The sequence below is a fragment of the Ziziphus jujuba genome, chromosome 8 (genome assembly GCF_031755915.1).
Source record: "Ziziphus jujuba cultivar Dongzao chromosome 8, ASM3175591v1".
In the NCBI taxonomy this organism is placed as follows: domain Eukaryota; kingdom Viridiplantae; phylum Streptophyta; class Magnoliopsida; order Rosales; family Rhamnaceae; genus Ziziphus; species Ziziphus jujuba.
Genome location: NC_083386.1, coordinates 11,229,200 through 11,373,378, shown reverse-complemented (window position 1 = coordinate 11,373,378; position 144,179 = coordinate 11,229,200). Strand labels below are relative to the sequence as shown.

At 31.5% G+C, this 144,179-nt stretch overlaps 14 protein-coding genes across 22 annotated transcripts in view; 3 read left to right on the top strand and 11 right to left on the bottom strand.

Annotated features, from left to right (window-relative positions):
- LOC107413403 (actin-related protein 5) overlaps nt 1–3,463 on the bottom strand; it is a 5,258-nt gene extending 1,795 nt beyond the window's left edge. Inside the window, exons 1-9 of one of the 2 annotated variants that reach the window (XM_016021342.4) lie at nt 3,237–3,463; nt 3,058–3,128; nt 2,472–2,596; nt 2,229–2,273; nt 1,544–1,646; nt 1,142–1,251; nt 558–667; nt 384–474; nt 1–313 (exon numbers count right to left, since the gene is read on the bottom strand). The exon at nt 1–313 is cut by the window's left edge and continues 131 nt beyond it. In XM_016021342.4, coding sequence (XP_015876828.2) covers nt 1–313; nt 384–474; nt 558–667; nt 1,142–1,251; nt 1,544–1,646; nt 2,229–2,273; nt 2,472–2,596; nt 3,058–3,128; nt 3,237–3,337 — 1,069 coding nt within the window. In that variant the 5' untranslated portion in view covers nt 3,338–3,463. Of the gene's footprint in view, nt 314–383; nt 475–557; nt 668–1,141; nt 1,252–1,543; nt 1,652–2,228; nt 2,274–2,471; nt 2,597–3,057; nt 3,129–3,236 lie in introns of those variants that run through there. The other variant, XM_048469723.2, reaches the window with a different exon arrangement.
- A 40,355-nt stretch (nt 3,464–43,818) lies between these two features.
- LOC107413420 (peptidyl-prolyl cis-trans isomerase FKBP20-1) lies at nt 43,819–47,578 on the top strand. Its single transcript, XM_016021366.4, has 6 exons — nt 43,819–43,977; nt 44,713–44,843; nt 46,163–46,296; nt 46,383–46,462; nt 46,922–47,014; nt 47,161–47,578. The coding sequence occupies exons 2-6, from the start codon at nt 44,735–44,737 to the stop codon at nt 47,309–47,311; spliced, it is 567 nt and encodes a 188-aa protein (XP_015876852.2). The 5' UTR covers nt 43,819–43,977; nt 44,713–44,734; the 3' UTR covers nt 47,312–47,578.
- A 327-nt stretch (nt 47,579–47,905) lies between these two features.
- Nucleotides 47,906–53,339, bottom strand: LOC107413418 (E3 ubiquitin-protein ligase SDIR1). 2 transcript variants are annotated; one of them, XM_016021364.4, is made up of 9 exons: nt 53,127–53,339; nt 51,439–51,608; nt 51,268–51,322; nt 51,112–51,164; nt 50,773–51,001; nt 50,503–50,620; nt 49,959–49,995; nt 49,392–49,517; nt 47,906–48,312 (listed from the first exon to the last, which is right to left on the bottom strand). In XM_016021364.4, the coding sequence occupies exons 2-9, from the start codon at nt 51,514–51,516 to the stop codon at nt 48,169–48,171; spliced, it is 840 nt and encodes a 279-aa protein (XP_015876850.2). In that variant the 5' UTR covers nt 51,517–51,608; nt 53,127–53,339; the 3' UTR covers nt 47,906–48,168. The 2 variants fall into 2 exon arrangements, with proteins under 2 accessions (XP_015876850.2, XP_015876851.2); XM_016021365.4 differs by having other exon boundaries at nt 49,392–49,514; nt 53,127–53,335.
- Nucleotides 53,340–55,585: 2,246 nt separating this feature from the next.
- On the bottom strand, nt 55,586–57,761 carry LOC107413401 (aspartic proteinase PCS1). Its single transcript, XM_016021340.4, has one exon. The coding sequence runs from the start codon at nt 57,507–57,509 to the stop codon at nt 56,181–56,183; it is 1,329 nt and encodes a 442-aa protein (XP_015876826.3). The 5' UTR covers nt 57,510–57,761; the 3' UTR covers nt 55,586–56,180.
- A 7,559-nt stretch (nt 57,762–65,320) lies between these two features.
- Nucleotides 65,321–68,822, bottom strand: LOC107413417 (probable E3 ubiquitin-protein ligase RHC2A). Its single transcript, XM_016021363.4, has one exon. It carries the CDS (start codon nt 68,475–68,477, stop codon nt 67,296–67,298), a length of 1,182 nt encoding a protein of 393 aa, XP_015876849.2. The 5' UTR covers nt 68,478–68,822; the 3' UTR covers nt 65,321–67,295.
- Nucleotides 68,823–77,989: 9,167 nt separating this feature from the next.
- LOC107413407 (glycerol-3-phosphate acyltransferase 5) lies at nt 77,990–82,423 on the bottom strand. Its single transcript, XM_016021347.4, has 2 exons — nt 81,050–82,423; nt 77,990–79,176 (listed from the first exon to the last, which is right to left on the bottom strand). The coding sequence occupies exons 1-2, from the start codon at nt 81,623–81,625 to the stop codon at nt 78,262–78,264; spliced, it is 1,491 nt and encodes a 496-aa protein (XP_015876833.2). The 5' UTR covers nt 81,626–82,423; the 3' UTR covers nt 77,990–78,261.
- Nucleotides 82,424–94,903: 12,480 nt separating this feature from the next.
- On the top strand, nt 94,904–104,087 carry LOC107413416 (pumilio homolog 1). Of its 2 annotated transcripts, XM_016021362.4 has the most exons (9): nt 94,909–96,067; nt 96,850–98,411; nt 98,507–98,648; nt 98,789–98,896; nt 99,464–99,676; nt 99,842–99,952; nt 100,877–101,071; nt 102,545–102,719; nt 103,618–104,087. In XM_016021362.4, exons 1-9 carry the CDS (start codon nt 95,423–95,425, stop codon nt 103,656–103,658), a joined length of 3,192 nt encoding a protein of 1,063 aa, XP_015876848.2. In that variant the 5' UTR covers nt 94,909–95,422; the 3' UTR covers nt 103,659–104,087. The 2 variants fall into 2 exon arrangements, with proteins under 2 accessions (XP_024927113.2, XP_015876848.2); XM_025071345.3 differs by lacking the exons at nt 100,877–101,071; nt 102,545–102,719; nt 103,618–104,087 and adding an exon at nt 100,409–100,575 and having other exon boundaries at nt 94,904–96,067.
- On the bottom strand, nt 103,718–106,844 carry LOC107413397 (oxoglutarate-dependent flavonoid 7-O-demethylase 1). Of its 4 annotated transcripts, none has more exons than XR_003055165.3 (4): nt 106,463–106,844; nt 106,095–106,363; nt 105,602–105,933; nt 103,718–105,439 (listed from the first exon to the last, which is right to left on the bottom strand). XR_003055165.3 is itself a non-coding variant. In XM_048469409.2 (3 exons), exons 1-2 carry the CDS (start codon nt 106,748–106,750, stop codon nt 106,184–106,186), a joined length of 468 nt encoding a protein of 155 aa, XP_048325366.2. In that variant the 5' UTR covers nt 106,751–106,844; the 3' UTR covers nt 103,718–105,439; nt 105,602–106,183. The 4 variants fall into 4 exon arrangements, 1 of the variants encoding a protein (XP_048325366.2); XR_009640116.1 differs by having other exon boundaries at nt 105,602–106,005; nt 106,107–106,363; XR_003055164.3 differs by having other exon boundaries at nt 106,107–106,363; nt 106,463–106,842.
- A 920-nt stretch (nt 106,845–107,764) lies between these two features.
- On the bottom strand, nt 107,765–109,541 carry LOC107413421 (S-norcoclaurine synthase 1-like). Its single transcript, XM_048470118.2, has 4 exons — nt 109,115–109,541; nt 108,760–109,007; nt 108,330–108,654; nt 107,765–108,169 (listed from the first exon to the last, which is right to left on the bottom strand). The coding sequence occupies exons 1-4, from the start codon at nt 109,400–109,402 to the stop codon at nt 107,918–107,920; spliced, it is 1,113 nt and encodes a 370-aa protein (XP_048326075.2). The 5' UTR covers nt 109,403–109,541; the 3' UTR covers nt 107,765–107,917.
- Nucleotides 109,542–112,936: 3,395 nt separating this feature from the next.
- Nucleotides 112,937–114,778, bottom strand: LOC107413398 (S-norcoclaurine synthase 1). The gene is made up of 4 exons (XM_048470177.2): nt 114,339–114,778; nt 113,984–114,231; nt 113,554–113,878; nt 112,937–113,387 (listed from the first exon to the last, which is right to left on the bottom strand). The coding sequence occupies exons 1-4, from the start codon at nt 114,627–114,629 to the stop codon at nt 113,136–113,138; spliced, it is 1,116 nt and encodes a 371-aa protein (XP_048326134.2). The 5' UTR covers nt 114,630–114,778; the 3' UTR covers nt 112,937–113,135.
- Nucleotides 114,779–123,252: 8,474 nt separating this feature from the next.
- On the bottom strand, nt 123,253–125,141 carry LOC107413422 (codeine O-demethylase). Its single transcript, XM_048469452.2, has 4 exons — nt 124,563–125,141; nt 124,208–124,455; nt 123,778–124,102; nt 123,253–123,624 (listed from the first exon to the last, which is right to left on the bottom strand). Exons 1-4 carry the CDS (start codon nt 124,839–124,841, stop codon nt 123,373–123,375), a joined length of 1,104 nt encoding a protein of 367 aa, XP_048325409.1. The 5' UTR covers nt 124,842–125,141; the 3' UTR covers nt 123,253–123,372.
- Nucleotides 125,142–125,800: 659 nt separating this feature from the next.
- LOC107413413 (thaumatin-like protein) lies at nt 125,801–127,007 on the bottom strand. 2 transcript variants are annotated; one of them, XM_016021357.4, is made up of 2 exons: nt 126,803–127,007; nt 125,801–126,647 (listed from the first exon to the last, which is right to left on the bottom strand). In XM_016021357.4, the coding sequence occupies exons 1-2, from the start codon at nt 126,975–126,977 to the stop codon at nt 125,971–125,973; spliced, it is 852 nt and encodes a 283-aa protein (XP_015876843.2). In that variant the 5' UTR covers nt 126,978–127,007; the 3' UTR covers nt 125,801–125,970. The 2 variants fall into 2 exon arrangements, with proteins under 2 accessions (XP_015876843.2, XP_015876845.2); XM_016021359.4 differs by having other exon boundaries at nt 126,799–126,988.
- Nucleotides 127,008–129,315: 2,308 nt separating this feature from the next.
- LOC107413406 (uncharacterized) lies at nt 129,316–133,130 on the top strand. Of its 2 annotated transcripts, XM_016021344.4 has the most exons (5): nt 129,319–129,744; nt 129,930–131,746; nt 132,139–132,340; nt 132,457–132,653; nt 132,733–133,130. In XM_016021344.4, exons 2-5 carry the CDS (start codon nt 129,952–129,954, stop codon nt 132,810–132,812), a joined length of 2,274 nt encoding a protein of 757 aa, XP_015876830.2. In that variant the 5' UTR covers nt 129,319–129,744; nt 129,930–129,951; the 3' UTR covers nt 132,813–133,130. The 2 variants fall into 2 exon arrangements, with proteins under 2 accessions (XP_015876831.2, XP_015876830.2); XM_016021345.4 differs by having other exon boundaries at nt 129,316–131,746; nt 132,457–132,647.
- Nucleotides 133,131–135,795: 2,665 nt separating this feature from the next.
- On the bottom strand, nt 135,796–138,568 carry LOC107413402 (L-type lectin-domain containing receptor kinase S.4). The gene has a single exon (XM_016021341.4). It carries the CDS (start codon nt 138,093–138,095, stop codon nt 135,981–135,983), a length of 2,115 nt encoding a protein of 704 aa, XP_015876827.3. The 5' UTR covers nt 138,096–138,568; the 3' UTR covers nt 135,796–135,980.
- Nucleotides 138,569–144,179: the final 5,611 nt, after the last annotated feature.

Sequence of the window (144,179 nt, the reverse complement as noted above, 5' to 3'; positions counted from 1 at the left end):
TTACCTTCATCAGCGCAGATTCTATTTCTTGTTTTGAGATATAGCCAGTCTTTGACAGGAAACTAGCTTCGTCACATTCTTCCACTTTTTCAAGCTGAGTTAGAAGAAATTCCAAGCCTCTCAATTCATTGTCTAGTTCATTTATCCTAGATTGTCTCTTCGCCTCAGCCATATCTCGCAGTCGCTGACCTTGTTTCTCCTTTATGGCTGCTTTTCTTGCAATCTCTTCTTCTGAAGGTCGCTCCTCAGCTGGTGGTGGAATCCATGGGAGCTGCCAACACCTGGTTTTATCTTCAGCTTCCTTGGCCCCTTTCTGTCAAAAAGTTGAATCAGCTCATTTCAGATTTAAAAGGGAGACTGCTACGACAAGCAATGCTTGTTACCTGAAACAATTGAGCTTCTGAAACATAATCTGGTGCAATATAACAATGCTCCATTTTCAGGTCCTCTACCTTCTCCCATGTAAACCTAGCCCTTTTAAATTATATATACAAGGTTAGAAGTTCTAAACAAATAGAACTGCTTGAAAGAATCAGACCCAACAAAACTCCACTCACATGTGATGGGGATATTTAAGTGAAAGAAGTTGCTTCAGATAGTCAGTGACGTGGTATCCTCCAATATTAGTTCTGCAGCATCCTCTGTAAACAGGCTCACCATCAATAAACTGCCATCAAAGACACAATCATTATCCTTTTCACCAATATAACTGAGAATAAAAATAAATAAATCAGTGTGTATATATGAGATAGAGAAACCTCATTTTAAATATTACTGTTATGTCTCAATTCTAACTAAGCATGACCTTACCTAAAGAGTCTAAATAGGGGGTGGAATCGTGCACCAAAACAAAAAACAAACATACTAAAATGAACCAAACAAAATATACAAACAAATACAGCATAATAAATACAGATACCAATACCAATTTGAATAACAGATACTTACATTAATGGTGGTGACACATCACTATCACAACAGCAACAATATCATGATGATAGACAGTGTTTATAATAAAAGAAAATATGAAGTATAGTTAATTTTTGTCAAGTAAATTACATTCATGCAGAAATTCATTTTTTGCCAATATGCAGGATTTGATTGCTTGAATTAAGCAAACAACAAGGCTAGGGAACCATACTGGAATAACATGTGTTGCAGTAAATCCAGGGCAGATTGCAAGACCATCTCTATCACAAACTCCGTGCTGTTCATTATATTTATAACTGAATGCAGCATCAACACCATATGCTGTGATAGCAGCAAGAACAACAAAATCATCAGAACAACAGTATAGACAATAAAGGTTTAAATAGAAATACATAACACCAGAAGGTTTAAAAAGAAATGCATAACAGCAGGATATCCATATGGTTGGGCTCATTCAATAATAACCACTAATACCAGTGATCATAGTCAATCATGCATCTTTTTCCCATTATTTAGCCTAATCATCCAGGGCAAGACCATCACTTTGCCATAAAACCACTCAGCCATTAGAGAGATTAAAGTTTTCAGGACAATTTATAGTCGGTGTTGTTACCTATTGATGGAACTCCATAGGTCTCAAATAGAAGTTCAGCCATCTTACTACGAGATTGGACTGGGTTGCATACACATTCAGTAATCAGGACTGGATGATCAATCTGTTCTGCCCTCAAATGTAACACAGAGTCAAGAAAAGGCGATGTGAATATATGAACCATTTTTTATCCTTAACAAAATGACAAAATGATTTAAGGTAGTGATTACTCAGAAATACATGACAAGATAGAACTGAATAACAAACTATGCCATAAAAGACTTATTCATCGATTGCTACTGAAGAAGTCCACTTAAACATTATATAATTCTTATTTCATCTCCAAATTAAAATGATATCTGAATGTAAACTTAAATCTGTCAAAATGAAACCATCTATATTCATTCACTGCACAACAGAAACCCACAAGGCCAACATAACACATGGCCAACATTGTACATGCAAACCAGAGGTTTTGTAAGAACTGCTAGAGAGCCAGCAATTAAATATTAACGCAGACAGAGACTTAATACAGTCAATTTTAAATCGCTAGGGATGTTCAGCCTCGACATCGGTGAAATATAGGAAATAAGCGAATTGCTGTTCATAGCTGAGTGAAGAAGTTAAGTATTTTGCAGTGAACTCCATAAAGCATCAACCAATGTCTGGTCAAATAGACAAAGAAATCCTCCATTTTTAGTCATACCTCTGATCCATTTGCACCCAACCGGTCAAAGGCAAAGTCAAAAATCTACAGATGCAAGATTAAGATTATCTTAGTGAGGCATAAGAGAAACATGCATAAATTGAATAAAGAAACATAAAATTGCCTCAAAAAAATGTTTTCTATTTAAGTCAACATGACCATAAAAAATATGACATCCCTAGAAACAGAAATAAATATCAAGAAAATGGTAGTAAATTTATAAAAGAATCAGAATAAACTTACATATTCCATTATTTCAAACTGATAAACAACATTGCTGTCAAAAGCTGAGCGAGGTCCTGAGCGAGTGCAATCAAAGTATTTCATCAGTGCAGGATCATGGTCACCAACTATAGACACTGTTTCACCTGTGCATGGTAAACAAAATGAGGGGATATCATAACAGGAGTTACTACCCAGATAATCTTATATTACTATTAATTGCACGAGATAATCTTTCTTTGGGGAAGGATATCAAAGAAGGACAGAATTAGATTTTGAAAAAGCTTCTTTTGCAGCTGGTGAAAAGCAAAAAAGCATACTCATTGTTTCTACGAGAAACATTAAAGAAAATTAATAAAATTAGTAAAAATAAATAAATAAATAAAATTGGTGAAAAATTTAGAAGTTTTGACCAGCATCTGATTCTTACAGTACCCAGTAAACTGAATTCTTTAGATTGTGCCAAAAAAAAAAAAAAATACTCAAAACCCAAGTTTCATTTTGTAAAACAAAATTGAGAACCTTCATTATCAAAATCCAAGGAGCCAAACATAATTTAAGGTCCTTTAAACATGGAAGAGTAAGAAAGATGAGGGGAAGAGAGTACCGGTGGCTTTATGGCGGGGTCTCTGTACAATGTTGCGGAAAACAACACGAGGATCGGTCTCTCCTGCCCATCTGAAAAATTCATCCAAAAGCCAAAAAAAAAAAAAAATGAGTGCGTAAAAATATTAGGGCAAAATTAGGGTTTTATGTAAAGAAGATAGGAATTGGGTGTAAGGGTACCCAATGCGGAAATAAGAAGAGCCATTGTCGATAACAATGGGAGTGGAGGAGGAGAAGAGATTGTAATCGGATTGCCGCTGTATTCTCGATATGAATGGCATTCTTCTCTCCTTCAAACCCAACCCACACACCGCTTCACCGGCGACAGGCTTACGGAGACCTCTTGACTGCTCGCTGCTTGCTTCCTTCTGCACTTTATTCCTTCCTGTTAGAGCAAACTACCACAACTTCTTCGTTTATATATATATATATATATGTTTTAAAATGTACATATTTGTTATTTATTTATTTTAATTTTTTATAGCTTAATTTTGTAGTTCAACCTTTAGAAAAGTTGCACTTTTGACGATAAATTTAATGAGAAAAGAAAAAATATATATTTATAATAATTATTTATTTAAATGAATATTTAATGGAAAAAAATAATTAATATAGTTTATATTTTAATAAAATATTTTAAATATAAAATATCTTAATTAATAAAAGTAATATTAAAAAATTTAAAAAATTCATTAATTTTTTTTTTTACTTTTTCTTTGATTTTTGTCAAATTTGAACGATACTTAAAATAAGCATACTTTATTCCTTCTTTTTCCTTTCTTATAACTTCCATTTTTTATTTTTTTTTCATTTTAACGGTCTCAACAAAGTAATTAATTTTTTTTCCTTTCCTTTCCCTCTTATTCCATAATACAATAATAGTGTAAACCTAAAATGTTCCAATTTAGAGCTTCAAATTAAAACTTGTAGCATTTTTATCGTATTTAGTTTTTCATTAACAATAATTAATGGTATGAGAATATTAAAATGATTTTTTAATTAAAAAATCTAAATTGTAACAATTAAAATTAAATTAACTAAATTGCAACAAATGGTATTTTAATGTTGTTTGAATATAATAGAATCCTTAATCATTGTTAATAAAAACATATGTACATAACAAATTGAAACTTGAGGAGAGGACCAAACTTGGAGTAGGCCTTTAGGAGACCTTTTCAAACTAAATGGTATCCTTGTAACCTAATGTTTTTGTTTTGTTTTGTTTTGCTTTTTTTTTCCCTGAATATCCAAATTGTTTTTTTTCAATTTTCTTTTTATTTATTTGTTATTTTTTTATTATAATAGGGCTTGTTTGAATTGTTGTACTAGATTGGGTGTAAGAGGCATAAGCATGGGATTTGATTGTTTTCAATAGAAGATTATCACTTGTTTGGAACATTAAGAGCATCTCTAATAATTTTATATTTTTCTATAATAATATTAAAAAAATAATATTGTTGTGGTTTATGTGGTTTTCAATGGCATATTTCAAAAAATGCCAATTGCAGGATCTTGCATTTTTGATGTGGTTCATGCTACAATAAAATATATAAGATAAATACTATTAAATAATATAATATATTTTTTATTTTTTATTTTTTAACTGTTAAAGTTAAAAAAGTGGAATCGAGTGCAATATCATAATATGATTGAGTAAAATATATATTTATCAATTTTATTTTTTTTATCATGTAATTAGAGATGCAATATTAAAATTTGATATTGACACATACAATTAAAAAAGATATACCAATATCAAAATATGAAATGTTAATGGTAAAATGTAATTTGCTAATGAAAATATTCTAACAAAATTTGAATTGGATTACAAAATATAAGTTTTTTTTTTTTTTGAATAACTTATAATTTAAACTTAAATAAAATAAGTTAAAAATTATTTCCTAACTCAGCAAACTCCATTGCAATTTTCATTAATTTTTCAACCGGTCAACTCCAGTCAACATCATATAATGAAGTAGTCTCATCTAAATCTATGTTTTTTTTCGAAAAAAACAAAAATATAAAAAATAAAAATAAAAACCTATGTTTTTTTCCTAAGATTAATTGGTCCAATTGATTAAAAGGATAGGATAAGACTGGACTATTGTATTGTATTGTCCAGTCTAATATATATAAAAAAAATTATATGTATATATATATATATATATATATATATTATATCAAACAAGGGATTTGACTAAATTTATAGTCCTATGACTGACCTAGACAGATAGGAGTTTTATTATTCTATCACGATTAAGAACCACCATTCTCCATGAAAAAATAAAAAAATTCGGAACCACCATTGTAGAATTATGTGTCCACCTACCATATTAAAATGTAAACTATAAATTGACAGTATTACAATATTTTTTTTTTGATAATATTATATAGATATATTTATTTCAAATTATATTTAAAGATTTTAAATATTTAAAAAAATGCTGTTTATACTGTTAATTTCCATTCAAAAAAATTTATCTCTCCTACATAGCATCAAAAATGATTTAAATATCTTTATAATTATAAAATGACTTAACAAACTTAGACATTTGATGTAATAAACATCTACTTATATTACTAAATATTTTGTTATTATCATTTTTCATATTTTATTAATTTTAGCATCAATTTTATTTTGTTTTATTATGTAGTATTGTAGATATGTTTAGGTATATTAAATTTTGCAACTAACTAATATATCAACTAATTGAGCTATTTTATAATAAAAAATAATAATTTTTTTACTTTACCATAACAAAATTTGCTTAAATATTTTGCATAAATTTTTTGTCTATTATATACATCAACATCTATATATATATTGAGAAATATATACCTATATATTTGTAACTATTAAATTTGATTTATCACACAACTTTTTTATTTCATTAAATAATATTTTTTTTTCTATTGATTTATAACTAATAATCGGTAAAACGTTGTTATACATAAAATATACTAACAATATTTGAAAAAACATAAAAATTAAAATTATTTCTTACAGTTCAAAATATAACAAGGAAGAGCATAAATTGCTGGAAAAAAAATATAGAAAAACGTTAAATTTATGCTTTATTTGATAATCACTTACCACAAAAAATAAAAAATAAAAATAAAAACTCAGCATCAAGGCAAGCTGCTGAGTTCTATCTATAATATAGTAAAATGTTATTAATTATTATTTACCAACGATATCAAAATTATTAGGCCTAACTTAATAGAGTTTTTTGGAGTCTCTATTTGATCAGAATTCTATACGTAATATTGTCAAGATTTTTTCTAGGCTAACTTTTGTGGTCTGAGGATAAAATTATCTGGACTGGAAACTCTTACGTGGTGCCATCTATCTATTGGAATTATCAAAATCAATTATGGCACTTCCATTAAGATTGGCTTTGCTAGTCTTGGTGCTGTTGCAAGGAACCATTTGGGATATGTTTTGAAAGTTCAATTCGTAGGGCAGAGAATTGATATTCCTGAGGCAGCTGCAGTCTTCAAAGCTTTCTGGATGGCTGTTAAGAAAGGCTGGCTCAATTTATGCTATGAAAGCTGTTATCAAAAACCTTAATAATCCAGACATCTTTTTCATCCACTGTTACACTACTCATTTCATTAAGAACAGTTCGGATTTCTGTCAATTTTTTTATTCCATCTTTTTGTTTAGACCTCAAGATCCAATGATAAGTTAGTGCACTTAATTTTGCGCTAAGGTCTTTCTAATTCTATTAGTGGGTTTGTATCTCCTTTACTTATCTAGATTTTTTGGAGGACTTTCTAATTCTATTGTTGGATTTGTTTCTCATTTTCTTATTTAGATCTTTTGGAGATATTATGAACCAGAAAAGTGTTAGGATGACCACCTCCTCCTGATTTATTAGCAGGATGTTTTTATTTGCTTGCCTTTTTTTTTTATTATAATAAAAAAAAAATCAAAATCTTGATAGTGGAAATCGCACTTGGGGAGACTCTATTTGTGGTGATATTAACAGGTTGGAATTGGGTATGCCGGATTTATATACAGTTTCTATGAATTAATTGCACCCAAAAGAAATTATTTATTCTGATAAATATTACAAAAAGAAAATCAAAACAAACAGGAGATTAATTTTATGATTGGAAAACCACAGCAAATGCCATAAATTTGGGGGTAGTTTTAGGTGCGTAAAAAAGGCCCAAAATCAGGAATGTTGATTTGGATGAAGCCCAAAAAGGAAGAGGGTAAGGAAACGACGTTGAATCATTATGGGCTATTGGGCCCAAAAAGAAACCCAATCATGCAATGACGTACCATTGGAAAAAGACGTGGTTAAAAAAAAAAAAAAAAAAAAATGCACTTTCCACGTGCATCGTCCTGCACCACATCAGAACCCAAACATACCTACTTTTTTAAGTTTAAAGGGTCCCATAGAAAGAAGTAAAAACCAAAACAAGGATAAAGCCCAAACAAAAAAACAAAAAATGCCATAGACATGTGGTCCATAGATAGGATGCTCCGATTCACTAAATAAAAACAAAACAAAAAAGATTGAATGCTTACCGTCCACGAGTCATGACTGAACAAAGACGACTTTGCATCATGTTTACGTGGGGGAAAAAAAAACAAAAAAGTGATAGGCATCTAAGAATAAATCAGAATCCACGTCACACGTGGACCCCACCAACATAGTTTCTTCCACCATACGATGAGATAAGTCAAAATGGCACCTTCCGGAACAAGCTTAGTCTAAGTTTGTAGAATTGTATTTTACTGTTCTTGTATTTGTGCTACAAAATTGTGAGCGACTTATTAGAAACTTTTCTACAACTTGCTAAACATGTCCCAAACACAGGCCGTACAATCCATGGAAGTGGGAGCGGTGGTGGTGGAGGATGGTTGCATGACGCCGACACACAGCTGCTATCGGATTCCGGCGTCAAAGGTTCCACCTCCGGCTCCCAGGAAGAAACGGTTTCACTCCACCACCACCACCACCAAACAAGATCCGCCAAAGAATGGATATTATCTCGTACCCGATTCTGAGGTTGAGCGTGTCTTTGGTCTTGGACTTTTGATCATTGCTTCATGATCTACCAATTGTATGCTTTTTCTTGTATATATAAATATTTGTTACCTAAGAAGAGATGTAGGAGAGCTAGGTTATGTTTATCAATTAGTTTCTTTGTTTGGTTAATTTAGCCATTTTTCTTAGTTATTAAATCAGGTTTATGTATCAGTATATGTATACAAGAAGAACCTCTCATGGCTTCCCTCACTGTGTGATTTCAGAGTTTATGTGTTTGTCCAACATATTAGAAATTAATATCAACTATGATCAATAAGATGACTGTTTGTGTCATTCCAATGCGAATTTTGAATATTGATAGAATTTGCTGGGGATCTTTTTTTTTTTTTTTTTTTTTCTCTCGTAATATATAGAAGATAAAATGAATGTATTTATATGTGGGTTCAAGTAACTATAAATATAAAATAATATTCAATTAAATCACCAGGGAAAATAAATAAATAATATTCAATCATCAAAGTAGGACGCTTTTGCGAGATGGCAACGCGCTTCCTAGAGAAGAATGAAGCTTCGATCTGTTTGGGAAACACTTGCCTCAGCATCAGATGCCATACAACGGCCCAATACGGTGTTTCAGGATTGGGCCAATCATTGTTTTGTAAATCAATTGAAAATGGGCTTAGAGTGGACCAATATTGTTCAGACAGATGGGCTTGCCTGGGTTTGAGGAGCTAACCCTGTAACAGCTAGATTGGTAAAGAAACTCTTCACCATTCGGTAGTATAAGCAGAGATAATTGGGACCCTTTAACAATTAGGTAGGAAGAAAATTTTCTGGATTCTGATTAAGATATGTAGCTTATAACATTACATGGTTATGTGAATTATGCCTATTTATGTATAGTGGGGAACCACAAAAAAAAAAAAAAAAAAAAAATTCAAATTACTGTAAGCTTCATGACAAAGCCATGCTTTTATATCATTAAAATTCAGATATGAAAAGAGTCCTAATCGAATAATGAGGTAATTAATTAACATAGGGAACTAGCTTGGTCTTCATATTAGTTCATAATTATTATTTTTCCATTTGATGTACACCTTTAAGGTATATTTACTTAAATTTTAGTATTAACTAATATAATTTCTTTAGAGCTTAGATTAGATATCTCATTATCAACCATTCAGCTTTATATCGACGTCTTACCTGCTATTCAACCATAAAACCAACAATAGGACTAGGAGAGCCTCGTTTTCTTTATTCATTTCCTTCTGTTTTTTTGTTTGGTGGGGAAGATACTTTGGAGACTCTCTTTAATTTGTATATGTATAACTTATTGGTGTTTTAATAAAATCATGTGCGATTTGAGAGTTAAAATAATATTCAAAATGAATAAAAAGTCTCTATTAATTTTTTATGTCCTAGATTTGACCCCTTTTTTCTGATAATTAAGCACTTCTATATATTTTTTGGTAATAGTTAAGCACTTATATTGTTCATGTTTAGTGTGCGATATATCATATTTCAATTAGTTTAAAATGTACTTACAAACATACATATATATATATATATATAAACATATGTGTGTGTGTGTGCGCGCGCGTGTGATACAAGCATGCAGCACATGGGTCGGCTAAAAGAAAAATTATGCAATGAAGAAATATTTATGTATACACCCTTTGCTTTTTGAATATTTCAAAACCAAAATTTATGACAGTAATTTGGCACATATGTACAGAATCCTACCACCAAAGGCACATGATGATGACCCTTTTCTATATGTGTGTTCGAGAGAGAGAGAGAGAGAGAGAGATCAGGGAGTTAAACCAGAGAGGGATATTAAAAGACATTTTTCTTAGAGAAGATGAGAGAACATGGCGTCATTCATATAATCACATCAGAGATCGATCAGAATGAGATCGATATATAGTTAATATAGTCTTATAGGAAGTACTATAGAAGAACCTGAAAATACACACATAGAGAGGGTGAAAGGTTGCGTTGCATGGCATCATCAACATCACTATCCATGTCATTCCAGTCACACAACAAATATTAATTACACTTTTGTTGACTTTTTCCTACTTAAACTCCATCATTATTATCCCAAGTGGTAATGCATCCCGTTTTAGACTCTAATTAAAAGACTAGCATAGAAATTTAAATTTTATCATTATTAAAGTTAAAAACTTGGTTATATCTACGAGACTATATATATAGATTTATATATATTATCACAAATATATTCATCATTTAGGATTATAGAAGTACACAATCTTTATCTTTCAATATTTATTTCTACATATTAATGTTATGAAAAAATAAAATATAAATGAAATAATAATTCATTTCTTATTAATTTAAGTTTTTAGATATCAAAATTAACGATTCAAAATATTTTAAATTCAAAATTCAATAACTCTATTTATAAATTATAAACCTATGTATGCTTTTAAAAATAAGCATAAAAAAAACGAACCTACATTTAATGAATATTAAAAAATATATAAAAGAAATGATGACCCATTTCTATTGATTTTTGTAAAAAAAAAAAAAAAAAAAGGTTATTCAATTTAGTATAGAGCCAAAAAAAATCTTAGAGTTCTTAAGATTAAAATTTAATAACCTCCTCTAAAAAAGTTTTAGGATCAAAGTTCAACAATTTCACTAAAAATTAAAAAAAAAAAAAAAGGGGGGGCCGAAATTTAACAGACCAACTCTGTTAGTTTAAATTTTTGAAAAAAAATTAGTAATTGTAACTGCCAAAAAATTCATCATCATTGTACTGCACTGGCCTTACACGGCTTTTTACTAATATATATATATATATATATATTTAGAAAAAGAAAGTGTTAAGAGAGAGAGAGAGAGACTGATCAACCACTCCAACAAATATCAATATACCCAAAAAGCAAAATCGTGCATGGAGCTTCTTTACCTTCATGAAAAAGACTTCCTCGCATACCACTCTGAGTGTCAACCTCAAACTACTTCACTCAGATTCCTACTAACAAAAAATCCAACTCCCTTTTTTCTCTTCTCTCGATGGGATGGATGTCTAATTTTTAGCTCGATTACCTAAAAATTCTTCATTATAATTCTTACAACAAATGTAAGAGTTATTTATGACCCAAAAAAAAAAAAAAATTGTTATAAAACACGTAATTGCTAATTTTCATTAAACGTCTGCCAAATTATATTTAAAAAAGAAATGATGGGCCTTTGAGGTACAAAAATGAGAGAGAGATATATATAGGAAAGAAAATGCAGCTGAAAGAAGGCTATACGATGACTAGGTAGAGATGTTGGAAGGAATTTCCAATTGCAGTAAAGCTAGCTAGAATAGGAGATATGCAAAAAATGCAAGGTAGCGTCTGTTTTGTGTGTTGTACTCAGCGAGATTTCTGGGCTGTGTTTGACAAATCATTTCAGACCCAGCAACTAGAATTGTAGCTAGGGTCCCTTGCAGCTTCTTAATTTCCTCGGAAGAAGAAGAAAACAGAAATATATGCAAGACGGAATTATAGAGACCACAAAATTTCTCACAATAATAAATTTTATACTAAAAAAATTTAACCATTTATGATGGTGTGATTTTAATTTTATCTCTTGACCAGTGATTTTTTTTTTCTAAAAATTTTTCGTAATTTCTTGTGAATTTATTCATGATTCAATTAGATCCCTTTTAGGGAGCGATCAATATAATAAAATATTTAATAAATATTTCTTGATAAATCATTTTAGATTTTAATTAGATACATTGAGGTAGATGACCATTTAAAAGTTATGAATATTTATTTTAATAAATATTTTTATAATTTAAATACCATTAGATATATATATATATATATATATATATATATATATATATATATTGACAAAATCGTATTTGTCAAATAAAAACTACTTCCAAATATATATATATATATATATATATCCAACTGAATCTAACAGTATTTTTCACATGGACTGTAAATTATTACAATTTCTGATTATTAATCGTTTTCGAGAATACAACAGTATCATAACCTAGTACAATAATTGGGGACACCACTTTCAACATTACAGGTTAAATGACATGTATAGTATATGTATTGTTATTCATCATCTCCATCATATTGACTTTTGAACTTTAAGTCCAGTATTAGCCATTCAGTACGTGCAGGTGAAGATAAATATATACCAGAGCATGGGAGATATTTTAGAGAATCCAATAAGTACAAGTATTGTGACCATCAATAATAATGGAACAGTTTATCACCTTGAGGATGGGCCTGAGAATATTGTTGGAATATTAGTCTTTAAGTAAATTATATATTATAATTTAGCAAAATTAAATGGAAAAAGAAGAAAGAAGCACTAATAAGCAGTTCCCCAGTAAAATAGAATAAAATAAAATAAAAATTAGATAATGCGTTTGGAAGAAGTGAGTGTGATAGTTATATATATTGATTTAGAAAAGAGGACAAGGTTGTAGGGCACGAGAAGGGCACGTCGCCCCCACACTGGTGTGAAAAGAAGATCTCTAAGCTAATCAATGAGGAAGCACAGCAGCTTGTCTTCTACTCTCTCTCTTTCTCTTTCTATATCTCTATCTCTCTGTTTGTATACAAGTACTATGTATGCAGAGAGAAAGATAGAGAGGAAGTGTTTTTTTGTATTTTAGTGTTGCAGTGAGTGAAGGAATTGATGGAGTTGGGGCATGTGATGATGGTGAAGAGGAAGATCCAAATGACCACCTTAGCATCTCTAAAAAGTTCTTGGCTTTGGTATTATTATTATTATTATTATAAATATTCATAAAAAGAAATAAAAAGTAGGGCTGATTTGACAGACCCAAGAGAAGATCAGGTGCCAGCCAACATGTAACTCTCCTGCACAATATCTTTAATATTTCAAGGACCAGTCCAGCCTGTTTTTTATTTTATTTATTTATTTATTTTTTTTGTTTACTAATAATTTTGAAATCATAAATCTTTGATCAAGCATAATCTAAAAAGGGTTAATTTAGATAATCTTATTTTATCATATGTAAATTTAATTCATTCAAATATGAGTTGTTAATATTTTTAATGAAAATTAATAAATTTGAATCCGTTCGTTAAATCCATTCGTTAAATCCATGTAATATATTTTCTACATCTGATTTTTAATCCATTAAAATTATATACAAATTTAAAAATATAAATTTAACTTAATTTTTAAATAATAAAATAATGTTCTTAAAAAAAAAAACTTACAAATAAACTTTTTTTGGGATTATTAAAAAATTAAACTAAAAAAATAAATAAATTCATATTTAATAATAAATTAAATATTTTTAATATTACAAAACTTGCATAGTTATAAAAATGTTCCTATTTAATAAGTTTAATAGGTTTATTATATATTATCATATTTCACCAGTTAAAACTTGATAATTTATTGGGTTTTATTAGATAACACTAATAAAAAAAAAACAAATCAATACATATTAACAATAAATAAATATTTTTAATATTATAAAACTTGCATAATTATAAAAATTTCCTTCATTGATGAATTTAATAAATTTATCATGTAGTATAGTATTTTATCCATTAAAATTCAAAAATTTATTGGGTTTTATTTGGTAACATATATATGAATTTGATACGATACCATCAACCAAAATTCGTAAATTATCATGTGAGTTTGTATATTTTTATTATGTCATGTGAGATCCATTAATTTGACACCCAGATTAAAGTATAGAACTGAGTAGGGGTGTGCATTTTAATTAGAAAATCAAAAAAACCAGCCTAACCAAATTGAAAATTAAACAAAAATTTAAAAAAAGTTACTACAAAAGGAGGGGTTGGCCGATATTGGTGTTAGTTTTGGAAAATTGATGGTTAACGAAACCAACCAAAAAATTTATTTTATATATATATATATATATATATTTTACAAGATAAATATCACTAGCTACTACATCCCTTTATTTTACTGTTTTTTCAATTTTATACTTTTATTATAAAAAAAATATCATCACAACCCTTTCACATTTAGCTTTTATTTCAATACAGTGCTACTTTTTAAACTTTTAGCAATAGAGTTAGATTCTGACCAATTTACTCTTCGTTTAATGAAATACCGATTTACTATTCATTTAATGAAATTTTTAAAAATTAGGAAACTAATTTGACAATTCATAACTACTTTTCATTAAAAAAAAGAAAAGAAAAAGACTCATAGAAACTTAGTTTTTTTTAAAAAGAAAAAGGAAAAAATATTTTTTTTTATCATTTACAATAATGGTTTTAAATGAATTTGATGTGAGTAAACTTAATTTTTTAAGTTGTATTCGAGACAATCATGGTTATATATCTAAATTTTTTTTTTTTTTTGGGGGATAAACCGGGGAGGAGATTTTAGCAATATTATCTTAAAAATTTATCAATTTTAGAGGAAGTGCGTGTATTTGTTTTGTCTTTTTCTTTAGAGTACCTAGAAATAAGAAAAAAAAAAAAAAAAGGAAGAAAAAAAACTATGGAAGTGAAAAAAAAAAAAAAGGTCAACAATGATAAATTGCTCAAATTCTAATTTTATTATTAAAATTTTTTTAAAATGATACTATATTAAAAACAAAAGTAAAATTTAAAGAAGTTGTATTTATTTTTTTCATAATAAAAATATAGTATTGAAAAAAAAAACAAAATAGAAATATAATATTGAAAAAGTAACAAAATAGAGATATATAATATATGGACAAAAATAACAAAATATTGATATTTGTAAAGTTTATATATATATATATATATATAATAAATATTTAATATTTGGACAATATTTTATACATAAAAAAAGGTCAAATTAATTATTTTTTTGTTGACTTTGTTGATCCAAAACCAAAACCTACTCACAAATTTCGATTGGTTTCAGTCGGTTTTCAAAATCTACAAAATGCTTCTCAATTGACATAACCGATCGATGACTATTTTTCTACCGTTCGATGAATATCCCTAAAACTGAGTGATGGAGAATCTTGGGATAAAGTTTTTGTTTTTTTGTTTTTTGTTTTTTTTTTAAAAAAAGAAAAGAAAAGAAAAAAGCATGATACTATATACATTCTTATCCTTAAATGTATAGAGGAAGAATCAGAATTAGTTGGGTATTTGCTTGCTAGCTATTGGCTCAATTAATTCACCAAAAAAGAGCTATTGGCTCAAATACGGTACACAGAAACCAAATTTCATCTCTTTCTGAGGATCCTCGCTCATCATTGGCATAATTACTCTTTCAACAAATGTTATAAGTGCATTTTGATGACGTTTTCTTATAGAGAAAAAAAAAAAATCACCTTCATTTCTCTGTTTATTTTTGTCAATATTAATGATCATTATAAATTAAATCCATATACTATTTATTATATTTTCAAAACATTTACTTTTTCAGATACATAATTAAAAATTACCAATTAGCAAATAATACCACATCCACAAAATTCTCAGTAATCATCATCACGGTAAATGACAAAGTAGCAAAACTAGAGAGAGAGAGAGAGAGAGAGAAAGAGAGAGAGAGAGGGGGGAAAAAAAAAAAAAAGCATTGGAGAGAGCAGTGAATATGAATTACACGGTGACCAAAGTAAAATCAGAGAGAGCGTTTTCAGAAAAAACAAAAAAAAAAAAAAAAAAGTGTAAAATCAGAGGGAGAAGTGAGTCCGTACGAGGTGGAGGGATGTCTGTCTTGTGCGATGGAGTTGGCACCACTTCTCCGTGTTGGACGCTAACTTGTCTCACTCAAAGTGCCACATCGATCAACCGAGAATGAGGCCCCTTTTCTTTATTTCCTTTTGGACTAAAAAACCCTCCACTTACCAAATTAACTACCATTATATCCTTCATTGCCTTGCCTTTAAAATTCGTCACCACTTTTGATGTTGCAGAGTGACATTAAGCATACCGGTCAGGATCATGACGTAGGAATTAATGCAATCAGTGCACTAATTTTTCTTTACCTTATCTTTATTTTACACGCAAATATTATATATGGGGGCCATTTGATTAATTTCCTTCTTCTCCTCCTCCCTTTTTTTTTTTTTTTTTTTTTTTTTTTCATTTAAGCATAAGGTTTGTAACCATGTTAAGTTCTTAATTTGTGACCATGCTGTGCAAATTGTATGGCCTGCATTGCCATTTCAACTTTCAAATCAATGTGTTTGGTAAACTAATCAGAGACTTTGATTAGGAAAATTGGCTATGTTATTGGGTGAACACTTATCTTCGTGGGCATGGACTTAGTAGGTAATTATATATAGTTAAAATTAAAAAGAGAGAGAGAGGGAGGGGGGTGTATTGAGAGATTTTAGATCAAACAATGTTCTAGAAACTCAGATTGGTTTGAAATAAATCTAAAGCAAATAGATGCCTAGTAGCTGCTTGATCAAGATTAATAATTCCACTCAAACAATGATCATTCTTCATCCAAGCAACTACAAATTATATAAAGAAAATTAAAAGGGGTATCTTCAAAATATGATATGAAATTTGTTATAAATTATCAGAACCATAATTTTGCAATTTAAACTTTTGCTATAATAAAGTAAAAATGTCTCAAAAACTATTACGTGTCAAACATTGTCAGATTTTTAAAAGTAAAGAATTTTATTTGTATCTGAAACTAACAATTTTATAGTGTAGAGTGAAGGATATTATTAATTGAGTCAACTTCATTTAATAATGAAATTTGTTGAATTTATATTTACAATCATTTAATATACATATATATATATGATTGTACTGCTCTCTTTTTTAAGTTTGACAAATTAACTTATTTGTAGAGCATGAATATTTTTTATATATAACTACCATAGATGGTGTGAAGAATAAGTTGGATAATACAAAAACAATATAAAAATTTTAGCTAAGAGCATTTTCAATAGCTTTGTCTATTGCATAATTTTTTTAATACTGTAGAAAAGTAGGCATTCAAAGAAAAAAAAAAAAAAAAAAAAGGAATCTGTCTAAACACTATATCAAGCTAATGTGATAAGAAAAAAAAAAAAAGACATTAAACTCTATACTTATGAAGGCTCTGTAATACATTGTAAAATTTTTTTAAAAGATAAATTTTCCCAAATATCTTTTTTTTTAAAAAAAAAAATTAATAAAATATATGTAATTAATTAATAACTATAAATAGCAATTTCCATATTATTATTAGAGAATAAATTTAAAATTAACTTTATATTTATGTCACTTAATTTTACAATGTTAATTTTCAAGCCACATAAACATCAATCCGCATTCACCATTGGTTTTATGGATTGCAATCTATTCGGTATAAATATTGAAAGGGCATCTAGTCTATATGATATGAATGTCTCTTTGATAAACATTCAATTTTAAAATCAATCTAAATCCTAATTAATTAATAATATGTTTATTTATTTTTTCTTAAATAAAATAATAATAATAATTAGTAATATCTATTTATTTATTTTTTTCCTTGTAAAAATCTATTATATTCCAGATAAATATTATTTTTGTTGAATCATATTGTCTAACATATAGTCTAAAATGGATAGTTTTCTTAACCGTGTCAATCTATTTTTTTGCCGCATCATATTGATAAGGTATTTAGACAGAATCATTAGAAAGATTTTTTTAAAAATAAATATCTATATTTTTTATGTGACAAATAAAATTTAACAATTTATAATATAACATCTTTCTCTACATATATGTAAATATATATATATATATATATAATTCAAAGTGATATTTTAGGAGATAACCCATAAACTTATAATGAAAATATATAGGTTCCATTTTTAAAATCTACATAAATATATATGTTTCTAGAATAAGTTAAAAACTATCTTTTGAACACATGGCAAAAATGCTATTATAGGGGAAGTTATCCATTATAAATTAGCAACAATCATCCACACTTATCAATATCCAACCTATGTGATTGCATGAATCATGCCCATTATATATTAATGCCCACTCCACTCACGGTAGATTTCTTATATATATGAAGGTAAATAGGTTAAAAATCTTTTTTTTTTTTGTTTTTTTTCCTTGTAATAAACCAAACAATGTGACAGCCATCCACCGTAACACTTACGGATTCGCAAAAGATTGGGAATCTTTTTACCACTTGCCATAAAAATCTTACATTGCTAACATAATACGCGGCCGAAATGTATTGCAGGGTGGTTCTTCCACCTTAAATTCGTGTAAAAAAGAAAGGTGCACATTAACCAATTAATGGTTAAACCATTCATCATCAGAATTTAAAAAAGAAAAAGAAAAAGAAAAAAGAAAATTTGTGTGTTAAGCATTAATATTATATTACCATTTTTTCCCCCGATATTGGAGATAGGGAAGATCGAACTAGGATGTCGTTTTTATAGTAGCCTAGCCCTAAACGGCTGAGGGTTAAATGAAACATAAAATTTTGATAAATATTCAAAGAGTATTACTGCTTACAAAATTGCCACGTGACATGTCAATTGTTGTGTATATTAATGATTAACAAATTAATATAACCTACATATACAAATAAGCAAATTTAATAAAATAATAATCTAGTAGCTTTGCCATTAGCAAGGCAGAGGGTTAAAATTTTGAGACATGTTCAAAGAGTAGTATTGCTCACAAAATTAGCATGTGACATGGTAATTGTTGTGTATAATAATGATTAACACATTAATATAATCTACATATACAAATAAGCAAAAACTAAAATAATTAATGTCATTCTACCTGCTATATCATTTGATAAATGTATATACATATAATATCTCTCTCTCTCTCTCTCTCTATATATATATATATGTAGTGATACGTGATCGATATTTTAAATACGTGTAAATGAAGAATACCACATAACAGTTTTTATTATTTGGTGGGGACTGGATGATCATCCAGAAAATGACCAGCATAAAATGATAGAGGGAAAAAAAAAAAAATGCACGAATTGAATGTCCATTCAAAAGTGGGTTTGCAGAGAGCTTTTAAGTAACGCAAACAGCCAAAGTCAAGTGTCTACCTGCGACTCACAAATAGGATAAGTTTACATGGTTTAGTTGTCTCAGGAAGCATCTCAGTGGTATTCCCTATCACTGTGAACAAATCAACCACAACCCTTAAGAAAGAGCTAGGTACGTAGAAGAAACAACAATTAATTCCCAATAGTCCCGAGGGTTGACATAATGTAAATTCTCCACATGTCTACTTTAATGGATGCTTTGAATAATATTATTAATAGCCATAAAAATTCATCTACCAGTAAAGTTAAAATAAGGAAAAGTACTAAATCAGAATCAGAAAAAATAATAATAAATAATAAAATCAAAATTGGGTTAATTAACTCTAATTTGTAGAAGAAAGGGGGAAAAAAAAAAAGTAAACAAAAGGTATTGGAATTTGGAAAGAAAAAAAAAAAAAAAGAGAGAGAGAGAGAGAGAATATGCAACATAGGAAAAGCACAAGATGGAATAGACCCAAAACCAAAACACATCAAAAAAACTTAAAACAGGCCCAAAAAAGGGTGATAAAATATGCAAAAGAGATTTTAGGTGGTAATAATAAGAAACCAAAAGTGGAAAATGAGGGACCAAAACAAGGAACCTAAGAAAACCCTAGAGAGGAATTGAGAGGTGGCACTTACTCAGCCCGGGTCCCATGGTAAAATGTGTGGGTCTGGGTCAGGGTCAGGGTCTGAGGGTCAGGGCCCTGTCAATTCCTCTTTAAGCACCCCAACTTGAAGAAAATGCTTGTAGGGGACGCAACCAAACCTAAAACGCCAAGTATTGTCAATAATTTAACCCCTCTATCTCTATCTCTTTTATCTCCGAATCAATTGAATTACATTTATTTACTAGGGGGTATGCATGTATTATGTATTATGTTTGATTTCATTTTCCAAATTCCTTAATAATATCTCTATTATATATATTGTGTTGACATGTGTGGAAGGGTGAGTGTGTGGGTCAGAGAGAGATTAATAAAGTTTTTGGTAAAATTGGTGCCTAGGATTACGATGGCTAACTGTTATGGGGTTATACACAAACATTTTCTCTCTCCTTACTGACAAATTTCTCAGCCACCAACCAATCCCTTCTCTTCTCTCTTCCCTCTCTCCTATTGATTACTCTCTTATGCTCTCTCTCTCTCTCTCTCTCTCTCCTTCTTTCTATATATTTATATAAACCCACCACCTCTCTTCTATCCCTCAGTTCTCTCTTTAACCCTCCCATTTCCACTCTAAATCTCTCTCATTTATGCACAAAAAAAGATCACTTTTTGAAGGGTTTTTCTTTTTCTTCTTTTCTTTTTAGCAAGTGGGTTTTTGTTGTTTCATAATCTAGCTAGACGGGTTTGAACTTTTTGAAGTTTTTATTTATTTGTTTATTATATTCCTGCTTTTTACTTTTTTTCTTTCATGGATAGGATTTTTAGGGTTAGGGTTCATCCAAACAATCTTCTTCTTCTCCTTTTTAAAAATTTTTAATTTATTTATTTTGCATGGGGATAATGATGGTATAAACGATGAGGATCTAAAAGAAGAGAAGTCCCAGTCACTGTTTGCCGATGGAGCATCATCAAGATTCACAATCTATTGGTGGGTGTTTGTGGGGCTTTTTTTTTGGCTCCATTGCTCTACAACAATGACCACTTGATATGGGAATCTTGATGATGCTGCAGCGGCAATCAGTGGCTAAAAAAAGTAAATACCTGCAGATAATTTGAAGAAGAAGAAGACGACGATGATGCACTCCACAAGGTAAACAAAACCCAGATCACAAAAAGAAGGTCATGTACTTTTTTTTTTTTTTTTTTACTTTTTTTTTTTGGGATGAATAATAAAAGTTGAAAATGATTTAATTAATTTATTTCAATAAATCCCTCTTCTTGACGTTGATGATGCTTTTATTTGCTATTGGTCGATTCTCTTTTAACCAGATAAAAAATAAATAAATAGAACATGGTTGGGGGGCTTTGCGTTGGTTGACCCCAAGGTCACCATACATATATTTATTATATTTTTAAGTTTTTATAATGCTGTTGTACTTTTCACCTGAGATACCGAAACGTCGACGCTTAATCCAAATGGTGATATGTAGTAAGTAATCTGTACTGAGTTTTATATTTCTCGAGGATTTATTTTCAGGGAAAAAAATAAAGGGGTTCTTCAAATGGAGGCCGATAAACTCAGATACTGTGGGTTTGTATTATGGTTGAAGAAAGATATAATATACTTGTGTACTATTGGAAAATCCAAGGGTATACTTTTTGTTCCTTGAATATTTGAGAGTATTCCAAATTGGTGTTTTTTTTTTTTTTTTTTGAGAAAAAGAAAAAAAAACTTTGCATCTCGATCTACTTTTTTCGATTAGTATGTATGTGAATCTAAATGCCAGCTTTCAGGGCTTTTTCTCTCACATAGTGTTTTTGGAATAATAGAAGAAGTCCCAACGACAATCATTCGTGGTTGTCTTGTGGCTTGAGCAAGTACTAGTACTACTCAAAAATCTGCTTCGCATCTCAGCTGTATACCTTTTTTTTCTGTGGGCGATTTATCAGACTCGGTGAGTCACTTTGTTTATTTTCTTCTTTGTTACGTGGAATTTTTGTTTTTGTTTTTGTTTTTTTTTTTTTTTGTTTTTTTTTTTTTTAAAAAGAATTGGAATGTGATTTTGTAGTTTAGATAGGTAGGTTTTCATTGCTTTTTGCTATGGCGATTTTAGGGTTTTTTTTTGGGTGAACTGACTTTTTATTGCATTTTTGCTAATTTTACTTTTTAAGATAATTCTAAGATCTGTGATTTTATGTATACCCGTATGGAGGACTGAGCCAGCCAAAAAAAAAAAAAAAGGAACTCACCCAGGTTTGCTTCAGTCTTGGACCTAGATTTTTCCCTTCCTCCATTATTTTTCTTTAACTAGGTTGTTTGATTTACATATTTATGTTCCATTAATATCGAAATTTTATTTTGCATGGTCCCTAAAGTCGGTTCCAGAATTTTAAGATTTTCGTAAAATTTCTTTATATATCAGCATTTATTTCCCTGCTATATTTGTACGGATATAATAAAGAAACTGAAGATATGAAATTGGTCTTCCTAAAGAATGCAAATTATATGAAATTGGAGAAATATATACTAATCTTAGTACAAATTGCTTGATCACTTCTCTCTCTCTCTTTTCTTTCCTCTCTATTTTCTTATTTTTAATATATATATATATATATACATATATGTATATATCTAGTTATAACTTATTCATCATCACAAAAAATATAGTTGTAACTTTTTAAAAAGTAATGGACATAAAAAATCTTCGGAGTATGATTTTAGCAAATAAAAACATTTATTGAAAGTATTTTTCATCTCTACGCATCTGATCCATTTTCTGCTAGAAATTTCATGTACTTAACATTTATCCATTGCACAGAACACAGATGTTGATTTAGATGGCAACATGGTTCCTCTCTTCATTGCTTGGGCTATTCGTTTTGCATATACCACGTATTATACGTTGTACACCATCCAGTAACACGCACACACACACACACACACACATATATATATATATATATATATAGTTCTTGTACAATTTGTTCTTTATTGTCAATTTTTGTATAAGATCCCATTTAAATGATATATGTCAGTAAAATTAATTCCTTGAATATATAATGGAATTAATAGACAATTACTTGGTTATAGCTCATTTAAATATATATTATATCCCTCTTCTATTCCACATTGTTTCTTCAATTCATGGTCGTTCTAGCTAGCTAGCATGATCATTTGGTTGATTTTAGAAAGTGTAATAGTGGGTTATCGAAGCTCTAAATGGAATACGCATTGTCCTTGGTCATGATAGTTAAATCAGATGGAACTTTGTCAAAGCTTTTTCACAGGAGTCCTCTTTGAAGCTCTCTCACAGCAGCCTTTGTGAAGGAAAAAAGTACAAAAAGCAAGCAATTAGTACTACAGAGAGATGACAGATGGAGTTACCTTTTGCCTGAAGATTAAGTCAGGACTTAACTAGTTTCAGATGGGTCAACACTAATCCTCACCTAGTTAACACAAAGTCAAACCACATATAGCTTGGCTCTTTTTTATCTTTGATAATGATGTAGCTTGGCTCTTGAATATTGGTCTCTTTGTGTACTGCCGCCAGCTGAACCTTCATTTATTCCAACATATTCAATTCATCTACGTATGGTTATCTTTTTTAATAGCAAAATATTTTTGTTATTTTGTTTTATTTCTGTGACAGTTTAGCTTGAAGCACTCTTGATCAGTTCTCGACATGGTTTAGGTTTCAGTTTGTTTTGAGCATTTAGAAAGTCACCATTCTGGATAAATATTGTTATGTCTTGAGTTTATTAAGAAATTTATGTACATACATATTCATAGTATACAGAATACATGATTCAGAAATGTCTGTGAATTTTGAATACATAAAGGAATAATATTTACCTATTTTGGCTGCAAGTCATCTTATTTAGTGAAAAGGAAGAGATAAACAAAAGATACTAGAAATAATGATGCTCAAATAAAGATATTCTTAACATTTTAAGTTAAGAATAAATGGAATTTCAAAATGTTGAATTATATGTATTTAGGTTCTAAATATTTAAAATTATTTATCCTCAACTTCATATCAACATTTGAACCAGATTTATATACAAATATAAAATTTTGCAATAAAATGAGTGCAGGCAAAAGTATGCTTAGTAAATTACATGTAATTATATAATATAAATCCACTATAGTGGTTAAAAGAGAGTATGCACTCGATATAAAATGCATGCACACATTTTATAGCAACATTTTATATAACAAAATTATATATGTATATATGTATATATATTATAATTTTTTGTTGGACACATATTTTCAACATAAAATAAAAATATATAGACATGTTAAATATTGAGAATACCACTTCAATTAATAATTTAATATTAAATTTTTAATTAGACAAGTAGTAACAATTGGCATTTATAATCACTTGATGAAAACTATAGTTCCATATTAAAGCTATATACACACATATATGTGTATATATATATTATCTATAAATTAACACAAGAAACTACCGGAGTGCTGTCCTTTTCATTCTTTTTATAAAAAATTTATAATAAAATTTTGGCATAGGAAAATTTCCCAAAATCTCCACTTTTTATATTATTATTTTTCATTAATATTTCCTTCCACATCATTCTTGAAATGATAATTGTAACCATTGTTCTTATCTCTTTATTTTGGACCTAATCGCACATAGTCTCATCGAAACGACTATCTTTTTCATTTTCACCTTCTTTTATTATTATTATTATTTCCACTTTATAGATTCCAATCTAATAAAAGTTCTAGGCCTCATCACTGAACATGTAGTCTGGTTGGGTTTTACCGTATGTTCTCATTGTAAGGCTTAGAGACAAACGGACACCCCCGTTGGTCCTGTGTTGGATATTGCGTTAGCAGACTAATCCATTTCGGCCCAATATCCCTGGGCCTTGAACTTGTACGAACGTATCAAGCTCAGTTTCGCAACCCGTCCAGCATTAGATTATTTTCCCAAAAGTGTTCTGTGCCTCCCATCAAAAAACAAAAAGCAAAAAAAAAAAAACAACAACAACAAAAAAAATTTTGAATTTTCAAGTGTTTGATTAGAAATTGAAATGCACATTTTAAAATGTAACCCATCGCCAAACATGCATGAACAAGCTCAGGAAAAAAAGTAGAAAATTGAAGAAGCAGGACTATTATAATTTATGCCTACATATGAACCATATATATGCTTCAATAACAAGGAAATTCAAGTTTTTCTAACGGCATGATCAATTGGGCAAATAAATTGCCTTGCAAACTTCAAAAAAGTGGACATAATTTGGCACTTCCAACATTCAGCTAAATGCATGTATTACCTGAATTGATGCTGTTTATTTATTTATTTATATCTACATCTTATTCACATGGAAGAATGTGAGTAATTGTAGTAAGAGATTTATATCCTCAGATTTCCCTTTCGTTGTTTATACAATTTCATAAACCAAGAGATTGCTTGAGACATTGAACACTAAAAACAACTCCAATTCAATTTGATAATTAAGAAACATTTCAGAACAGATGATTAGATTCGCAAAGAGTTTGGTTTGAGCAACATTATTTTCCAATCATAATCCATGGTCTTAGCACAAGATAATCTGACAAAGGGGGCGGCAGAAAATCTCATCCAATCATCACCATAATTAATCATAATTAGATCATGATGATCACCAACATTTAGAGCATCCAAGAACAAGAAAAAAAACAAATTAAAAAAATGCTTCATCCAATCATCCAAGACGATTTCTTGTCGCTTCTATTCATACATATTTTGATATTCCATATTCAGAATTAGACAGCAACGAGAAAAATAAGCTTTCCGTTTTAAACAAAGATATGGGGAATGATGTTCATGTCCCCCTCAACAGCCTCTCTCTCTCTCTCTCTCTCTCTCTCTCTCTCTCTTCTACTCAAGGTTTTGACCAAGTTTTGGTTGGTAGTTTGTTTCTTCTTCTTTCTATTTCTTTTGTCTTTTTCTTATCACTAAGATTTGGAAGTTTATTAATATTATAGTGATACTATACATATATATATATTTGAGTAATGATGCTTCGGCAACATGGCGTTTTAAGTGTTACCAATTAACGATTTGAGACTAAAATGTAAAATCTTTAACATTTGTCATCCTAATAGATCTTCGAAATAAGATAAGATCATGTTCCCAACATATAAAATATAATAGTCATTGGTGCAAAGCGGCGACTGATTGAAGGTTATTTTGAAGAACATGTTCGTCACATGGAGGCATGTGTGAGATACCCATTCCACTTGGTTTTGATATATCAAACAGAAAAATGGGTTCCACGCCACTCCCTTCCTAACCTCCATGCCTCCAAACCTTCTCTCTTATGATCAGACAATTGCTCTAAACTTGACCAATAACAGATAAAATATTAGTAATGTTTTTTGTTCTGCAAAATTTCCAGTTTACTGATTTATAATTCTAAATCCAGGAATAATTAAGTATAGAAAGAACTCTGCATTTGCTGGTGTAGATATGGTTAACACCTATATATCAATTATAATTTAGAGACTAGATGTGCTGGAAATAGGTCCAAATAACATCCTAGACTAATAAACCAGTTTCACACAGAAAAGGAAACCCAGTTATTCAATAAATGAAATAGGATATGTACCAAGTCTGATCGCATTAGGATTTCTGCACTTTGTAATGTTATAATACAGTGCAAATCAATTACGGTAGATTAGTCATTTGCACTTTATCCTAACTGATTTGCGTTCTGATACATGTATATATATGTATATAATTAATAGTAACCAAAAGTGATGATTTTTTATAAAAGAAAGAAAAGATAACAAACAGCATATGGATGGTCCAAAACTTGGCTTACTATAGACCCTGGTTAAAAAATCCTAACAAAATTAAATTCTGAGAGTGGAGGACCAACTCACTTGTTATCTCCCACTTGTGCCAATATGGAACAGCATGTAGCAAAATCTAGTTGAGCAGACAAGTTGTTAATCAACCCATGTTCCATTTCTTCTCTCTTTCTTAATTTCTCAATTGGTTTTCATTAATATATAAATCATGTTGTCATAAATAAATAATATAACTTAGCCGAGCGTATTCTGACCCCACAAAAGACAAGGCTTGCATGGTTTGTGGGCTTTGCTCCTCCTCCTAGTGTTTAGTTTGTTTTCATATGCATAGTTTTGTATCCTCAAAATTAAGCAGAAAGTGCATCATTCATTTTCTTCTGTTTCTGATTTGTTATAAGCAAAGAAAATCGATAACTGAACGATTAAGGTTCAAGAACTTGACAAACAAGTTAATTTATATCGATTTTGAAACAGAGCAAAGAAAATTTTCCTACATGTTCTTATAGCAAAATTCAAGCAACTGAGCGGGAAAAGCCAATGTATCGAATTTCACATAAATGGTGTTACCGTTTAGTAGTTCCCCATATAACTTCATTGGACAAGGGAATTCGATTATTGTATGGCAAAATTTTTTGTAAAGCTAATTATCAATGTATAAAAGAAAATAAACTATCTCATGAATAAACTATGTCATGGTCAGTGTGCTAACTTAATTAGCTGACATTATAAGAGCTTTGACCCGTCGAGTAAGCTATAATGATAAGCAAGATTAAAGATACCATTTAATTACAATGGCATGCAAATCATACATAAGAGAATATATAATTCCATGGACAAATGCGTGGTTTAGCCTCATCCATTGAACATGACAAATATGCAAGACTTAAGGAGGAGCTTAATTGTTTCTTCTTCAAGGTATTAATAACATAAAAGTGATGCGTTTTATTCAATACGAAGAGATGACACTGTGATCATTTTTGGTTTTCGACATTTGCGCGTGCATACATCATCTGGGTTCATGCATGGAAACGGAAAGCAGTACTATACTCTCTGGTTTCTAAACCAGCAAAAAGGTGTTGCTGAAAAAGAAGGGAAATGTTCGTTTCTTGGGAAAATCGTTGTTAATGTTTAATAGTTTTTTAGCTTTACTCATTGGATGGAAAAGAAAAACTCTCTCTGTGTTTTAGTTTGTAAGTTTTCACTCAAACTCTCTCTGTGATTTAGTTAGTAAGTTTTCACTTGCTTTGTTGTTTTTAATTTGCTAATTATAAGCTATGCTACTCCTTTTTGGTAAAATATTCTACAAGTTGAACCCCACTTGACGCCGTAAGGAACATGTCCAAAAACATTAATATAATTTAGAGAGGCTTTTTAGTTCTTTACTTCTTTTAGGGGGGAGAAGTATACACTTGGAACAGTTTATTAATGAAAGATGCTTTGTACAATAAAGTATATATAAACCAAATGCTATGTATATGCTTAATTATGTAATTCAAAGGCTTTGTTATAGAGTGGTCCTAAACTTTGAATATAAAGAAAGATCAAAGAAAAGGAAGACGACCGTAAAGGACAAAATGGTTTATTAACATTAAACCAAAATAAATAAATAAATAAAACATAGTTAAGCTCCATTAAAACAACGGATTAACCACCACATGATCCAAGATTCCACCTTCTCATTTCTTAAATTGGTTGTCAAATGTTGGATCATGTGGTGGATATATCTTTGATAAGCTTAATTGAAAAAGTTGTGCATACGTTGTGTAGCAGCATGCCTTGAGAAAAAACTTTTGACTTGTCAAGGTCATAAAGTTTTAATCATAAATACAAATTTGAAACAATAAAATAAATAGAAAATAAAAATGAATGATGAATATTTTTTTGAGTCCTTGTTCCCCATTCCATAAACATGACATGCTAAAAGGTAAAGATGAAGGATTATATACATATATATATATATATATATATATATGCAAGTGAAAAAAAAAAAAATGAAGCTAATGAATGATCAAACAAAATTTGATTTTTTATAAGCTTAACTCTGGTTCATGAATGTGCTCCATGTAGGTTTTGTCGTAAAGCCTAGAAAAAGATAGCCCTGTTTGAGTGGCGCTGTAGCAAGTGGGTATATAGCTTTGATCTTTGAAGTTCAGTAAGCGATAAAGATCATTGTCCATGGAACATATCTTTTTAATGGGGGAAAAAATGCTTAGCTCTTTTAGAGTGAATTTGAAGCAAGAATTGAAACAACTATAACACAATTGGGAAATCTGTACTGCAGCAAAGTTTTCATGCTTGTTTTGCTGGCTTAGTAAACATCATTTATGAAAAATTAATTTTAAAATGGCTGGTCAAAATTAATTTTATGATCATATATAGCTGGCTGGTCAAAAAGTTAACAGAAACAACTTTATTAAAAATGTGCTTCTTAATAAGGATGATAATTTAGTAGTCCTTTGTATCCATTAAAAAGAAAAAGTAGTCTTTAATATCTAAACAAATCGTTACTATTTTTTATGAACAATTGCAAAACTTAATTATGCTTAATTATGGAATTAGTATAATTGCACATGACCATGCTGCCTAGAGGTTACTTAATTATTTAGTTTGACCAGTTGTTTGTTGTTGCGCGCATGCATATATATTTTTTTGCATTGAACATATGCAAGAGCTTTGAATAATAGAACGATGAGATATCTATATATATGCACAGGAATAACATCCTAAGAATTTAAATATATATATATATATATACAATTAGAAAAATCTTATTAACTAAAGATTGAGAAAATTTTGTAGACTTTGGTGTTCCCCATTCGATGAACATGAAGAAATTCTAAAAGATAGCTCTAGCTAGACCTCGTTATGCCTCTAATATTTTATTTTTATAAAAGATACATAAAATTAAAGAAAATGTATAATACATATGAAGAAGAGTAATAAGTGTTTATATTGAATTGGTATAATGATGAATACTGAGGATTGGTCGCCGCTAAAAGGAGACTGTTTATTTACATGTATCATGTATTTTATTTTCTGATAATGAAAGGAAGATTTTTTATAAGAGATGAGTTTAATCAATTATATGGTTCATGGATGGCAGACTAAGATTGATATGTAACATATATATATATATATATATAGATATAGATATAGATATAAGCCTCAAAATAAGAGACTGAAAATGATACGTTATTTTGATTCGTCTCTGGTCTCATGGTTCAAGGATGGTGTGGTCTCCACTCAGAATCTTTTATACTGACCCAGATAAAAAGTTTTTACCAATTTTTGTGCGCAACTTGTAGAAAGGAAAATTATTGGTCTTGGAGTTCTGCCAAGCAATAAATCTGTTTTTCTAGGATTCTTAAAAAAATTTCCATTCAAACATTAGAGCTAGAAAGCTGCAACAGAAAATTTTCATGTTTTTCTTCATGGCAATTTGCCTGCTGAGATATATATTTTGCTTGTCTATTGGAATAGGTGGTGGAATATGTAAAAAAAACTAGGTGATAATTTGAAAATTCAGATTTTTATGTTCCAGTCCTTTATATAAACGTTTAACTAGACCAGTATTTTTTATGTTTTTGGGCTAAGTTAATTTAAACTAGACCATGCATTTATATGTACAATCAATCTCTTATATCCGTTATTACTAAATTAAAAATCTCTTAGTATAATTTTATAATTTGATATATGATTGATTATATATATTTACCAAAAAAAAAAAAAAGGTCATTGATTATATATATGATTTGATAAGCTTCAAATTAAATTGGTAATTTAGAATATTCCAAAAGCATTTTTGCTCGCTATTCAATAAATTACTTTTGACCATAGAAGAAACAGAAACATTAATTATAAAGCTATACAGAGATTGATTTTAATTATAACCACCGTTTTTGCTTTTTGGAATTTTTCTGTATACTCGTTGAAAAAGTGCATTTTTCCAGACCTAGCAGTCTAACTCAAATTTCGAGCAGAGATTATCAAGTTAGACTGTTCCAGTGATCCCACTGTATAGCAAGTTCCACAAAAGGGATTACTTGCATTTATATTCTAATCAAATTTTATAATTTAGATTTTTAACTTTCAAACCTGCTATTTAAGTTTGTGAGTTTTTCAATTTATAGCATATTGAACTAATTTAAACAAATAAATTACAGTTTTATCCGTAAATTTATTTTTTATAATAAATTAAAAGTAAAGAAATTAGGATGTTGATTGTGAATAAAACTGTTATCAATTTATTTTATACTAAATAGGAAGTTGAACTGTTTTGTATTAAATTAAAAAATTAAAATTTTAAATCATTATTTTTTAAAGTTAAAAATTTAAATTATAAAATCTGGAAAATTGAACATTACAAAGTGTAATTAATTTAAAGTATAGTTAGGCGATTTTCATGTTACATAGATATTTGCATTTTTTTTTTAAACCGTGATTAGCTAGTACCATTTTTCATTCTTGATTGAACAAAAATTTACATTTCATTTTTAGGAGAACAAAATTTACAAATTAAAGAAAAAAATGAAATTCATAATTTTAAGATTGCATTTAAATTATATGTACGGACTTCCCTCAATTGAAAATAGTTACATTGATTTTGATTTTGATTTTATTTTTAAATATCATCTACCGTCTATCTTCCATTTATCCCAAAAAAAAAAAAAAAAATCATCCGGTAGTTTAAAATTAGAAAAAGGAAAGGGAAACAAAAAAATTTTTAAATACAGATTAATAAAAATAATCTTGCAGAAAACAAAACTATAAAAATAGAATAAATATAGACAATAATTCTATATAGTATGTGGATCCACATTGGGATAAAACTAAAGTCGTAGTACTATAACTTATTATCATTGCTCAATTAATTAACATATTAATTTCTCAAACAAATAGATACAAACAATAAATCAAGGCAGTTTTCACCTTCAAATATTACAAATTAATAATGAATTTTTTCATCAGAAATTTTTTTTTCTTTTTGTTAATATATGCAAGTAAATTGCATTAAATCAAAAGCAGAAAAATTCTTATGCACACGTGTTGGCAGAAGATTGAGCATGCACAAAAGTTGACTGTTGACCGAAAAACAAAGAGAGGTAGAGCTACGATTAGGACTTTTGGTCCGAGCGACCCGAGACAAAAAGCTTCTACAGTGCCGACCGACACGTGTGCAAAAAACAATAATTTTACGTGCAACTTGTACTGTGAAAAAGCCGGGCCCACTCCACGATACCCAAACCACGTGCACCATGTGATCTCAATACCTCATTTTACAGTAGATTTTCGCTCTCTTTTTTCTTTTTATTTTTATTTCCTTTTTCTCATTTTCTCCATCACATGTCGTCTGGATTTTTTTTTTTTTTTTTTGAGGAAAATACACTTTATTTGTATAAATTCACATTGTATATATATATATATATATTTTTTTTTTATGCATTATTTCCTTTATTATGGGATATATAATATAATCCACTTTCTTTATCCAAACCTTCTTACAGGCTGTTTTCCAACCCAAAAAAAAAAAAAAAAAAAATTTCTTACAGGCTAAGCTTAATCTTTAGTTTGTTAATTTTCAAGTTAATTTAAAGTATTTATACTTGAAAGACCAAATGACAAATGTGGTTTAAACTTCTCATGTTTAGATGACATTGCATAATTTCCAATTTTATTTATATATAAAATCCCGTTTTATGAGTTAAGATATTTGGTAAAGAATCTTTGACAATTCACATTGTCCTTTGAATGATATATCAAATGGTACATAATAATAATAATACCAACAACAATAATAATAAGTTATAAGCAATTAAGGTTATTATTTAAACAATACCTTTTTAAAAGCCAATATGATATTCGTCCAAAATATGTCAGGTCTTTGGTACATGAAACTTGCCCTTGGTTAATATTGCTATTACCCATCTTATTAAGTTGTGTCTCTTGACTAATTTTCTCACTCAGAATCTATGGGTTTTAAGATTATCAAACCATAATCTAGCAATACTATTCTTAAAACCTTGATCATAATTGGATAAACAAGGAGTATAAATTCAGTATTAACTTGCTATTGTAATGATTTGAACTTAAAATTGGCAATTCTTGTACCTTAATAAATTATCATTAATCTCTCAAAATTTTAAACTTGTTAGAGATGGACTATAGTTGTGTTATATACTCTATCAAAGATTATTCCATCAATTAAGAGAAATAAAAGAGCTAGAAACAAGTGTATGCCAAAATGATAAAGTTCCTTGAAGAACTTTTATTATTTTTAAAATATAGCTTTGATAATATTTTTGTTTAAAGATTTTTCAAAATTTATGTTTAAAAAGAGAGCTTTTATTTCCCAAATTAAGCAATGTATTAACTAGGTATTTCCGCATAATACATATGATAATTTCATTAGTGTTAAATGCAAATAAGGACATTGCTCAGAAACGAAATTTTTATTTTCTTGATATAACAGTATTTTGAAAAACAACTTTTGCGAACTGCAAAACTATATATGTTTTTCTTTATAAAATTTGTATAACTACAACTTTGTCTCATTCGAATTATTTTTCTGATAAATGACAATAATATTTTTGTTTAAACCCGTGAACAAGATTTTCTTATGCTTTTCAAAATTGACCATTACAAATATATATACTCCTAGTTTTCAGAGGCCAATAGTTTGGAATAAGATGGAATTTTGCGTTTTGTTTCCCATGTGTTGTCGAAGTTAATACATTTGACTTTTCAGACTTTGTTGATATTCCAAAGAGATCCAAAATTGCACCCGTGCATACATAATATTATAATATATGCTATATATAAATCAGTATATAGAAATATAGGGACCACAATACTAATTTATACATATTAATTGCATGTGATCACATAGAAAAAATAAAAAAGAAAAAGAAAAAAGAAAAGCGAGTAATTAACCAAAGCACCTATAATCTCATATTTTGTGCTCTCTGATCCCAAACACCCAATGGAAAGTTTATTGTTAAAGTAATTAATTAGGAGTAATCAAAAAATGTTCCAATGCATTTAATAAACTGCATTAATTTTGTAGACTAATAATATATATATATATATATATATATATATAAATGTATATATATGATGTATTAATTAAAGAAAATTACATTGAAATTAATAAAATTAGAACGATATGAATGTTCAAATCAATTTACCATATACATCATCAAAACCTCAGAAAGGATGGGTCCAATTTTCAGTACACATGTCCTAAAGCTCAAAATGGACACAGAAATTGATCATACTTTATGACATGTCACTGTAGTTGATATAGGCTATTTGATTGATCAAACGCCACCAAAGGGCATGTTGGCCACAGTGACGTAGAGTTACATCCATAGAATTAATTTACTTTTTTTTTTTTTAAGAATGATCAAAAAATAGTTTTTTTTTTTTTTAAATATCCACTAGCTAAGTTTAAAATAAATATCTTTTGAGTCGGCAATTACAAGGGAATTAAGACAAACTTAAAAAAAAAAAAAAAACATTTTAAAGCATATCTATATAGAATTTTTCAAAAAAAAAAAAAAAAAGCATATCTATGTAGATGATCCAGAAAAAAAAATTGTTAAATGATTCATGCTCCAAGATTTTGGACGCGGTTTGGGTTTTTTGGGTCCGATGGTGGTGGAGGTGGTCGGTGCGGTTTTCGGGTTTCATGCAGTGCACAAATGGATGAGAGAAGAGGGGTCCGGTTTCATACTTCCAAGATTATGGAATTGGATATATTAAGTGTCTTTTCAAAAAGCTGGAATCAATTATAATAAATTAGTTAATTATTTTTCTTTTTGGGTTTGTTATAAACCTTTTAAGAAATTACTTAGTAGGTGCGAGAGAGAGACTTGGTACCTTCCAAATACGTTGTATACTTTTCATACTTTTGCCCGTTTGCCATGATTATGGGTTTGGAAGTAGTTATCAAAAACTTTTTTTTCAAAAAAAAATAAAAAATAAAAATCACATTCCTATTTTATTTTCAGGTTTTTAGCCACATAAGCTTTGTGCATTGCATATTCTCTGACGGAAAAAAGAAAAAAAAAAAAAGTAAAAATATTTATAGATATATAATTTTAAAAGGAATACTGCATAGACGATGAGCAACTTTTGTCCAATTTTCTATTTTCCAATAGAATACGGCCCATGCTTGGATAGTTGCACATAATCTATGATTTTTTGAACCTATCCAATACTTGTCTCTAAAAATTCTTTTAAAAATTTACATCACATGAATTGTTCCTTGGGGGATTCATAGCGCAAGTATTTTTATTTCAATAGAAAAATATGAATTTTTTAAGATTTGTTTGTCTCGATTATCATATAAGAGATAATTTCACTCCTAGTTTTTATAAATTTTTGTATTATAAAGTAACATTGTATTTCCCCCACACTAACTAACATAACATACTAATTAAAACCCAATCCAATAAACATTGTCGAAAATATCACTAATTTGTTTATTTACTTGGAGGGCATAAAAGTAAAAACAAAAAAGAAAAAGAAGAAATTAAGAAGCTTTTATATGTAATAGTTACATGAGTGAAAAATGAACTTACATGCATATGTTACATAAATAACATGGCGAGATGAATGTATATGTCTGTTATATTCAATAACAATTTTATTGAAGTGAATAAGCTTTTACTTTTATTTATAATATTTTGAAGTCTAAGGGAGGAGGAAGGTATATTTCAAACCAACATAACTTATAATATTTATGGGTGTGTAAAAGACATAATATTAGACTAAACATCACTTGATCATATCTTCAATTTGATATTATATGTATAAAAAACTATTATTTATCACTGTTAGTAACTGTCATCAATTAAATTTATGTCTACACGATAATTTTTAATAAATTTTTAAATATTTATTTTTCCATAAAGATTTTACTTTTAAAAAATAAAAAATAAATATATTAAAATAATTATTATTATAATAATATATAAATTTTAATAATAATCATCATCAAATATGATAAGTAATTATATTCGACACAAAATTATAAATTATTAAATTTAAGTAAAAGCTTTTTTCATAGGAAATATATTATTAACATAAAATAAATACTTTGTGATGTGTCAATTAAATACCTAAGGTAAAATGTAACAAGGTTGGAAGCTCCAATTTACATAATAGGTCATAAATGATAATCCCAAGTTACTACACCAATAAGACAGCATAGCCATTACATGAAATACTTAGTTCATGTAGAAACGAAGTAGTTTTCACGTCAAGACAAACCGGACATAGGAAACTCTTTTCAAGCACAAATCTAAACTTGGAGCGCGTGAATGACTCCTTCCTGCAACAGTTTTTTTTTTTTTTATATATTTTTTATTATTTTTATTTTCCTGCCAAAATGAGTTACCACCAGAAACCAGTATCTTTAATTTGATTCTCTGGTTAAAAAAAAAAAATATGTTATTCTTTTTTCACCTTTAGCTTTTACGTTCCATAAGCACTTTATTTTTAATTTTTTGTGAACCCTAAAAGATTTTACAGTAACATGTTTTACAGCACCACAAAAGCTCAGTGAGATTTGCTGCATTTAATTCCTTCTCTCTCTCTCTCTTTTTGCTTTCCCACCCTCACTGAATTAAGTAGCTCCATGACGTTTGCTTTGGGAAGCCACCATGTTAAAATATTATTAATTTACCAAAAAAATCAAAAAGAAATATTTAAAATAATAAAATTTTTTATAAAAATAATATTTGGTGGGCCTCTCGAGGCGAAAGAAGGCCCATGCCACACCCCATCTGCAACTCTCTCTTTTTAATTTTATTTTTAAATTTTAAATTTTTAATTTTGTAATTTTCTCTAAACCCCCTTATAAATACTGATGGCAATCCATTCTCACTCTCTCAGCGAGTCCGAACACGCCCTCTTTCACTACACACCAAAGCCAGTGTTTTTCCACTTCTCTTTGCCATTCTGTTTCTCTTGCTCTGTTTTGCAAAACCAGACCTAGAAAACCAAAAACCCAAAAAAAAAAAAAAAAAAAAAGAAACTTCTTCGAAAATAAAAAAGTGAAACCGTCGACTTTGCGAGCTCGTTGGTAGTACAATCCATGGCTTCTCTATCGTCTTCAGCGTCTACTTGTAGTGTTGTTTCTGGAAATGGTCCTCCACCCCCTTTCTATTTCGATGAGAAATGGAAGCTGTCGAAGAAAGAAGCATCGTCGAGAAGCAGCCGATCTTCTTCTTCATGTCCTCTGATGAAGAATTCGGCGTCGTCTCAGAGAAGGTGTTCGTTTACAAGGAAATGTGCGAGATTGGTGAAGGAACAGAGAGCCAGGTTCTACATCATGAGGCGTTGCGTAGCCATGCTCATCTGCTGGCGGGACTACAGTGATTCATGAAGAAGAAAATAATTTTGAGTCACAGAGAGAGAGAGAGAGAGAGAGACAGAGAGAGAGAGAAGAGCTTCAAGATCTAGAGAGAGAGAAAGGAAAATCTTCTCTTCTTTTTCTTTTGAATTAGATCTTTTTGGGTTTTACTTGAGAAACCCAGTTTTTTATTTAGTTTATCGAAGTTCGAGGCGAGAGAGGCACGGGAAGAGGAGATTAATATATAATTATATATATATACTTGTACATAAAGATTTTATATTTTTTTGGGGTTTCTTTCAAGAGTTTTTATGATTTTTTGGGCTCTGACTCTCTTATGAAGGAGACGGGTTCTTGAATGTTATTTTCAGTGTCATTTTCTGAGAGAAAATAGAATGAGAAAAAATTTAAATGAAAACCCAAAAAAAAAAGGAAATATTATGCAAAAATTGCAGGTTTGAATTCTTCTTTACGTTCTCTGTATTAATGATCCTTCTTTGTCTATCTTTATCGGGTTTGAGTTCTTTATCTTTATCGGGTTTGAATTCTTTCTCATTTTTCTGCTTTTGGGTTTTTGTGTTTTTCTTCATCTTGAGGATTGAAATGATGGGTTGCCTTAAAATTCTGACAAATCTCTCTCTCTCTCACTCCTCAAAGAACACAATGAGAGAAAGAGAAGGAGAAAGAGATTCCATTGCGCCATTGATGCTCAGCTGATGAAATTCTGGATCTGATAGTCACGCAGATCACCAGATTTTTTTTATTTTTTATTTTTGATACCTGAAAATTATTATTAATTTAAGATCATGGGCTTTTAAAGATCAATATAAAATTTGTATTTAAGTCTAAATGGAAGATGGATCAACGTGGGGAGAGAGACACAAAACTCTTTGAATAAACAAAGAGCCAGCTTGAGATGCCTCCATTTTTCCATTAGAATATGAAAAACGCAATTCAATTTATTATTATTTAGATTTTGTACTAATTAATTAAATTTTTTTTTTAAAAATTACGTAAGAAATATACGGAGCAAAGCAAAGCTTCTCTCATCTAACACAGAGTCTCATTTTGAATGCTGTCACTTCTACTAATAGGGGCTGATAGCTGGAGAAGTAAATTTGGCTCTTCCTCCAACGTAATGCTCCTCAAATTACCATTTTGTCCTGTATAAACCAGAACTTTGACCATGTTTGGACCACTTTGACCTCTTATCACAGCGTAGGCCTAGGCCAGTGCATTGCACTTTCATCTTCAATCTTCAGCTGGTCTTTTGTGTTTCTTTTATTTTTATTATTATTATTTTTTTCAATCTTTTTTAGAAGTACATATTTCTGAGTTTCTGAATTGTTTTCTCATTAGATTCCTAAACACGTGAAGGGTGATTTCAATGTTTTTTAGGGGTATTTTCGTCCTTTTAGATTTTACGGCTTGGTTTTGGTATTTATATTTTGTAATTTTTCTTGTTTTCGTATTGTGGTTGATACTGTGGATTTGTATCCTTGTGTCGTCATGAACCTGACCATTCGTTAAAATAAAGAAACTTTCGGAAATCACAAAGCTTTTTCCAATACTGCAATAAAGTAAAGGCTCCACAGTAAAATATCTACCAACTTTAGCCGTATCAGAAAAGATAAGAAAATAATAATAATAATAATTTCCAAAAAATTATATCAGAATTTTCTTGGGTCTCTTTTTTCTACTCTGGAACGGACTAAAATACAAGTTAAAAAATAGTCTTGGGAATAGCAAGTGGGCAAAGATGGCTGACAAAGCAGCATAAGAACTCCACATGGGGGTTTCATTTTCATACACCACGAAACACTTTTAGATAGTCACAGAACAACTCTCAGTATTCTTGTATTTACAGTAAAAACAGGTATAAAGGGGTTGAAGAAATTGGACTCTAGCTATGTCCATGGTGGGTGACCCATAAAGAAGAAAAAAGCAGAAGATAAAAATAAATAAATGAACATAACAATAAAAAAAAGAAGTTGAATTTCCACTGTTCTATATAGGACTTCTTTATTATTAAATATTCAATGTCCACAAGTTTAGATAACCACCATTATTCTTCTTTCTGATCTAATATTGTATATAGGTTTTTTTTTTTTTGATGAAATAATATTGTATATAGGTTATAATTCTTTTTTTATGTAATGTACATAGATAACACGGTGCCACAAGTCATTATAATCCAACACATAATTATAAAATAAATGATGATCCAATTTTTATTTATTTCAGATTTTTAAAAAAAATGATAATTTAACTTCATTAGTTTAATAACAGAATAAAAGTATTGTAAATAAACAAACAAAAAAGCAAATATAAAGATTTAAAATTAACTCAAAAAAAATTGAGCCTACATATAAAAATGAATAATAGAGAAAAATATAAAATAAATAATTCTACCTTCTATCAAATTAAATTTTTGGGGGAAATAATTCAACTAACATATGACCAACATATTTTATTTTCACATGCATGACTAAGGTTATTTTGATTTATTTTGCACCTAATTATCAAAAAGTTGGACATGAATACATAGCATATAATACATTCTCTTGGTCATAGGGTTTCTCTTTATTATGCCATTTGCTTTCCTTGTTTTAGTTTGGTAAATGCTTTCTTTGTTTTATTACATCTCGCTCGGCCTATCATTTTCATATTGGGCTGTCCCTATTGTTTGAGGTCAAACCGAAAAATCCTTGCTTTCCTCAAGATCTTCTTCTTTTTATGCGACTTTATTAGAAGCAATCAGCCAAATATCATATATGTTAGACCATTTTGAAAGAACGTTAATCATTGGGATTTTTGCTTGGCGTGCCAAAGCAGTTCTTAGAAAATACAAAAAGAATCCTTATAAACATCCTAAATGGGACCTTTGTCAAGAGTGTTTTTTCCCACAATCCCCGAACAAATTCAACAATAAAAAGTGGATGCAAAAAATCTTCTTACAAATCTCTTTATAATCCCACTTTTTTACATCAATGATGAAAAATCCTTAGTGGATTTTTTCTGTGTGTCTTTTGGAGAATAAATCATAAAGCATGCATATATTTATGACATTGACATTAGTTCATTACTTTTGGTTATTATTATTATTATTTTTTTCCTACCAAGATCATATATGGTATGTGAAAACGCAATCATTTTTAGCAATCATGATTCGAATTACGTCAAGGTCCAACAACTCGAAGTAATTTCCTCTCTGTAAATTTTGTTGCTTTACCATACAGAATCTGCAAGGCTCGATTTCCGTGGCATGGCCGAAAGTTTTTTCGTCTCCTCTAAACTTCCACTATACTTTCATTTGATCCTAAATTCCTAGTCAAACATTCGTTCTTGATGAGAAATTTAGGTTTTCCTCTAATCATTTGTTCTTTTGTTTTTTTCTTTGGTCAACACTCTGAACAATTGTTTTTAGGTCTACTCATTTAAATCTACTTTAAATATTAGGGTGAAAATAAAAATAAAATTATAATCTTTCTTTTATATATATATATATATTATATAAGTTAGCATCAATTTTCTAAGAAGTTATTGCTTTATTTTCATATAAATAAAATTACAATATAATATTAAATGAAGTTACCTTAACTATTCATCAGAATTGTCAATGATGTATAATGTTCTTTCAAATCTTACAATAACATTCCATTTGTTTTACCAGTTTCAATTTCTAATATATTGTAAATTTGTAAATAACATAAGCAACCCTTTATATTTCATTTTTGTTGCGTGTCATCTCCTTTTGTACATGAAATTTTAAACTATATGCATGTTGAATCTATAAAAATGTGAAGATGTTAATCACAACTTAATTAATCATATTTATATGAAGATATGATTGTTTTAAGTAAAATATTCAAAACTATGTGTACAAAATGAGTGATATTACAACAAAATTAAAATGTAAATGTGTTTCTATAATTCCTAGAAGTAGAAGACATGTGTAAATTAAACTCATAAAAACAAACATGTTAAATTGGCGAAATGGGGATTCTCAGCATCCATACTTGATCGATACGAGGATTAAACAGTAGTTGTTGTTAAATCATCTTCAATACAAATATAAATAAATTGTTATCTTGACGCATAAGATGAAATAATTTATTATTTATATGGCAAAAATATCTACATAATAGGCATTTAATTTAAAAATTAATCCCCAATGGTTACCAACAAAACACAATAGACATTTTATATATTTAATAAAGAATGTTTTAGTTTTGGCTAATTCACACCCTTCAACATCTTCATCTTCAGAGAATAAACAATCATCCACATATATATATATATATATATATATATATATGTATATATATCCTGTTATATCGCTTAACAGATTTTTAAATAGTTTCGTTGTAGAGTATTCTTTTTCTTTTTCTTTTTTTTAATGGATGTCTATATTTTTTATGTAGCAAAAAAATTTTTAGCAGTCCACCAATATTTGTGGAAAGGCTATCAATATTTGTGGAAACGCTGTTATCATAAAAGCCTAAAGTTAAAGGTGCAATAGGATGACTCATCCAATCATAATACTATTCTCACCAAGCATGCTTACCTTTGGATTTTTGATGAGATTCGACGCTTTACTGCTAATGTGATGGACCAATTTAGTTGGTATACTTTGAAAATTAATTTATGAGATTTTATTGTTTTATATGGATTTATTTTCACAAAAGTGAACCTAATCTCTTTGTCTTATTAATATACTAAGTTTCACTAAGTAGCCCATCAATTAATGAAATAGGTCCAATTAGGTCGTAGGCCAGGGCCCAGGGTCAAAGAAAACTCGTACGAGATTCTCCAGTACCCTCTTAAATAGCCACAAAATGGTGGCCCACACCCTTATCTTATCTTTTTTTTATTTTGGTAAATACCAAGATTTTCAATCGAAGTGGGCCCTACCTGGAGGCTAAAAATGAATTATTATTATTATTATTATTTAAAAAAGGAATTTTCCCAAATTGAAAGCCTCCGCCTTAAACATCCGCATGCATGGTAATTACTTGTGGGCCCAGTCCCTCTGGCCCACAGAAATTCTCGCACAGGAAAAAAGTTTCTTCAAAAAAGAAGCGGCATCTAGAGGTCCCCGTTTGGTCAACGGTCACATCATGGACACGCCAACATGATCAACGCCTGGAATATAAGAATCCCAAACGTGGACGTTTTGGATGGGATCATCATCCCCACCTAATATATACAAATCAGAGAAAACAGTCTGCAGGTTTTTTGGACCGTTCGTCACATGGAGTTAGTGGGACCCACTGTCACGAGTGACTGGGAAGGAGTTGTTAGGTGAGACCCGTTTGGTATGTGATTGTGATGCAAATTTATTTACCCCGTTTTTCATAATGAAAGAATGGGGAGGCTGTGTTTCCTTTTCTATAAACTTCTCGAGGTCTCCCTAATCAAAGAAACGAAAAACTAAAAACAAAATTCTAGATGTCACTATATTTAAACTCTTAACAAAATTAATTCTATCCATTAAAATAGTGGTTATAAAAATAAAAAAATAAAAGAATAATCTAAAATAGATACATGCCATGTTGCTATGGTAAAAGTAGCCAACGGCAATTTTCCCAAAAAAACATTTCTTACTACTTGAAATGGCTTTTATACCATAAAGGGCCTAATTAGATTTCATACTAAAATATGCATGTAGTTTAGAATAATCGTTTTGATAAAAAGTGCTATGATATTAGCTCAAAAGGTATGAAACAAACAATAGGAAAAGTAGAATTATTATAGATAGAGATGTACATGAGCCAAATCGAACGGAATAGTAGAATTTTAAACCTCAACTTATATAATTTTTAAAATATTCAGGTTCAATTCAAATTTACAAATTTTTGAAATGCTTTATTTAAAATTGATTTAACTTGTTCATGAAAAAGTTTGAATTTAGCTTAAATCGGCTCGTTATAATACAAAGGTCTAAATGCTTGAACATTTGATTTTTTTTTTTAACACTAATTTCTTCAAAAATTTCATTAATTTTGTTTTTATGAAAACAATTTTTTGAAAAGTTTATAAAATTAGATTAAAAAATAATTTTTAATGTGTTGTAAGAACTCAATATGTTTAAATTAACAATATAATTTTTATATAAATTTGTAAAATTAACAAATTTAAGTAACTAACAAGTTACTCGTAAACTTAATTTATTATTCAAAATTAAGCATTTATCAAAAAAATAAGATTGATTTATGAGCTTTATTTATTATTCAATAATGATTTGTTTTTCAAGTTTGAACAAGCAAAATCTAAACTACTCTCAAACCATTCAAGCCTACTGACGGCCCTAACTGTGGATTCATATTCTTGGGTTATCAGCTCAATGAAGCAAAACTTACCAAGGGCTTTTAGGTTCAAAAGTTAGTATTAGATATTAGCTATTATTGGGCCAATCTCTTTACTATTCTCTCTGTCTCAAAATTCACTCAAAACGATCGGACATTGCAAACCCAACATAAAAATGCTATCATATAAACGTCTAAAAAAGGAAAATAAAAATTAAAAACCATTGTGTTCCGATTAATTCAATTATTAATTTTATTGACGTTTCAAACTAAAGCAATTTTTATTTTTTTTCTTCGTAATAGGAAATCAAAGTAATTCGTTTGAAGTTTTAAACCAATTGCACAATTTTTTTTTCTTGGATAAATCCAATTACATAGTACGAACTATAACCAGTCTAACAATATCCTCATAATTTTTTATTTTTTTGCTAACATAAACAATATCCTCATAAATATACATGAAAACTGGTCAAAATAAAAAAATTAAAAATTAAAAAAAAAAACTATTTTATTTTATCCAAGTAGAGGTCGAGCAGGCCATATCCACATGCGTTTAAGACACGCCAACTAAAATTCCCACATTCGCGGCGAATTTTGAAGCTTCCACGCGCCACATAGACGCGTGGGCATAGCATACCCTGTTCCGTTCTGTAGTAAAAAAAAAAGGCTGCCTTTCTTTACAGAGAGAAACTTCATTAGACGCCTATGGCCACCAAAGCAACCTGCGACTGGACCCGATATAGAGTTCCCGAATCAACCCGACAACCCACCCGACTCATCATCTCCGTTTTGGAAGCTTCCGTATCTCGAAACGGGTCAGTATAATAATTCCACTTCTCTTTCTTAATCCCTAGATTATGAAATAAATCCTTTTGCATATTAGTTTTTGGATATGTATTTAATAAGCATATGAATTCGCTAAAACTCTTATATTTTAATGTATATATGTTTGTATTTCTATACGTTGTTTTTCTTAATCTTCAGTAATTTGGGTTTGAACCCAGTGAAGTTTGAAAATTTCTTCATTGGATTTTCAGTAAAAACCCTAATTAAAATTTACTTCATTTTCTAATTAATTGTCGTTCGCACTATTTTGGGGAATTTTTGGTATATTTTTGCATGTGGGTTTTACTTGAACTAGGACCTATATAAAGGAATTGGGTTTTTTATATCGGAAATTTTAGAAGCAATGATTTTGCGTTTTGAGTTGGATGGGGTTAGAAGTATATATGGGAATGCTTGATGTGGCAAAATTTTCCCTGAATAGTTAATCCAAATTTTGACTTGTTTTTTTGGTACTGTTTTGTAATTTGTTTTGATTCTGGTTATACTGAAGCTAGTCAATGGAGGAAATTATTGTACTGATAACCTTACATAACTATTAACATGCATAGCATGGTTAAAATTTGGAGCACTATTTAGTTTTACCAATTGGATTTGGTTGAGAAAGAGTTTTGTCAATAAAAAAATTTGAATTCTGACCAATTCCCGATTCTTTTTTTTTTATTATTTTTTTTTCCCTTGCCTTTGATATTTTATTTCCTGACCAGACCATTTCTGAGGTAGCAAGCCATGGGTGATTCTGTTGATTTGACTGGAGATGGAGGTGTCGTCAAGACAGTTCTAAGGCATGCCAAAGCAGATGCAGTTTCTCCAACTGAAGATCTTCCTCTTGTTGATGGTATGTTAGAGTGGCTGAAACTTATAAATTTATTACTGGCGTGGTAAATAATCTAATCGGTGAAAAATTTAACCTTAAAGAAATGCTGAAATTTGGATGTGGTAACTAGTCCTGTACTCTAGTATATGTAGAGACAATGGCCTTCCTGATTCAGAAGGCTGACAATATTTGTTATTTTATATGCGAAAGTATTTTGAAGAAAATAGATATTTATACAGGCATTGTGTTTGCTTTAGCGAACTAATAAAGCATCTTTCGAAATGCATTCCAGTTAGACAAATGAGATCATGCAAATAGAAGGCTCAGGTCACTTTTGAAGCACCCTTATGCCTAATGAAATTTAAGTCATTATTCCAGGATGTGGAAAGTGTGAAAGTAATAAAAATAGAACTAGTCAATTCTTATTTTATTTATATTGTCAATCTTCATCTCTGTGTTTTTTTCTCCTTTTATTTTGGCATTTTCCGATATCTAATATTAACTATAGATTATTGCAAATGCCATTTTTATACCATAAATTACAAACTCTTTACTTTTTGAAAATATTTAATTGGCATACAGGTCAGCATTATTATCTGAATCTTAGATGACTTAAAAGAACTTATCTTCTGCTCCTGAATCAAAGAAATCGAAGATTGCAATTTTGGATGAACTCCACTTTATATCCTTCGACGTTCTGTTGAGTACTTGATATCAGCTTTGAAGCATATATAAAACTAGTTAAAAAAGAAAGTCTCAGATACATGGTCAATTGGAAGTGTATTTGGTAATTGAGTTTGTAAGAGTTACGAATGGATTGAAGATATGCAGATCAGTGAACACATAAAGTTCTTGATTTTCTCAATTGAATATTTGGAATATCTATCTGAAATTTAAGTATAATTTTTATTATAAAATTGTCTTGTCAAATTTAGTTTAGTTTGTTTACAAGTTTAAGGTCTTTTATAGAGAGAGAGAGAGAGAGAGAGAGAGAGAGAGACACTAAGGTGGGAAAATATCTTGTATATATCCACATGGAGGGAGGGAGGGAGGGAGGGAGACACTAAGGTGGGAAAATATCTTGTTATATATCCACATAGAGAGAGCCTACGGTGAGAAAATATTAGTATAATCTAAATCCTCTGTCTTGCTTCCCCATTTCCAACCTTCTTACAAGGATAATCCCTTTTGCAATAAGTGGGTAGTGGCTGGCGTGAGCGTGACAGACATTCTCCAGTCCCTCTGAATAATGAAACAGTTCATATTTGATATTCCACTTTGTAGACCAGCACTCATCGTGTATCTGTAATCATGGTAGTTCTTTTGTTTGGATTCAACAGTTCATTATGAAGGCATTCTTGCTGAAAATGGTGAAATCTTTGATACTACACATGAGGATAATACTGTTTTCTCATTTGAGCTTGGAAAGGGCACGGTAGTCAAGGCATGGGACATTGCAGTGAGAACCATGAAGGTCAAATCTGCTTTCTATGTTGCAAAATCTTTTGGAGTCGACTCTATAGGTTTACTAATCATTGCTTTTTGTTATGGTTTAACCAGGTTGGGGAGATTGCAAAAATCACTTGTAGGCCTGAGTATGCCTATGGAAGTGCTGGTTCCCCACCAGATATTCCACCAGAGTAATGACTAGCCCTGTTATCTTTGTTTACTATTGAAAATCACAAACAAACAGCTTATGGCTATCTGAAGGGACATAAGGGCAATCGAGGGAAGTTAATTTAGGGTATAAATTGTCCACTGACTTTCAGCTAATTGTTCTACCCTGGAAATTGGACTTTCTCATGACCTATTTAACTCTTGACACAAGATAGAAAATTCCTGGTAGCTATTGCTAGTTAAATTGGAATTTTGTGACAAAGTTGACTAGATTAGTAGGACAGAGATCTTGATTCTAAACTAACAGCTGATTAGAGGTAGAGTCCTGCATGGGGTGGTGGGGTGTGAATGTAAATTTTATGTGGATCAGCATAATGTATGATATTTGGTCCAAGGCTCTTTTACTGTCTTTTTGTCAGCTGCAGAATTTTTATTTTTATTTTTTAATTTAAATATTCCTAAGAAACACTTATCTCATGCAGTGCAACGCTTATTTTTGAGGTGGAATTACTTTCCTGCAATCCACGTAAGGGATCAAGCCTGGGTAGTGTTTCAGAGGAGAGGGCTAGACTTGAGTAAGTTACAACAATGGTTATTTTCTTCATTTTCTACTTTGATACACTGGAACGCGCGCTATTACTATCATAATATATTCCTTTGAAACAATACTACTTTTTGAAAAACTTATGACAATTTCATTGCATTTAAAAACTAAAAACAGAGAGCTGAAGAAGCAGAGGGAGATTGCTGCCACTGCCAAAGAGGAAGAAAAGAAGAAGAGAGAAGAAGCCAAAGCCGCGGCTGCGGCTCGTATTCAAGCAAAGTTGGAATCCAAGAAAAGTCAAGGGAAGGGAAAAGGCAAAGGAAAGTAAGGGAATATATATTTTACAATTTATATTAAGATACAATCCATCATTGACTTGTTAGAGATAAAAATATAATTTGGTTTACATGTATGATCTTTGAAGATGGTTCATGTATTAGACTTTCTCCTATGCTTCAACATTAAAACCAAGTAGTACTTCTAGTAGTATTATAGTTTTCCGATGATTGGATATTGCAGCGATGTACGTGTTTATCTTATTGGTGTACCATCTCTTGCCATTTTAATGCAATTGTTGTGAGTGAGTGTGTGACAAGTAGGACCCTTTTTTTTTTTCTTCCCCTTCTTCTTCTTTTTATTTTTCTTTTTTATTTTTATTTAAGAAAGAAAAGAGAAATGCGCAAGCCAATGGGATTGGATCCAGAATCTACTATTAGGAAATCAATTTGAAAATACATAATCTTTTTGTTGTATCAAGTTGATGCAATGTACAGGTCTATGCATTCCACAATATGACCATCCAGCTCTAAGATGGCCGGATCTCTATGCAATCAGCTCCCACCAAAATGATACAATTCAAGATATTTATAAATAATAATAATTATCATAAACAATTCACAATGCAATTCCGAACCAGCACAAATATCAAATATGTAGTAGACTAAAATTGAGTTCAGTTTCGATCACGCAAAATGCAATTAATCATAACTTTGTTTTAAGTAAGATTAAAATAATAATAATACAGGATTGCTGTCACACTCCTAACGCCTATGTCATGATTGTTACATTATCAGTTGCTAGCCATAAATTATATCTTTTCACTCTGCTATGCAGGAATAATTCTGTGAGCAGTTAATCTTTTTTTTTTTTTTTTTTTAAATCACTGGTTACATCCTTTTTGTCAAATTAAACCATATAAGAAGCATCCATTTCACCTTGTCCATTTTCATGCCACCCAGACCCAGAACCAGACCCAGACCCTGCTCTGAATTTACAAACAGGGCACGTTCCTTGTTGTCGTAGCCAAGGATCAATGCAATTCGCATGAAACTGCAAAACAAAGCATTGTTTCTCAAGGTTAAACATAACTTCTTTCTTTCAACTAGATTAGACTTGAAAAATATAAAAAATAGGCTTAAAAAAACAAAAAAAAAAAACCAGCAAAATGTTTTGCCTTTCTTTTTATGGAAAATAAATTCTGAAAAATGTGGAAAGATATGTGGTGTTTTTATTTATTTATTTTTTTAAAACACAATGGTCCAAATAAGAGTAACACTTTAGTGTATGCGACCCTAAACATGCATTCACAAGGCAAAGAGTGATGAAGAATGATAGAAATTCCATAGGATTATAATTAATAGGATTTTTTGATTTCTAGAATTTTAATATTATTATGTTTATTTGATTTCTAGGATTTTTAATATTATTATGTTTATTATTTTAGTTTCCTTAAGTTTTTAGAAAGTTTAATTATTTGATTTCCTTATTTAACTAGGTTTTTTTATTATTTTAGTTTCCTAATATTGTTAGGTGGTTTTATTATAAATAAAGATTTCTGTAACTCTTTTAGACAATTGATTAATAATACAAGTGTTTATTTGAGATTAATTTCTTTGGTTTTGTGTGATGCCTAAAGATTTTAGGAGTGATTCCTAAAATTGTTCTAGTGTGATGCTTGAGTCTTTATCTTTTAATTTTCTGTTTTCTTTTCTTTTCTACCTGTCCTGCATCAAAAAGACCCTTACAAATCCCATTCTGTGATAAGGAAACAATCTGTGATATATCACAGAATTCATCCAGAATTCTGTTTTGCTATATCATAACATAATTCATCCAGAATTCTGTTTTACTATAGCCAAAGATGAGATTTTTGTTGAACAAGTTTCATAGGTTCTCCTTCCAGCTGAAGTACGAAAATATTATATGATCAGGTTTATTGGAGCAAGCTAATTTTTCAAGCATGGCGTCAACACAAGCTTTGTTGGAACTGTAACACAATCCATTTATCTCAACATTTTTGCCTATTAAGCTGCTAAAACTCCCAAGCTAGGATAATTCTCATATTTTCATGATCAGGTAAGAGCAAGATCAGCTAACAGATTCAAGGTCGTTGAAAAGAAATGCTAAACCTGATGCAAGCATGGCAAGCTACGGATGAGTTCTCCCACAGAAACTTGCTCCAAGCACACACTGCAAGTCAATTCATCATCCAAGGCCTTTGTCTTCCCAACTCCATCAGCAGTGTTTTGCTTCTGCTAAAGAGGACAGAAAAAAATTCATTGATTGATGAGGTGAAAGCACATATTCTTTTTTGAAGGAAATAAAGTGAACAAATATATGTGCCCATTTTACACTAATAACAGGTAAAAAGACAGCATGATCGAAGCCAAGGAACATCCGCATAGTAACCCAAATGGAATGCAATTTGAGATTACTATCCAAACATATTGTTTATGGACTTTGTAGGCCCACATGCCAAAAAACATAGGTGTATGTACACAATCATCTCTGGAAACACTTTAACATAACTTGATAAAACTCTACAGCAGTGCTCTACCATTTCCCCCAAATTAATTCCAGGCATCAGCCTGACAAGATTCACATTGAAGTTCAAGATCACAAACAAACAGGCAGGATACGGAAACCAAAAGGGAAAAAAAAAATATAAAAAAAAAAATCAACAAAAGGTTAATTACCTCAGCAGTTGCTGAAGATGAGGTTGACGAGGCTCCACTGCAAGCAAAAGGAAACAATACAAAATAATTAGATTCCAAACCCAAATGCTAACACTGTCCTAGCAATTATTTGTTTGCTTCATATAATATACTTCTTTCATAAAGTGCAAAATTGTAGTAATTTCAGAAAACCTTGTAAAAAGTTCACAAATGTTGACTTTTTTCTTTCTTTTTTCGTTGCACACTTAAAACAACATTAATGTTGACTGTAGATTACAAATTTTCAAAATTAAATTAATCAGCACATGGAAGAATAAGAAAGTTGGTGTATCTTGAGCATGTTGGAAATTTAAGGTGCAAACCTATAAAAAACCAAAGAAGATAATAGTGCCCTCAAGTCAGTAAAAAAATTATCCATTGTGGAAACTGCACATCAAATGAGGATATATACCTAAAAAAATTTAGATATAAACAGGAAAAAGGAATTTAATCTAATTTTTCTATTTATCAACAGCTAAAACATTGCAATAGCATAAAAGCCAACACATAAAACTTGAAAACTCACGTTTGAGGGGGACCAGCAGCCTTGTATTTATGCACAGGAAGAGCATTTATCTCTTCCTCACTCATAGATGAAGCAGTTGGAACATTATCAGCATCCAGTGCTCTCAATGTTTCATAATCTGAACACAGAAAAATATGCAAAAATAAAATCAAAAACCAAGGAAAATATTCAAATAAATAACTATATTAACGGTTATAGCTTGGACCTCAAAACAGGCAATATGTTAGCTCTTAAGGTATAAATTATTTAGAAGAATAAATTTATAATTACCCAAGTCATCAAATTCCCTGTCAAGAAGTGCAAGCTGAAGTCTAAGGCCCTGTAAACGCCCTCTTGTTGCAAGAGATATGGAGGGTGGCATATGCAACCGCAGTTCAGTATGACCAAGAAGGCCACTGGCAGCCGCAGCATGAGCTTGGGCTTGAGCTTGAAGCTGTTGGCAAGTTGCATACATCCTTAATGTTGTGGCCATCAAGAACACACCAAGCACCAGCCATAGCTACAAATGTGAATGCAAGAGTGTCCTATTAGACTGCTTATGGTCAACAATATAACAGCAACCTTAACAGGAAAAATTAAAATTCATTAATAGTCAGAGAAAGAAAATACCAGAAAGTTTGGTGACATCTGGTGCGAGTTTAGTATCATGAATAGCAGTAGAACTGACAACAAAATAAATAAATAAATTACATATATATGCAATAAGGGAAATCAGTATCTATAAACAAAATCAATGATTAAATAAACAATTAATAATATAAATACCTGTGACAAGGAAAGCAAGTGAGTTGGAATTAACAGGGCGTGCTGAATGAACACGCTGATAGCAAGAAAATCAAAATCAAAACAGATTAACACATAAGACATATAAGATACAACATCCCAAGCTTTGAGTAAAAGAGTAACAGAAGAACGTGTAATTTACAAGATACACACCATGGAACGCCGCTCAGGAATAAATCCTGGAAATCCACTTTCTAAATCTGCTCTTGTTCCTCGGAAGACAAAACTCATGATGCTAGAAGTTTGGAAGAACTTTAAATTGCAAACTTGCCAATTTGCTGGTCAACAATAAGAAAATACAACTACACAATATTTTCAATTATCTGCACAAAGATAGGAATTCAGAAAGCTAATCAAGTGCACCAAGGCAAATCATGAGATCTCAGGAGTTATAGTCCAAAGAAAACACAATCTGGAAATCAAGTGAATGTTAAAGTAAAATAATAACTTATTTGCAAAATTAGCACAAATTTGGCCAACATGGTTTCCAAAAGTGCTTGCTAAACGAACAATTCAGATAATGCAAGAATTCAAACAAAACCAACTGTAGAAGCCTGAACATTTTTTAAGGACTTGTATAACCCTAAAACATCTTCTCACCCTTTAATAAACAAAACTATAGACTTTAGGGCACATCTTTACAGCCATTTCCAATACCTAGTTTTCACTGCCGGTTGATGCATTTGATGTGTGTGCTGAATGAACAAATGTGTCAATAGACTTTCAAGGAGCAAGCGAATGTAACTTCACACCACTCCACCTCCCCCACTTTTCCGTCTCTCCTCATTCTCTAAAGTGCAATTGTTAAAAAAGAAAAAAAGAAAAAAGAAAGAAGGGCCAAATAGAGCATTTAAATTCTGGCACTAAAAGGTAATACCATTCATGGCTATGTTCTACTATTTTACAAGATGAACTCGCAGACAACTCTACACCAACTAAGCCAACTTTTTTTTATTTTTTTATTTTGACATTTTCAGATCACTCCAGGTTGCTGATTTATTGCTTTTCAATTGCAAAACTAAACTTCATACCATAATTACGTCAAGAATACTGTTTAAGTGCCATACTTTGTGCAAAAAATCAAACTTTTTGTACCCTTGTAAATGTATATGTCTCGAGATCTTCCCCTTAATACCTACTGCACTAACTACAACCAAGACACATAACACGACCCAGAACTAACACAAACAGAGCAGCTGACTCATCCAACAAAATACTTTCGATGCCTCTCCACATCAGATTGCTATTCAAAAGCCATAATCTTCTAACAACATTCAAGACACAAGTTTGCAATCGCAAATCCACAACTTATAATAAGGGCCATCAAGTAACAAGGCCATTGAAAAAAATGTGGCGATCAATATCACAGCTAATAAAACTCAAATACAATATTCTTTACAAAAAATAATAGAATTTTCCGGTAAACACATTAGTGCAAGCAACAAAGACAGATATTTGTTGCAATGAGTACTTTTAAAATTACAAATTTTAGATTGAACATTTGATTGAATGGTTTCCCTCAACCACTTCAAATTTACTGTAAATTGCTTAAACATTTTAACATTAACAAACACTAAAACTTCTAAACTGTACACAGCGAACCAAAAAAAAAATCCCAGTGATATTTTAGCTTTAGACTTCCAGTAAGAAAATTAGAGATCAATCAAAACCCAAATGGAGCAAAACCCAAGATATAACATATCCGTCAAATACCCAACAAAGAAATAAAATAAATGAAATGAAAGTTTAAATCTAAACCGACCAAAATTGCGGAACTTCAGCAATCTAGAGGTCGCCGCTATAGCTTTAGAAAAATGAAAGAGAAAGACAAAAAGACTTACAGATTCAGAAAAAAGATGCCCAAAACAAAGGGTTGGGGTGCTTGAATTGTGAGAACGGAGAAAGAGGTGAAGGGGTGGACGAGTTGAAGTGATCAGAGAGATGATTCGACTCGGACGCGTCGGGTTAGTTTAAAGTTAGGCCGAGCACTGAGTTGGGTTGGGTTTGTCTAAATTCTAATTACCCAAAGCTTAACGGAAAAGAGTCCTACTGTCCTACGCCTATTCAGCCTTAGCAAAGTTGTCTTGCCCAGTTTGATGTTCCTCCAAACGCACCGTTTTTGTCTTCCTTTAACCATGTTTCAACTTTTTATGTTGTTTTGCCGTGCACTTCATTGCCATTTCATCACATAATAAATAATAATTTTATTTTTGATACAATTACTATTATTATTATTATTTATCTCAATGATCTCTGTTTTTTTTTTATTTTCTATATATATATATATATATTTTGAACTCGAAATCATAAGAAATGATTTTGCCAAAACTTATATTTATTATTTAAAACATATTTCACTGCACATGGTAGTTATAATAAATATGGAAAATAATATATATTTATATATATATATATATATAATCCAGTTTGGAATCTACTTATTTTTAAGTGATTTGCCATTTGGAGAAGTCTTAAAAATTATATCCCAATTAACAATTTAAATCCTTACCGTAGAGATTTTTTTTCTAACAATAATGATCTAATGATTTTTTATTTTATATTTTTGGGGTGAAAAATGATCTTCTAGTCATATTTATGTACAAATATCCTATCCACCTTCAATATATATTATTCATTATTACAAAATTAAATTTTAATAACAAATAGTCTCCTTAATTTGCCATAAACAAGATGAAATCTCGATGAGATGGAACGAATGTATACGGTCCGAAAGCCAATAAAAATGTGGGCTGTGGACTGGAGCCCATTTGATGAAAAATCCAAAGGTTTAGATGCCCCTGCCAAGAATGGCCCAGAATCTTCTAGGCCTACTAAGCTTTCCAACCGCCATCCAATCCATCCCCACTCGCCAACTTCATCAACCCATCCCACTCTCATTTTCTCTCATCTCTTTACCTTTTTATTTTTTTGATTTCCTAATAATTTTATATACTCAAATAAAAAATTGATATTTAAACGACACTTCAAAAATTTAAATTTAAATGTATATTTAAGGTTTATACTGCTTTCATACATAATTTTTTTTATAATATTTTAATATTAATATAATCATAAAGTAATACAATGGCTAATAATTAATGGTCATTATAACACTGTTATGATATCATCAGACAGTAACGTTTTCTAAGATTGTAAACAAAATATCTATGTTTTGCCGACTGTTTATTTATTTTTATTTCCTAATGGAAATATATAATTTTTGTTAAATAGATTCCAAAGTAAATCATCTTATGGCCCTTCCTCTACCTAAACAAGATATCATTAAACATGGAGCATATATAACTATAAAGAGATTTAATTTCATATATTCCAGTATACAAGCCATTGCTTCTTCGGATAGTGATCCTACTTCACCTCAGGAATAAAAAATAAAAAAATTAAAATTAAAAAAAAAACTAGTTTTTACATTGTTTTTATTCATAACTCGCTAAACTGGAAAATAAAGTATTGATTTCAAATACTAATTATAAAAGCTAAACTAGAAAATAATTTTTGATCAAATATTATTTTAAATTGTAACTTTACAATATAAAACCATCTTAAATATTATTTTGGCATTTTCATTTTTAAAATGTTAATACTAATTATAAATTCTAGCATTGGCTCCCGTAAATGCTAAAAATAATACTAATAAATTAAAAAAAATTTAAAAAAATTCATTTAAACTTTTTCGATTTTATCTTAACTATACTTTGATTTTACATTCTAACCTCCTATTTGTAAGTTTTTTTTTTTAATTAAATTTAATAGATAAAGATGAAAATTATATTTTTATAATATTATTCAATTATAAAATATTATTTTTAACATTTTTTATACTTAATTGATATATGAATATGTTTTTATGGATATAAAAAATTACAAAGAATTTAATAATAATTTTTAAAATATAAATTTTAAATATAATTATAATAAAATTTAACAAATCTGAATAAAATATATCCAAAATTTTATTAGATTATAATGAGGTCATTTTTTAGCAACCAAAAACAAAAATATGATATTTAATAGAAAAACCGATATGAAACTACATATTTTATTATTACGGGAACAAAATTACAATGTGAAGTTCAATGCTAATTTTCACATTATCAAAATTTAGCAATTTCCGTTGAAAAATGACATGTCAAAATTTGACAATATCATGCTCAATCAAATGACATGGGTATGGGTATGGGTATTGCATCAGAAAATCGTTGGGGAAGACTACCTTCAACTTGGATGTGAAATCAAATTAAGAAGAAATTGACACCCAAAACATAAATATAATATAAAAAAATGAAAAAGAAAAAGAATCTTAATTTGACGTATGTCTGATGACATATATTGAATAATCCTGACAAGCTACGGCACATAATGATTTGATTGATTTTTGTAAACTATTCAGCCATCTGATTACCAGGCTGGCCTTCTGACATATTCACACTTAATACTCAGAAAAACCTCCGTATAATCTCCATTTGCTTCCCTACATACAATTCCACACCCACATCATAAACACCAAAGCCCTATCAGCCGCTGATCTACACCATCATCATGATCAAATCCAAACACAATGTCTGTCAGCTTCTTCAACATCCCACCAACACTTGCAGAGAGATTCGGAGAATCTCAGATACAAATAGAAAATTTTTAATTTACACAGAGAGAGAGAGAGAGAGAGAGAGAGATGGGAAAAGAAGAGAAAGTACAACTTGACTTTTTTATTTTATTTTTTTCCCTTGCAGTAGCATTTCTATTTGCCTACACCACCACCACACAGTTAGATCAGTAGGCCCAACCGTTTGTTTTTTTTTTTTTTCGCCTTCATTTAATGTGGGCCCCATTGATAAGGACAATGTGGGACCATGATCCAATAAGGTTGTTTTGCGTTTTTAGATCCCCAAACCTAGTCGTTGACTTGCTAAATCACATCTGACCTCTGCAAATCCTACCCTGGATCTCACCAGATCAAACTCCATCCACACGTTTTGCTGATGATGATGACCAATCACAAACGCTTCTATACCCAACAAATCCGAGTTCCCAAATGTGAAGCAGTACACAGAATCCCTCCCCTTCACCATCCCGGGTACCCGATACATCAACCTTTCGCCCGATACGCTCATCTCGGCTCCCCGAAACATCAAGCTCACCTTCGGCAAACCGGCGAAATTCGGCCTAGGCGTCGTCAGAATTTGGAAACACAAATCCATAGCTCCTTGGAAAACGAAATTTGGGTCGTCGAGAACTTTAAGCAACCCTTTCGTTTGTTGCATGAACTCGTTCTTCAAAGCAGTGTAAACCGGTCCCAGAAGGAACGTGAACTGGGTACCCGAATCAACCATGGTTTGACCCGCCCCGGTATGGTCCGGTTCGAAAATGGATTTCGGGAGAGACAACACTTTGCTCGAAACTTTGATCCCTTCGAGCTGGACCGTATAAGCCACCCGGTCGAAATACGGTAATGGGGTCGAGATTTTGATCAATGGCGTGTAGCTCAAAGCCCGAAGCCAAGAAAAACTCGCGGACCCGAAAAGCAAAACCCCGGTAGAATCAGAACCCGATATGCAATACGAGAATTGAGGAAAACCCATTTGGGTAATAAACGACAACGACCCACGATTCATACCCATTAACCCGGTGGTCTTGGAATCTTCAGCGGAGTTGGAACTGTACCCGGAATCCATGCATCCGAAAATTGTTCCGGGTCGTCGATCCGACCCGACTAGGAAAGTATCGGATGCAAGGTTGCCTTCAATGGTGGAAGCGTCAGCATATGAGAGAGTAGCATGGCAGAGCTTTTTCGCGTCGCAGGAAGCAGGTATGGAAAAATCCTTGGTCCGGGTCCTGCAAACAGGGGAAGAACAGGGGATGGCAGAGTACGAAGAAGAAGCAAGAGGGTTGAAAATGGAGAGGAGGTTTGGGGATTTCTTGCAGTGGAGCCAAGAGAGCTCGCTCCCTGTGTCGAGGACCATGGTAACATTCTGTGGGGGAGAGCCGACCGAAAGAGAGACAGTCAAGGTAACGTTGTGGTGGAAAGAGAGCTTGTTTGAAGAAGGTCTTGGAGCTGGAAGTGTTTGGGTTTTCAAAGGCAAAAACAGAGTTTGAGTTGCAGAGATGAAAGAAGGAAGACATTGGAGGAAGAAGAATAAGAAAAAAGTTGTGGTGATTTGGAGGAGAGGAAGGAAAGTTGTTGTTGTTGTTGCTGTTGTTGTGGTCATGGTTATTATTATGGAGATGTTGTGAAATGAAACAGATAAAATGGGTTTTTTCGCTTTGTTGAGTTTGAGGGATGTTTGAGAAGTGGGAAAATCAGAGGGAAAAAAATATAGAGATTTTGCCAGTTTTGTGTGATTATGTTGTGTGTGTCATGGGCTGCGTGCGGGTGGCTCTGTTGGAGGAAAGCACTCAATTGGTTTCTCAAATACTAGGCTGTTTTAAATCTGTGAGAATGTCTAATTACATGCATCAAAGGTGCACATACGTCCGTTTGCCTGGATCAATTTTTTTTTTTTAAATATTAATGTCAATATTTATCTCATGATAAAATGAATAAATTGTTTTTTTTCAGTGATAAAAACGGCTGTTTTTCCTTTTCAATCTGTTCGAATTACCCACTTTCAATATTAAAAAATAAAAAATAAAAATTGAATAATTGTGTGATTGCATAAGTAGTTTTCTTTATTGTATATATATATATATAAATAAATAATTTTGATAATATTATTTTGTAATTTTGTTATTAGACCGTGTAAGAGGATGTTGATTTATAAAAGTACTATAATTGGGTTTTTCCTTTAGAAACTGGCATATCTTTTTGCACATAAAAGGGGCCCACAAGATTAAGTATTGTCACCTTCAAACCTTCAATTAAATAATTTACATATTATACAAAACAATAGGAGTCTTTATTTTTGTACTTTATGGACAAGCTAGCAATTCAAATTGCATTATATTTCACGGCACTCTTTCCTGATGGAAAGTTACAAAAAAAGAAAAAAAAAAAAAGAATAATAATAATAATAAAAATTCAAATTTATCAAAGCATTGGTCCTGCGGTGGTGTACAAAATAAACCAAATTAGATATTAATAAGTGAGACATTGATTTGCTTAAATATTGATGCTTGCTTTTACCTCGGGTTAACAATACAGCAAGCATTCTTATAGTGTTAGGTGTAAAGAAGTATAGATTTTCCTTGGGTTAACAATACAGCAAGCATTCTTTTAGTGTTAGGTGTAAAGAAGTATAGTTTTTTGTGCTTGTTCGTCACCTTATGGCCAAATTTAAGTGCTAATGCTGTGCTTAATTGCATTGGAAAATTCTTCTTTGCTCTTTCATTAAGCTTCGAATTCATCAATTAGTGAAAAAAAAAAAAAAAAAAGCCAAGAAAGGGAGAGAGAGATTCAGCTTCCAGGCCTTCCCATCTTTTTTCTATTTGTCACAAGAAAAAAAAATGGTTCATGCATGAAAGCTACATATATATATATATATATTCTTCTCCTTTTGTGCCATTCTTTCTGTCCACCACTATTAGAGATCGTACAACAATGGAGAAAATTAATTAACTAGAAGAAACTGGGAAAATTAAATTACATGGACATGATTTCATCTCTTAATTCATTTTAATTTCATGTGAATTTGCTTTAGTTTTCACAAATGTGATATATATATATATATGTATATACACACACACACACACACACACACACACACACACAAAATTGATAAATATTGTAGTACCATTACTCTACCAAAAGTACTGTGGCATAGAGCCCACCATTTATTTATTTTGAAATAGAGCCTAGGAAAAGGGAGTTAGGTTGAATTTTTCAATATTGTGTGTGGAAGGTATATTAATTGAAAGAAAACTGCAATCAGAAAAAAGACAGCTTCCATGCACCCATCAAAATCTGCAAGACATACATGAAGATGTAAAACTCATTTATTTAAGTCTTGACTTTTGATTTTATCAATTATCAAATAAACAATTAATGATTTATCTACGTCTTCAATCTGTAACCATTATCATCATCAACAAATAATTGACTAATTGACAATTAATTTTTGTAATATAATTAATCGGTGATAATGAACCATGAATAGATGACAGCTTTTCAAACACCTTTTAGGCTAAATCTTTATTCCCTGTTATTTGGGAACTAAGCAGCCGATGCTTTGCTCACATATATTCCATTCGACCACTAAAGACGCCTTTTCAGGTTACTTTGATATTGTGTACATGGTTAATCGTAGAAGTTTAAAGAAAAAAAAAAAAAAAAAAAGAAGATTTAAATCTCTCTATTCAGTAAAAACTTAGCTGGGATTTTACCCATTTTCTGTGCTGGAATTTTACTACCAAAACAAATATATACGTTTCATCTTTTGATTATCATTATCATTTTTATTTTTTTTGGAAGAAAAGTCCTTTATTTTATTTTTGCTCAAGTTTTGCTGAATTATTAAAAAAACGTTCATTACGTATTTGTCAACTTTTAGAATTTCAAAGTCTTCAGAGTAATTAATGAATTTTTGGTCATTAATTGTCCGTCACCAAGCTTCCATGCTACCATAGTTCCTATATACATACACATAGATAGTACTTTTGTTATTTGTCATGCCCCGTTAAGATTATTATTGATATGATAATTATTAATTAATTATATATAATCAATAAATTAAAAAAAAAACTATTATTTTTCAAATAATAATCTATTCGGGAGAATTATTTATTTTTTATAAATTAGTAAAGTATTACAAAATTTCAATATAATTTTTCAAAAATAAAAAATAATAGTCTATTCATATTATAGGGATTCAAAATTTAAAAAAATAAATAAAGATCTAAAAGAAAAGTGATCAAGTAATTTTTACAAAATAATGTAACTTTTTGGGAAAACTAAAATTTTATTTAAAAAAATATGCTGTTTGGTTGGATTAAATGGTGAGTTCTTATATTTTATTTTGGTTAAAAGTTTTTTTTTTAGTTTATTAATCTATTTTAATGAATTTAATTGCAAAAAATGAATAAAAAATTACAATATACTGAAGTGTAATTTCAAGGTTGCGTGATTTCTTTTTCCCAGTTTCTGTTAATTTTAACATATTTGAATCAATTTATAATATTTCGAAAATGAAAGGCATTAGGCGTTACAGGTAGAAATTGTGATTTTTTCGGAAATATATAAAAGAGAAGAAGTAGCTAGTTTTTAGATTTTCAAAGTGACAATTTTTATAATATATGTATATATATATACATATATATTAAGTCTAAGGTGATTTCGGTTCGGTTACGTCTACCAATTATAAATTTGCAATCATATTTTTCATCTAAACATTTCACATGTATAATCCTTTACCTATAACATTTCACATCCAACATTTTTGTTTTTGCTGGAATATTTCACATTCAACATTCATGACCAATTGACCATTCTTTCAATCCACAATTATGAAACTCGTTCCCTGCGTAAAAGACATATACAATTAAGTATAAAGAACATACAGCTAGCTAGAAATCGATGCGTTCGAAATCAAAAAGTAACCGTGTGTTATACTATCTCATTCAGTCTAAGACCTTTTCACCCATGCATGTCCAGCCACATGTGTCACTTGGTGAACCATCAATTGGTCATCCTAATCGTTCATTTTTTGTTTACCCACAGCTACATTGAAACAAGAAAAAAAGACCTTCTAAATTATCAATCCATTACCCAACAAAAGTAGTTATTTTTGTTTTTGAGGGTTTGAAAATTCTGATATAATGACAAAAACCCAAAAAAGAGTATGGACCAGTTGAGTTGGAAAAGTTGAAAAGCTAAAATTTCTTCTTTTTTTCTAGACAATACTCCAATTAGGTTTGGTGATTTTTGTTGTCTTTCATATATTTAGGGACCGTGTCATCTTCATAAGAAAGAAACCGACCTTGTATATTTATATGAGACTGGTAAGTTCTTATATTGATTCCCCTAACAAAAATGAATACGTCCTCTTGGATTTGGTTGGTGTGTGTGTGTGTTTGTGTGTGCCTGTGTATATAATTAGCTTTTAAACAATGAGTTTGGAGAGTCAAAGTACAATATATAAAAAATAAAAAAAAAACAAAAGAAATTGGGTGTGATTTCACCATCAAAGTTTGATAATTTGTTTGGTTTAATTGATTCTGAGCAGCAATCCTCCACACGCTTTAATCAATTACGAATATATAAACATGCCCCACAAAGACTAGCTATCTAGAACTGTTTTCTGTCTAAACCCAGTCAGTCTGAGAGAGACATATCTATATATATATGTATATACATACATATATTTATATATACATGTACATTGCCTATTTTCTCTATTATAGTCCAGAAACTATAAAACCTAGCTCAATGATTACTTTAACCATACAAAGTACTACTCACAGCTAAGCCATATGACAAACATATGGCCAATAATTTTGGTGTAGCATGTCCGTCTCTCCACTATCATATACTTATTTTATTACATTAAATTAAGGGTGAGATTATGTATCCTCATTATCCAACCACCTAACTCAAGTGGATTTGACTGAAAAAAATCAGCATATATATATATAAAATAACGACACAAAAAATATATAGCATATATATATATATATATAAATTCATTGACTCTTGAAAATTTTATAGGTATTAGAGCTTTATTTGGCAATTTATGCTGAGCACTAAATGTTTATTTTGCTTGTAATTAGAGCAACTCATGATGATAGTGTCAAATATAAGTTGTCCAAGGGAGACCATAGATAATTTATGTTCATATTTATATATGTTAAATGTAATTCATTATTATATATATTTATTGAGCAGCTTGAGCTTGAAGGATTCATGGTGGAAACTTTCTCCAAAACAACTGTGGGTACAATGATGCCAATATGTTAGGGAAGTGCATGTGCAATAAGAGATTCACACCCTTTGCTCTGATTTAATGTAAAAGCTGAAAACAATAATCAAATGAGCCAATGTTTGTCACATTTTAAATAGAAAGTATGGACCTTATTGTATGTAGAAACAACAGCCAAAGAAAAAAAAGGAAGGTCAATTACACTGTGATACAAATAATAATAAAAGAGTTATAATAGAATTTACACCAACTCATTTTACATAAAAGTATAGAATTGAATGACCTTTCTCGTTCAAGTCAAATAAATGAATAAATACAATAAGGAGCAAGTTTCAACTCTGTTATTATGTTTTCCAAGAACAATTTTATATGTTACTTTCAAAGAAAAAATTTGGTCAACTGTTGACTTATTGCTTGCTTATTAATTATTAATTGACTATTCAAAGAAACATGCAATACCAAAAATATATATATATATATATATATATACATATAGAGCAAACATATTAACCAATAAAGAGTTTTCCCTTCAACATTGCTACATTAACTCTATGCACCAATTGTTCTTTCAAATTTGTCTTGGTGTTGGTCTCTCATTGGTTGCCATAACACTTAGTTGTTAAATTAGTAACCTTCATCATTTACCATCAAATTATTTTCCATGTCGTTTCTATCTTTTAAATATTAATGAAATGAAAAAAAAATGGAAAAAAAAGAAAAAGAAAGAAATGATGACTCACTTAACCAGTACTGATTAACGTGATTAAATTAAGATTTTACTTGATGAAAGAAAAATGTTAACGAAATTGGCATTGTCACCTTTATATATGAAAAGGAAATGTTGGTGAATTTATCTAGGAAGGAAAGGGAAACACCAGTGGCATTTCTCAGAGGTTATATACAGCCAATCTATTTCATTGAAATTTAAATTATTGAAATGGATCAATATAGGACAAAATGTTTAAAGATTAACCCTGTTAATTTACATGACCATTACATATTCATTCATGTCTTGAACCACAAAAAAATTACCACTTTCTAGACTCACTATCCTAGAAATGGAAATATATAAATATAAATAAAACTGGAAGCAAGCATCAGCAAAACTTTTATCTCCATCTAAAAATTAGTAAATGCTCCAACAATGCATATGTTGGAAGTCTCAGACAGCACATATGGTTAAGGTCATTCTGCTTTTGTGTTTTCCGAAAATATTTATATATATATATATATATATATATGTACATATGTATATATGTTTTCTCCTATAAAAAAGCAACATATGATGGAAAGGAATTGGTTGACTGTTTTTGAAAAATTAAAATATTCTGAATTTGTATTTGAATTTGGTGTGCCCAAAGTTATTTAAGTTGGAATTCATTTATATATCCACATCATCATAATTTATGGTATATACCATGGAATCAGTCAATGCGTCGTTCTTCATTCTAGGCTACTTGTCTAACTTTCTTTGGCCAACCTTGGATTCTTCGATGAAAATCCCCAAAAACCCTGCCTATTCTGAACTTTAATCCTATGGATTTTATATAAGAGGATCTTCAATGGCATTGAATTTTCTCACTAAAATGACAAAAAACAGCATAATTATTCTCTTTATGTCCTATAAAATGTTGCAAAAAATATCAATTGCTTTTTTTTTTTTTTTAATCAATTTGGCACCAAAAATATAATTGATATTTTTTTATAATAGACCCCATGATAATAAAATCAGTAGGATCTACACAATTAAATAGTAGAATTCTTAAGTTTTTTAATTGTTAAAGTATTGAAATCCAACCAAAACACTTTTTGATAGATAAAATAAAATAATGTGATTATATAAATTATATATTTGCCATATGCCATTAAAGAAGTAATGTCAAAATTTGACACTGACATTTAGTATTAACAAGGGCATATCAATATCAAATTCAGAATACCAATAGCAAAATGTAATTTACTATTAAAAATACTGTAAGATAATAATAATAGGTTCTCGTGTTAGGTATCATTCTGCAGTCTTGACTAAATTTTAAAATAAAGTGTGCTCTTGTCTTTTCAAAAATCAACAACTATTAACAATGATAATTACAAAATTTTATTGATTTTTAGAACTCACAAAGACGAGCTTTAGTTGAAAAGACTACATTTAATGTAAAATGAAATTATGACTACGACTGATTAGAATGGATAGTGATGACCAAGGTCCGACATGACCTAGCCAGCTCCACAAGCCCACAGCTGGGCCAGAATTGGGAATAGGGAATGTTAGACACGGATGAGAAGGCACGTGGGTTCGTGTTTTCTTACGTGGTGGTCATTCTTTAAACAACCAAAAAAATTGTATCTACACCCATCCTCCTTTTTTTTTGGGTAAAAGGACACCCATTATCCTTTTGCTACAATTTAATCCATCAGTTACCATGTATTTTTAGAAACATCCATTGCACAAAATAGAGGTAAACCGATAACCAATTGAAGAATGATGGTTATGAGGCATAAGCTACCAAAGAACTAAAACATCATTTGATTATTTGCTGGAGCCTGGAGGCAACCTTAATATCCTATTTTCGGTGGTATTGCAACTATTTTTACACATAAGAATCCAACATAATTAAGTCAAAAATAAAAATTCAAAATAATTACGAGGATCTCATAATGACTATCTTTTTCCTTCTACATAAAAGATTTAATCCCCAAAATGGCCAAATTTTCCAGTCATAACATAAATCATAGAATAAATTGCTCTGCATAAATATTAGGCGATAAAGAAGTGGAAGAAGAATTTGTTAAAAGAATTTCATGTAAAAAGCAAATCCACTCTAGATTCCAAACATTGACTTGAACAGCCAGTCAAGCGCAGAACAACAGCCATCAAACATATTAAAAAGCCAGCTAAAAATCATCACCTTTGGCATTCAAAAGAGTTTAATACTTAAGGCGGAATACACAAATAGCAACCATCAAATTATGCAAAACCCAACTCTTTTCCCCAAACAGAGAAGAAAAATAATACAGCATAAGCACTGAAACTGTTAAATTCCAGTCAACCTAACATTTGAAGCAAAAGGCCAAATAGTTCTCTTTCTGCCTGCAACCAACCTCTATCAATAATTCCATGCTTCTTCCTCTTTTTCTTCTTTTTTTTTTTCCACCCCCCCCCCCCCCCCCCCCCCCCCCCAAAGAAATAAAAATAATTATTGGCTGTGACATCCCCATCTCCTCACAGCACAAAATGTCAAAGAAAACTCTCCAATCTCTTTTTTACCCTTCTGTAGACAAATGTGATGTTGACATCAAAGTGATGGACTACAACATTGTTGGGAAATTGTGGCATCTATCACTCTCAATACGAAATGGCAACCAACCATTGAATTTCCAGGATCTATTGTCTGTCAAAGAACATCTGGCATATAAATAAATAAATAAATGTATCCTTTCCCATAAGCTGCTAACCACATTAGCATGAAAAGGATCGAATCAAATCCCTATTCCCCATATCCTTTCAAAGATATTTATCTGCTTCCAATCACGTAACATGTGAAAGTTTGGAAACTATAGAAGAAAAAGATGAACCAATAAAATTTTACCTAATACTAACAGTACACACCTTGCACGTGCAATTATTTTGTTCTATGACAACTCCGACTACCTTGCTATATGTTGGTTTTCTAGGCCGCCAATTGCTTATAAACTAACAAAAATTCAATTCCGCTAAGATGGGAGTTACAAAAATTGGAAATAGTTTTCAAACATTTAACCAAAGAAAAAAATGTTTTCAACCAGAATAAGGTTCAGTTTATAGCTTCTCACACCCCAAAGAATCTATATACTATAAGTCAGCTTCTGAACCTGATAAGTAAAATCACAAAATGGCAGCTTCTTATATGTTGTTATAGCTAGTAGAGCACCGGTTTGGTCTCCTAACATGCAATGAGCTACTCGGTTTGGTCAATAGAAATCTAGAGGTCCACTCTCGTACAACTCCCAGACATACAAATTTCTGAGATATTCCATCCTCAATCCTTCCATTTTCAGATCTCCTACTCAACAGATACTCGCGCAATCTCCAAACTATGTTTGACCCAATCTTACCCACGTTTTATACCAGCAATCCCATTAAGAAGCAGGGCAAAACTAAGACTCGATAGAATAAGCAGTTCCTAGTAAAGCCCCTAAATTTGATATTTCCAATGGTTACATCCCATCTTTACAGGTCTATAACCTGACCATCCCTTCTTTCGCTTCTTTTCCCCTATTTGATGTTTTACTAGCTCTCTATTTCCTTAATTCTAAATCCCCCAATTGCACTTCAATCAAATGCTAACAAAGACAAAACTTAGTAAACCACAAACCATTTGGGTGCATTTACAACTCCATATTGCCTGTTCTGAGAGAGATTTTGCACTGGATTTATTTTCCAAGTTTAACTTGGATGGGAGACCTCGTCAATCTTCTTGCACCGGCAAACTAAAATGCACCAATACCTTGCCAGAACAGGTTTTAATGGATCGAAAACCGATACAAAATGTGAAAACTGCATATTATTGTCAATAACAGCAATTCAAACAAATTTTAATTGAAAATGAATCAAGCCAGAAACATCTCATGCAACACACGTATACGCTTAATAAATGTGATAAATTTTTTTTTTTTTGGAAAATTAATAACAGATAGAAGTAACACAGAAAAACAAACATAAAACCTCACTAGAAATTACAAATAATTGAAGGCCAAAAAAAAAAAAAAAAAAAAAAAAGATTTAAAAGCAGCAATTCTAATCGAATCCATGAAAGTTGAAAGGCACTCTGGCACATGAGGTGGTGGTGTACCTTCTTGATCTCAGAAAGACACAACTCTCATCGCCCCGTTGAAGGATTGTCCTGCAACTACTGAATTGCTGCTTCTTCTTCTTGTTCCTCATTTTTTTTTTTTTTTCTCGTAGGAAACTTCACTAAATAAGAGGCTGCATATATCACTAGCAATCTTCCCCGTTTTCATTTGATAGTAAAAAAGCCCTTTTAAAGACATATCAAAAGGCCCTCTATGAACTGCAAATTTTGAATCTTTTGAAGGCCCTTTTTTGCGTTGGTTTTTCACTATGTACATCGTCTAATAGCTACACCTTGTTGAACCGCCATTCATTCACCATCTTACAATACCACTGTTGACATCCATAGACCATGTTCTGCGCGTCCGAGGTATCGTGGTCGCATCCAAATTTGACAACGATGTAGCCCTCCTCGCCGGCGTTGTTCTAGTTGTTGTTGACCTTCGGCTCCGAGTGTCCGAAGATGAGGCAGAGCTAGACGCCGAAGAAGAACCCATCCCACCAAAGCAAGCAAGGAAATTTCGAAAAACCCTTCTCAACCCACCTCTGTCTCTCCCTCTTCTACCTCTCGACGACCACGAAATCCTTCTCGGAACACCGCCACTGTTAAACCCACCATCCATCTCCGTGTAAACAACAGGAAGCTCACGCTCACCCCCTCTTCTTCCCCCAGAGAACCTTCCCACAGCGAATCCACCCCCAGGTAGCCTCCAAATTGTCAAACCCACGTTTTCATCTTCGTTGGAAAGCAAAGACTGACCATTTTCCGACTCGGAGCTGTTCTGGGTATCAGCGGGCAACTCGTGGCGACAAACAGGGCAGGAATTGTGAAGAGACAGCCATGGAAGGATACAATCGGAATGGTATATGTGCTTACAGGGCATTTCTCGAGCTTCGGTTCCCAATTCGAAAGCTTCTTTGCACACGGCGCAGTGCGGTTCATTCGAGACGTGAGAATCGTCGATCTCGATCGTCGGCATCGACTCGATCGCAGCTTTGGATGCCGGTGGCTGCTCGCACCGTCCGATACCGTTGATTTCGATCTGAGAAAGCTGCTCTAAAAGCCGGTCGAATCCAGACCCCAATAGAAACTCCGACATGCTCGGCGGCAAAGGTCTCAAACCCGATCCAGCACCGTCGTCGTAATAGAGCTCGAACCCACGTCCCTCTGAACCGCCATCGCCGTTAGCTCCATCCGACGACGATCCGCGAAGCACGATCACTGGGTTGAAAGGAGAACGGTCGCCGCCGTTCCTCCGAGTCCTTCTGAGTCCGGGACCTGAGTTGTTCCGATCTGAATTGGAACCGCCGCGGTGAGCTCCGATCATATACATGGCGGCCGCAGGGAATCTCCTCCTCCGCGAGTCCACGTGCACGGCTCGAGGAGGGTTGTCGATCTCCTCCACGAATCCACTGTCGCAGTCTGGGCAGACCACGGCTTCGTCGTTCGAAACCCTAACGAATCGACTGCATCTGTAGCACCAGTGAGAAGACATAATCGAAGAAAAATCGTTCAAAAAAAAAGATCCGGAGGTTCGGATTCCACAAACCACCGGAACCAGAATTTGCAATTGAAAAAAAAAAAAGAATTATCGGATGAATTTTCAAGAAGTCTTCTTTGCGAAAAGAAAAATCATCCTAATAGAATAAGAGAGAAAAAAGAGATAAGGGTGGTGTTTGGGAGACAAGAAAACGAAGAAACCAGGACTTTCTTGGAAAAAAGTTGGACAGAACCCCAAGAAACTTTTTTTTTCTTTTTCTTTTTTTTTTTAATTTTTTATAAAAATGTTTTTTTTATTATTTTCTTAATTTATATGAGAGAGGTCAAATTTTCCATTGGGAAAGGGGTTTTGAAGGCAGAGAAAATTGGAGACAGTTGGATTATAAAAGTTAGGGAGAAGGTTTTTAACGGCAAAACCGCGTTGTCGTTGTTAGCGTGGCACTAACGCTCTTATCTAAATGACACGTAACGAAATCTGATTGGCTACTCAGCATAACGACGTTCAGTGGCGTTTGGGATTTGAGATGTGTGTGACTACAAGAGACGGTCGGTCTTTATTTTATTTTATTTATGGTTTTTTCGTAAAAAAATGGATAAAGGAGTAAGTGGGAGCCAAGAGTTACGCCGTTTTGAGAGTTTTAGGGATGTGCGGCTTGGAGAGTGAGGATTGGTTATGTAGTTCTGACTATGTTAGCCGGCGCGATAGTCTAGCCGACTGTTTTAACAGATAAAAAGTAACAAGGTTTTTATTATTTTTTATTATTCTTTTTTCTTTTTCTTTTTTTTTTTTGCCCCTTGGAAAAAGAAATAAGAATTTTTGTAAAGGAATATTCTATTCTTCATAAGTGACCAGACAGATGATAATATATGAAATTGTAATTATATAATTTCCATATGTATGACTTTCTTTTTTGAATGTATGGTATTATATTGTGTGACCAAGCTATCTTTTCCTAAATAAACATGCAAATAAAGACATTATATTAATTCGTTTTATTCTTTTTTTGCTCGGATCATTTACTCAAATTTTTGAAGACAAATAACGGAGATTTTTTTTTTTTATAATAAAAATGGTAAGAGTTCTTCATATATATGATTATGTTTCCAGACATAATATAAATTGTAATTATGTAAGCAGGGTGGTTTCAACTCTCATGGTGGGAATAATGATTTTTAATCTTAAAAAATAATCATTTTATAAAATTTATTTTTCATCTAAAATGGATAAAAACTTCTAACACACTTGGATGAATCATCACAAAACAATCAACTAAAACACATTGTGTTGTAAAATATAGGAGATCAAAGAATTAAATCTCTCATCATAAAAAGGACAACAATAATGTTATAGGTACATGTTGTTTATCCACGGCAAAATATTTTCGTTATTGTATTGGATTAAATTAAATTTAAAGTTCATATTTCATATTTAATTTAGATTATTTTTTAAAAATATAAAGATGACACATTACTTTTTCATGTCAATTAATCAACAAGTTTATAAACAATTTGGTGTTAATTTATAACACTTCTAAAAAAACATGAAATGTTTTATAATTAAAAAAAAAAAGTTACGTTCTTTTTAATAATTGGATAACAAGATGTAAGGGATGAGAAGTGGAAGAATGAGCTGGAATTTTTGTATTTATACCTACAAATGAGAGAGATGCCCAACAAACCCAAGCTAAAATGTCTACATCCAATAATCTAATTGGATAAAATATATATATAAAGGAGGAAAAAAAAAAAAAAAAAGTAAGCCACATAAAATTATATGGAATAATGTTTGTTCATTACATAGCTGTAGACCAGCATATTTACAAATCATACATCGGTGGGGTCGGGATCACGACGTGGCACTCTTACGAGCCGAGTCATGTTTCAAGCGAGCTGGACGTGGACCACCTTACCTCTGACACGTCATCACTCGCTCATCTCTCTTGCTACCCATGGCCGCGTTTGGTTCATTTACTTCAATTTTCTTTTCCCAAAAAAATACCAATTTTTTGAAAAGTAAAAATAAAATAAAAAATAGAACCTGATTGGTGTCTCCTTGATTTCAGCCCTCAATGCCGAGATTTGACGAAGGTCAGATAGCAATAATTAATTATGAATGTTGCGACTGCAGGCTGCATTTGCAACTTGTAAATTAGTGTTAATCTTTCTTTCTTTTTTATTTTTTATTTTTATGTAATATGTATTATATTTAAATTATTAGTAAGAAGTATAATGTGTTTCGTACGTATCATTAATTATTAATGTATGGAGTATGAACAAACCGACCGTCAGTTTTTTCTAACCTTTATATGGAATTCAAAATATTTCGATAATTTTGTTGTTTAATACGTAAGTGATGACTAATCATACTATCAAACAAATTTATTTCGGTGGTAAAAAATTAATTAAGCAGTTCCTTTGATTTAAATTATTATATTTTTTTTTGAAGAATTAATTATAATAAAATTATACTCACCAGATTTTGATTATCCAAATACGAATATTATTAATGACACAACTTGTTTTATTAGCCTGGATTTGATGATTTCATTTACTTTTTACATATAGAAAAATTTACTTTTTTTTATTCTTTTTTTTCAGAATTTGAAATTCTTTTCATAATATCTAATCTTCAAATGTAAGTTTGGGTTCATAGTATTATATAATCAATAGATAATATTTCCATATGCGGAATTTTTTTTTTAAAAAAATTTAGATACAAATTCAAATAATAATGTTTATACAAAGAACTTTTAAGAAATTAACTCATTTCTGAATCTACATTTATATAATATGACATTTTCAGTTGGATGGTCCAAAGGAATAAATATTCATCTTCGTGTTGTTAAAATGAAATTAAGAAAGAAAGTAGAGATTTTTGTAATTAATAATTAATTCAATTTACTTTTTTAAAATTTTAATCACGTTAAATATAATTCAAAATATACAGCTTGTCCAGCACTCAATACAGATACATACATATAGGTTCCAAAAGAGCAAGTATATATGTCTTGGCCAAAGGTACCAATAAAAAAAAAATGTATGTCTTGGCCTGTCTTGAGGTATTCATTTTTTTAAGAAAATGTTCCAAATAGGATTGATAATTTGTTAGTTAATTAATGTTTAGGGGCTTGTTTTCATTACCAAGTGAATTGATAGGTTGTTAATTTTGGAACTGTAACCTTGGTTTTGTTTTTGTTTTGTTTTATTTATTTTTGGTTGGCTTGTGCATGTATGGACCATGGAGTATGGAATATTGGGTACTTCTTTTCCAACTAGTTTGTCACTGAACTTGTTTCCGAAAATAAAGCAAGGCTATGTTTTTTTTCTTTAACAACTAGAGTACCAGAAGTATATATGGTACAATTATGTTTAGTTTTTTGGGGCAGATTTGCATGAAATATAAAATTTAGAAAACAAAATATTATATATTACTAACTTTGAAAAATATATAAATAGAATAGTCATGATTTCCCATGGTTTTCAATATTTCCAATGGTAGCCTTAATTTCTATTGTTGGAGTGCATTTAAATGGCTTACTTGAGTATGTATTGTACAACGAGTGAGGTTGGCATATAGTTATATACCCTTCACATCCACATATTTAAGACCATAACTTATTATAAATCTTTTAAAATTAAAAAATTATTGTAATCACTTAAAAAGATAAAAGAATATGATTAAAATTGTTTGATATATATTTTGCTTTTGTTTCTACTTTTTCATAAATTTTTAGAAAAATTATTATTTATTAGAGAAAAAAATATAAACGAAATATAAATTTATTTTTCATTCGCTTAAATTTAAAAAAATAATAATAATTCAATTTAATATTAGAATTAGAGATTCAAAAAATTTTAAATACAACTACACAAAAAAATATTTTAAAAATAAAAAATAAAAGAGGAAAGTTATCAAAAAAACAGAACTATAAGTGTTTGAGCCTTTTAAGCTTTTAAACAACGGGAATCTAATAGGGACCTAAGACGTATATATACATCGAGAGAGACAGAGAGAGAGAGAGAAGTGCATAAATTCACATGAAACTCACACCAGTAGTGAATCTAATCTAGACCTAATATATATATATATATATATACATAGAGCGAGAGAGAGAGAGAGAGAGAGAGAAGTGCATAAATGCACATGAAACTCACACCAGTAGCGCAGAGAGAGAGAGAGAGAGAGATAAAGAGTTTGAGGTGCATGAAAGCAATTGGAGACACATTTATTCTTTAACGCCATACATACTTCATCGGTCATCAGTCACGGCTTTTCTTTTTGAAGTCTAGTCTTCTCTTTTCACAACTTTACTACTTTTACGCGTATTAAAAAGCTTTAAGATTCCCCACTCACATAAACCTCCTTACATATACCTATCATTTCATTCCATTCTTAGCACCCCTTGCTTTTTCTTTTTCTTTACTTTTAACAATAATATTTATTTAATTTATTTGTAGTCATGAATAATTCTCTTTGTCATTTTGACCACAATGATCTTTTTCTTTCTCCAATTCTGTGTGATGTTTAAATAATGGATCATATTAAACAGGACAACATACATATTAATATTTTTTTATTTTTATGCATTTTGAGTTTGGGGTTTATAAACAAAATTTTGACAGATAATATTCTTTATTATCAAAATCATTAAAAATAAACAATTTCTGTAAAAAAATTGATCATGTGATATTTGTGTAACAAATAAAATAATTTTTTTATAATTTCGTGTTTTTTAGAGAAAATTTTAAAGAAAAATAGTCTAAAAATTGAATATACATTTTTAATCTAATTTTTATGCCTAATTAACATTTTAATTTTAATTTTAAAATAAAATTAACATTTTTATGTCTAATTTTTAATTCTTTTATGTTTAATTTTTTGTTTCAAAAAAATATTTTTAATTTTAATTTAAAATGTTAAAATAAAATTCTAAATATATTGGTGAACAAGAAAAACATATATTCTCCCTCATTTTTTAGGAAGAAAACATATATTTGGCAAACAAGAAAAAAATAATTGACAGTCAAATAAAGCTTTTTTTAGTTAATAAATTTAAATTAAGATTTAAATTTTAATTTAAGATTAAATATTATAATATTAATAATCAATATTGTTTTTCTGTTTCCTAATTTCCATTATTTGTTTACTCCCTTACTCTGTCTCACAGCGTCTCTCTCTCTCTTTCTCAACCTTCTTCACCCAAATTTCTCTTCACCACTCTTCCTTCTCTTTTTCTCTCATTATCGCCATTAATTTGCAGCGAAATGGGTATGTTTGAAAATGGGTTGCAATTTCTCTTCAAAGTTTCTTTCTTTTTTTTTTGTTGTTGTTGCTAGATTGCAAGAAGAGAGAAGATGAAGAAGAAGCCTCCATGATTTAGTGATGAACTAGGCAACAATTTTATCCCAAAATGGAGCTAAACCAAGGGCAAAATCAAGCCCCACAGCGCCGGAAAACCATCAGCATCTCTACCCAAAAATCGTCAAAATCCTTTGCCCTTCTTCAGTGTTGGAATCATGTCATTTTTGGAGCTCGATTTCACAATTTGAACCTGCAGTGTTATCTTGCAAAATCGTGTGGACTGATTTCGCCCCTGTTTAAGTTTCATCTAAAGATTAATGAACTCCTGTTTATAGATCTTTGCAAAATCGTGTTGCTCTGTTGCTCCATTATTTGGAAATCAGAAAAATAAAAATGAAGGATGAAGGAGAGAATCGGATGGAGGAGGACAAAGAAGAAAGAAGAGGGGACAAAACTGATTTTTTTTTTAATTATTTAAATAATTAAAATTTCTATTTTTCAATTATTTATATTTATTAATTATTTATATCTATTAATTATTTTCCAATATATTTCTATTATTTCTATTTTTGTTTTCTAATCCAAATTATCTCCTCATTTCTTTTGCTTTTCATTATTTTCTTAAACTGTCTTTTTCTCAAAAAAATTTCTAAAAAATATGAAATTATAAAAAAAAATATTTTTTTTTTCACTTTAGTATCACATTATCAATTTTTTAATAGGAATTATTTAAGTTTAACGGTTTGGATTATAAAAAGTATTATCTATCCATTTTTTTTTTTTTTTACAATCCCAAATTGATAAGTATGAAAATAAAATGTACTAACCTGCATTATTTTTTTTTATTTTTTATTTTTTGCATTTTGTCCTATTAAATATTATGAATTGATATAATTTATATATGTCAAAATTATATTTTCATAGGGTCTTTATGGGCTGATCACGAGGATTTGAGCTTTTTTGATTAAACATAATATTAATCTCTATTAGGAAATAGTTAATTCCAACAGTGCAAATATATTTGTAAATGGAATCACTCTAAATTAAACAAAGAATAAAATATATATAGTATAAATTTTATAACAATTAATTATTATTATTTTAAAGATCATGTGGCTATTGCCTACAAAAACAATATATATATATATATATATATATTAGGGGTCTTAATATTTATTTTCATGTTTTTGTTTTTTTTTTTAATTATAAAAATGGTTATAAGTAAATCATATCTTAGCTGGACATTGGTAGAGGGTACATGTGTACACATAACATAGCCGGTTGATCTTACAATATTGAACATGTTAACATATTTTATGGATCCAATAGAGAATCAACCTCCCGTAACTGTATAAACGCTTATCGACACTAAAGGCCTTGGAATTGGAAATTAGTCAATCCATGTATACATTAAGCAAGGAAAACAAACACCGGTTTCCGGTTAATCCCTTTTGTCATGCAGCACATAGGTATATACCTTATATATGGACTATACAAGAAATTAATAATAGCAATTGAATAGTACTTAATTAATCTTTAGCTAGTCAACAGGAGGCAGCTAATTAGACCGCCAAAAGTCAAATTTTTGTTTTCCTTTTCAACTTAATCACTCGATGTTTTGTACAAAGTTGATTTTATAAAAGTCTCGCTTGCGTGTAAATTCAATATTTGAACAAGTTTCATATATAAGATTAAAGTTACAAATTTAGTATGTTTTTCCCTACCTAATAGCCAATAGTTATGTTACTTATGTATAAAAAATTTATAAAGCACTTAAAGAAGTCATTATGATTAAAAAAAAAAAAAAAGAATCAAACAATATACTTTTAGTCAATTAAACTTATAAAACAATTAATGCTACATTAGTCTTTGGGACAGTACAATATCAAAGCCATTGTTTTTTTTTTTTTTTTTCATGCAACCAATTAGTAATTCCCAATTTGAATTCATCTTAATTATGTTTTAAAGAATAAAATTATTAATACAATTAGTTCCTGAATTATGCTTTGCGCTTTAATCTTTGAACTTCTTCTTTTTTTTTTTTTTTCTTTTTTTCTTCTTTTTTTTTTGGCATCTTGATCATTGAACGTCATTTTTGTTATACTTTGATCTTTGGAACTATTTTTAATTTGATTTTTAGCAATTTTGGAGTATGCAGTACATTTACTGTAACATGAAAACAACAAAATTACAAAATTCCATAAGATCTGTACACGTCAAATCAAGTGCATTATACACTTTAAAACTAGTAAACATTAGACTAAAATAGGTTAAAGACTAAAGTATAACAAATATTAACGTTTAAGGACCAAAATACTAGAAAAATGTTAAAAGACTAAACTGCAAACATGGTATGGTTCAGAAATTAGTTGTCCTAATATGTCTGTATGTTGAGTTGGATTGTTAAACGTAAGCCTTAACCAATAAAAAGAAAAGAAAAGAGTGTTTATTGTTTGAAGCATGCATGGGCTGGGAAATAAAATTGTCAAAGCTACCACAAAAAATTAATTTTCAAATTAAAAAATCAATAATATCATAGGTATTAAAATATTTATTTATTTATCAAATGATATATGTTTAAATATTATTGATTGATATAATTATATAATTTAAATATAAAAAAATAAACTATTAATTAAATAAATTAATTAAAATATAACAATCAATTAAATTTTATCATATCATCCATAAAGGATAAATAAATTTAATAAATATTTTATAATTCTAATATTATTGTTAAAAAATAATGAGAACAGAGAAATCGGGGCTACAAATAGACAAACAGAGTTTATCAACTTTTCTATTTTTTTCTCTTTTTTTTTTTTTTTTTTTTTTTGTGGAAATCAACTTTTCTATTTATAGTCTAGCCATCAGTACACCAAATCAAACCAATTAATAAGTGGGAAACAAAAAAAGGAAAAAAAGGAAGAGGAGGTTTATGGATGTAAAAGGTCTAATCAGAGCTATGTCAAGAATCCTAACTGCTAATTGTAGTTAATGTGTTTTGCAATTTACATGGTTTCCATAATTTTCCTGGCAACTACAAAAAATCATATGGATTTTTGATTATATGATCTTTATTTATAAAATGAGTGGGATCCACATATAGAATTTACGATCCTATTCATTTTTATAAATAGGAACCGTACAATCCCAGGTGTCCTACTGTGGTCTCGGTGCATAGAATTTTTGCTCCGTGACAGCCAAACATGTATCTGTATCATAATTAAGGACAACTCAACATTCCACGTGATGACATGTAAAAATTCATTTGATTTGGAAAATTATTTCAAACTATTGCTATTTTAAACAGTGAAATAGCAGGCAAACTAGGGGCATTTAATATATATATATCTATATATATATTGCCCACAACAAAGTTTCACGTTAAACACACAATATGTTTTAATTTATTAATTATTCTTAGACATGATTCTTTATGTTATACATATATATAATCATACTTTATTAACTTCAAAAGAGTATATCTAAAGAAACCTCCTGAGTAGACCTTTTATATTGTTTTTTTTTTTTATTTCTATGAATTTCCAGTTTTAATCCAAAAAAAAAAAACATATATATTACCATACTTTTATTAATATATATATATATATATAAATATATATTTTAAGTAAAACTATAACCATACTTTTATTGGATTGACATGATAAAATATTATACTAAGATCTGTTAACAAACCATTGAATTTCATTGGATTTATTTAGTTAGGTTTGGTCATTTTTTTTTTTAAATTGAATTTAAAATGTTCATCTAGTAACTATTAGATATAATATTATCCGATCAAAGTAATAAGGGGGTGATGGTACATATGTTTATGTTTATTTTAATATATACAATTGTAAATTGAGACGATTTGGGTTACATGTATAACTATTTATAATTTTGTGAATATATATATCGAACGTATTGTGATACATTTAATTAAAATTCAAGAGTAATAATAATAATAGTTATGAATAAAAGATTTATAATACATATTAATATAAATAGTTTAAATACAATTTGGCCTTTCAGGAAAGATCGATATGGCAGAAAGAGAGTGGCACGTGTGGCAGGGAAAAGATTCTTCGATTTGTTTGATCGATGATGAAACCTAATTGATTAATTTATCTATTTAAGAGTCAAAAACTAAAGACAATAAAACAATATAAAGTCAAATTGTTAACAAAATTAATAAGATAATATTTGAAAAATATTGCCAATTATGACTCTCCTTGATTCAACTGGAATGACCAACATTAACATGACCTATCAACATTAATCATTCTCATACAATTTATTTGACAATTCCAGCAAATAATAAGTGAAAAAAAGAAAGGAAAAAGGTAATTAAAGAATACAAACACCATCCATTTAATTACAAAACTACAACCACCATAATAAAATATTCATTTTTTTTATATACCACCGAATTAAAAATCATCCAAAAATAAAAATAAAAATGAAAAATAATTAGCTAGTGTAAGAAGGGCTTGAAAGTGCTGACAACCTTCTTAACCTGATCAACAAAAGATATATACGAGACAGTTCCATCATTCCCAGCAAGCACTCTGTACTTGTCCTTCCTGGTGAAGTTTGTGCACTCAAACCCTAACGTGGACGCCAAGATTCTCTGCACGTAGTTCGCGACGTCATGAGGGCTTTTACCGGCCGAACAGGTTGCTTCCGCAGGCAACTGATTCAAGAAGGTCACCTCGTAGATCGGCCTAGGGTTCATAAAGAAGAAGATGGGGTCCAAGCCTTTCCAACCCCTAGCTGTGGTTGCATGGAAAAACCCTACCCTGTAATTCATCGCCACCGGAACGATCCGGTCGGTCAGCTCAGCGAAAAGCGCGCTGAATCTCAACAGGAATGGCTCACGACATGTCGTTCCTTCCGGACAAACGACGAGGTCTCCTTTGGATAATTGTCTCTTGATCTTCTCGGCGTCTACGTGTCGGATTCTTGTTAATCGGACGGTGGGGATTGGTGACAGGATTTCGGATAGTCTAGAAATGGAGTAAGTGACGGCTGGGATTCTACGGCGGAGCACGGTGGAGAGGACAACGGGGTCCATTAAGGTTCGGTGGGTGCAAACGAAGAGGACACCGGGATTGCCGTTGGAGGCAGGCGGCGGCGGTTTGCCTTTGACGATAACGTTGCCGCCGAATAGACGGGAAACGTAGGGAATGGCCCTCATTGGCAAAATCAAGCCGATGATGATGCGGACAAATGCAAGTATGATTCCTAAGGGAATCCATAGGAGGATGAGGAGTGCTGTGGAGGGTGTGGGCCGCTTCACTAGTCGGCCGTCATGGAAGATCACCGGCAGTGGTCGGAGAACTTGGTGATCATGGTTTTTGTTGGTTGTGAATGGTGGCTGTTTTTGTTCCTGTTCACAAAGTCATTGGTACATTGAATGTGTGTGTGAATAAATTAAAATAAAAATTTTAAAAAAAAAAACTTATATTAATTTATAAGAAAATGTAGCTCAACGTGGTTGATTTAGAGCATTTCTAGTACTTAAAAACTTATTACAAAAAAAAAATGAGGCAATTAAATTTTTATTAGGGATAACTACACTTTATTTTGTTTAGGGTTGTACAATTTTTTTTGGGACATCCTGATATCTCTTTTTTTAAAATTATTACAAATGGGTCTTAATCTCTTAAAATTAGCACCTTATATTTTTTTTTATAAATTTTGTTTTCCATTTGTTTCCAATTAAATTTTGTAAAATAGACTAGTAAAACTAAACAAACTTAAAACCAAAATAAATCTAAAAACTAACCATTTAATCCAACCAAAAAACATATATGTATTTCTCTTTTTTTTTTAATAAATATTGTACTTTTCCAAAATAAAATTACATTATATTATAAAAATTACTTGATCACTAAATTTTTAAAGGTCTTTATGTTTAAAGGTTTTTATGTTTTTTATTTTATTTTATTTTGAATATCTACAATATGTACATATTATTATTTTTATTTTTTGAAAAATATATTTGTATTTTTTAATATTTTACTAATTTATCAATAGAATAACAGTTTTTTTTTAACTTAAAAAAAAGAATAATAATTATCTCTTAAAAATTTTATAAAATTTTAAGTTTCTTTCCAAAGTTTACAACATTTTTTCATACTAAAATTTTGGAAAGAAACTTAAAATTTTGTAGACTTATTCGATAGAAAACTATTATGCTTTTAATAAATTAGTAAAGCATTCAAAAATACAACTATAATTTTTTCAAAAAATATAAATAATAATATTTACATAATATAGATATACAAAATAAAGTAAAATAAACATAAAAACCTATATAAAAAAAAAAGTGATAAGGTAATTTTTATAATACAATGTAATCTTTTTTTGGAAAAGTAAAATTTTTATAAAAAATACATATTTTATATATATAAAAAAAAACATATGTATTGTTTGGTTAGATTAAATGGTGCATTTTTAGAATTTATTTTGGTTTTTAAGTTTTTTTTAGCCTACTAGTCTATTTTATTAAATTTAGTTGGAAAACAATTAATATATATATATATATCAAAGAAATTTTACAAGATATTAAAGTATAATTTTTGACAGCTTTTATTAATTTTAATAAATTTAGATTTATTTGTATATATTTTGATGGTAAGGGTATCGAAATGTCTCAAAACTTATACAACCCTCTAAACAAAATATTATGATTTTGGTATTAAAGTATAATTATCCCTTTTTAATATTTGTTTAATAGAAAATTATGGATTAAAATTGATATCTATCTTCAAAAATATATTATTACTATTATTATTATTATTATTATATATATATACATAATAGAAATTTTGGGTATTGATTGAAAACAAACCATAGATTTTCATGAATGCATTTTATTTTTTTTAATTTCCCTAACATAGGATGGATTTTGGTAATTTTGAACCTAAAATATAAAAGTTATGCTGTTTGATACCCTTTATAATCATGGCTGCACTGCATATATACTAATTCTGTACTTGTGTATTTAAATATTTCTTATTTATTTTTTTAAATTGAAAATATCTAATATGAAAAAAAAAATGAACCACAACATGCAATAAAACAAATTTGCACATCAATCAAAACTAAATAACATTTTTTCTAAATGCCAATTAATTTGGAATATGCATTATGTTTCTTGCAATCATTAAAATTTGAATTTAAAATTTTGTTTTTTTATCACTGTGGCTATGATTTCCGATTTGAAAGTTTAATAACGAAGGGAACGAATTACTCACCTTGCACAAAGACAAAAAAGAAGAAGACAATGAAGCACGTCCTAATCCAGTTGAAGGTGGTTCATTCACAAACATCTTAGCCACACGTTGAGATATTTTCTGACCAACATCATCACCATCTTCTATAAACCCAGTTGCGAACCCGAACCGGTTCACAACAAGTTCGCTCCCGAAAACTTCATCAGCTCTCAAATGCTCCTTCACAAACCTCTCAACCATGATCCTCGGCGTCTTCGTCACCACAACTCGCTTATCGAACGAGCTGAACACTTTCCATGCTTCCATATCCATGTCGTCCATGTAAAACTTTGGCAACACGGCTCTAGCCACCGATTCTATCTCCGATTCTCGGAGACCAGAAACAGCGACGAAAATCATTAGCTTAAGCCCAGCTTCCTCGCATCCCATAATTTTCAAAACCTGAATGACCGGCCACAACGATAACAACAAGGCGAATCTGATCAAACCCGACGCCTCGAATGCTACTAACATGAAGTATGAAAATGGGTCGAGGTCTTTCAGAAGCGTGCCTTCGAGCTCCGAAACAACCGACTCCATTAATGTTCTGATTTCCATTTTTTCTTTTTTCTTTTTTCTTTTTTTTTTTCTGTGTTTTTAGGATGTGAAATCTCAAAGGGTTATGTGTGGGTTATAAGGGCTAACGGATTAAGGACGCTTATTTGGTTTGACTGGTCTCTAATGTCGGAATATGGCAGTTTATCAGTTCGCCAACTACCTCTTTATATACTATAATGTATATATACATAGATATATATATATATATATGTTTTTTTTTTCTTTTTTTTGTGTGTGTTTTTGATCATATGTATATTCTTTTTCTTGGATGGAGTTGATACATCTATGAAGAAAAAAAGATTATACGCCACGTAAAATAAAAGAAAGATTGATTACTTAACCCCAACAACTTTTCTAAAAAAACATTTGGAAGTTTGTAAGAAGTCCACGTATACACCTAACGGTACATCAAACTGAAGGCTCTAGGTTAACCGTTGATATGTATTTGTGTGGTACTGTTGGCGTATAGATGATGATGTTTTTGATAAAGCGTATAGATGATGTTATTAAACAGTGTGAATATGTATATAAAGCTTTTACTAAAGTTTACGTACCATGGCCATGGCTATGGCTACCACGTTGTTGCATGAACTGCGTCATTGTTGTTGTATTGCCTTTTTGTTTTGGGTTTCCACTACCTTTTTGGATTTATGAGGTTTTGCAATTTGTAATTTCGTCAACAGGGACATTTACTGCGTAAATAAAAAGTACAGTCCTATACTTCTAGCATAGGACTCCTCTCCTCCTTTTTCCTTTCCTAGCTAATTTCTCTTTAATGTCGTCTTTTGTTGTCTCATATATAATATATATCTATGTTGAAGGTCAAAGAAATCTCCAAAAAAACAAAAAAATGTGTATATATATATATATATATGTTCTGATACGCACTAAATTTACTTTCTTCGTTTCTAATATATATCTTGCTTCGGAGAAAAAATATTTGGTATCTGAAAGTACACTTTCTTTGTTTTTATTCTGCCATCTTTTTACTTATTTTTATCACTTACCAAACACACATTTTTATTTTCAAATTGAGTTTTATTCACGAGAGGATAATATAAGCTTGTCGTTTGGATTGTCTATTATCTACTGAATCAGCAATATAAACATATGAAAGGAAAAGAAAATAAATTTCAACATTCCAAGGATTTTTAAAAATAAGGATTTAACTTTTCTACCTTTTAATTTCACTCTTATTAATCTTTAATAATCTGTATTTATATCATTTTTAAAAAATATTATCTTTTATTAATAGTAATGTAATATTTCTAATAGAATTCTTCTCAAATATCTTTTAATTTATGATGTACGAAATGATCATATAATAAGTTATATTAAATTATAACTTAATTAATGATTCAAATTAAAAATTTTAGAAATGTGATAAACTTTAACATTTAGAACATCTATACCTCTCGTTATAAGTTGAAAAAATATTTTTGAAAATTGGAATATGTATATGCATGGTTCTCCCTTAAGACATAGTCTACTGCAAAAATAGTCCGCTTTATCTTATATGAAATTATCAATTATGAGCTTCATTTATGGGTGTGTGCTTGCTACTTTGAAACTAGTTATTAAGCTTAATTACTTGCTACTTCATGTCATGATTAATATTTAAGTGAAAATCTCTTTAATGGAGTTTACACAATATTGATTAATATGAGACTAGACATCTTCTCTTGTATTTTTCTATCAAATCCAATAAGGCGCTAATTCATTTAATTGGGTTTCTATTTTAAACCCTTGAAGAAACTAGATTGTACTACTTCTAAGGAAATCAAGATTCTAAACGGCATGAAACTTTCTAGCTAGCTAATAATGTATATAAGCCAGGACTCATTCCAGCAACATTGGTGAGTCATAAATTAAAATATGTAGAGAGAGTTTGTATCGAGATGAAAATTTTAGGCACGCTATTATTGGTAATAAGATGAATGTTGGATTAAAATTTGTATAGGATTTCCAGATAAAAGAGAGAATGGTGCATATATATATATATATATATATATGTTAACTTTTTTGACCCAGGCCTGCATCGGAAAATTGATGATGATGGAAGTTTTCTACTTTTGAAAAGAAATGGAAAGACTCAATTCCAGATAGCTAGCTTACGAGCCACTTCTAATCATGTGGCCAAAACTCCGTTAATGTAAATATGAAAACGAAAATAAATAAAAATAATAATAATAAAATCTGTAATTTGTTGGTCATACGTAACTGAAATTAAGTAGGTTAGAAAACGTTCGATTCTCTTGGCTGAAAATGGAAATTTGGGGCTGACATTTTGGCGGCGCAGGAAACTTGCAAGAAGAAATTAAAGTGGGTTAGAAAAACTTGATTATTTAAAATTCAAGCTTTTCTGCGAGATATGGTTGCTCAACCTCTTTGGTAAATAACCTTGTTTAATTTGTTTGCAATTTCGACAGAGAACGGAATAATCCTGCGGTGGGTTTTACTTTGTCTGATTTTTTTTCCTTTTTCTTTTTTCTTTTTCTTTTGTTTATTTTTTGGTCTCGTGGTTAGGTATGGTCGGTTTGAAATCTGACAAACAGTTAATAGAAATGTTGCACGCAATAATATATAATGCAAGAGTCTAATTTCTGGGCTGCGTTTCATATACTTCAATAATAATTAATTACCGACTTGCATACACTAGATCAGATTAATTTTACATATGGAAAACCATTAATTTATGGTAATTTACCTCAATCATTTAATATGAAAATTGTGATTCAAGGCGTTAGCATTCACACCATATAATTTTTCTTAAAAAAAATTGTAATTATGCACATATAATTAAAGGTAAATTTCATTTAGACTTCTTTGATTACCCTCTAGTTATATTTAACCCCATGTTTTTACAAAATTATTACTAACCTCATTTAAATTTTCTATATATACCAAACCAGCACATCCATATTTTTTTACTAACAAAAAATGTATTTTCAAAATTGTATTGAAACACACATATCCATCACTAGTTTTTCTATTTGCTCTAAATACACTTACATCTCATACTTTTTAAAATTATTATTAACCATCTTTTAATTTTGTATATCTATCAAACATACACATTCATTATTTTTTACCAACCAAAATTGTATTTTCACAAGATTGTTTAATCATAAAACTACATTAAAAAAAAAAAAGGCTCTCCTTCCGCTAAAAGGTCAGGTTTGATATCAAAAATTAATAAGTGATGATTTTTCATAAACATGAAATCTAAGTTTAATTAACTGAATGGGATTTAAGTGAAATTTACATTGCAAATTAATCAAATTAATGGAAGGATGATATTAAACATTTGAATAAAAATAAAGACGTGTAAGGCTATTTGAAATTTGTGGCTGTTAGTAATTGATCAGCTAGCTAGATCCAAATTACTCCTTATGTCATGCATAAGGAATGAAAGTTAGGATATCTGTAATAACCATATAAATCCCTCCTATGAGGATACCCTTTAGAATAATCCAGAATGATCCAGCTTCACTTGTGTTAGGTCAGACTGATTTCGTAGGTTTGATTTCATAAATTTTTAGTATAACTTTATCATATGAAAACTTGATAAAAGACTGAGTATATGTATATATATGTTTGATTTCATAAATTTTTACTATAACTTTATCATATGAAAACTTGATAAAACACTGAGTGTATGTGTTTGTGTATATATATATATATACGTATATATATATATATACAAACTTTCTACGTTTTTTATAGCCTTTTCTTTTCCTTTGTTCGTATTTTTTTTTATTATTTTAATTTTCATTCTTTTTCTCTTTTATTTTTGGTGTCCATTGAGGCTAACCACGTGGTAGAAGGTCTTCAACTTTTCAGATTCGCGAATTAGTAGCTGATCTATCATCTTTGATTCTCTAGAGTCTAGGATTGAGTGCTACATTTTTCTCTCTCTCTCTCTCTCTCGCTAATATATGATTAATACTGAATCTTTAGTTTCCAAGATTGATACATTTTTCTATATTTGGGCTTTATAGTAGCCCAAAATAGGATTCCGAGACCAAACTAAGGCTTATAAACCGAAGCCCAACATAGAGAGGCCAGCTGACACCTTTCTAGCTTAAAAAAGGGGCTTTGCACCCACGTTGAATTGTTGATATGTCGTACATAACATTTTCCTTTTTCTTCAATCCGTAAGCTTCTTTTTTTTTTTTTTTTTTTTTTTTTTTTTTTTTTTTTTGGCATATATCCTTGCAGGATGTGAAAATCATATGTATCGCATATATCCTTGTAGGATGTGAAAATCATATGTTTAAGATCGTTGGTACAAGTTTCAGCCAAAAAAAAAAAAAAGAAAAAAGAAAAAAGATCGTTGGTACAAGAATAGCATAATGTCATAACCACTATTTTTACTAACAAAGAATCTATGTTTGAAATTTCACTTGCCTAATATATATGCAGATAAAAAAGGTTTAGACATATATATGTGTATATATATCATTCTATGGTTTGGAAGGTTCCGATGCGGACCAAGTAAAAATGCAATATTTTTTGAAAAAATATGTCGTTTTTTTTTTTCATACAAGCAGAGAAAATGTGATATTTTTTTCAAAAAATATTTTTTTTTTTATTTCGCATCAGGATCATTTTGGCTATAGAATTATCATATATATATATATATATATATATATAGAGAGAGAGAGAGAGAGAGAGAGAGAGAGAGAGAGAGAGAGAGAGAGAGAGAGAGAGAGAGAGAGAGAGAGAGAGAGGAAAGAAAAAGTCTTTCCTATGAGAAATCCCATATGATTTTTGTTCAGGATAGTAGTAAAAGAAATAATTTTTCAAAAATCCATCATCTATTGTACCTATGAAAAACAATGATTTAAAAAAAAAAAAAAAAAACACTCGTTTTTACCACTATCCTGGATGAAAAATGTATGAAAATTAGTATATATATATATATGGGGCGGCCTATTTTTATAAATATTGAAATTATAGTCCTTAAGTACTATTTCTTTGTAGTTAGAACGTCGATATCACGTAGAAGGTTTAGATAATGACGCAAACTGGTATTTGGTTGCATCAAAAGCTCCAAACTCCGCCCCTCTCACATGCAAAAATATATGCTCCCAAACAACTTAGATATATAGGGATTGTAATTGTACGGTTTCTATAATATATGAAGCTTATAATGTCAAAAAGTAAAAAAACAAAAATAACATTGTGATCGATACCTAGAGCTTACATACAATAAGACTAAGACAAATCCAAAAAAGAAAAAAAAATAAAAAAAGGATTTATTCAATGGGTCATGTAGACCATGTCAAACTTGAATTGGTTTGATTGTGGAAAAAATAAAATAAATAAGCGGATATACACACAAGTATATTGAAATATTGGTTCCAACCAATCAGGTATTGGCTTAATGGAACTCCTCAAAATTCCAGATGCTAATAATGATGAACCAAAAAAATAAAATAAAATTCCGGATGCTAATACAAGCGAATAACTTGAGGCAGTATGTTGTAATCGGAAATCCCTATGGTGGTATGTATCTCAAATTGAAGCCCAAAAAAAAAAAAGAGAAAAGAAAAGAAAAAGTTAACATCATTTAACTCCTTTGAAATTAGGTATAAATCCATTTTGATTTAAAAAATATATATGTTTTGAAAAAAATTTCATCTACCTTTCATGTTATTAGTAAGTACATTCAAACATTTTGAATTCACAATCTAATCTTCGTCATTCGGTACATTTCCTTTAGCAGTATAATTGATATTTTTGAAACCATGGATGATCATGTTGAAATAAAGGCCAACTTAAGGGGCATGGGAGGAATTATACCAGCAAAAAAATATTTATTTTTAATTTTCTTTTTACTTTTTTGGGAGGTGGATGTTGGGGGCTTGCTGAGGATTTGTATTATAGTAAATATATAATATATATGTAAATATATAGTTATTGATAGATTTTGAACTCATATTATGGTTCCGAAGATTTTTATAATTGTATTACTTTTTTAATCATACTATTGGATTATTCTACATGAACAAAATATTTTCTTCTGTAAATTTTAACAGATATATGTATATATAGTCATAGACATATTATATTCTATTATCAAAAATGAAAAAATAGATGTGTGTGTGTGTGTGTATGTATATATAGTTTTGAAAACCCTAACTGCATGCAGCGACCAACAGCATGTACATGTATAAATTAATATTCAAACAAAACAAACTTATAATATTTGTGAGGGTAAATTACACAAACTTCTCTTTTAGTTGCAAATTTTTTCTAATACATCCTTTTTTTTAAAAAAATAATAATAAATTGTACATACTTTGTGGTGTCAATTTTCTTTCAAATACTCTCTTTATCTTGGTTAGGTTTTGAAATTTAGTGGTCAACAAGTTATAGCTTTTTATAATGACGAGAATACTCTTAATATTAGATATTAAAGTAAAAATTTCAATAGGGTTTACATAATTTTCCCTCAAAATCTACATATACAAATAAACAAATTTAAATGTTAAATTTTTTATATGAGACAATTTATATCTAGTTTATTTTAATTTTTGACAAATGAATGGATTTATAAAATAACTTCTAGAGAGATGGAATAAATATTTTTGTACATTTTATATTTTACACTAAGGATATTTTTATCATTTGAACCATGTTGACCTTCAAACTTCAAAGTTTCACTGAGGAAATGGGAATTCGTAAAAGAAAAATGAAATTACAAAAGGAGTACGTGCATTTTTTATTTTTATTTTTATTTTTTTTAAGGAGTGTATATGAAAAAACTTGAAACTGGAGTATCAATTTGTGTAATTTACCATATTAGTTATGGCCATATTCTTTCACGAAGTAGGTATTGTTTTGGGGAGTATAATAATAATAATAATAATCAAGTGCTAATAAATTATATATAATAGGGTAAAGTATACAAATTCCCTCTTTTGTTTTAAGTTTTTCATAGGCACTATTTTTTATAAATTGCAAATAGTTGCCTTATAGTTTAAATTCCATTCACATGCTCCTCTTTATTTGGTCAAACTTTGAAATTTGGTGGTTAGCAAGTTTTTTTTTCTCTTTCTTTTCTTTAATAATAACACAAATACCCTCAATATAAGTATTAAAGTAAAAAATTTAGTAGTGTTTGCATAATTTGCCCTTAACTTGACATATACAAATAAACAAATTTTAGTTTTCATTTTTTTTTTTGGTCAAATGGTAATTTAAAGTATATTTGAATTTTTTAACAAATTTACTTATAAAGAGATATAATATTTATTTTTGACTTTTTATATATTAGGTACATTAAGGGTATTTTTATCGTTATAAAAAAATTAAACAGTGTTGACCATCTTTTTAAGTTTGACTAAAATAAGGGAAATATGTGAAAGAAAATCGAAACTATAATGTAACTATATGCAATTTTTCAAAATGGAATATATATATGAAAAAGTTTAAAACTAAAATGAGAGTTTATGCAGTTTATCCTATAAAACAAGCTTCTTTTTCTTTTTCTTTTCCTTTTTTTCTATTTTAATATATAACATATCTTATATCATAGGCTTTTTTAATTTTTTGTGAACAGCTTATATAATAGGAATTCTCTTTTTTTTTTTTTTTTAGCAGCTTATATAATAGGCTGTCCCCTCACCATATGTGTATCTTTTTCTTGACATTATGGAACAGGAGAGAAGTCATTGCGGTAGCTCTGATTCTTGGGCAAGTTGTCCCTCCTCCAAAGTTTGCTTGCCTTTTTTGATTTATGAAACTCATATTTTCAGAACTGATAAGACAGAGTGATGGAAAAAGTATATTTATTAGCAGGTTGAATTGAGATCCATCGAATTTGACAAAATAGAGACTACACGGTGAGCAGTGAGTATAGGGTTATGGCTACACATCCTTTACCACCGCCCAAATCTTTTCTTCTTTTTGAAAATAACAAAATTATTTAACTTTGTTTTCTTGGTGAAGACAAAATTATTTAATTTAGGGCAAAAGAAAAGAAATCAGAGGATTGAACCAGGCTTTTTTGCGTTTTTTCCGAAAGACAGAAAACAACCTCACGTGGAAACTAATTAAGCCATTGGGCAAGAAGATGAGGATGAATCAAGAACCGAATCAAAAATTTGCAGGCAATTTTATATGTATATATATATATTAATTATTTATTAAGGGCACAAAATATTTTATATTTGGGTCGCAAAGTGTCAGGCTTTACCACCTCTCAACATCTAACTTTGATCCTCCTCTTATATAATATTTATTCAATTCGGTTACTGTTTGGAAAGATTTATAAGTTATCTATGTGTGAGTTTTGGCACCGGATGAGATATACTTGCACTGAAATCAAAGAATGAAAGATAAGATAGTTTTTATAGAAAGAATATCCTATGCGCTTATAGTTTTGCCCATCAACTTAGTTGTGAAGATCATAAAATAGATAATTTAATAAATTAATCAACATGTTATTAAATGTAAGGATTGTTTATGTATTTTAAAATTAGTCACTAGTGTAAACATTTCTTTTTATTAATAAGGGTTAAATTTCCCGTTGAAACTCAAACTTAAAGCTCTATTTTCCTGAGTGTTATTGTTGAGATTATGTTGTGTGGTAATGTCCTATTATTAGCAGTAGAACGGAGACATCAATATTTGTATTTATACGCTTAATTAGTTCAATGATAGAAAGGAAATAAATAAATAAATAGATTGAGAATACATAGTTGAAGGTTGAAACTTGATTTGAAAAAATATATAAATATATATTTACAAAATCCATGATAAAAATATTTGACATGTAGTATTTGTATAAGATCCATGATTCCATATTATCGTATTTTGAACTGACAATCTTTTACTTAAATCAATCCCATTTAACAACTAGATGATAAAATATAATATATGAGATTCTTTTGGTGAATATGTGAGACAAATATTTGTTTTATTAGCTATGTATTAAAATGATGTCAAATCTCTCCATCATATGACTCATGTTTATTTTGATGTACAATTTCAAGTGATTCAAATTGTGGAAAATTCTAAAATTATAAAATTACATTGTACAGAAAGTAAACTATAACAAACATACTAAATTTAACAGATAAATAGATTCATGCCTATTTTATCCTCATTGATATCGATCTAAGAGCATTGAACCAACGAGAAAAGGATTTCTTAGATACTCTGTTTATTGATTGCATATATACAGAAGCAATGAAGAAAAAAAGGTTAACAAAAAAAAAGCCATAGATATGAAAAGGGAACGAGAGATCTAACCGATTTAAAAGGGAAAATTTATTTAAGTTTGTTTAACTTTGCTTTTATCATTGAAAGTTTATGTTAATTTCAACAATTAAATGTCATAATTACATTTTTTAGAGTATTATTCTATTATAAATTACTAAATTTAAAATTTCTTTCAGCTTTGAATATAAAATTAATTTAAAAAATTAACGAATAGATTTATTATGATATATATAAAAAAATCCAAATAAAATTTAATAATAATTTTTAAAAAATATAAAATCTAAACGTTATTATGATAAAATTGAGGAAGCCTAAATAAAATTTGTTCCAATTCAAAAAGGAACATCTCTTGCACTTGTCCATAACTCTCATTCTCTAAGCCTAATTGGAGTTTTCCCTTGGCCCGTTTTGTTGGTGTAATTTTTTTTATTTTTTTTAAATATGAAATGTCATAGAAATATTTTTTTGTTATTTACGTAATATAATTTTACCAAGGAAAATATATAAAGGGACTTGTGTTGTATTGCTTCTGTGCATGTAAGTGGCACTTTCGTTCACGCTTCTCTCTTTTGTTTTCCTTTTTGGCTCATTTATATGATTTATAATTGCTTTTGAGTATCTTCTCCATGCGTGCTGCACTCACTTATAAGGCCTAAAAACTCAATATTTACATATAAGATCCAATAGATAAGCTTGTTCTTCTAATGCTTCACCCCCAAAAAAAAAAAAAAAAATAATAATAAAATAAAATAAAATAGAAGGCTTATTCTTCTTATAACTTTTTCTTTAATATTTTAATATATGTATAGTGGAGGTAAGAAATTTCAAATTCTGGATTATTTAAAAAAAAAAAAAGAAATACTGACCGTCATACATACCATCATCAGTGAACTTGAAGGGCATATTAAAGAAATTTTTGAAAATTTATATATATATATATATATCAGTTGGTAACATAGTTTGCTATTATTATTATTATTATAATGGCAATTTTCAAACATATATACTTAGGTCCATGATAATAAATTAACAAATTGGGCATTTGGGGTTAACCCTAACCCTAAATGGATATAAAATTAATTCGATTCCAGCGTAACAAATATTTAATTAATATTATTACCCAAAAAAAAAAAGATTTAATTAATATATGAAACAGTGAATAAGAAAGCATGGACAATGTCATGTGACCCCTCTATCCCAAGTTTAATATATATATAACTGAATGACCTCACATGCCTGCAAAATCATCGTTATCCATTGCACTTTTATACATAAAATATGAAAAATGTTAATTAAGGCTGACATAATCTCAAAACTAACATTTTTTGATGTATGCATATCCTTTTCTTTTCCTTTTTTTTTTTCAACACACATATGTATAATGTATGTATATATATATATTTTGTTCCTTATAATACAAATGTTTTATTTTCTTTTTTGTTTTTTGGTTTGCATCAATAAAGAAATAAAATAATTATACATATTTTATTTTACTTTATTTATATGGATTTGAATTTGAATTATTATCTAATAAAAAAATGGATTCACAAAATTTTTTTTATTTGTTGGTGGAGAATCCAAACATAGAGAAAATACTAACTTTATCAATGTACTTTTTTAATTAAGAATTAGACAATTTTAGGTTGTTTTGAATTATTTATTTTATTTTATTTTAAAAAAACAATGTTTGATTGCATGGGTAGGCTGTTAGTGAGGCCGTGTGCAGTGGTAGCATTTAATTGAAGTGGGTGGCAATGTTGAAAATGGGTTTACAGGAAGTACATGCCTCATTACTAATATTGAAATAGTTTGGTGAGGTGAGCTTAAATGCGCCTACCCTAATTTCGCACATCAACTTTTTAGTCACACTATTTTGGCACCTAATCCTTTTTTCTTTTCCTTGATTATCTTGTGCATATATGTAAATCCAAAAATCAGGTCAATAATTGTAGGAAGTGAAAAAGATGTTAAAAGTGTTATATATAGATAAACTGTAAGACTGTTCCAAAGGCTTTTCTTGTCCCAGCGGTTGGGATGATGAAAATGATACTTAGCTAGATGGATCCACTTTTTTTTTTTTGGGTAGCTAATAACCCATTTTTATTCCTCCCAACTTTAGCTTTAAATTCCATTTTAGTACCAAAGCCAAGTTATTATAAAAGTAAATTAAATTTTGATTTTCAAATTGAAGTTGAATGTATTTAATTTGAATATACTTTGTAATGCATTCTCGCATATAACTTATCCCTTTTAGGAAAAGAAAATATAAATTTATCCCACGTCTAAAAAAAATAAAAACTAAAAAATATTGTACTAATAAATATAAGTTTTTATTTTTTTAAATATAAATTATCATCAAAATGATGGTTATTCAAATTCATCAATTGTAGCTTATATGATAATTAGTAATTAATAGAATGCTATATGATTTACAAATGGTTGAATTAACAACTTAATTTGCACCTGACAATATTTGTATATTTAGATTTACATAGTTCCAAAAAATGACAAGTATTTAAAAATTTGCATTTCGGTTGAGAAAAAATTATAAATTTTTGTATAAAAGGAGAAAATAAATATTATTTTAATAGAAATGAAAAAAGTTTATATTATTATTGTTATTTTTTTTTTTAAAAAAAAGAAGAATATCATTCTTCTGGGGGCCCAATGTCTTGTTGCCACTTGACAAATGCTGAAGCAACAAAAAGAGTCAAAATATCTTCTTCTATTGCTTACCATTTTGGACATTTGATATTGTCTGTCCAGTTTGACACAAAAAGGAGTAGTAGTAGTCTAATACCACGCGCGGTCAAAAAAGCGTGACAAAGGGGACCCACTCATAAGTCACTTTTAGACTCAGCATATGAGCAATCTGGCAACTCCTGATTCGCAACGCGCCAGGGGTTGAGTGGAACACTTCTTTTTAAGCTATTTAATGATGACGTGGCAGTCCATTACAAGTATAACAAACCTGATCCTCTCCTTTGTATGAAATCTAGACACCATATTGTAGTTGGATATTTTCTGATTTCCCATTTTTTGGTTAAATTTTTATTGACTTTTCTTTTTCTTTTTATTTTTTTATTTTATCAAAAATAATATATAAGTAAGTAAAACAAAGAGAATGAGAATAAAGTTTGGAAAAGGTACCATAATTATGTGGAAACTCGAATATTTGTCTTTTATTTTTTTACTTAAAATATCAAATATCATATGGTAATCTTATAGTATAAGCACTAAACCACAATAATGTGAATATTTGGTTGCCCCTTTTTTTTTTTTTTTTTTTTGAGACATATTTGTTACCTACTTGGGACATAAAATATGATAAAATATTCATATTTTGGAATTTTTTTAATGCGGGATAAAATAAACTAATGCACATGGGTCCTTTATGTCTTTCAATGGGTTTTCGTTTGTGTTGGAAAATTTTTCTATATTGATTGTGTTAATCTTATTACCAAATATATATTTCCATAAAAAAATATTACCAAATATTTATAGTTAGCAAAACTTAGAACATGGATGAACATTGTTTTATATGTGACATTAAAAATATCCCAAATTTAGGGATGACCTTTCTTTAGTAGAAATTCAATCAAAAATTTCATGAGACATCAAAATTTATTTTCATTAGTAAATGGTTTTTGATTCAATCTATGTATAATTTTCATCGAACAAAAAATAGTCATATTCTTTTGGTTTATTTTTCTTGTAATCCAGTTTTTTGGGGCTATTAATAGTATCCATCGTCTTTTTGCATCTTAATGTAAAATCTCAATACTAATTTTATTAACATTAGACGGTTTGGAGAGCGAGAAAATTTTTCCACAAGGAGGAGAATTAAAAAAAATAAAAAAAATTGGGCTTTTTTCTTGACACTAGAGAGAATCTATACATCTTGGAATTTCCTTTTCAATACAAAGAATCACTGCAAAACCATATAAAATAAGCAACGTGCCCATGTATGATGTATCCATTTAGTGTATCTAAATTATACAATAAGTAGTTAAAAAAAAAAAAAAATTCTAAAATGGAGAAAACTAAACATTAAATCAACAGACAGAGAAGTAAAACCCTAAAAAACCTCCTTGCAAGAACAAATCCCTTTAGAATCAATCTCTGCCGTCACTCATTTTGTCCAACGGTCCAGATCCTTCCACTGCTCGTGCTTATCACTCCCTCTCTTTCTCACTTCACTGTCTCCCTCCTCCTCTTGTCTCTCTTCTCTCCCTCTTTTTGTTTCTGTAAAAATGGCTGAACCCATTGTCGATCATCTAAGCTCCCTACTGGCAATCCGATCCTTATCTTACTGAGCAAATTCTAACCCAGTAGAACAAAATCCATTCTAACAAAAACCCAAAGCGTAAATTTTTGTACTTTTTGTTTTTTGGTTGGGTGAAAATTTTCAGCTATGGGTTGGTAGTATTTGATCCCAAAAACCACTCTTTGAAGCTTTTTTAAACGTACCCATCTGATTTTGAACATATTTGAGCTAATCCCCAGCTCAAAATTTCAATCTTGAGGCGGTTTCATTGATTTATTTTTGTTTTGATATATGATATGGTTACCGATACTTATACGAAGATGATGTCCGAGATTTCGATGCGATCGATGCTCAAAAACTCCGATTATGGGGAGGATTTGAGCATGTTGATCAGGGAGCAGAGGAGGCAGCAAGAAGCGAGCGAGAGAGAAAAGGAACTCAACCTGTATCGAAGTGGGTCGGCTCCTCCCACAGTTGAAGGTTCTTTGAACGCTGTTGGGGGGTTGTTCGATGCCTCTATGCTTTCGGGTTTCAAGAAAGATGGTGGGAAAGGGTTCGTGACAGAAGAGGAGCTTCGTTCGGATCCCGTTTATGTGAATTATTACTATTCCAATGTAAATCTCAACCCGCGGCTTCCTCCTCCGCTGCTTTCCAAGGAAGACTGGCGTTTTGCACAGCGATTGCAAGGTGGTGGTGGTGGCGGCGGTGGCGGTGGCAGTTCGGCGGTGGGAGGCATTGGGGATAGGAGGAAGGTTGGTAAAAGTAGTGGTGAAGGTGGGAATGCAAATAGGTCGCTTTTTTCGGTGCAACCGGGGGTTACAGGGAAGGAGGAAACTGAAGTGGAGTCAAGGAAAGGTGCAGCTGAGTGGGGCGTTGATGGGTTGATTGGGTTACCTGGGTTGGGACTTGGGAGGCAGAAGAGTATTGCTGAGATCATTCAGGTGAATTGATACTCTTTTTTATGAATTTGTTATTTCAATGTTGATATTTGTAGCTACTTCGGGTTTTTGGAATCTGTTATGTGATTACTTAATGTTATCGGTCTTGGTGTTTTGAGTATGGTGTTATTATTTTTGTGATGGAGAGGCGTACATATACTGTGTTTTGTGATTTTTAATGCTCATCATTTGATTCGCATTTTGACATTGTTTTTCTTTCACGATAGTCACTTTATTCTGTTGTAGTTCTTGGATGTGTACTTTCTAAGGAAGAAAGCCTATGAATAGTCGGTTTGGTAGCGCCTATGAATGGTCTGAATTTTTTGTTAATCGTAAGACGTGATAGGTCCTGAAAATGCTGTACTTGTTATCTTAGGATGTGGTTTCTTTTGAGACTTTAATTTTCTAAAAGGATGAGTATTTTTTTTGGATACTGATTCTACAATGGGGTGTTATGAATTGGTACATGCTTTTTTGAATGTCATATTTTGTGAAATGTCAAGTTCAACTGGGATGAAAATTATTTGCTCGTGCTTTGATTAATGTAGGAATTTGGAGCTAGTTTAGAGGATGTTGATGTTCCCCATTTTATCCCTTTCTTCTTTTGAGATGGTTTGTAGGTAGACATTTTGGCTTGCATTTTTAAATTCCTGAGCTTGATTGATATCATGCTATCAGTTATGTATACAAATTAGCCCCTATTTTGCAGTTTGTTTATTGAAGTTAACATCTCTATATGTATTTGTTTCTTTACTTTTGTTTTTGTTTTCTTTTTTGTACTTTAGGATGATATGAGTCATGCAAAGTCTGTCTCAAGGCATCCTTCTCGTCCAGCCAGTCGCAATGCATTTGAGGATGGTCTTGAATCTTCAGAAGCGCAGTTTGCTCATCTGCATCATGATTTGGGATCTATTGATGCTTTGCGCTCTAGTGGAAATAAGCAGGGTATGCCTGCTGCCCAAAGCATTGGTGCATCAGCTTCTCATACTTATGCATCTGCATTAGGTGCTTCCCTGTCAAGAAGCACCACACCTGACCCTCAGCTTGTAGCTAGGGCTCCCAGTCCTCGCATTCCACCTGTTGGAGGAGGGAGGGCTACCTCTATGGAAAGAAGAAGTGTTGGTAGTCAAAACTCATTCAATGGTGTCTCACCTAATATTGGTGAATCTGAAGATCTGGTAGCTGCTTTATCTGGTATGAATCTGTCAACAAATGGAATGATAGATGAAGAGAACCAAGCACGCTCTCAAATTCAAAATGAGATTGATAACAGCCATAACCTCTTCAATTTGCAAGGTGATCAAAATCATATCAATAAGAATTCATATTTAAACAAGTCTGAGTCAGGGCATTATCACATGCATTCTTTTCCCCAGTCAGCTAAAGGCTCTTACCAAAATATGGGTAAAAGCAGTGGGGTTGGGATGGAACTGAACAACTCTTCCTTGATGTTTGATGAACAAGTGGAACTTCACAAATCTGTTGTCTCTTCTGCTAACTCATACTTGAAGGGACCCTCTACTCCAACTCTTAATGGCAGAGGAAGCTCGACCGCCCACTATCAAAATGTAGAAAATACTAATTCTTCATTTTCAAGCTATGGTCTAGGTGGGTATGGTGTTAGTCCTCCATCTCCATCTGTGATGGGAAGTCCGCTCGGGAGCGGTAGTTTACCACCCTTATTTGAAAATGCTGCTGCTGCTGCATCTGTAATGGGTGGTGTGGACTCTGGAGCATTTGGAGGAGGCTTGGCTTTAGGCCCTAATATGTTGGCTGTAGCAGCTGAACTGCAGAATATGGGCAGAGTGGGAAATCACGGTGCAGGGAATGCTCTTCAGGTGCCACTGATGGACCCATTGTATATGCAGTACTTGAGATCAAATGAGTATGCTGCTAGTCTTAATGACCCCACAATGGAAAGGGAAGGCATGGGTAATACGTATATGGATTTATTTGAACTCCAGAAAGCTTATCTTGGCACATTACTTTCCCCTCAGAAATCACAATTTGGTGTTCCTTATATTGGTAAGTCTGGGAGCATGAATCATGGTTATTATGGAAATCCAGCATTTGGTCTTGGGATGTCCTATCCTGGAAGCCCATTGGGTGGTCCCCTTCTTCCGAACTTGTCTGTTGCATCAGGTAGTCCTGTTAGGCACAGTGAACGCAATTTGCGCTTTTCTTCTGGAATGAGGAACTTGTCGGGAGGCCTTATGGGAGGTTGGCACTCAGAAGCTGGTGGAAACTTGGATGAAAGTTTTCCCTCCTCTTTGCTAGATGAATTCAAAAGCAATAAAACTAAATGTTTTGAACTCTCAGAAATTGCTGGCCATGTTGTTGAGTTCAGGTATTTATTGCATTGCTTGTTGTGTCTTTTTCTTTTTAAGTTATAATCTCACTTCTAGAAATATTGTTCAGTATACTAATATCTTTTTTGAGCAGTGCTGATCAATATGGGAGTCGTTTTATTCAACAAAAGCTTGAAACTGCCACAACAGAAGAGAAGAACATGGTTTTCAATGAAATTATGCCCCAGGCCCTTTCTCTAATGACTGATGTGTTTGGTAATTATGTAATCCAAAAGGTACAGGAATTTTAGGCTCTTTTGATTATATGTGCTAAATATATGTGTGTATTGATGACTTTAAGCAAGCCCAGAGTATGTAGAGTGGGGAAAAAGGGCTGTCTTCTGAACACAGGTTAATTTTTATTGTTTGACTTCAGTTTTTTGAGCATGGAACTGCATCCCAAATAAGAGAATTGGCTGACCAGCTCACTGGGCATGTGCTGACTCTTAGCCTTCAAATGTATGGCTGCCGAGTGATCCAGAAGGTATGTTTAGTCAGTTGGCCCACGTTTCTAACAAGTTGTGTCCAGGTCAATATCTCCTGTGCTTTATCTTGGCTTCCTGACGTGATCGGCAACAGGCTTACAGCTTACTTTTATCCTCTTGTGTGTACTTGTTTTGGGTACACAAGCTAAATATGTCATCTAACTCATACGATTTTGTTTGTTGGAAACTGGGCTTTTAGAAGGGGGCTAGCTGCCTTCTGAAATAATGATTTGTATCAGTAGGAATTATCTCCTTGTCAACTCTTACTGCTTTTTCCAACGTCCTAAAGTAGGTCCATTACTTTAGGCCCTTTGGGGTATTTTCATGTTTGAATTTCATTACCTACAAAACTTTGCTGTTCTTGTTTTCCGTAAAGAGGACTGTGGTATCAGCTATCTAACTTGTTGAATCTCAGTAGTTTAGGAAAATGCATATTTTTATTTATCTTCAGGTCTTAATTCAATCTCCGTAAGTTGTCTATATAAATTATATTTAAGTTTGATAAGTAGATGCTGACAGGTCTGATTGTGCAATAAAACCGTATTTGCTTTGGTTTCAATGTCCAGGCTATAGAAGTTGTCGATCTGGACCAGCAGACTAAAATGGTTGCTGAACTAGATGGTCATATTATGCGCTGCGTACGTGATCAAAATGGGAATCATGTCATCCAGAAGTGTATTGAATGTGTGCCTGAAGATGCCATCCAGTTTATTGTTTCAACTTTTTATGATCAAGTTGTTACGCTGTCAACTCATCCATATGGCTGTCGTGTCATACAGGTTAAGAACAGTTGTTAATTGTGTGCACATGGATATGCAAGCAACAATTTTACATATGATTACATTTCACATGTATTTGTTTAACTATATTGGATGAAATGCTCTGACAAATGATTAATAATATAAGAGTTTTAATTCTGATGTGGTATATCTTTGATGTGACAGAGAGTCTTGGAGCACTGTCATGACCCCAAAACGCAGCATATAATGATGGATGAGATTTTGCTGTCTGTTTGCATGTTAGCACAAGACCAGTATGGAAATTATGTCGTTCAGGTTAGTCTTATTTCTTCTAGGATGCTCTTTTACTTGTCACTTCATTTTCTTTCAATTGTGGTTTGTGATGTTGCTTTTCATCTACAAGGTGGGTTTATGAAAGTATGATGGTGGTAAATACATGACTCTGCTGTCTAATTCTGATATCATTATGTTAAATTTGGAAGGATTATTCATACCTTATATTTATTTATTTATTTTGAATTGCTATATAACTTATGTTAGGAATACTAAAGGTAATTCAAAAGTATATTTTCTCTTTTTTAGCACCTTTCTTTTGTACTATGGTAATTTTGAACACTTTTTTTGCACTTCACTGTTAGATGCATTATCATTGTCATCTTTTGCTAGTATTGTCCGACTTTGGTGATTGAGTGACTTAAAAAAACAAAAATCATGATAAGAAACACAGGATTATTAGAAATAATTACCTTCCTGTCTCTGATTCTGCCTCAGAACCCATTAGGTCAGGTTGATGATGGAAGTGGTTTTCTTCTCAGTAACTCTTTGGTCATTTGACTTTTCAACACCTATATCCTCCATGTTTAGAAGATTGGATTCCTAGTAAGCTACTAAGAAAGTGTAATCTACAAGTAAGCTGGAGCACCAGCTGAACCACGAGAGCTCATAACAAGGAGGAAACAATCTGAGCCACATTTCACATAAATTGATATCTTAAGTTTTGAGTCAAGGGCTGGCAGGTACAAGCAAATGTATTTAGCACCACTATGCTACGTCAGTGCAGATATATATATTTTTTTTGGTGCAATCATATATCATTAATAATTAAGTATGGTGATCCGTTTGTTATAAAATACATTGCGAGGACCCTTTGATTCTATGTATGCTAATAATATATTTGTTTACTCTCTCTCTCTCTCTCTCTCTCTCCCCCCCCATGAATTTTGGCATATAATTTTGCAGCATGTGCTGGAGCATGGAAAGCCACACGAACGTACAGCTATAATTAAGAAATTAACTGGGCAGATTGTTCAAATGAGCCAGCAGAAATTTGCCTCAAATGTCATAGAAAAATGTTTAACTTTTGGAACTCCTATTGAACGCCAGACCCTTGTGAATGAGATGCTTGGTTCTACTGATGAAAATGAGCCCCTTCAGGTTTGGCAAACAACCATATGTATGCTAGTTTTGAATCTGATGTGTTCAACATTTTGTTCACTTAATTTCACATAGTAGTCTGTACTTTGTAATATAATCTTTCTGCTTTTTATTATAATGTTTGTTGTCTCTGCATGTACCTTTGGTTGTCTTTTTGTCTTTGGTCAAGCTTGCATCTTATAAATGGTTTTCCTGAACTGTGAACAACAGATTTTTACTTCTGCTAAATAGCTTTATCCTTTGGTTTCTGTATTACATGTAAGTTTTAGAGAAGGGGCTGCTGGAACTTATATTAATGACATGGTTAGAGACTAGATCAGTTGAATACTGAACTGTAGTTTTCAGTTTTCAGATTGCCTTGGTGAGTTTATTACTCTTCATTTAGGATTTGTTAGACTCAGATTTGCATAATTCTTAAGGACTTAAAAACGTGTATGCGTGCACTTTTACTGTGTTAAACAATAATATTGCTCAAGAATAATTTGGATAACTGTTTTGTGGCATTCTGCAAGTGGAATAACCTAGCGTTAAGTATGCCTCTTTGGTTCCCCTTTCTCCTTTCTCTTATACTCTAGCAGTCTTAACAATTAACATCATGGGTGATACTAATGGAAGTTTATTTATTTATTTATTTTTATTTTTCAAAAAATTTTCTTTTGTTGAATGTACTAATGTTATAAAGTTATAGCATAGTGGATTCTCTAAGAACTAAAGGTCCTGTTTTTAAGGTCTTTGAGTTACTGGTATAACTGATGTGTAAAATGCATTAGTGAACTCTTTTGGTTTTGGGTCTATGAAGTTTTGTTTTAAATTTGACATGCTATTCAGAACTTCAATTGAACTGATGCCTACCTTTAATCTGATGCAACATTTTAAATCTTAAAGGTTGCCTTTTTTATTATGAACTCTTCACATTAGTTCTTTGATGGATATATATTGACACTCTAGAGCTTACTTTATAATTTATTTTGGAGGTTTTATATTATTTAAGGTTTTTTCAATTTTAATTTAGAGTTTGTTCATTGCAACATTTTAAATCTCAAGGGTTGGCTTTTTTATTATGAATTCTTCCCATTAGCTTGTTGATGGATATATATGGACACTTAAGGCTCACTTTTAATTTATTTTGGAGAATTTCATATTATACAAGTTTTCTTCAATATTAATTTAGATTTTGTTAGTTACTATTTTATTGTGGTGGTTTTATTTCCACTTTGGCTTTGACTGTTTACATAAATGGGCTGCTTGTATTAACGGGTTTCTCAGACAAGATAGTAGGATCTGCATTACTGGTTGAAACCCTATCTTCCTTCCTTCACTCCCTTCCTCGACTCTCTCCTCTCTGCTGGTTACATGTGGTTCAGACGTGATTTTAAATTGATGACTTTTGGTTGATTTTTTGTGATGTTACATGGTTTTGTGAATCCTTTTTGCTTTTCTTATTTGGTTCGGTTTCTTGATAATCGGATATAGGTGATGATGAAGGATCAGTTCGCAAATTATGTTGTACAGAAAGTGCTGGAAACTTGTGATGATCAGCAACTTGAACTAATCCTTAATCGCATAAAGGTTCATCTGAATGCTTTAAAGAAGTATACTTACGGGAAGCATATAGTTGCACGTGTAGAAAAACTTGTTGCTGCTGGGGGTACTCAATTCTTTCTCTTTCTTTACCATCTGTATTTCTTATTGTGCTTGTACTGGAGAATGTCACCGGTTCTATTGCAAAAATTAGTGCATCAAAATTTAATCTTTTTCCAACCTCGGTTTCTTAAGAGTTAACAATTAATTGTTTTCACCATAAAAAAAAAAAATAAAAAATGAAAAGTTTAACAATTAACTTTCAGTGCGCAATTAGTTTTTTTAAGAGTTAACAATTAATTGTCAGTGAGTATTTCTAAGGATTGAATTTGAAGTGCTTCCTAAATGGAGGTTTCTGTAGTTTAATGTATCCAAGGAATTGTTCAGAAAGTTATTAAATTTTGAACCCAATGTATGTAGATCTATTCTTTGCCCCCAAAAAAATAATTAATTAAAAGAAACTTTATAAACACATGCAGGTACGTCTTTTTATCTTTTCTTCCTTTTAGGTGATGTAGAAAGAACATTTATTTTTCATTAAAATTCAGGGGTCATTATTTGCTTGCCCTGTAATTCCTTGTCCCTTATGAAACATGGCATTTAGAATTGAAATCTTATTGACATTTAAAATTAGAATGATGCCCATGATATACAAATTTTAAAAATAATCGTTGGGTTCTTCTCTGCACCTAGATTTTAAAGATGTGGGTTTTTATTTATTTTTTAATTATTATTTTTTAATAATGACATACTGAAAAATATGTACAATTATCTTCTAGGAGATGCATACTTATCAGATTATTTTTTATCTTATTTATTTATTTTTTTTGACATGTAATATTTACATATTTTCAGATTGATATTTCCATGAGCTGTACTGGGTTAAACATTAACATTACGCTACTATATATCTTGAAAGCTTCATCCTGTCTATATAGCTAAACAAGATGCTTGTTGTTTTGCAGAGAGGAGGATTAGCATTCTGACGCCACATGCTACTGCATAGATGGCATAGGGAGCGGAGTTATTGTACAGCTAACTGAGAATAGTATGAGTGCCTCTCTCTTTCCTTCTTTCTTTATGTGTAGTAAAAAAGCTACATCCATTTTCAGATGGATGTAAGCTGATTGAAAATAAAATTTGATGGTTGTACTTAAAACTGTACATTGTTAGTTTGAGGATATACCTAGAGTCAGGCTAGTTGCGGCTCAGATGGTGAACACACCTGATGCCTTTGCAGAGGAGATAAAAAAATATTAGTGTACAAGTTTTAAGGGTGTAAAAAAAAGGGAGGAGGTAGTGAAATATGTGAAGGTGACTGTACAAAAAATGTTACCAGGTTGAGAAAAGCCTGTTTGTTGCGGAGAGTCCAGAATTTTTCTTCTTTATGGGATTTATTTATTTCCTAATTTAAGAAACTCTTTTTCTTCTGCAATTAGCTTTTTTTATATTTAAGTTGCTTGTTCAAATGGTATATATTCTCCTGGTTCGCAATTCTCTCCATATGTTTGTTTTTCCTTTTGAGTCTCCTATTGAATCAAAGTAATCTTGAGGTAGATTGATACTGTTTATATTACGATTAGGTAAGATAGATCAAGAGAGATTGAACTTATATTTTCCAGCTTCTATTGTATGCTTTTTATCTGTAATGGGTTCGATTGCCAAGTGAGTTAACGTTAATATTATTAGAGGCTAGGATTCAAAATCTCTCTGGCAAAGATCTACCTTAATCATTTTCCTGGTCTACAAATGGTTCTCTATGGCTATCCTGACTGAGGTAGTCAGCCAAGTTTCTTGGTTATCTAGATGAGAAAACCCACCAAGGAGTTTAGGCCCTTGCTCATGTTACGCCTGAAATTAGTATTTGGCTTTTGTCAGCCAAAACATTCATCCTTTAGGAAACTTGGTTTTCACTGTTCATCCTTAAAAAAGTCCTACATTCACATCCTATAGATTTCATGTTAATATCGGTTCCAAGTTCCTCAGTTAGGTTGCCCACTACATGTTATGAAATTCAGTATGTGGGATTTTCCTTCCATTTCTTCTATCCAAAGTGTATTCTAGGTCGCCACAATACTCGGTTCCTCTCTTGTGGGCGACCATGATCTTGTGGTATTGGTTCTTCGAGCCCAATTTCCATTTCGTACTCAATTGGCACAAATCTTACAACTGATATTCATGCTTCTCTATTGGCATTTTCAAGGACTCTGTTACTTAGAAACCAAGAAATCAGTAATCGTTGTGACTTCATTGGAGGTCGTTATTTGGTGTTTGCATCCTTGTTAATTGTTTTATGTAGATGCTTTTCCATCAGTTTTTTTTGAATGTGACGCCTGGGAATTGTTAGGGAAGTGGATTTTATCTTGCCAAAGAAACTTGCGGGCAAGCTTGATAAATGAGGGCTCAAAATGGCCTATTGTCCATTTTTGTATTCGCTACCCTGTAATCTCTGATTGATCAACGATTGGTTCTAGGAGGCAGAAAATAATGAAATTATATGATGCAACATACTATTATTGGTAAATGTCTTTTGTTTCCATAGTTTACATGGTAGCACTAGACAGGATTCAAGATTCCTTTTCTAACTTGAGAAAGCTGGTGTGAGATTTTCCATCGATTTTCTTCTCTAAAAACTCTTACGTAATCCTTTTTGTAAAGTCTTGGTCGATCGACCATCATTGATTCCACTGGTCCAATTTCAACCTCGTCATCTGGAAGAGTAACTGTTGCATTGGAAATTCTTGCTTTTTTGGCATTTGTGAAAGCTCTGTGCTCCATGCTCCAAGCCTGAGAAAACCAATGATACAATCTGTAATTTTTTCATACAAACGAAATGGAAAAAAGACATGTATACGAACGAAATCTTTCCAGTAGGAAAAAATGTTGAATGAGGAAACGCTATATAGGCTTCGAGTTCATTAGACTCTTTTGTGAGTAAACTGTAAGCACCTTAAAGAAAATCACCGAGGTTGACAGCGAATGCGTTTGGAATTGGCTTTACAGGGACCCATCTTTCTTTGTATTTAATATGAAGACCAGTCATATCATCATCATCATCCTGCAGAAGAAAGGTTATGGATCTTCCATCGGAATGTGGACTGAGATCAAGAACAAGGTCAGACCTGGATCACCACGTATAATAGTTAAACCTCATCGATTGTCTCATCACTCCTTGCAACCTTTTCAAACCATGTTTATCCAAACCTATCAACACTGAAAGACATCCAAAGATCTCCTCAGCCACTTTCTCTACTTGTTTCGGGTATTCATCGACTGCCTCTCTGTGTTAATAGACAGAAAACAATTGTGTTGGGTTAGAGAAAAAGATGAATGTTCTTCCATCGACTGCCTCTCTGTGTTAATAGACAGAAAACAATTGTGTTGGGTTAGAGAAAAAGATGAATGTTCTTCCATGGAAAACTTCCTAGATGCGAAGATGTACCAGGCTACATACTTGAAACCTGGTAGTGTGATTGTCCAGTACTTGAAATTTCGATGTTCGGGTGGTTGAGTTATCAAGAATGTAAAATGTCACACCAATCCAGTTTTTGATGTTCGGAAACCACATATGCTTTGGCCATATCCTTGAACATCATTCTCTGCCATTGCATACTTCTTTTTCTCGTCAAGTGGGAGATCAAAAAATGCTGCCACAGCAGCCTTCATATTGTTTAAAACCTCTACTTCCAGTTCCACACCATGGTTTATCAGCTAGTTTAAAAAAAAAAAAAACCACACATAAAATTGATCATGGCAGAGTTTCAAATATAGAAAATTTTGCAATAATTTGTTAAGATTTATATAATATACCTGGCAGAAACCCCACTCCTTGCAAGCAGAATCTAGCTTGCGTAGCTCATCTCCATCACCACTAACAAGCAAGGAGAAATTTATGACTGGAATATTGTCCAATATACCGGGAGAGAAGGTGGAATCTATTGGCCTGCCTTGGTATTCTTTTATATATCTTTCAGGAACACTCTCAGAATCATACTTCACCATCTCTTGGACATTTGGTACGGGTAAATATTTTCCCCAACCCACTTCCTTATCTACCTTTGTGCCTCCATTTTCAACTTTTACATTATTTCTATCCATCTTCAACTTTCAAAAATCAATACTCTCTCCTCTTTCTCTCTCCCCTTTTCGGATCTCCTCTTTTATCTGTTTGAGTGGTGGTACGTTGAAGGAAGAAGCTTCCCAAGGAAGCCAAGGCACACATCACTTTGCATAAGTCTTTTGACTATTATAACCCTTCACTGTTAAGTTTCACATATTTTCATTAACAGTTAGGGATATTTGTGATATTTCTAGAACCACAAGTCTAATATGGAATTATACCAAAGTCTGAAGGGTGTTTATGAAATTAACCCTAATAAATATTGGAGTTTTGCTCTTTTTGGTCATATCATCATAGATCATGGAGTTGCCATAAGACTTTCTGTGCTTATCTCCATAGCATCATTACAAATTAGGGCCTACATTCTATGTGAAGGAGAGTGCATTGGAGTTTTTTTTTTTTTTTTGGTCCCTTGAAATTTAATTTTTTTCTGGAAACTTTCTTAATTACGGTCTCGTAAGTTGTGATGAAGACAAATGCTTAACAATTGTTGAAAAGCATCATTTCAAGAATCAAACAGTGGAAGTTAAGCTATTTTATGGAAAATGGAAAATATATCTTAGATTATTCACAATCATATAGCCATTATATTGGTCGATCCAACATTAAGAAGTGAAAATAGGCTTTTGAAGAAAGAATATGGATGATTCAAGATTCAGTATAGAACTTCATGTCATAATCAATACTACCTTCTGAACTGAGGTACCATTATTTGCATTTAGATTTATTATATAAGAAAACAATAGCTTTGCCATTTGCCTTTAGGTTGTTACGATTAAACCTGATCTATACTACTTGATACAACTTGAGAAACAAAATTATATAATCCCTCAAATAGAGAAATTTTAAGCATCAAGTTTCCATATTGAAGTACTCCAGAGAAATTTAATTTTAGACCTGAAATGAACCAGGGAGGGCTTAGAATGGGCTATTGTCCATTTTTCTATTTGTTGCCTGTAATTTGATTGATCAGCAATTAGTTTCACAAGGCATAAAATAATAACATTATATGATGTATCATTCTATTATTGTTAAATATGTCTTCTATCTCCATATTTTACATGCTAGCACTAGACACAAAGTAGGAAAAAGGAAAAAAAAAAAAAAAAAAGAAAAAAAGAAAAAAAAGAAAAAGCAACCAGAATTCATAACTCCTTTTCTAACTTGAGAAAGCTGGTGTGAGATTTTCCATCCAAATTCTTGTCTAAAAAGTGTTTAAGGTAATCCAGAAACTTAACATTTCTGTACAGTCTTGGCCGATCAACCATCATTGAGTCCACAGGACCAATTTGAACCTCATCATCTGGAAGTACGAATGCTGCAATGGAAATTCTTTCTTTTTTGGTGTTCGTAACAGCTCTGTGCTCAATGCTTCTGTAAACCCCATTGCTCCAAGCCTGAAAAACCACCATAAAAACTATAAACTTTTTTTTTTTTTTTTTTCAATAAGAAAAAAGGAAAAAGCTTGTACTCGCTGAAAAGATATTTCTAGTACAAAAGGTTCAATTTGGAAAATATTGGCTTCAAGTTCATTTCACTCTTTTTGTGTAAAAGTACCTCAAGAGCATCACCGACATTGACGACCAATGTATTTGGAATTGGCTTTACGGGAAGCCATCTTTCCTTGTACTTGATTTGTAGAGCAGTGATCTCATCATCCTGCAGAAGAAAGGTCATGGATCCTGCATCAGAATGTGGACTAACACCAAGAACAAGGTCAGTCCTGGAGCACCGCGGATAGTAGTTCAGTCTCATTGATTGTTTCATTACTCCATGCAACCTTTTCAAACCATGTTTATCCAAACCCATCAATCGTGAAAGACATTCACAGATCGCCACAGTCACTCTCTCTACTTCTTTCGAGTATTCATCGACTGCCTCTCTGTTTTAAAAGCGAAACAAATGGTGGGTAAGAAATAGATTTCAGCCCTCAAAAAGGAACTAAGAGTAGAGAAATTTCATACTCTAGATGAAGAAGCTAACATACTTGAAGCCTGGTAATGTGGTGGGCCAGTACTTGAAGTTTCGATATTCGGGTGGTTGAGTTATCAAGAATGAAATATCACACCAATCTAGCTTTTGATGTTCTGAAACCACATATGCTTGGCCATATCCTTGAATATCATTCTCAGCCATTGCATACTTCTTTTTCTCTTCAAGTGGGAGATCAAAAAATGCTGCCACAGCAGCCTTCATACTGTTTAAAACCTCTACTTCCACACCATGGTTTATTAGCTAGGAAAACAAAAAAAAACCAAACACCATATATAAAATTAATCGTAGCAGAGTTTCAAATATTGAAGATTTTGCAATAATTTGTGAGATTAATATGTATAATATACCTGGAAGAAACCCCACTCCTTGCACGCAGAATCTAGCTTGTTTAGCTTATCTCCATCTCCACTAACAAGCAAAGAGAAATCTATGACTGGGATATTGTCGAACATATTGGGAGAGAGGGTGGAATCTATTGGCCTGTCTTGGTATTCTTTTATATATCTTTCAGGAACACTCTCAGAATCATTCTTCACCATCTCTTGGACACTTGGTACCGGTAAAGATTTTCCCCAACCCAGTTCCTTATCTGCCTTTGTGCCTCCATCTTCAACTTTTACATTATCTCTATCCATCTTCAACTCTCAGAAATCTATAATCTCTCTCCTCTCTCCCCTCCTTTCGGATCTCCTTTTATCTGTTTGAGCGGTGGTGTTTGGAAGGAACTCTGGAGGAAGCCAACGCCCACATCACTTTGCATAAGTCCTTCGACTATTATAGTCCAACGATGTTAAGTTTAACAGATTTTCATGAAGGGATAATTTCAACTCAGTCCTTATGTTTGCTCTAATTTAAAATAGTCCTTCAATTTTTTGATATTTCAATTATAGTTTCTTTTTTCTAAAAATTACAAATTATTCTTAAATCCCTGTTATCTCCATGCTATGATTGTATAAATAAAAGTGTTAAACCATTAAAAACTATCCTCTACATCATTTCAATTATAGTTTTTATCGTTTGTTTTTTTAGTTAAAATTAACGGTCAAAGAATAAACGAGTCATTTTATATTTTTAAAACAAAAATATTTTGAAAAATATATAATATTATAAAATATTTAAAAATATATATATTTTTGCTCATGCCTTACCTGCTAATTGCGAGATTATTAAAATATATATATAGAAAAACACATTGAAAAAAAAAAATCTAAAACAATAAATAACAATGTATAAAATACAAAAGAGTCTATGAAGAAGATTGAAAAAAAGAGTCTATAAAGAAGATTGAAAAAATATGTAATTGCACATTTAAAATATATTTATATATACACACATAATCTTTCTCTAGAAGAGAAATTTATGGTCTTAGCTAATTCGACCAGAGTGCTCCCAGTCCATGTAGATGACCAAGAAGAGTTCTTCCTTTATGCCACTCTAATCTTGGATCAAATTTGGAAAATAAGGAATTTTGCTATTTTTGAAAACAAACCCTTCTCTTTAGATGATATTATGATTAGGTTGAAAATCAGATTTCAAGATGCAAAAAATGTAGCCAAGAATTGCTCGGAAAGCCAGAGCATGATCCACAGCAGGCCAGCAAGGAGGAAATCACCCTCAACAGTGCATCAAAACAAATACAGATGCAGAAATAAGTGACGGGTCAAACATGATAGCAGCAGTAGCCAGAGACCAGCAGGGCAAATTACTAAAAATCAAGGCAGTCAAATGTCAATCAGATATTCCGGAAGTGGTTGAAGCCTTTGGAGTGCTGCAGGGATTGATATTAGCAAAAGAAGAAGGCTGGAACACGATCTGGTGTGAATCAAATGCAAGGAGCATAATCCAAGGCATAAACAATCCAGAATATCAATCCATTCATTGGGCAGCTGCAGGAATCATTTTTGACATTCTGCTCTTAAAGAAAGAGTTCCAGGAAGTTCATTTAGTTTGGCCCTCGAGAGGAAAATATCTTAGCGAATTATGTCTGCAGTTGGTTTAAACACACTATTTGTGGTATTTTGTCTCTAAGTTCCCTCCCTAGTAGCTTTTTATGCCTTTGTAACCCAGGAAGAGTGTGGCGAGTAGCCAACTCCCTGTGCTTTCTGTGTAATTTTTTCTCTCCCTCTCTCTCTCTCTCTCCTTCCGTCCCTCTTTGTTTTTCCCTTTCTCTACCATGGCGTTTGTAGATCTCTTCCCATTCTTGCTGGTTTTTGCTGGAAACATGGAAGCTATTGATGACAGCTAGAACAAGCACAGACTCGGCGGTGCTAATGTACGGGAAGTTGGCAGGTCTTTGCATCCAAATCCAGTGAGTTTTCTCCATTGGAGCGGGAAAGAAAAGCCATGGCGAGACTTGATGGTTGGATATTCTATAGGATATTAATATATTCTTTCACTGACCCTTTTGGTAGATTTTTATAAATTTTTAGTTTTAGTACACATCTAGAAGGGGATTACATTGATTGGTTCTCATTGTTTTTATTTTTAATTTTTTTTAATTTTCGGATTCATTGTATTTCAAAGTTGCTAATTTGAATCCACGAAAAAGGAGTTCATCATGGTTTTTCTTGAGACCCTCTTTTGTTTTGCTTGGAACTTGAAAAATGAGACTCTCCCGTTCAAGCAATGTGAAGAAATTAAATGTAGTGATTGAGTTTTTAGAGGATGTGGTTAAAATTCATGTAGAGCATCTCTTAAAAGGTTTAGGAATTTTGGATTAGGAAGGACAATCAGTTCTTGCATTTGTGGTTATGGATGACTTTCGGAGAGTTTTGTTTTTTTGGGTCCAAAATCTGTAACAATAATACCCCTCATCAATAGGTTTTCTTGAATGGGCTACAAAAATTGTTGTAAAGGAAAAAATTTAATATGCTGCTATGGTTTTTAAATGCTGAACTGGTGGTTGAAGAAGTTAATTCTGACCCTTTAGGATGGAACAGCAGATTTAAGAAATTCTACAATGATCCAAGAAGCTCTGTAAAAGGAACTAAATAAATTTACTTATAAATTTGTAAATTTTGAGAACTAAATAAGCTTATTTATAAACTTCATTATACAAAACTTTTTTTTTTGTTTGTCACTTTTATTAATTTTATTTATAAATTTATAAAACAAACGTTAATTTTCTTAAATTTCTTATAAAATTTATATTTAACATTTAAATTTTGTTGATTATCTTTGGCTTTATTAATTTTATCTTGGTTTTATTAATTTAATCATATGCAATAAATATTTATTAAAGTGGAAAAGTGATTTTTTTTTCTTTCTAAATTAATATTTAAATCAAGGGATATAAATGTAATTGAAGTTGCAGATAGGATCTTCTAAATAAATGTTTGTTTAAAATAGGGACTGTAGTTGAAGTATTAAAAAGTTGGAGGAATGAAATTGAATTAGAGCAAATTTGGAGAAGTGCAGTTGAAATTATCCCTTTCATTAAAGGTAAGGGCTATTTGTGATACTTTTAGAATCATGGGGTCTAATATGGAATCATACCAAGTCTGGATGGGTGTTTATGAATTTAACCCTAATATATATCAGAGTTTTGCTTTTACTGGTCAGATTAGAATAGATCATGGAGTTGCTATAACAATTTTTCTGTGCTTATAACTCTATGGAGAGATTCTTTAATATTTCAGATGTATATACCCTCTCTTTCACATAGGATGTGGGTTCTATACGAGTGTATACACACAGAGTATTGAAGTGTTTTTTTATTTGTATGACACCTTAATACAATTGAAACTTGAAATATTCTTCACTCTAGGTGTATACACCCTTTATCTCAGATAGGATGAGCTCCACACAATGAGAGAGAAATGATGTATACACTGGGTGTATTGAAGTATTTCCCTTCAGACTTACTTTTTTGTAAGAAACTTTGTTAATTATGGTCTCCTAAGTTTTGATGAAGACAAATGCTTAACAATTGTTAAAGCATCATTTCAAGAATCAAACAGGGGAAGTTAGGCTATTTTATGGAAAATGGAAAATATATTTTAGATTATACACAGTTATATAGCCATTATATTGGTGGATCCAACATTAAAAAGTGAAAATAGGCTTTTCAAGAAAGAATGGATGATTCGAGATTCAGTAAAAAACTTCTTGTCATAATCAATACTACCTTTTAACCTAGGTTACCATGATTTGCATTTAAATTTATCGTATAAGAAAACAATAGCTTTGCCATTAGGTTGTTATATCAAACCTTGATCAATACTACGTAATACAACTTAAGACATGAACAAGTAAATTATATAATCCCTCAAACAGAGAAATTTTAAACATCAAGTTTCCATATTGGAGTACTCCAGAGAAATTAGCACTAGACACAAAGTAGGAAAATGAAAAAAAAGCAACCACAATTCATAACTCCTTTTCTAACTTGAGAAAGCTGGTGTGAGATTTTCCATCCAATTTCTTGTCTAACAACTGTTTAAGGTAATCCAGAAACTTAACATTTCTGTACAGTCTTGGCCGATCAACCATCATTGATTCCACAGGACCAATTTGAGCCCCCTCATCTGGAAGTACGAATGTTGCAATGGAAATTCTTTCTTTTTTGGTATTCGTGACAGCTCTGTGCTCAATGCTCCTGTAAACCCCATTGCTCCAAGCCTGAAAAACCACCATAAAATCTTTAGCCTTTTTTTTTTTTTTTTTTTTTTCAATAAAAAAAAAAAGGAAAAAGCTTGTACTCGCTGAAAAGACATTTCTAGTACAAAAGGTTCAATTAGGAAAATATTGGCTTCAAGTTCGTTTAACTCTTTTTGAGTAAAAGTACCTCAAGAGCATCACCGACATTGACGACCAATGCATTTGGAATTGGCTTTACGGGAAGCCATCTTTCCTTGTACTTGATTTGCAGAGCAGTGATCTCATCATCCTGCAGAAGAAAGGTAATTGATCCTCCATCAGAATGTGGACTAACACCAAGAACAAGGTCAGGCCTGGAGCACCGCGGATAGTAGTTCAGTCTCATTGATTGTTTCATTACTCCATGCAACCTTTTCAAACCATGTTTATCCAAACCCATCAATCGTGAAAGACATTCACAGATCTCCACAGACACTTTCTCTACTTCTTTCGAGTATTCATCGACTGCCTCTCTGTTTTAAGAACATAACAAATTGTGGGTAAGAAATAGATTTCAGCCCTCAAAAAGGAACTAAGATAGAGAAATTTCATAGTCTAAATGAAGAAGCTTAACATACTTGAAGCCTGGTAATGTGGTGGGCCAGAACTTGAAGTTTCGATATTCGGGTGGTTGAGTTATCAAGAATGACATATCACACCAATCTAGCTTTTGATGTTCTGAAACCACATGTACTTGGCCATATCCTTGAATATCATTCTCAGCCATTGCATAATTTTTTTTGTCTTCAAGTGGGAGATAAAAAAATGCTGCCACAGCGGCCTTCATATTGCTTAAAACCTCTACTTCCACACCATGGTTTATCAGCTAGTAAAAGGCAAAAAACCAAACACCATTTATAAAATTAATCATAGCAGAGTTTCAAATATAGAAGATTTTGCAATAATTTGTGAGATCAATATTATATAATATACCTGGAAGAAACCCCACTCCTTGCAAGCAGAATCTAGCTTGTTTAGCTCATCTCCATCTCCACTAACAAGCAGCGCGAAATTTATGACTGGGATATTGTCGAACATATTGGGGGAGAAGGTGGAATCTATTGGCCAGTCTTGGTATTCTTTTATATACCTTTCAGGAACACCCTCAGAATCATTCTTCACCATCTCTTGGACACTTGGTACCGGTAAAGATTTCCCCCAACCCAATTCCTTTTCTGCATTCATGTTTCTATCTTCAATATTTGGATCCATTAGTTTGCTCATGCTTGGTATCCTTTCCAAGTTCAGATATATAATCACACACAGACAATGTAAGAAGGAGCTTAATTATGTCGATTACATTCTAATTAAGTGATTTTTTTCTTCCTCCTCTTGAAAGATACCTTTTGACACACATTTGGATTTTTGCTTTGCTATATATTTATATATATATATATATATATATACACATACAAGTTGGTGTTAAATATCATAATTCGTTGTTTTAATGGTGGAAAACGATGGAGTGTTCACTTGCTTTTTTTATGGGTATTTTTTTTTGGCTAGTGTGGCTGGGCCCCAGTGGTAGTTGAGTGTTCACTTGCTCGTTGCTGCATAGCGACAAAATATATATATATATATATATATTATTATAAAAGAATAATACAATTATATATTAGAGATTCCTTTTTTTTTGGTCATATCAGAATAGGTCATGGAATTGCTATAAGAATATTTTTTGTTCTTATCACTATGGAATCATTATTTCTACTGTAACTAACCTTTTTTTTTTTTTTTTTTTTGGGGGGGGGACTATTTGTTAATTATGGTATTATTGTGATGGTGACAAGTACTGAAAAATTGTTAAAACATCATTTCAATAATCAACAAGAGAGGTGTGAATATAATTTAAGGGAAATATGGAAACCATATGTTAGAATATTCACAATTATTATAACCATTTTTTGGTTGGATCTAAAATTAAACAGAAAATAAATTCTTTTTAGAAAAAAAAAAAAGGAAAAGAAAAAAAAGAACATGGATGATTCTTGCATAGTTTCTTTCGGTCCAAAAGCTCCAATTGATATTGATAGCTAAATTTATTTTTTTATCAAAAAAATAAAATTGTTTGATAAAAATTAACAAATATTTATTGATAAAAAAATAGATTTTAAAAATTACTTTAGAAAAGATAAATTTTTAAATTTTTTTCAAAAAATTTATTTTTTAATTTTTTATTTACAAATAAATATTTATTAACTTTTTAATTAAAACTATATTTCAAAAACAATTATTGTACAAAATTCTATAAACAAAAAACTATACTTTTATCACTATACCATGTACCAAATGGACACTCAGTTCAAGATTCAACAGAGGAGCAGTCATAATCAATCCTACTTTTTCATTTTGAACCGAGGATTCAAATTTTCAAACTCAATTTCATCATACAAGAAAACAGTAGCTGCGTATCCACTAGTCATTAGGAAATAGACCATGATCAACACTACTTAAATACATGTGTAATAAAATTTATATTAATCCCATAAACAAAGAAAATTTAAACTTAAAAAGTTTCCATATCCAAAAGAATCTAAATTTGACCTGAAAATTAAAAAAAAAAAGAAAAAAAGAAAAAGAAGAAACTTAATATGTAGCAATGAAAATGCAATACTAAGATCAAAATACACACTGATTTTGGAGCCTTCTGTTTTTTTAGTTAGAAGGGCAAAAGGTAATAACATAGCGAGGAGCTTTACAAACCTTAAGACTGGTAGAATCATCATAACTCATAAGCATAACTATAAGCCCTTGGACAAATTGCCTTGAACACTCGCGAAAACACAATCGGTTTACAACTCTGGGACTCGCAAGCTGTCCCGTACAGCAATACTTGTCGGATTTGGCAGCCAAACAAGCACTTTTGCATCCCACCACCTTCCCTCCTCTCCTCACCTCCAGCGCCTGTTAGAGATTCTTCTAGAAGCCTGTTTCAGCTTAACTGACTCTTACAAGTGGCTCAACTAAATCATGCATGCAGTTATGACAGCTCATCTTCTTATTGATAAAAGGTTAACAGTTAGCAGTCTTGCTAACTCATCAATCCGTGCAACTCAATGCTGGCCAATCATATGACAGTTGCATATATTTTGTTATTAGTTCGTTTTCTATATAAATACAAGACAGTTGGTGTAATTCTTCTATTATGATTAATGAAATAGAAATGCTCTTGAGCTCTCTTTACTTGTCTTTTTGATTTTCTTGATTTCCAACCAATTCTTTAGTTTTCCTGCCAACCAAGCAGTTTCATCTAGCACCGTTATTTCACAAATCACGTTCTAAATTTTCTATTATGGTATTAGAGCCTCGGTCTATGGCTGAGCACAACCCGATTCTAATGGTGTCTCCCTTTCCTAGTAATCAAATCAAGCTTGATGACAACAATTACTTCATATGGAGGTCACAGGTCTTGCCAGTTATCAGAGGTCACAAATTTATCAAGTTTCTGGAATTTTCATCCTTTGAAAACTTGGTCAATGAAGAAAAACGAGCTCTTAGCTCAGAAGCTGATGCTGAAAATCTAGGCTCAAATCTTAGGGATTTCATTCAAGTTAAAGAGAATTGGTACATTCAAGACCAATTCTTAGTCGGATGGTTGAAAGGAACAATTTCTCCTGAGATTTTTGGCCATTTCATCGATAAAGATTCAACCTACAAGCTTTGGAATGCAATTGAGAATAGGTATGCAGCCAAATCACAGAGTCGAATTCTACATTATAGAAAATTACTACAAAATACTAAGAAAGGAAATCTATCAATCGATGCTTTGGTATTAAAAATGAAAGATTTGATGAATAACTTGATTGCTGCTGGAGATAATGCTTCTGAGACTGATCTTGTGACATATATTCTTGGAGCTCTAGGCACTGATTATGAGCCTATCTCAACAATTCTTGGAATCAGGCCTGAACAATATACAGTAGAAGAGATACAAAATCACTTACTTGCTTTTGAATCTAAACTTGAACAGATACATTCAATAGCTTCTTTTACTCTGGGTGATATATCTACTAACTAAATACATGCTAAACCTTATGTTAATGTTGGACATACATTTGATGTTGTATTGCATAATAATAATTTTGGTTCTGGCAATGAAATACCTTTTTCTTGCAATAATGTTGCTGCAAATGTGTCCTCTGTTGGTGAAAATTTTGAAAAACTTGAAATTGAGAGAAATTCAACTGGTGACAAGAGTTATGAAGGGTATAGAAATTATGAAAGAGGTGAAAATTCCAAAAATGAAGGATATAGACACTATGGAAGAGGTGAAAATTTTAGAAATGTCAAAATGATTGATCAAGAAAGATCTGCATATAATAGACACACTGGTTACACACAGAATTTTAGAACACAGTTCTTTCGAGGAAGAGGACGAAGGGGTAGGAGTAGGCCTCAGTGTCAAATCTGTGGAATGCTAGGTCACATAGGAACAACCTGTTATTATAACACAGGAACATCCTTTGGAAGACCCGTTACTCCAGTTTTTGGTCATCAAAACAGAGTTCAGTCACCTGTTGCAAATGTGACATACTTTCCAGCATCTTTTGGTTCTTCACAGATCAATACTTTAGTTCCATTGTCTGGAGTCCCACATTTTCCTTCAAGTCAGATTCTACATAATTCAGCTCCTGGTGCATCTGTCTTTACTCATGGCAGTGCAAACGTTAATAGTCAAATTGCCTCACCTCCTTTTCAACAACTTTATCAGCCTGGACACAACTTAACTATTAGTTTTGGTCTGCCAGTAAATCAGTTTTCTCAGTATCAAGCTTCTGTTGCTGGTATGCCATCTTTACCTCAGAATTCCATTGCTGCCAACATAACTACCCCTATAACTATTGGAGATCCAAACTGGTACCTAGACAGTAGTGCCATAAACCATGTGGTCAATGATGGCAATGGCTTGGTGTAATATGCTGAGTACAATGGTAAAAGTCAATTACTTGTTAGGAATGGTCAAGGATTAATGATTGTTGGTATTGGATATACTACAATATCTTGCTATTCTTCTTCTCAATTGATACTAAAATATGTTCTTGTAGTTCCTTATATCTCTAAGAAATTGATTAGTGTCTCAAGATTAACTCAAGATAATTCTGTCATCATTGAGTTTCATTCTAACTACTGCCTAATCAAGGATACGTAGTTGGGAGTATCCTTTTTGAGAGGCACATTTGAAGGTGGACTTTACAAGCTGGATGTATTGCAACTAGTGCACGGAACTACAGTAGCAGAAAGTGACTTCTCCCAACATGATTTGAGTAGACCACATATTGCTGAAATTGTAGCTGCAACAAATGAAGCTGAATCACTGCAGTTGTCTCAAACACCTGTTTTTGTTAATAATGTACCACAACAATTTTATAATGCATTTGTACTATTTGGTGTGGTTTTTGATGTCAATCTTGAAGAGTTTGCTGGAACTATTTCAGTCAATACAGAAACTGATAGTGTATCTGACACTATAGATGCTGAGAAAGATGTTGATATTAGTGATACAAAGATTTCCTCTCCTAAGCAAAACATAGGAACTGATGTGAACATTTTACATCAGAGACTTGGACATGTATCTTTTCCTATTTTACATAAAGTCTTACAGTTTTGTAAACAATCTTAGAATGCTAATAAAGATAGTCTCTTATTTTGTGAAGCTTTTAAATTTGGCAAACAACGTCTACAAAGTTTTCCTTATTCAGTCAACAAAACTAAACAACCTCTTGAGTTGGTTCATTAAGATCTTTGGGGACCAGCACCAACTTTATCAAAGGAAGGGTATCGTTATTATATTCATTTTATTGATGACTTCACTCGGTATACCTGGATTTATCCATTGAAGACTAAGAGTAAAGCTCTCACTGTTTTTATTAACTTTCATAAAATGATTGAAAGAAGCACGGGGTCTCTACTTAAATGTCTGCAAACAGACTGGGGAGGTGAGTACAGAAGTTTTCTTCCCTATTTGAAGCAACATGGAATTAGTATAAGACACCCTTGTCCTTATATGCATGCTCAAAATGGAAGAGCAGAGAGGAAGCATCGACATATTGTTGAAGTTGGATTATGTTTGATTGCTCAAGCACACATGTCATTACAATTCTAGTGGGAGGCCTTTCAGTCAGCGATTTTTCTTATCAATCGGTTACCAACAGCAGTACTTAACTTCAGTAGTCCTTTTCAAAGGCTATATGACAAAGTTCCAGATTACTCTTTCCTCAACGTGTTTGGTTGTGCTTGTTACCCTTATCTTAGACCATACTACTCTCAAAAACTCAGTTTTCATACAACTAAATGTGTGTTTATTAGATATAGTCTAGAACATAAAGGATACAAGTGCCTAGATTCAAAAGGAAGAGTTTATTGCTAAAAGTGTTGAATTTAATGAAAAAGAATTTCCTTTTGCACATGGATTTTCTTCCTCAGCTTCGACTGGTGGTATATCTAGTGTTGCTGCAACTCAAAACTCAACATGGTCTACTAATCCTTTTTATATTGTTCTAAATAAGTCAACACACAATGGAACTGTTGATATTGCTAGTAATGATACAAGACCTGATCAGGGAACTACTGAGGGAATTTCTACAGAGCCTAGTTCAGAGTCTACTTTACACATACCTTGCTCAGATACAGCAGTAGAACTTTTTACAATTCCTGCTTCAACCTCTAAGGACACAAATACTACAACCTTGGGTGTCTTAAGTGTTGACAGGTTAGAAATGCCTACTTCTATAGTGAAGCATTCTCAAAATTCATTTATTCCTATATCTGCACAAGAACTTCATTTAAAATCATCTGCTGCTCAAAATACTCATCCTATGCAAACACTATCAAAAAGTGGCATAAGTAAAGCCAAAAATTTTCTTACTTAATGCCAAGGTGTTTTAAAAGAATCTGATACACAAAATTGTTCTATTCAAGAGTTACCACAAACAGTTAAACAAGCTCTTAAAATTCCTGAATGGAAAGCAGCTATGGACAGTGAGTATGAAGCATTGCAAAGAAGCAAGACTTGGAGCTTAGTACCTGCAACACCTAAAATGACCATTGTTGGTAATAAATGGGTTTTCAACGTGAAGTATAATGCAGATGGGTCTATACAAAGGCACAAGGCTAGACTTGTTGCTAAAGGTTTTCACCAACAACCTGGTTTTGACTTCTTTGAAATATTTAGTCCTGTGGTGAAGCCTACAACTGTTCGATTAATTCTTACTTTAGCTTTAGCTTATCATTGGCCTGTCAAGCAAATTGATTTCAATAATTCATTTTTAAATGGAGATTTACTTGAAAATGTGTAAATGAGTCAACCTGAAGGCTATATCAATCTTCTTTTTCCTACACATATGTGTCAGCTGCACAAGGCTATTTACGGATTGAAACAAGCTCCTAGAGCTTGGTTTGATAAACTGAAGACTGCTTTACTATAGGGAGGCTTCACTGTCTCAGTTGCTGATTCATCTCTTTTTATTTTAAAGAATTCGAGTGTGCATATTCTGTTGCTGGTTTATGTCGATGACATCATTAGCACGGGATCAAGTTCAAGGTACATCACAGAACTTGTTTTCAGTTTAAATAAAGATTTTTCTCTAAAAGATCTTGGAAAATTACATTACTTCTTAGGCATAGAAGTTCAAAGATCTGCTACTGGAATGTATCTTTCACAGACCAAGTATATCAAGGATTTGTTGAGCAAAACCAAAATGCAAGCTGCCAAAAGTTGTTCCACACCCATGATTGCAGGTAAGCAACTTTCCTGTCATGAAGGGGATTTACTTACCAATCCTGAAGAATATAGAAGTATAGTGAGTGCTTTGCAATATTTGACTATTACACACCTGAGATCACATTTTCTGTGAACAAATTGTGTCAGTTTGTTCACACTCCAAAAACTAGTCATTGGGAAGCATGTAAGAGATTACTAAGATATTTGAGTGGAACCATTCATTGTGGTCTGCGTTTTAGTATTCCTGCTCCTCAAAAATTTGTTTTTCATGGCTTCACTGATAGTGACAGGGCAAGCTATCCAGATGATAGAAGGTCATGTAGTGGCTTTTGTATTTTTCTTGGTCCAAATTTAATTTCTTGGAGCTCAAAGAAACAGTCTATTGTTGCTCGATCCAGTACAGAGGCTGAATATCGTGCCTTAGCAAATATTTCTATTGAGCTTAGTTGGCTGTCTGAGTTGTCTAAAGAGCTACAACTAAGTTTACAGACACCTATTGTATGGTCAGACAATTTGGGAGCACTAGCTTTAGCCTACAATCCTGTCTACCATTTTCGTACAAAACATATTGAAGTTGATGTGCATTATGTTCGAGAAAGAGTGGTAAGACAGTTGCTTGAAATCAGGTATGTTCCTACTGCTGAACAATTAGCAGATATTTTCACCAAGCCTTTAGGCACATCTTGTTTTTACTTTCTCAGATCAAAATTACAAGTAGCTCAAATTCAAGATGTTTCAGCTTAAGCTTACGTTCTTCAGTATCAAACAAAAGTCTACTATTAGTTTGAGTTTATTACAGTAGCCCCTTGTTTGTGGGGGGGTGTTAGAGATTCTTCTAGAAGCCTGTTTCAGCTTAACTGACTCTTACAAGGGGCTCAACTAAGTCATGCATGCAGTTATGACAGCTCATCTTCTTATTGATAAAAGGTTGACAGTTAGCAGTCTTGCCAACTCATCAATCCGTGCAACTCAATGCTGGCCAATCATATGACAGTTGCATATATTTTGTTATTAGTTCGTTTTCTTTTCTGTATAAATACAAGATAGTTGGTGTAATTCTTCTATTATGATTAATGAAATAGAAATGCTCTTGAGCTCTCTTTATTTTTCATTATGATTTTCTTGATTTCCAAGCAATTCTTTAGTTTTCCTGCCAACCAAGCAGTTTCATCTAGCACCGTTATTTCACAAATCATGTTCTAAATTTTCTATTAGCGCCGACGGACAACACTTGTTCACATCGGCCTCACACGCCGCCATTCCGCACCCATCTCTGCCGCCGATTGACGACATCTACACCAGAACGTTGAACCCATCCACCAAACTCAGGTCGTTGTAATACAGGGACGATTTCGATGTTCCCAGCGTCATCTCCACCACCGTCGCAGGCGGAACCCCTCCGATTCCTCTGCAGTGGAGAAGTCCCGCGCAGTCTCCGGTTAGGCACTACCCTTTCCCTGTTTTTTGGTTGAAGCAGCAATCTTGTCTTCCCCAAATTCTTTCGGACCAGTTCTTGGGAAGTTGGAGTGAGACTTGTTTGCCGCTGTAGAGATGGAAACCACCATCTAGTGGAGTTTGGTGGCCGGTGGAGCCGAGGATTCCTGGCCATATGCTTTCTTTGCAGTCGTTCACTATAATTAGTTAGGTCCAAGAATCAAAAGTTAATCTATTTTATGGAAAATGCAAAATATATTTTGAATTATTCACAATTATATAGCCATTATATTGGTGGATCCAACATTAAGAAGTAGAAATAGGCTTTTGAAGAAAGAATATGGATGATTCAAGATTCAGTATAGAACTTCTTGTCATAATCAATACTACCTTTTGAACTGGGTACCATGATTTACATTTAGATTTATTGTATAAGAAAACAATAGCTTTGCCATTAGTTTGTTATGATCAAACCCTGATCAATACTACTTGATACAACTTAAGACATGAACAAGTAAATTATATAATCCCTCGGGTACAGAAATATGAAGCATCAGGTTTCCATATTGGAGTACTCTGGAGAAATTTAATTTTAAACCTGAAATCAACCAGGGAGGGTTTAGAATGGGCTATTGTCCATTTTTTTATTTGTTGCCTGTAATTTGATTGATCAGCAATTAGTTTCAAAAGGCAGAAAATAATAACATTATATGATGTATCATTCTATTATTGTTAAATATGTCTTCTATCTCCATAGTTTACATACTAGCACTAGACAGAAAGTTGGAAGAAGAAAAAAAAAGCAACCAGAATTCATAAGTCCTTTTCTAACTTGAGAAAGCTGGTGTGAGATTTTCCATCCATTTTCTTGTCTAAAAAGTGTTTAAGGTAATCCAGAAACTTAACATTTCTGTACAGTCTTGGCCGATCAACCATCATTGATTCCACAGGACCAATTTGAACCTCCTCATCTGGAAGTACGAATGTTGCAATGGAAATTCTTTCTTTTTTCGTGTTCGTGACAGCTCTGTGCTCAATGCTTCTGTAAACCCCATTGCTCCAAGCCTGGAAAAACCACCATAAAATCTTTAATTTAAAAATTAAAAAAAAAAAAAAAGGAAAAAGCTTGTACTCGCTGAAAAGATATTTCTAGTACAAAAGGTTCAATTAGGAAAATATTGGCTTCAAGATCATTTAACTCTTTTTGGTTAAAAGTACCTCAAGAGCATCACCGACATTGACGACCAATGCATTTGGAATTGGCTTTACGGGAAGCCATCTTTCCTTGTACTTGATCTGCAGAGCAGTGATCTCATCATCCTGCAGAAGAAAGGTAATGGATCCTCCATCAGAATGTGGACTAACACCAAGAACAAGGTTAGGCCTGGAGCACCGCGGATAGTAGTTCAGTCTCATTGATTGTTTCATTACTCCATGCAACCTTTTCAAACCATGTTTATCCAAACCCATCAATCGTGAAAGACATTCACAGATCTCCACAGTCACTTTCTCTACTTCTTTCGAGTATTCATCGACTGCCTCTCTGTTTTAAAAACATAACAAATTGTGGGTAAGAAATAGATTTCAGCCCTCAAAAAGGAACTAAGAGTAGAGAAATTTCATACTCTAGATGAAGAAGCTAACATACTTGAAGCCTGGTAATGTGGTGGGCCAGTACTTGAAGTTTCGATGTTCGGGTGGTTGAGTTATCAAGAATGAAAGATCACACCAATCTAGCTTTTGATGTTCTGAAACCACATATGCTTGGCCAAATCCTTGAATATCATTCTCAGCCATTGCATACTTCTTTTTCTCTTCAAGTGGGAGATCAAAAAATGCTGCCACAGCAGCCTTCATACTGTTTAAAACCTCTACTTCCACACCATGGTTTATTAGCTAGGAAAACAAAAAAAAACCAAACACCATATATAAAATTAATCATAGCAGAGTTTCAAATATAGAAGATTTTGCAATAATTTGTGAGATTAATATGTATAACATACCTGGAAGAAACCCCACTCCTTGCAAGCAGAATCTAGCTTGTTTAGCTCATCTCCATCTCCACTAACAAGCAAATAGAAATCTATGACTGGGATATTGTCGAACATATGGGGAGAGAGGGTGGAATCTGTTGGCCTGTCTTGGTATTCTTTTATATATCTTTCAGGAACACTTTCAGAATCATTCTTCACCATCTCTTGGACACTTGGTACCGGTAAAGATTTTCCCCAACCCAGTTCCAAATCTTCATTAATTTTTCCATCTTCAACATTTGGATCCATTAGTTTGCTCTTACTTGGTGTCCTTTCCCAAATTCAGATACACATACACACACAGACGATGTAGGAGCTTAATTATGTTAATTGCATTCTAATTAAGGGATCTCTTTTTTCCTCTTCTTGAAAGATACCTTTTGACACACATTTGGATTTTCGCTTTGATATACATATATATATATATATATATACAAGTTGGTGTTAAATATCATAATTCGTTGATTTTAATGGTGGAAAACGATGGAATGATTGATCAGAGAGCAATTTTGGAAATTTGCTTCTTGCTGGATTGTTCACTTGCCAGTTGCTGCATAGTGACAAAAGGATCAATATTATCATAAAATAACTTAGGGAAATCCAAAAGCTAGGATTAATTTCGTTAGTAACAAGGATTAATTTCGTTACTAACAATTATATATTAGAGATTTGGTTTTTTGGATCATTTTTTAGGGTCATATCAATAGATCATGGAGTTGCTATAAGAATATTTTATGCGCTTATCACTATGATATCATTATTTGCACTGAAATTAACTTTCTTTTTTTTTTTTTTCTTTTTTTTCCTGGACAATTTGTTAATTATGGTATTATTGTGATGATGAAAGGTACTGAAAAATTGTTAAAGCATCATTTCAAGAATCAACAAGAGAGGTTTTAAGATAATTTAAGCGAAATATGGAATCCATATGTTAGAATATTCACAATTATTATAACCATTATATGGGTTGGATGCATCGTTAAAGCAAAAATAAGTCTTAAAAAACAAAAAAAAAAGAAAAAGGAAAAAAAAAAAAAAAGGAACATGGATGATTCAATTCAAGATTCAAGAGAAGTTGTCATAATCAATACTACTTTTTCTTTTTTAAACCGAGAATTCAAACTCAATTTCATTATACAAGAAAACAGTAGTTGCTTTTCCACTAGCTATTCGGAAATAGATCATGACCAACACTACTTAAATACATGTGCAATAAAGTTTATATAATCTCATAAATAAAGAAAATTTAAGCATAAAAAATTTCCATATCCCAAAGAATCTAAATTTAAAGTTGAAATTAACCAAAACAATACGAAGAAACTTAATACATAGCAATGAAAATACAAAACACACATTGATCTTGGAGCCTTTCTAATTTTCAGTTAGGAGGGCAAAAGGTAATAACATAGCGAGGAGCTTTACAAACCTTAAGACTAGTAGAATCATCATAAGCATAACTATAAGCCCTGGGACAAATTGCCTTGAACACTCGCGAAAACACAGTCGGTTTACAACTCTGCCGGCTCGCAAACTGTCCCGTACAGCAATACTTGTCGGATTTGGAAGCCAAACAAGCACTTTTGCATCCCACCACCTTCCCTCCTCTCCTCATCTCCAGCGCCGACGGACAACACTTGTTCACATCGGCCTCGCACGCCGCCAACCCGCACCCAACTCCGCCCCCGATCGGCGACATCGACACCGGAACGTTGAACCCATCCACCAAACTCACGTCGTAGTAATGCAGGGAAGATTTTGACGTCCCCAAAGTCATCTCCACCACCGTCGCCGGAGGAACTCCGCCGATTCCTCTGCAGTGGAGAAGTCCCGCGCAGTCTCCTGTCAGGCACGACCCTTTTCCTGTTTTTTGGTCGAAGCAGCAACCTTGTCTTCCCCAAATTCTTCCGGACCAGTTCTCGGGAAGTTGGAGTGAGACTTGTTCACCGCTGTAGAGATGGAAACCGCCGTCTTGTGGAGTTTGGTGGCCGGCGGAGCCTAGGATTCCCGGCCATATGCTTTCTTTGCAGTTGTTCACTATAATTAGTTGGGTCCCATCTGCGAACATCATATATGTATGAAAAAGTTAGTAGCAGTGTTAATTAACATCCACACAGTTCTAGTGGGTTGTTGTTTATGCAAAAATTATACATCACACCAAAAATTATGCATCACACAACAACAAAAAGTGTTGTATATATGTATGTACCTACAATGGAGATGGACATGGAAATGAGGAAGATGAAGATTTGTGAAGAAGAAGTTGGCATTTTGAATTTGGAGGAATAATTTTATTGGGTATGTGTGGAGTGTTTTTGAATGATAGTAGTGCATGAAAGTTATTAATGAGTGAATGAAGTTGTGGGGATCCTTCTTTTTCGCTACCATGAAAGCATGTATGAACGTATTTATTTATTTTTTATTTGTTATTTTTTATTTTTGCTTTTTAGAAACAACTGCATGTGAAAACGGTTTTGCTAGAGAAGACAAACTTTTTTTAAAAAAAATAAAAATAAAATAAAAGTGATTTTTGTAAAAGGAATGGGCTGAAAAAGTGAAAAGGGGGAATTGTTACTTTAACACACTTTTCTATCTCAAAGTTGTTTTCTTTTACATAGAAAAAGAAAATAAAGGTTAGGCGTGATGTCTAGATCTCCCATTTATATATAATGAGAGCAGAAATTCCTATTGGAATGCATTGGTTTTATAATTTTTTTCTAATTAATAAAATGAAAAGATTGGAAGTATAGAGATTGACATGTATATGAATCTCCGATTTTGTTTTTAATTTTAAAAAGCATTTTTTTCAATTATAAAAAATGAATAGCATTATTTTTTAAAGCACTCCAATGCTACTATTTGAATTAGCATATAATAATTGTGTTGCATAGGAATCTGTAAAATAATAAAAGAATATAAGAGATAATGTACATTAGAAAAATGTATAACAATAAATGAAAGCATAGTAATTTTAACTTTAAAAATGAGTTTAACATTTTGAATTTGGAAAGTGACTTCTTATTTTAATTTGTGAATTTAAAAAATCTATTGAAGACTTTAAAAAAATTCTTTTTTTTAAAAAAATTTTTTTAACTCCCTATTTTTTTAAAAATATTGACCATGGAGAAAAATGAGGTGGGTCCCATGTGGATTTTGAGTGGCTGACTACCAAGTTCTGTAGACAATTGATTGAACTACTTTAATAATGATTAGATTTGACAGTGAAAATAGTTACCAAAAACAAAAGAAAATTGTGACAGTGAAAGATATTTTAAGCACATAATATTTCTTTGAGTGGAGAAAGTAAATTAGTCTGTTCAATTAATTTAATTGTTCAAGAAAAAAAGGTTAAAAAAAAAAAAAAAAAAGGAACGGGACATGGTTAGATGGGTTTACTATTTTAATTGTCCTCAAATTCTACAAAATTTTTTTTTTTTTTTAATTGTCCTCAAAGTGAAAATAAATAATTCAAAGGGCCAATAATGCTTCCCACTTACAGTCACACCTGTCTTAGCATAAGATTATATCCTTTTGTCTCCAAACACTATAAATAGTAATTTTGTGGGGAAATCGATCTGTACGTTCCTAATAAAGCTTTATTAATTAATTTGAAAAACAAATAAAGAAACTAACAAATTAATAAGATGATTTTTGTTCATAGATTTGTCAAAGATGCAAGCTCTTAATTTGGAACAAACCTCGAATTGCTCAATATGGATCTGCTATTTCTCTCTTCTTCATCAATTTCTGGAACTTGGAACTTGAACTATTCTCAATGTTCAATGTTAATAGACTACTTGAACATGGACATATATATATATATATATATATATATGTATTCATTAGAAAATGCATAATCCTTCTGTTCTTATGGTTTAATACATAAGAAAAGAGAAAAGCTCCTGATCACCATGCCAGTTCTCTCACATCCAAGTCATTGAGAAAAGAAAAAGAAAATAAATAAATAATCAGTAAATAATTAAAAACTCCTACATCAAATTATTTAATTAAAAAAAAAAAAAAACTCTCATCATGGTTTATGTAAGAAGTCAATCTTTTGTATCACATTCTGAAACTATGAAAATTTGTATCTTGAAAGTAAAACAAGTTCGTATCAAATTTTATGATTTGTTTTCTTTCCTTTTTATCGAGTACTGAGTACATATATATATATATATATTGTCCTAAAAAGTTGGGTAAAAATTAATCAATGAAGTAGCAATAAATCAAAAATTCGAGTATACCAACAAATTAATTATATGGAGGCCAAACCTCCATTAGAAAATCTCATATGTTTGCTTTGAAGGAAGTGTAGGCCCGCCACTGTTTTGTAAATGAGAAATAGGATTAATGCGATGAATGACATTTTCTGGGTTGCTTGTTCATGAACGAGAAATATATGGAGTGGAAAAAAATAATAATAGAAATTTCCTTTGAAATTAATAATAATTACAATAGTTTTTTTTTTTGGTTGCTTCCAGAATAATAATTATAATATTTGACTAGCAAAAAAAAAAAAATGTTAAATTATATAAACGTTAAAAGTTGATCAAAGTCAAAGAAAAAGAACAATTCATGTTTTATTTATTTATTTTTCCAAACCAAACTAGATTCAAAGCAGACCCTTTTTGTAAACTCTCAAAATAAGCTTACTCCAAGAAAACCCACTAAAAATATATATATATATATATCCTATGAATTTCCATGCCTTTCCAATCTATCCCATTGAAATTTTAGATAAAATATTAAAAAAATAATAATTTTTCATTTTTTAATTTAGGGACACGTGAGAGACAGAGAAGCAGAATTTTAACTACCACGAACCCGATTCTACGGTCGTGTCCGTCCGCCTGGTTCAGCTGCAGGTGAACCACGAACCCATTTCACGGCTCTCCAGCAATGCAACCGGAAGTTTCGGTTTCCACTTGCCAAAACCGGTCTAGCTAATGACACTTTGACCAATTACCCTGTTAAACCCGAACTAAAAATGATAAACACAACCGGTTATCGTCGCTGCCCTAACCGGTCCGTTCGGTTATACATCCACGGCTTTATAAAACCGCTTAGCTCAACCATCCTAGCTCGGTTATGCAAATATTTTCCCGAATAAAACCCCCCATTTTCTCTTCAATAGCACTCGATGAAGCATGAACAAGTAAGCTCCTTCACTATCTTATTCTTTTCTTTTACGTTTTCCTTTGAAGGAAAATGAAAATATATTCACTCTTTTGGTGTTAAAGGCATCAATTGAATAGCTTGCTTTTAGTTTTGAATTGGGTAGGATTTTTCTTTCATTTTTTTTTTTTTTTGGTAGTAAATTTTGGGTCATTTTCATGTTAGTTGATTGGTTAAGGTTGTTAAGATGGCTTCGGGTTTGGAACCTGTTCCAATAACTTCCCAAAAACATGACCCAGCATGGAAACATTGTCAAATGTTCAAGATTGGAGATAGAGTGCAGCTCAGATGTATATACTGTAGCAAATTGTTTAAGGGTGGTGGGATTCATAGGATTAAAGAACACCTTGCTGGTCAAAAAGGAAATGCATCGACTTGTCTACGTGTGCCGCCCGATGTTCGGGCTCTAATGCAACAGAGTCTGGATGGGGTTGTAGTGAAGAAGAGGAATAGGCAAAAGCTTGATGAAGAGATTACCAATATTAACCCCCGGCCTCATAGTGAGCTAGAATCACTTTCTCATCATGGTGATGATGTTAACACTGGGCTTCAATTTGGAAGTCCTGATGCTCTTGAACACAATTCGGGTTTGTTGGTGATTCGAGAAGAAGGGACGACGAGTAGTAGGAGTACGGAAAGAAGGAAAAGAGGGAGAGGTAAAGCTTCTTCGGCACATGATGCTGCTGGTTTGATTAATAGTGCTGTCTTAGGTTCCAAAAAAGTAAGCAGTAATATTCACATGGCAATTGGGCGGTTTTTGTATGATATTGGTGCTCCTCTAGATGCAGTGAACTCGGCCTATTTTCAACCAATGGTTGATGCAATTGCTTCAGGAGGTTTGGGGGTTGTCTTGCCCTCATATCATGATCTTCGTGGTTGGATATTGAAGAATTCAGTGGAAGAAGTTAGGAGTGATATTGATAAATACAGGGCATTTTGGGAAAGGACTGGTTGTTCTATTTTGGTTGACCAGTGGAGCATGGAAATAAGTAGAGTTTTCCTAAGTTTGTTGGTGCATTGTCCTAAGGGAACTGTGTTTTTGAAATCTGTGGATGATCCTAATATTATTAATTCATCAGATGATCTTTATGAGTTGCTTAAGACCACAGTGGAAGAAGTTGGTGTAACGAATGTGCTGCAAGTGATTACTAGCAATGACGAGCAATATATTGTTGCAGGCAGAAGGTTGACTGAAACTTTCCCCAATCTATATTGGTCTCCATGTGCAGCTCGTTGCATAGATTTGATACTTGAGGATTTTGGAAACATAGGCTGGATAAATGTAACAATAGAACAGGCTCGATCTATTACAAGATTTGTCTACAATCACAGTATTGTTTTGAATATGGTCAGAAGATATACTTTTGGCAATGATATTGTGGAACCAGGAGTCACTCGTTTTGCTACTAACTTTTCAACTTTAAAACGACTGGTTGATCTTAAACACAACTTGCAGGCCATGGTTACCTCACAGGAGTGGTTGGACTGCTCATATTCAAAGAAATCAGGGGGTCTGGAAATGTTAGATTCAATTAGCAGTCAGTCATTTTGGTCCTCATGCCTCCAGATTGTCCATCTAACAAATCCACTCTTACGAGTTTTGAGGATAGTTGTCAGTGAGAACAGGCCTGCAATGGGGTATGTTTATGCAGGAATCTATCGAGCAAAAGAATCAATTAAGAAAGAACTTGTTAAGAGGGAGGATTACATGCTTTATTGGAATATTATAGATCATAGATGGGAACGACAGTGGAACCTTCCTCTTCATGCTGCTGGCTTCTATCTTAACCCTAAATTTTTTTACAGTGTTGAAGGAGATCTGCACAATGATATCCTCTCAGGGATGTTTGACTGCATAGAGAGATTGGTTCCTGATACAAAAGTCCAAGATAAAATAATCAAAGAGATGAACTCATACAAGACTGCTGCTGGTGATTTTGGGAGAAAGATGGCAATGAGGACTAGAGATACTTTGCTACCTGGTGAGGGTTGAGCTTCTTAGAGGCTAAAATTTTCTCTGTTGGATGCTTGCTTGTTTGGTAATAACCTACCATGGAGTAAGATATAGCTAGCAAATTCACTGACATATAAATAAACATCAATTTGCTTAGCATCTGTGATCACTGAAGAGTTAGGTTCATTGTATGAAACTAAATTGGTATATACAACATTTGAAAATACTGCAGCTATTTGTTTCTGTGAATCAAGGTACAATTGGAAACACCTTAGGTCTAATACCTATGCTTCACATCTTGCATTTCCATCAGAGGAAAAATGAAAAAGAGAGAACTTTAGTTTATTATCATTCTTTTTGTTGCATGTCTAACTATAGCTTCATTTCGAATAGCTAATACTTTCTGTATACTTTTTCTAGCTGAATGGTGGTCAACATATGGAGGAGGTTGCCCAAATTTGGCACGTTTGGCTATCCGTATTCTCAGTCAAACTTGCAGCTCCATTAGATGTAAGCACAATCGGGTTCCTTTTGAGAAAATGTATGAGACAGGGAATTGCCTAGAGCATCAGCGTCTCAGTGACCTTGTCTTTGTTCAGTACAACTTGCAACTAAGGCAGATGTAAGTAGGACTGGAACTTCATGTAATTTTGGATTCTGCATGTTTTATTTGTGGTGGTTGCAATTGATATGGGAAGGATAGAAGGTCATTCTTTTGCTAAAAAAATATTTTTGCAGGGTTGATAGGAGCAATGGACAAGATTCTATAGACCCCATTTCATTTGATTGTGTTGGTGTTGTTGAAGACTGGGTCAGAATGAAGGACATGTGCTTGGACGACCACGGGGATACAGATTGGACAGCACTTGATCCACCCTCTGCCAACACAATGCTTTTAGGTCCCCCAAATGATGATGCTGATGACTTGGGTGCTGGTACTTATATGCTTCTTTGGATGTGAAGCATAACTAAATACACTATGATTTTAATTGGTTGTCTTGATCAATTTTGCAGGGTTTGATGATTATGAGGTTTTTAGCAGGTTGAAAGAGAGTGAAGAGGAAAATGGTGAAGATAATGTAATTATCCAGTAGGTCAGCATCTAAGAGATATTGGAGGAAAATGTTGTAAGATATCTGTGCCTGTGCTCTCATCTAGTTTCCCAAAGCCTTAAAGTATAGGCAGGTAGTGTTTGGCATTGTAGCTGATAACTAGAATCAAATAGTGTTGTAATTAAAAGGCTCTTGTATATGCTATCCTCTTGTAGCTCAGAGGCTTCATACTCATTCAAGTTGTTTAAATCAAATATGGTGTAATTTTATTTATGCATTGAAGGTGGGTCAATTTGCAGGGTATGATGATTGTAGGATTTTTCACACATAAACAAGTTTTAAGAAATTATGTTTTTTAAATCTTATGCTGCGTTCAAATCTGTGATTTGTACTTTGCTTTATATTTTTTGTCATTTACAGAACATCTTTGCTGTAGCAAAAAAATATTGTGCAAAACAGAATAGTGGGAATGGACTTGTAGAAGTGCTGAGTTTACCTATGAGTTCAAACACAAAATACCTCAAGCCTTGGTGATACAAATGGGAAACATACTTTAGAGCAAATTTAATGTCTGAATTTGGCAGATATCCTATCTCAAATCAAACAAATTCACATGTTCTAGCTGGTTTCTTTAAAGAGAAAGTGTTCCATGTTTAGCCAATTTCAAGCTTTTATTTGTTGTATGTATATTTGCACTCTTCACTTTTTTATGGAGTTCTTTCTAAAACCATGGAGCAAATGAGGAACTTGATTCTTGGGTTACACAGCATATTCTTTTATCGCATATATATTCAACATTATTCAATTACTTAGACAGGTTCGTGAATCTGAGTTGGAAAATGTGGTTAAATTGCTATTTTCAGATAATTCCTCAGCCCAAATAATCTTTTCTACTAAGTGCTGTTTCAGGAATCAATATTAATATGCAACTGGTTCTGACGGAGTTTAGTTTATTGTTGGTTGATTCTAAGCCAACAATACATAAATAGTAGCTCCTTTATTCATGAGATTGTGGAATGGAGGCCAAAAGTCCTAGAGCAAAGGTATGGGTTTTGCTTCTAGTGAGGAATATTCTTGTAGTGAAATGAAGTAGATGGGAAAATCTAATTGCAAAAGTGGAAAATTTTATTTCTATTTTATTTTTAAATTAATTATTATTTGACATTAGTGGAGTTTTAAACTGGTGCTGAAATTGTTGATTAGTTTTATACAATACTTAGATAACCCCATGCAAGGATATCCTACAGGGTACACAAAACTAATGTTTTTTTACCAATTCATTTATTTAGAAGAGCATAAGAGGTAAGAAGTTACCTATATAGTTTCTGATCTTTTTTCCATTGTATCTTCAGGTGGGAAAATTTGTTTTTTTCCCCCATTAAGAGCTGTGTGCCGTTTACCATCCTGACTAGAAAAAGTGCTAAATAGAGATAGTGAGACTAATTCAAAACTATCAAAGTTTGACACTCAACTTTGATGTGCTTATAAATTATACTTGTGATTCAGAAAGTATGGCAGACCGATTTGAAACCGGGAATAAGCTCCATTGCAACGTTGATTGTAATCCACTTTACGTTTCACGTTTCTACTTAGGTGTTCTTAAAAGTCATCACCTTGCGGAACACTAGACAAGAATTGAATTTGGTGCCCTTTTCTCAACAATTAGTGGACGGAGAAGAAGAAGAAACACTTGTGATTTATTGCTGTTTGTGGGTTGATTTGGTCGAGTTTGCTTTTTTATATGACATTCTATATATTTTCTTTATTTGTGTTTAATTATATTGACTTGTTATGATTTCATTAATATAAAATGAATTAAGAATCATACATTGCTATATAATATTATAATACGGAAACATGGGAATCTTTTTTTTTTGGCTAGATTTTTGAGAATCATACTTTGCTAGTTAGATTATTTTTTCCACACACCTTGGTTTATATGAATTCTTTGAATTCCTCTCATAGACCGCCGACACAAGATTTGAAACGGAAATCGAAATTGATAATTTTTTCGTTATGTTTCTTTCAAACTGTAGTATGATTCTAAAAGATTTGAATATGATTTTAGTACATTTAGGAAGTAGGAAGGAACATGTTATGTTTGCTCTTTTATGTTTTGTTGAAGAGACATGACTTTGGCTTGTATCTTAATTGCATTTTTATATGGAAAAGGTCCCACTTATTACTATTTATTATTTTTTATTCTTTCATATTGGTAAGAAAATATCAGTTTTGTTCGTTAAATAATATTAGTTTGGAACATCATAACTTTTTGCTTTCGAGTCAAATAAATGCCAAAAAAAGTATTGAATAGTCCCAAAATCTCAACTCCACAAACATTAATAGACACCTAGACAAAAATTGTGAAAAACACGTTTAATAAAAATAAAATTATTTATTATACCATATCATCCACTTAATAAATAATCATCGACTTGAGCTCAATTTCTCTGGTGGCAAATAAATCAAAAGAGGATCCTACAATTTCTATTTCAAGTACTCAAATAATGAACGCTGCAGTAAATATATGTACACATTGATAAAGAATTAACGAAGGGGTACTAGTTGTAAGATTTATTTTTATTTTTATTTATTTATTTTTTGTAAATGAGGGGTACTAATTATAATTGCCTTGATGCGTGGCATGTAACCTCTCTAATAGTTCCACATGTGCGAATTTTCTGATCATGATTGATGGTGATGTTACGCACCATGAGTTGTGCAATTAAAATATTATATTTATTATTTATAGATTTTTTTATTTTTTTTGATAAATGTAAATAATACTTCCCTGGCCGCCATTTTCTCTGTGTTTGTCTTATCCTAGGGGAATATATGCACTATATCTGCACTTTTTTTTTTTTTTTTCAATAAAATAGTTTTAGTATCCATAAAATATATTGAAAATTTTACAGCATAATGCAATGAAATTGTACCTGATCAATAAAATTTTACGCTAAATACTGTTTTCCGAAGCAAAAAATTATGATAAAAATACTGAAATTTGTTGATCAACAGTTTCATATCTTCAAAATTTTTTCTATACAAATTTTTTTTAAAAAAACAAATCCATTTATGGGTGTTATATAAAATCAATTTACACTAACCCAAAAATTCTATCATATAATTATCCCCAAAAAGATAAAAATTAGGTAAAAAAAAAAAAAAAAAAAAGGAAAAAAGCACTGTTTAACGGTATAATCTTGACTACTACCGGAGAATAAACAACGGCGACGGCGAACCAGCTTCAACATCAACATCGACATCTCGGTAGTCATTATCCCCACCGGCCGATGACCACGTACTCACTTTATCTAAGTACGACGACGGCGGATAAGAATGCAAATAGTCCTCAAACTCCCCAGTATTACTATTACTGCCACTCCCATTCCCACAACCATCACCACCACCGCCCTTCTTCTTCTTCCCATACTCCTCCACTGGCACTGGAGCCCCAATCTCCTCCGGCAACGCCACCTCCCCCTCCAAATACCTCACCAACTGCCTCATCGTGGGCCGGGCCTCCGGCACCGAATTGGAACACATCAGGCCCAATTTCAGCACCACACCAACCTCCACGTCATCAAATCCGGCCTGCATTCTCGGATCCACAACTTCCAAAAGCGAACCGCTTTTCCACCGATCCCAAACCCAATCCACCAAGATTAGCTCCTCCGGGAGTGCTTTGGGCTCGATGGGCCTTCTTCCGCACACAACTTCCAGCAGAAGCGCACCGAAAGCGAACACATCGGAACTGGTCGTCGGTTTTCCGGTTCGGGTCAGCTCCGGTGCCAGGTAACCCAGCGTTCCGACCACTTTCGTCGTGCTTGGGTTCGAACCCCTTTCGTATAGCTTAGCGAGACCGAAATCGCCGAGTCTGCCATTAAGATCCGCGTCCAGCAGGACATTACCAGCTTTGATGTCTCTGTGAATCACGGTCTGTTCCCATTCTTCGTGTAGATATAGAAGACCATAAGCTACGCCTTTGATGATCTTGAATCTCTCTTCCCAGCTCAGAATGGATTTGGGTTCGTCGAATAGGTACTTGTCCAAGCTTCCATTGGGCATGAAATCGTAGACCAAAAGCAGATCTTCTCGCCGTCTACACCATCCGAGTAACTGAACCAGATTTCTATGGCGGAGACGACCAATACTGGCTATTTCCGATACGAATTCTTGAACACCCTGTTTGGATTCGTGGGAAATTCGCTTAACAGCGATTTGGGTGTTCGAATTTGGTAAAGTTCCTTTGTAAACTCGACCAAATCCGCCGAACCCAATTAGCTCTTTGTCTCTAAAACCTTTTGTTGCTTTTTTAAGCTCCTGGTACGAAAATCTGTGAGGACCAATATCCAGCTCCCAATCTTCAATCACATCGGCGTTCTTCATCTTCCTAATTAGGTAGATTGAGATTCCAGCGATTGAGATCATGACCATGGACGTTGCGACAGAGACACCTATTACGATCCCCATGTGACTCTTTTTGGGTCCAGGAAGCGATGGCAGAGTGTGTAAATTTAGAGACTTAGCTTCCCCATTCATCTTGAAGCTCCAACCAGCTATATAGTGCGAGCTCGCGAGCACGCCGGTCGAAGAAGAAAACCCAACATACATATAATCTTCAAGAAACGCTGAGAGATCGACATCGAAGGTAAGGATTGAAGATCCGGGTTTTGTAGAAGATTGTGAAAGCTTAACTGTCAATTTGTTGATTACCGAATCGTAATCGATCCAGGCCTGTATTACTTTACCACTCTTGAGATTGAGTTCTTGTTTCGTTGAATCATTGCCATTGAAGTAAGCAGCCTCAGCAGATTTGTTCGATTCCAAGCTGTTGATGTCGATCCCGACATGGTTATCGTTAATGTCGTGAAACTCGAAATCCTGAACGGTATCGAATTCGACAGCGAAAACATGGTTGGAGAAATTCCCAACATCTGTGGCATTGAGTAGTCCGAGGTATTGACTTGGAAGAGCCCCACGAAGCTCTTTAGCTGGGGAGATTGCGAAAGCTAAGCCATGGCCGCCAAGCTTGGGATACTCGGGGACTATTGCGAAAGCAAAGGCGGTGGAGAAGGAGAAGACTTTGCCGTCCGTGGAGTTTTTGAATCGAATAGGCGATGAATAAAACGCATGGCCAAGTACTCTACGCGTGTTGTTTGTGAGCATGAGAATGCCATTTCTCTTAATCTCTGCTACTCCATTCAAGCTCATGTTGTTGCCAACTCCATTGAATCCGTCGAAGAAAAGCTCATCATCGGACTCACACTTTACTGGGTTGGAAAGGAAAAAGAAAACCCAGAAAAGCATGAGCCTTTTTGCCATGGAATCGAGCTCTGTGAACTGCTGGATCTGCTTCAGGTAGTAACTAAATTTGGATAATTATTTTTGAGAGACGAGAGAGAATCTGAAACTGTCACTGGTCTTCGATGCTTTTGTTTGGAGAACTTATGGAAGAAAAAAGAAGAATCTGAGATTGTGAATATGAGCTTGTGAATCAGGGATCAAGATTTGAAGGCCAACTTTACCACCAGCTCGCACACCTTAGCCTTAACCAACAACTTTAAAACCCCGCAGATGGTAAAGCTTTTCACTTTCTTTGCTTCTCCCATAGATTGTCTATGCTTCTCTAGAGTGTTTCCATTCAATAAAGGTACTTCATTTATTATTATTATTATTTATTTATTTGGTGAATAAAGGTTCTTCATTTATTGTGTTTCTGAAACAATAATTATAGCCATCTTGTTTAATTTATGATAAGTAATGTAGTAAAAACCACATTCTTCAGTGGATAATCCGAAAAATGAACCCCAGAAAAAAAAAAAAATAAATAACATTACAATGGTCAACCTCTAAGTTCCAACCATTTGTTTACGTCTCAAATGGCTAAAGTGGTCTCTTTATACTATTATTTTCCTTTTTCTTTCCTTGACTTATCATGCTGTGGTTTTGTCCGGTGAGATTTCACATCTGGGTCATGTTAGGCATGGCTTTGGAATGTTTGCTTTAAAAATTCAGAAACAAGACAACTTTCTAAAATAATTTTAAATATGGAAAATAAAACTTAAAACCAAAATTGATAAAATATAACTTATTATTAACCTCGTCTGGAAAAAGTAAAAATTGTAAGAAAGTAGAATTAAAAGTTATCTCAACACGACTTAAGTTATCATTATTATTATTCTCATAACTAACATAAAAAATGGAGTAAAAATTGTCGTGTAAAAATAAAGAAATTTAACAATAATATTTATGCATATTGAATACAACGTCAGTGTCACAACCCAAACCCCATGGCTCCCAAATGCCAACAGCTTACCTTTTTTGTCCTTGACAACCAAAAACTATAAAAAGCACAAAAGCTGGTGCTTCTTAGTACTGTTTATTTTTAAATACCAAACACGTGGTGCATTTTGTATTGTCTAATTGGCATATTCGCTGAACCAGAATATATCTTTCTCCATTTTCAAAACTTCAGATTAAACCATAGACGAAAAAAAAACTAATTCCCACTTGATCGAAATTTAGAAATTTGCAAACAAGACCCATTTTGGGATATTTGATCATTCAATATTTCATGATTAATTTCTTATCACAATGTGGTTTCATACATAATTATTGTGTGTTATGCCTCAATTTTATGTGATTACTACATACTCATTTTTTCAATCTAGGATTTTAGATAAAAAAATTTGTATAGGATACTTATTTATGCATTTATACACACATAGTTTTCATAGTTCATTGTACTCCTAAATTTAACCTAATAAAAAATATTAAAAATATATATCTAAATTCAGATTCAAACCTTAACCTATTTATTATATGCGCTTTTAAATGCCAACACCATTGTAGATTTTGGATAAGGTGATTTTTGATCTTATATATATATATATATATATAATTTTAGTACATGTCGTCCACCTTAGATTGGGACGATTGTTTGATTACATGCTATCATGATTTTTCCTATTAACTTTGCCAAGTGCCTACAAGAATATTAGCATATCGACATTTTTCTGTGAAAGAGTTACTTGAAAAGACAAAATTAGTAATACATCTAACCATAAGAAAACAAAGAGAAATTAGACCATTAAATCTTTACTAGATAAAAAAATGATTAAGGAAATAAATTGAAATGGACAGGAAGTTTACACCCTGAAACATGTAAATAACTAAATCTATCACATCATCAACTAAAACAGATAAGTAAATAAGTATTTGATAAAAGTTAATTCACCAAAAAAAAAAAAAAGTAATTGATAAAAGTTGTGTCAAACTTCAACTTTATATGCTGTCATAGCATTTCTTTTTTATACCAAAAGCTTATTAAGAGCTAAACCAAAGGTCTTTAAGTATTGATAAAAGACCTTATCTAAAATCAGTAACAAATTGACAACGCTTCAATATATTATAATTATGAGATAACATTAAATGGTTGTTTTGTCTTGTGAATTTTTATTTATTATTTTTTTTTTGGGGGGTATAAGTTAACAAAATTGATCTCATTACATTCATGTATATCAACAAATTCATATTTTAGGAGAAAATATATTTTAAAGTAAAACTTGCAACTGCATGTATATATGTGCTGTATATTCCACGAAAAGGTACTACATGTAATAGATATAAGCTATATTATCATGTACCACTTCCAATTATCTCATATCATATAAAACTGAATAATCTAAAACCATAAATGATATTAAGATTAAACATGTAAAAGTCCTACAAATTAGTTATTAAATGTTCATAACTTGTGATACCACATCATTTATTAAATATCCAAGGCATGGCTTTAAGTCATTGCTTGGACATCAATTTGGCGTTTCACTTTAAAAAAATATAAGGACCACGTATTTATTTATTATACAGTTGCCTCCCTTCCAGTGGTTTGAAAGGGAAGTTTCCAGCAAATGCTTTTGAAATACAATTAAAATAATACTAAAAATTTCTTTGTTGGGGTTTCTTTCGGATTGTGAAAATGACTTTTCCTTTTTACCCACATTTTAAAATTATGCCACATGGTTCAGGTGAATATTTTTCAAAAATGTAAATTAAAAAAAAAATTGAATATATCGTATAGTCATAATTTTCTAATTGAATAAGTGTTTCATTTCTATATATATATATATTTTTTTCCTGACATTCAATTATCCCTTTTGAGGTCAAGGACAAGATCCTCATATATATAATCTCAAATTTTTATCTCATGTATCTCATAAGAACCTATGTGTGTGTGTGTGTCTGTGTGTGTGTGTATTTCACACATCTACCAAATGGTTTCCAATCTACTCTTTTTCTTTTTCTTTTTTCTTTTTTCTTTTTTTTTTTTTTGGTAAATAGTTTCTTTTCTTTTCGACAGATAATTATGCGCCTCATCTCTAACAAAAGCAATTCTATCCACAAGATAAGGATGAGAACCAATCAAGTTGGAAATATACCTGTGTATATATATATATATATGTATATATATACCAAAAGTTTGGTGGAGATTTTATTTATTCAAAACAAACAAAGGTATAAAAATATATAGAAATTGGAGAAAAGAGAATATATTTTTTTTGTAGAGGCTTGGGGCTTGGGGGATGAGCATTTCTGAATTTCTTTTTGCGTATCATTTTGAGCTGCTTTTGTCATTCTGAAGTTGACTGAACGTATATATGACTTTGGACTTCCATTAGGAAGAGAATTTCAACTTTATCTTTCTTTGCACTTTGGTCTTGGTGGTGTATGGGGGAGTTGAGCAGTATGGTTCAAAAGCTAGCATAAATTTAATTGGTTGATGTTTGACTTTGAGAATGTATAAATGAAATTACATTGAGCGTCAATGGAAAAGTTGGTGGGAAATGCACTCCCTTAATTCCCTTTTGCATCTGTCTTTGGTTTGGGTTTCTTGTCAAGGTAGCCTATGGGATAGGCAATTATATAAAAATAATTATATATGTATTATTACAGTTCTAATCATATTAAAATATCCTAACTTTAACAATGTTTAAATGTACATCCTACCAATATTTATAAAATGCCCATTTTAAATTATAGGTTTTTAAGTAGTGAGATGTGCGTTTTTACATTATTAAAGTGAAGATATCTTTATTTGATTGGAATTATATATTATGATATATATATATTTATATGTGTAAAATTATTATATATATATATACAGGTAAGTCAACTACTGCCGCAAGTCCCACCTTTTGACAAAGAACAACATTTTTATAAGCAAAGTTTGGGACTCTTTGAATGTTCAAAACTGGTTTGAGAAGCCATTAGAATAATGCTGAAGCTGAGTACGCATAGAATGACACAACATTTAGCTAATGCTCATGCCTTGTGAAAGCAAGAAATCGGGAAAAACAGAGTACTTATTCTTTGTACTATTTGAACTTCTAATATACATGATAAGGGGTTTTTGTTTCATTTATAAGACTCTCTCTCTCTCTCTCTCTCTCTCTCTCTCTCTCTCTCTCTCTCTAATATATATATATATATATATATATTATATTGGAAGTGTACTCTTAGTAATTTTACTATTAGGTCATTTCTATACTTGAAATCCTTTAGGAATATTAGTCTCTAATTAGGAAAACATTACCACAAAACTTTAAGAAATGTGAAATTACTTACGTCTAAATAATTATATAATGTCAAGTGAAGTTAGACCAGTTGATCAGCCATTCTCACCGAACTATACTTAGTAATTTATAGATTTAACAAGTCATTCTCACTTGACTATACTTAGTAGTTTATGAATTTAACATCATAATAGAGGGAAAGTTGTTATAAATGATAAAAAATAAAAATAAAAATTATATAAGTGTTTTGACGAGTTTTACAAAATTAAAATGTTAAGATGGGAAATAAGCCATAAAAAAATCCCTTCTAATTCAAATCTAAAAGTATAGTTATAAAAATATGAGCTGTACTAAAAATACGAATACATTTTGTTTAATTTTTAATCCATGTTTTAATTAAATACAATATTCCAAGTGAACCTCAAAGAATTTATTATCATACAACAATATATTCAAAGTAGTATATATTATCATACATAAGCAATAATATAATCACTGAAAATATTTATGTAATGTCTCTTGAATTTTGCGATTGCGTGGATGGCTTTGCTTTCAGCCAAAAAAAAAAAAAAAGGTGTTAATGGCATTGCCTTATTGCCATTTTGAATGATTTCAGAATGGTACCTGTGCTAGCTCCAGTGAGTTGTTTTGCAAACTTCAGGTGCTCAATTCAGCTTCAAAAACCTTGAAAATCCATCAGATTTTATATATTTTTTGGGGTAAATTATCAGTTTTTATTTTTGTTAATAGAAGAGAAAGAAATTTCTCCCTTAATTATTTCCCTAGAAATTAAATTAAAACTTATAAAATCTCATCTTGTTCCTAATGAAACAATGAAAAAGTACTAGAATACAATTTCTTTTCATTTCTTGTTTATTTCATCTAATAGTAATTTCCTAGTACATATCAAACAAAGTCTTAAGGTTTCAGATATTTAAGTCCCATCATTTTGGTAATTGTGTGAAGTCATCCAAAACTCGTTGTCAAATTGTCTACCATTTTCTTTGAAGAACTGCACACCAATTAAACATATTTTTCTTGTAAAACAAAGATAAGTATAAGAAATTAATTTCTTGGACAACAATTTTCAAAGAGTTAGTCAAAGGAATAATCTAATTTTTCCATGATATCATGAGGTATATAATTAATGAGACAAAAAAAGAATATTTTGGCAATCAAGTAATGTAAATTGCAGTTACGTAATTCAAAGGCAATACCAGAAAACAAAAGAAAATCAAATACTTTCCACTTCTTTCTGATTTTAGTAACCAAGGAGAGGGTCTAGGCCCCATTAATTCTACTTCTTCTTCTTCTTCTTCTTTTTTCAAAATCTTTTTACTGAAGCAACGAATAAAAATGTAAAACCTGTTTTTGTTGTCAAGGTTCTTGTTGTTGTGTCTCGTGGACGATAGACAATTGTAAACCTGAGTTCTCCTAGCCTCAAATAAAAATTAAAAACAAAAACTGTCTTTTTTTTCTTTTTTTGCGGCTTTAAATTGCCAAAATTAAGATAAATACAGAAGAAGAATAGTCGTCTCAAGACCAGAGCAGATATTTTTTATTTTTTTTAAAATTTTCTGTGTTGTTAGATCCTATTAATAATTAATAATGATAAAATATGATTACGTAAAAAGATATTAATATTACTTAATTAAAGCAGTTTAAAATGGTTATAAATTTGTAAAAAAAAAAAAAAATGGTTATAAATTTTAATAAACAAATAAAAGCTTGACACATTATGATCAAAGTGCTTACACACAGATGTGGAGGCAAGGAGCTCAAATTGTTTTTTCATTAAGGTGATCCTGAAATAGCTTTTATCATTTTACGG

Coding starts and splice junctions, on each gene's coding strand:
- LOC107413420 (XM_016021366.4), top strand. CDS start 44,735: ATGGGTGATTCTGTTGATTTGACTGGAGATGGAGGTGTCGTCAAGACA. Junction 44,844..46,162: donor AGATCTTCCTCTTGTTGATG/GTATGTTAGAGT, acceptor TGGATTCAACAG/TTCATTATGAAGGCATTCTT. Junction 46,463..46,921: donor CCACCAGATATTCCACCAGA/GTAATGACTAGC, acceptor TATCTCATGCAG/TGCAACGCTTATTTTTGAGG.
- LOC107413418 (XM_016021364.4), bottom strand. CDS start 51,516: ATGAGTTTTGTCTTCCGAGGAACAAGAGCAGATTTAGAAAGTGGATTT. Junction 51,323..51,438: donor TTCCTGAGCGGCGTTCCATG/GTGTGTATCTTG, acceptor TCTTGCTATCAG/CGTGTTCATTCAGCACGCCC. Junction 50,621..50,772: donor CAGGGAATTTGATGACTTGG/GTAATTATAAAT, acceptor TTCTGTGTTCAG/ATTATGAAACATTGAGAGCA.
- LOC107413401 (XM_016021340.4), bottom strand. CDS start 57,509: ATGACCACAACAACAGCAACAACAACAACAACTTTCCTTCCTCTCCTC.
- LOC107413417 (XM_016021363.4), bottom strand. CDS start 68,477: ATGTCTTCTCACTGGTGCTACAGATGCAGTCGATTCGTTAGGGTTTCG.
- LOC107413407 (XM_016021347.4), bottom strand. CDS start 81,625: ATGGAAATCAGAACATTAATGGAGTCGGTTGTTTCGGAGCTCGAAGGC. Junction 79,177..81,049: donor CTTTTTTGTCTTTGTGCAAG/GTGAGTAATTCG, acceptor CTTTGTGAACAG/GAACAAAAACAGCCACCATT.
- LOC107413416 (XM_016021362.4), top strand. CDS start 95,423: ATGGTTACCGATACTTATACGAAGATGATGTCCGAGATTTCGATGCGA. Junction 99,953..100,876: donor ATGGAAATTATGTCGTTCAG/GTTAGTCTTATT, acceptor ATAATTTTGCAG/CATGTGCTGGAGCATGGAAA. Junction 101,072..102,544: donor ATGAAAATGAGCCCCTTCAG/GTTTGGCAAACA, acceptor AATCGGATATAG/GTGATGATGAAGGATCAGTT.
- LOC107413397 (XM_048469409.2), bottom strand. CDS start 106,750: ATGGATAGAAATAATGTAAAAGTTGAAAATGGAGGCACAAAGGTAGAT. Junction 106,364..106,462: donor AGGAGTGGGGTTTCTGCCAG/GTATATTATATA, acceptor TTTTTAAACTAG/CTGATAAACCATGGTGTGGA.
- LOC107413421 (XM_048470118.2), bottom strand. CDS start 109,402: ATGGATAGAGATAATGTAAAAGTTGAAGATGGAGGCACAAAGGCAGAT. Junction 108,655..108,759: donor ACCACATTACCAGGCTTCAA/GTATGTTAGCTT, acceptor CTTTTAAAACAG/AGAGGCAGTCGATGAATACT. Junction 108,170..108,329: donor ATGTCGGTGATGCTCTTGAG/GTACTTTTACAC, acceptor GTGGTTTTTCAG/GCTTGGAGCAATGGGGTTTA.
- LOC107413398 (XM_048470177.2), bottom strand. CDS start 114,629: ATGAGCAAACTAATGGATCCAAATATTGAAGATAGAAACATGAATGCA. Junction 114,232..114,338: donor AGGAGTGGGGTTTCTTCCAG/GTATATTATATA, acceptor GCCTTTTACTAG/CTGATAAACCATGGTGTGGA. Junction 113,388..113,553: donor ATGTCGGTGATGCTCTTGAG/GTACTTTTACTC, acceptor GTGGTTTTTCAG/GCTTGGAGCAATGGGGTTTA.
- LOC107413422 (XM_048469452.2), bottom strand. CDS start 124,841: ATGGATCCAAATGTTGAAGATGGAAAAATTAATGAAGATTTGGAACTG. Junction 124,103..124,207: donor ACCACATTACCAGGCTTCAA/GTATGTTAGCTT, acceptor TTTTTAAAACAG/AGAGGCAGTCGATGAATACT. Junction 123,625..123,777: donor ATGTCGGTGATGCTCTTGAG/GTACTTTTAACC, acceptor TGGTTTTTCCAG/GCTTGGAGCAATGGGGTTTA.
- LOC107413413 (XM_016021357.4), bottom strand. CDS start 126,977: ATGGTAGCGAAAAAGAAGGATCCCCACAACTTCATTCACTCATTAATA. Junction 126,648..126,802: donor TTTCCATGTCCATCTCCATT/GTAGGTACATAC, acceptor TGATGTTCGCAG/ATGGGACCCAACTAATTATA.
- LOC107413406 (XM_016021344.4), top strand. CDS start 129,952: ATGGCTTCGGGTTTGGAACCTGTTCCAATAACTTCCCAAAAACATGAC. Junction 131,747..132,138: donor TAGAGATACTTTGCTACCTG/GTGAGGGTTGAG, acceptor TACTTTTTCTAG/CTGAATGGTGGTCAACATAT. Junction 132,341..132,456: donor AACTTGCAACTAAGGCAGAT/GTAAGTAGGACT, acceptor ATATTTTTGCAG/GGTTGATAGGAGCAATGGAC.
- LOC107413402 (XM_016021341.4), bottom strand. CDS start 138,095: ATGGCAAAAAGGCTCATGCTTTTCTGGGTTTTCTTTTTCCTTTCCAAC.